Source organism: Molossus molossus, unplaced genomic scaffold (assembly GCF_014108415.1).
Source record: "Molossus molossus isolate mMolMol1 unplaced genomic scaffold, mMolMol1.p scaffold_m16_p_9, whole genome shotgun sequence".
Taxonomy (NCBI): domain Eukaryota; kingdom Metazoa; phylum Chordata; class Mammalia; order Chiroptera; family Molossidae; genus Molossus; species Molossus molossus.
Window position 1 is genome coordinate 97,334,944 of NW_023425403.1, and position 121,896 is coordinate 97,456,839.

The 121,896-nt window shown below is 44.2% G+C and overlaps 1 protein-coding gene across 2 annotated transcripts; it reads right to left on the reverse strand.

Moving 5' to 3' along the window:
• Positions 1-68,992: 68,992 nt before the first annotated feature.
• Positions 68,993-121,367, reverse strand: ATP7B (ATPase copper transporting beta). Of its 2 annotated transcripts, XM_036249758.1 has the most exons (20): positions 120,140-121,367; positions 104,831-105,094; positions 102,929-103,092; positions 99,906-100,067; positions 97,523-97,599; positions 95,856-96,030; positions 94,148-94,381; positions 93,400-93,491; positions 85,233-85,360; positions 84,965-85,119; positions 84,367-84,501; positions 81,232-81,426; positions 79,076-79,258; positions 77,562-77,727; positions 75,739-75,882; positions 74,516-74,658; positions 72,389-72,592; positions 72,175-72,292; positions 70,978-71,080; positions 68,994-69,654 (listed from the first exon to the last, which is right to left on the reverse strand). In XM_036249758.1, exons 1-20 carry the CDS (start codon positions 121,320-121,322, stop codon positions 69,375-69,377), a joined length of 4,305 nt encoding a protein of 1,434 aa, XP_036105651.1. In that variant the 5' UTR covers positions 121,323-121,367; the 3' UTR covers positions 68,994-69,374. The 2 variants fall into 2 exon arrangements, with proteins under 2 accessions (XP_036105652.1, XP_036105651.1); XM_036249759.1 differs by lacking the exon at positions 94,148-94,381 and having other exon boundaries at positions 68,993-69,654.
• Positions 121,368-121,896: the final 529 nt, after the last annotated feature.

Here is a 121,896-nt window from a genome sequence, read left to right on the forward strand (position 1 = left end):
AGCTTTTTTTTGCTTTCCATTTGCTTGGAAGATTTTCTTCCATCCCTTCACTTTCAGCCTATGTGAGTCTTTTGTTGTGAGGTGGGTCTCTTGTAAACAACATATAGATGAGTCATGCTTTCTTCTCCAATCAGCTACAATCAGCTACTCTGTGTCTTCTTATCAGAGCATTCAATCCATTTGCATTTAAGGTGATTACTGATATGTATTTATTTATTGCCATTTTTTGTTTAGTGTGGTTCTATTTTTCTTCCTATTTCTTCTACTAATTACAGCAGTCCTTTTAATGTTTCTTGCAGCGCTGGTTTGGTGCTAATGTATTCCCTTAGCCTTTTTTTTTTTTTTTTTTTGTCTGGGAAGTTCTTTATTTGACCTTCTATTTTGAATGATAGCTTTGCTTGGCAGAGTAGTCTTGGATTCAGATTCTTGTTTTTCATGACCTTGATTACCTCATGCCATTCCCTTCTGGCCTGTAGTGTTTCAGCTGAGAAGTCAGCTGAGAGCCTTATGGGGTTTCCTTTGTAGGTAACCAGTTGCTTATGTCTCACTGCCTTTAGGATTCTCTCTTTGTCTTTAATTTTTGGCATTTTAATTACTATGTGTCTTGGTGTGGGCCTGTTTGTGTTCTTCTTACTTGAGGATTTCTGTGCTTCTTGAAATTGAATGCCTTCTTCCTTCACCGAATTAAGAAAGTTGTCTGTCACTATTTCTTCAAATATATTCTCTTACCCTTGCTCATTTTCTTCTTCTTCAGGGACTCCTATCACGCGAATATTATTACATTTCCAGTTGTCCCACAATTCTCTTAAGCTGTCTTCCTGTTTTTTAATAGTTTTTTCTTTTTGGTTTTCTGATTGGTTGTTTTTTTTTTTTTACCCTGTCTTCTAATTCATTGATCTGATCCTTCACTTCCTCTATTCTTCTGTTTAGACCTTCCAATGTGTTCTTTATTTTTGCTATGTGATTCTTCACTTCTTCCTGGTGGTTTTTCATTTCCAGTTGGTTGATTTTCAATGTTTCTATGTCTTTACTTATGGTGTTGATGTCCTTACTCATGCTGTTGAGCTTCCTCAAGATCATGGCTCTGAATTTTAGCTGTGTTAACTTGCTTAACTGCATTTCATTCATCTCATTTTTGGTAGTGGTCTCTTGTTCTTTCATTTGGGATTTGTTTCTTTGTTTCACCATTTTGGCTATCTCAGTGTGTTTTGGAGCCTGCCAAATTTCCCCTGTGGGTGTTTGTGTTCTGCTGTTTGTGGCTCCCTCTACTGGGTTTGGATGGGCATGGGAGGACCCATGTTAAACACCACTGTCAATTTTTACTTTCCTGGGTAGAGTTGCAATCCTAGGAATGGTTCAGGTATCCTCTAGCATTTTGCCTGGAACCTATTAGTTGGGGTTACTTGAAGAGCCTTGGGTTCTCAGTTGACAGAAAAACTCCCTCAGGTGTTCAGTGTAAGGGGATTTCCCAAGGGTGGGGCAAATGCTGGTTGTTAATGAGCTTCAATTTGCCTTTAAATAGCCCACTTGGGTGGGTTTGAATCTCCCTGGGATGGGAAGTTGCCTCTCCCCAGAGCCCTGGGAAGGAGTAATATGGCCACCGTCCTGCATGACCGCACCTCAGCAAAAGCTCTGAATCCTCCAAATCCTGAGTGTTCCCACACAGTTCCAGTCCATTCCACCCTCCCTCTGCTGGAGCCCAAGGTGAGTGGTTGTGGCTATTTTAGCGCTCTGCCTGGCTCTCTGTGTTGTTGAGTGGGCTCGGAAGTTGAACCCCAAGGACACTGCTCACAGCTAAGACTGCTGCTGTTCATGGGCTCCCAGCCCCTCTCTTGTGCCTCCACAATCCTACCAGGATCGATTTAGTGTCTCTGGTTATATAGTCCTTGCAAGCTGCTTTTCTGTTGTTTTTTCCCAATGATTTGTCTTTATTTTTGTAGTAATTCCAGTTTGGTTCTGGGAGATGGTCTGTGTAGCTTCCATCTGCTTTGTCAGCATTTTGGAATCTTCCAAGGAGAATTATTCCAGAGCCTTGACATATAGTACAACACTCTTATTTTTTTTTTTTCCAGCTGGATTTCAGAACTACCATAGAACAGTGAGCTTCTTCTACCATCCTTCCCTGTGAACATTAATGTCTCCAACAGTCATCCTCTGCCTGTCCCACCATTGTATGTGGGGACATATAATTTGCCCTAGGAGCTGTTCTTATTGGACTATACTCAGGATCCCCAAACTGTATGTATACAATACAGGTGATGAGAAGTTGGACTTTTACCTGCTGAGATGATATCTAAGATCAGCTGGTAAGATTTTTGGTTTTCAGCTGACCCTATAATAGGACTCAGCTAACCCTTACTCTGACTATTGACCCCCAGAAACTGTGAGTTGTACTTTTTACACCCATGAGTTTGGGGTATTTTTGTATGCACAAAAAAACTATGACAAATGTAGACTCAGAATTTGTCGTGGCTTCATGGTTGTATTTCAGCGGGGAATTTACATTTTGTGCTCTAGTTTCTACAAAGTTTTCTATAGACTGTACTTTTGTTTTTGTTTTTGTTTTCTTTTCTTTAATGATATTGTGTATCCTGTGGTTAGTATCTAGCATTTCTAGAACATCTTGTATATTGTGGCTTTTCCATCAGTCTAGTAAAATCCAAGTACTTTAGCAAGTTATCTTTGATTGTTTTAGTTTACTTGCCAATGGCCAGGCCTTCCTAAAGTCTTTTTTAGAAGTTTGAAAAGAAACATGAAAATATTCAGAATGTGTATTAATTTTAGTGACATTATTTATTTGTATCATAAAATTTGTTTTCATTGACCATGCTTTATTAATGTAACAATATTAACAGTAATACTAATAGTAATAATGATAATACCTGTGATTGTGAACTATTCTCATGTGATGTCCAAAGAAGAATATTTTACATAAGTGATATATTTATTCCATGATGCAATATTCTGAGGTAAGCAGTAAAATTCTCTTTTAATGTTTACTTAGCTTAGATAAATGTCAAAATTACAATTTGATATGTTATGAGTCAAGATGAAATTTTGGTGGAAAATACATAAATTATAATTATCTTCATTGTATGACTAAAATGTATTGAGAGCTTACTCTCCACTTGGCCAGGATGGTGCAAAACACTTCACATTCATGACGTTAGCCATATGTAATATTGTGATTTGTAGTAAGAAATATAGGGGACTTCCGGTCAAGATGGCAGCTTAGGTAAATGCAGTACTCGCCTCCTCCCACAACCACATCAAAATTACAACTAAAGTACAGAACAACCATCATTCAAAACCACCTGAAGTCAAGCTGAATGGAAGTCCTACAACTATGAAATTAAAGCAGCAGCCATACCAAGACTGGTAGGAGGGGCGGAGGTGTGATGGGCTGGTCTCACACCCATGTGTGGCAGATAAAAATTAGGAAAATACCTCAGCTGTGAAGGTCCTCCCTGAGAACTGAGGGGTTCCTGTCTCACACCAGGCACCAGCTCAGGGTTCCAGTGCCAGGAAGAGAAGTTCCCATCTGGCTGTAAAAACCAATGGAAACTGAGGTTGAGGGAGACTGAGGCTGCTGGAGCCCCAGGCAGCTCCTCTTAAAGGTCTGGAACACAGACACTCAGACTTGCTCCCAATGAGCTCCAGTGTTGGGGAAGCAGCTTGAAGGGCACCAGAGACATACGGGGAAGAACTGAGTTGTTTGGCACTGAAGCAAGGGGTGGAGAGGCAGCTTTCTCCTGGACAGACGTGCTGTCAGAGGCTTTTGTTCCTTTGGTGAGACCTTCCCCAACAAGGCCAGCAAATGGGTACCATGTCTGGGACTCCAGCAATCTGGCTCACACTGTTTGCCCCACCTTGGTGATTCCCTGAGGCCCTGTCCCACCCAACTTTCAGGCCTACACAAGCTAATACCAGTTGTTTTACCATAGGATTGGCCTGTCTTGGATCCTGCTACAAATTTTTCTAAATTCTCTCAGACAAGCAGCGTCTGGTCTCAGGTAACCTCATACCTCTCGTTAAGTGGCCCCAGGCCTAGCACTAGAAGCAGCCAGCCTTTATTCACAATTTGGCTTTGCCTGGGAACCTCCAAGCCCAGCACAAGAAACAGCCATCTGCAGATCACTTTGTAGCTTATGCCTGGTGGCCTTGGATAGAATACAGGTAGTGGCTGACCTTGCCCCAGAGCCAGCACACACAGTGGACAGCTTCAGAACACTGCGAAGCACCACCACCCAACCACTTTCACAAGTGACACACTCAAGGAATGGATTCAGTGGGTACCAGAACCCTGCTGAAATAAGTCTTTCTCTGTGTGGTGGGCCCCTGAACAGCTGATCATCCAAGGTAGTCAGAGGTCAGTGGATAGTGGGCACAGCCAGTCCTTGCAGCATATAAGCCTGAGTAAAACCCTCTCATTGATGTGCCAACAGCAATCAAGACTCAATTACAACAGAAGGGTGTAAAGTCCACATAAGGGTGCACCTCGAGGGCCTAGCTGGGAGACTAGGGAGGCTGTGCCATTGGACCCTACAAGGACACCTACTACAATCGGTCACCCTAGGAAGCCCAGGAGACATAGCAACTCTACCTAATACAAAGAAACAAACACAGGGAGGCAGCCAAAATGAGGAGACAAAGGAACATGTCCCAAATGAAAGAACAGAAAAAAACTCCAGGAAAAGAATTAAGTGAAATGGAGATAAGCAATCTAACAGATACAGAGTTCAAAACACTGCTAATAAGGATGCTCAATTAACTTAGTGAGAACGTCAGTGAACTTAGTGAGGGCCTCAAGAGAGTAAAAAAGGATCAGTCAGAAATGAAGGAGGCACTAACTGAAATAAAGAATAATTTACAGGGAATAAATAGTAGAGTAGGTAAAGCCAAGAAGCAAACCATCGATTTGGAATATAAGGCAGCAAAAAACACCCAATCAGAACAGCAAAAAGAAAAAAGAATCCAAAAAAAATGAGGATAGTGTAAGAAGCCTCTAGGACAACTTTAAACAGACCAACATTTGCATCATGGGGGTGCCAGAAGGAGAAGAGAGAGAATAGGAAATTGAAAACCTATTTGAAACAATAATGGCAGAAAACTTCCCTAACTTGGTGAAGGAAATAGACATACAAGTTCAGGAAGCACAGAGTCCCAAACAAGAGGAACCCCAAGAGGCCCACACCAAGACGCATCATCATCAAAATGCAAAAGGTTCAAGACAAAGACAGAATCTTAAAAGTAGCAAGAGAAAAGCAGTTTGTTACCTACAAGGGAGCTCGCATAAGACTGTCAGCTGATTTCTCAACAGAAACTTTGCAGGCCAGAAGGGAATGGCAAAAAATATTTAGAGTGATGAAAAGCAAGAACCTACAATCAAGACTACTCTATCCTGCAAAGTTATCATTTAGAATCAATGGAGATATAAGGAGTTTCCCAGACAAGAAAAAGTTAAAGGAGTTCATCACCACCAAACCATTATTATATGAAATACTGAAGGGTCCTCTTGAAGAAAAAGAAGATAAAAAATATGAACAAACAAAATGGCAATAAATACATATCTATTGACAATTGCATTTACAAACAAAATGAACAAGCAGAACAGAAACATTCTCATAAATATAGAGAACATTTTGTTGGTTGCCAGATAGGAGGGGGTTTGGGAGAATGAGTGAAAAAGGTGAAGGGATTAAGAAATATAAATTGGTTGTTAGACTGACAAACCTTAAAGGGAAGAGGGGTGGGTGGATGGGAAGAAATAAACCAAAGAACTTATATGCATAACCAATGGACACAGACAACAGTGTGGGAAAAGGCAGGAGCGGGGAGAAGGAGATCAACAGGGGAAAAGGGAGGAACATCTGTAATACATTCAACAATAAAGATAAGTTTAAAAAAAAGAAATATGTATTTGGTCTTAGTTCTCTTGAACCCTGGGAATTTTTTAAGTGATGAGAATGATAAAGATGTATTTTGTTATGTTAATGAGATGAGTTTTGTTTTTTGTTTTTTAAATTTTCTTTGATTTTTAAATTTTTTTATTTTATTTTTTGAATATTTTAAATTTAATTTAATTTTTTAATTATTTTTTAAATTTGTTTTTGTTACAGATGTTTCTCCTTTTCCCCACATTTTCATTTATTTTTTATTTTTTTAGATAGAGTGGGAGGGAGAGAAAGAGAAACATTCATGTGAGAGAGACACATCAGTTGGTTGCCTCCCGCATGACCCCAACCAGGGCTGGGGACCAAACCGCACAGAGGTACGTGCCCTTAACCGGAATCAAACCCATGATTCTTTGGTCTGAGGGCTGGGGGCTGGGGCTCTAACCACTGAGCCAAACCAGCCAGGACAATGAGGTGACTTTTGGACCGCCCCTAAAGATGGGGCTGGTCGCCATAAGAACCAACCACATAATAGAGGGTTGGAACTTTTAGTTTTATTTCCTCTTTTATATGGAGTGTTAGTTAACATTTTTAATTATTAAACTACAGGATTTTAAGCATTTTTCCTACACATTTGCATATGAAGTATTTACATATGAAAGATGTTAACTCCCATCTTGTTTGCTGCAAATTCTTTTCCCACTTTGTTGTTTGTTGTGTTATGTAAGTCCTGCTATATGATTTTATTGGTTATACTGTAGTCACTGTTTTGTTTTGTTTTAAACTTTACATTTGTTTTGTTTTTCTGGAAAATTTATATGTAGAAAATTGTCCATACACAGATTTGATAAATATTCACTTCGATTTTCTCCTGTTTTTTCTCTTTCTAGTAGCTTATTTTTAAGTAAGTAACTTTTGAATGTACATGGAATTAAATTAGTATCTGGTATATAGAGGGAGGTAAGAAATAAGTTTCTGAATTGTTGATTAGGAATTCCCTTACAATCTATGAAACAATTCTTTATATGAAGTCTTTGCTATATATTAAATTTATATGTAATATGATATTTGTATCTATTTTACTTAACATTTTCCAAATGATAACATTGAAGTTTCTGATTTTGTTCTTAATTCTAATAAAGGGTTGATTTGTATTTACTCCAAGATTCCTGGAATTTAAGGCTTACACCAAACCTCCCTCAGCCAGGCAAGCAAAGCCCAGCCCTGGACTCTGCAGATCACAAATGCCAACAGGAAAAACTTATTTTTTAAATTTCAATCTTGTTAGAAAGATTTTTGAGTTTCGCAACCTTTTCAACCCATGGGGATTATAGCAGAGGAGCTGGTTGCTGAACTGGGCCTCCAGGGCAGGAAAGGAGCCTGTAAATTCAGGAGCTGCTCAAGTCCTGTTCCCAGGGGCCGAGACAGAGCAAACCAGTCTGCAGCGCGGGGAGGAAGCAGACATGCATGGGGGAGTGGAGGCTCCTTGGGCACAGTGCGTCTGTCCCTGCCTTTCCACTGCTGGGCAGATACTCTGGTGTCCTTATAAGACTTTCTTCTTTTTACTCACATTAGTTCAAGCAAGTTTCTATTTCCTCAATCTGAAAAACCCCAAAGGAACAAGAATTGTCATTGTGTGTGGCCAAAGATTTTGTGGTCTTCACCATGGACTGGATGTCACTGTTCACAGAACCAGTCTGTCAAAACAAGGAATTGGGAACATTGCTGATGACTGGAAGGTGTTCCCTAAGTCATCAGAACCTTCCAACAGAGTGTGGGGAGAAAGTACCCACATACCAAACCTGCCCCAGCTCAGGGGAGGTCTGCATGCCGGCCTTACAAACTCAGAGGCTAGAAGTAACCACACTAGTCATGGCAGGTAGTCATGTCCCAGGCTGGTATCTTTCTTGAGAAAGGTCAGTCTTTTCCTTAACTGAGCTTGTTTATTGTCTCTGCATCTATGAGAACATACCTTTGAAATGTCAGAGTAATTCCCTTTTTCCAGACCACTCAGGGCACAATCTCCCACCAGAGACCCTCCTTGTTATCTTGTTCCCCGAATGCCATCTCTGTGTGCTGTAAATGTCCATCATTAACTCTCCTGTCCCCACCAATGTGAAAGAAGCATGTGCCTCTCCATTTTAGTCTTTATTTAATCTCAGAGATTCCCTCACTTTGCTTTCCCCCACCTCCCTAATCTGCCACCAATGAGTTTTATGTAAACTCCCTAGGCTTGTCCTTTGATTGCAATGTGTACTGTAAACTGCGAAACTGCAATCTCCAGAACGTTTCCTCAGTCCGTTGAGATTTTGCTTCCCAGCAACTGTCATCAGTTTGGCTCAAATAAACTTATAAAAATTCTCTACAGGTTTGGACATTCATGTCAACAAGAAAATGGAACGATCAAAAATTTGTAACCCTGGCCGGGTGATGCAGTGAGTTGGAGCATCGTCCTGTACACCAAAAGGTTTCGGGTTCCGTTTCTGGTCTGGGCACATACCTAGGCTGCAGTTCAATACCTGGTGGGGGTGTGTAAGGGAAGCAACCAATTGATGTTTCTCTCTCACATAGATGTTTCCTTCCTTATCTCTCTCTTTGTCACTCCCCCTTCCTCTCTCTCTAAAATCAATAAGAACATATCCTAGGGTGAGGATTTAAAAAAGTTTATTTTTCCTAAAATTCAGAGGAAGGTTTGGAGTATGGGTTGAAGTAAAGATGAGTAATGTCAGTATGAAGGCAAATGAAAACTGTGTCCTTAACCTTTTCACCTCCCCACTGCGCGCGCGCGCACACACACACACACACACACACACACTCCTTCTATTTCCACCAGGAATTTCAGATCACTTGGTCTGTGCCAGGCACATTTCAACAGAATACGGTAGATATTCTGAGATTTAGAGATGGTGCTTTGGTGAGTGTAGAAGGATCATGTAGCCCAGGAGAGGGTTCATGAAGGACTTTCTAAAGAACAAAAGAAAAGAAGGGGTAAAACAGGGTGTCAAGTCAATAAGTAGGACTCAAGCTGACACCCTCACTGACAGCAAGGGGTCTGATGCTCCAAATACCTATTGTAACACCTGGGATTCTGTGCTCTTTCCTCCCACGTGGCCTGGTCTAACCTGTTGTTGGGAGATGAGGGAAGGGTGGTCAATGAAGCTGTGGATTTTCTGTTTTCAAGCCGAAATGTGATCTGAGAACATTAGTAATAGAACAAGTGTGAGTAATAAATAATAGAGTCCAAAGTCTCCATGGGTGCTCATGTCTGGAAGGTAGTAGGCATGCTGCAGTAATTCTGAAGCTCGAAGATTGTGACTTTTAAATTCAATCCCTTCTATCCGAAAAAAATCAGACTTCTAAGCTAAGCTATGAACAAAGACTGATAATCAATTCAAATACTTGAAGAGACCTCTGTAATTATTATTCTCCTCCCTAGATGCTATTACCCTGAGGCATGGGCCTATAGTATTAAAGTATTTGGGATAAAATAATAAATAAAAATAAAGTACTTGGAAATAAGAACTGGTTAGTTTTTAAAACCTGATTGGGATATCCAAGAGATTAAGTAATAATGATACATATGGGGGAATAATTTTTTAAAAAATAATACTTTTTGTTGTACCAATTTAAACAACAAAGAAGAAAACAAAGGAAAAATCAGGCTGTGGAGGGATGAAGACATGGAAGCGGCTGGTCCCTCAACCACATGTGGCAGTTAAACTCGGGAGGGATATCTAAGCTGTGGAGGTCCCCCCTGAGGAGTGAAGGGTCCCAGCTCCACACCAGGATCCCCAGCCCAGGGTTCCAGTGCCAGGAAGAGAAGGCCCTATAACTGGTGGCTGTGCAAACCAGCAGGGATGTGGCTGAGGGAAGTTGAGGCTGCTGGAGTCCTAGGCAGCTCCTCTGAGAGGACCTGTGCACAGACTTACTGGCTGATGCAATCACTTCCCCCGAGTGCCAGTGCTGGGGCAGCAGTTCAAAGGGTACTAGGGACATATGAGGAGGAACTGAATTATCGGGCTTCAAGATGCAGGCCGGAGGGACAATTCTCTCCTAGAAAGAAGTGCTGGCAGAGGCCACTGCTCCTTTGCTGAGCCCTCCTCCCACAGAGCTGGCAGGCAGGCACCATGAGTCTCCATTAACCTGGCTCCCACTGTTCTTCCCACCCTGGTGATTCCCTGAAACCTTGCCTGTCCCACCCAGTTTGGGGGCCCACCAAAGCTCTTTCCAGTGGCTTTTCCATACAAATGGCCTGTCTTGGCTCATGCTACTGACTTTTCTAAAATCTCTCAAACAAGCAGCAACTGGCCTCAGCATGCCTTGTACCACTTGCTAAGTGGCCGCAGGCCTAGCAATAGCAGCAGCCAGCCTTGGTTCTCATTTTGACCTCTCCCAGGCATATCCAAGCTCAGCACAAGTATCATCCATCTGAAGATCACTTTATAGCTCATGCCAGGTGGCCCAAGGCAGGGCACAGGCAGTAACTGAACTTGGCCTATACCTCCTGGGAAGCCCCAGAACCAGTGTATCCACTGTACAGCTTCAGACAATGCTGAAGCACCATCCAACCACAATACACTGAAAGGTTGGACTTAATGGTACCCTAGCCCCACTGAAGTGAGTGGAGCTTTGTGGGGTTGCCCCTGCACAGCAGATCCTGCCTGTGGTCATGCCAGTCCTTATAGCTAATTAGCTTGGTGGTAAATCCCTTCCACTGACAGCAATCAAGCCTCAACTACAACAGGAAGGTGTTCACAGTTCACCTGGGAGGACGTACCTGGAGTGCCCAGCTCAGGTGACTGGGGAGGCACTGCCACTGCACTGGGCCCTATAGGACACTTACTGCATAAGGTAGCTCTACCCAGCCCGTTGACATAGCAGCTCTAATATACAGAAACAAACACAGGGAGACAGCCAAAATGAGGAGAAAAAGAAACATGTCCTGTATGAAAAACAAAAAACAAAACAAAACAAAACACAGAACAAAACTAAACAAAATGGAGACAAACAATTACCAAATGCAGAGTTCAAAACATTGGTCATAAGGATGATGCTTAGTGATCTCAGTGAGAACTTCAACAAAGAGATAGAAAACAAAAATTTAGATAGAAAATGTAAAAAATAATTAGTCAAACATGGAAAATACACTAATTGAAATAAAGAATACATTATAGGGAATCAATAGTAGAGTAGATGAAGCAGAGGATCAGCCAACAATTTGGAAGATAAGAAAGCAGAAAACACCCAATCAGAATAGCAAAAAGAAAAAAAAAATTCAAAACCATAAGGAAAGTATAAGGAGCCCCTGAGAAAACTTCAAGCATACCAACATTTTCATCATAAGGTTACCAGGAGGAGAAGTGAGAGAACAAGGGATGGAGAACCTATTTGATGAAATAATGACCGAAGACTTTTCTAACCTGGTGAAGGAAAAAGACACACAAGTCCAGGAAGCATAGAGTCCCAAATAAAATGAACCCAAAGAGGCCCACACCAAGACACATCATAATTAAAATGCCAAAGGTTAAAGACAAAGAGACAATCTTAAAAGCAGCAAGAGAAAAGCAGTTAGTTACTTACAAGGGAGCTCCCATAAGACTGTCAGCTGATTTCTCGACAGAAATTTTGCAGGCCAGAAGGGATTGGCACAGAATTTCCAAAGTGATTAAAAGCAAGAACCTACAACCAAGATTACTCTACACAGGAAAATTATAATTTAGAATCAAAAGACATATAAAGATCTTTTCAGATGAGGAAAAACCTAAAGGAGTTCATCACTGACAAACCAGTATTACAAAATATGTTAAAGGGTTTTCTTGAAGAAGACAAAGAATAAGAAGAAGAAGGAAAAGAAATAAAATATGAATAATAAAATGGCAATAAATATGCATTCGTAATTCATATGTTCATTGTAGCGTTATTTACAATAGCCAAGATATGAAAGCAATCTAAGTGTCCATTAATAGATAAATGGAAAAAGAAGTGGTGTGTATATACAATGGAATATGACTCAGCCGTAAAAATAATTGAAATCTTCCTGTCTGAAACAATATGAATAGACCTAGAGAGTATTGTGCTGAGTGAAATAAGTCAGACAGAGGAAGACAAATGCCATATGATTTTACTTAAATATGGAATCTAAAACACAAGATAAATGAATAAGCAGAACAGAAACAGACTCATAGATACAGAAAACATTTTGACAGTTGACAGATGGTAAGGGGATTGGGGGTCTGGGTGAAAAAGGTGAAGGGATTAAGAAGTACAAATTGGTAGTTACAAAATAATGATGGAAATGTAAAGTACAGCATGAGGATCATAGCCAATAATATTGTAATAACTGTGTATGATGTCATATGGGTACTAGATTTATCAGGGTGTTCACTTCGTAAGTTATATAAATGTCTAATCACTGGGTTGTATACCTGAAACTAATATAATATTGTCCAGCAACTGTAATTGAAAAATAAAAAAATTATTAAAAAAAATTAAAATGATGCAGTCTCAGGCCAGAATTTTGCCCCAGTTATGGTTTGCTGGTGGAAAATCCTATGCTCCAAGCCCCTAAACTTTTCACAGTAAATGTTATCCAGGAGTCAAGAGAGGGAAAAATTTTGTGGTAACAAGAATTTGAGAGTGACTTTTACTCTTATTAGCTCTGTGACTTTGTTTAGCTCCTGCCAGCATTAGCTCTCTGTTCCCCATACAATATGATACTCCATAGGACAAACTAGTAATTAAACAAACAGTTTTTCACACCTAGAACAATGTCTGGCGCATAGCAGATGCTCATGGGAGCCATTCTTGCACACCAGGATCCCTCTTGCACACCAAAGTCAATCATGGTGATTTCACCCCTTCTCACTGACAGGTTTAGAGAGCACTTGACCTGTCTCTGTCCAATAAGATTTTAAGTACAGTCTGCTAGGACCTTCCATGAAAACGTCTGTCTCTCCTAAGAGAGAAGTACAGGAAGAGATCATCTCTGGTTGGTGTCTAGAGGTGACACTTCTCATTCCTTTTTACTCAATTTTCATAGACAACAAATGAATATGCATGTATAAAATCGGCAATTTCCAATAAATTGCAGTATAATGAAATTTTTGTGGACCAAAAAGACATAAAAAAGCTGGGCACTAGATTGGCTTCAGTCGTCTTAAAGGAGAAGATTTCCCCAGTGACCCTTTCCTTTGGATATCGACAGTCAGGTGCTGGTGTTGTGAAACTAGATGTCTTAGAAACACATGCTCATTACCCAAACACAGGATGCCAGCTTTGAATCTCTGTCCCACCTGAAAAAAAGCCAAATCAATAATTATCCAATGAGAACAAATAATATTTTAACAAATGTTTTTATTGCTAATTTAGAAAGAGGAAGAGAGAAAGAAATAGAAACATTGATGTGAGAGAGACACATCAGTGGGCTGCTCCTGTACACCCCACACCAGGAGCCAAGCCTGAAACCTTGGCACATGCCCTGACCAGGAATTGAACCGGCATCTCTCAGTCCATGGGACGATGCTCAACCCACTGAGCAACACCAGCCAGGCTAAGACTGTTTTTTAAATATGGCAAGAGGAGTATGGAGGTTCCTCAAAAGGTTAAAAATAGAACTTCCATATGATCCAGCAATTCACTTTGAGGTACTTTTCTGAAGGAAACAAAATTAGTATCTGGAAAAGATATCTGCACCCCCATGTTCATTGCAGCATCACTTACAATAGTCAAGACATAGAAACAACCTAAGTGTCCATTGAAGGACAAATGGATAAAGAAAATGTGATTTTCTTAATTATTCAGTCATAAAAAAGAAGGAAATTCTGCCATTTGACTTGAGGGCATTATGCTTAGTGAAATAAGTCAGACAGAGAAAGACAAATACTGTATGATCTCACTTATATATGGAATATATTTTTATTTTTTTTAATTTATTTTGTGGTACGTGCCCCTAGCAGGAACCGAACCCAGGACTCTCCGGTCCGTAGGCCAACGCTCAACCACTGAGCCAAACTGGCCAGGGCTGGAATATATTTTTAAAACCCCACAAAATTCATAGATGCAGAGAACAAACTGGTGGTTACCAGAGTTTGGGGAGGGGGGAACGGGTGAAGGTGATCCAGAAGCTCAAACTTTCAGTTATAAGATAAATAAATCCTGGAAGTAATGTAGAGTGTGGCGACTATGGTTAATAACAGTCTAGTGTATATTTAAAAGTTGCTAGTATATTCACAAAGTTATGTATTGATAAGTGCTATCTAATTACAGAACTTTTTTATCATCCCCAAATGAAACCCTTACCCATCAGAGTCACACTTTATGCCCCATTTTTCTCAGCTCCTGACCACCACTAATCTACTTTCTGTTTCCATAGATTCCCCTGTTCTGGACATTTTAAATCAATGGATTCAGACAATATGGTAGTCTTTTGTGGTTTCTTTCACTTAGCATGTTATCAAGGTTTACCCATGTAGTAGCATGTATCAACATCATTCCTGCATTATGAGTGAATAATATTTATTCCATTGTATGGATATATACATCCTGTTTAGCCATTCATCGATTGGTGGGTATTTCAGTTGTTTCCATGTTTTATTTATTATGAATAATGCTGCTATGAAAATTCATGTACAAGTTTTTCTTGGCTACACACCTAAGAGTTGAATCACCATTTTACATTCCCATTAGCAACCTTTGAGGGTCTTTCTTTCTTTCTTTCTTTCTTTCTTTCTTTCTTTCTTTCTTTCTTTCTTTCTTTCTTTCTTTCCTTCTTTCCTTCTTTCCTTCTTTCCTTCTTTCCTTCTTTCCTTCCTTCTTTCTTTCCTTCTTTCTTTCCTTCTTTCTTTTTTGAATGACAAGTAATGACCTTGACAAAATCTCTGCATTTTAAATATTAAGTCTGTCGTTCTGTAACCTGCCTTACTAGCTGAGAGCCTGACCTGGTCAGATAGGACATTCCAGACAACGATGTTTCTTTTGTTTCAAGTCCCTGGCTTTGAGCTTTCCCCTTCACATTAATCCAGTAATGCACAGCCTATGTGGCTCATTTTCTAGCCTACTTAAAGGGAATTAGAGGTATTTGTTTCCATAACCAGACCACAGAATGCGGAAAAATGTGAGTCTCCTGGAGACAGTACATTTTTGAAGACTCTGTCAACAATTCTCACTCCCTTATTTCTGTCTCCTCCCATTTTGAAGGCTCTCAGGCCCCTGGGGAACAAAAGGCTGCTGGTGGAAAGGTGAGCTGGGCCGCTGATCTTACTGCTACCCCCCAGGTATCTCTTAACTCTGTCATGCCCAGTTATCTCTAGCTTTCTGAGACATGCAGAGTTTATTTCTTTTCTTTTCTTTTTTTTTATACTCACCTGAGGATATTTTTCCATTGATTTCTAGAGAGAATGGAAGGAAGGAAGAAAGGAAAGAGAGAAACATCGATGTGAGGTAGACACATCAATTGGTTGCCTCCCGAGTGACCCCAACCAGAGCCCGGAATCAAACCTGAAACCCAGGTATGTGCCTTTGACTGGAATTGAATTCACAACCCTTCAGTCTGTGGGCCAACACTCTAACCACTGAGCCATACCAGCCAGGGCCAAGTTTCTTTTAATTTTACTTTTTTGTTGTTGTTAATCATCATTGAGGACATTTTCCCATTGCTTTTTAGATAGAGTGGATGGGAGGAAGGAAGGAGGGAGAGAGAGAAACATCAATGTGAGAGAGACACATCGATATTGGTTGCCTCCAGGTGGACTGGAAACTGCAATCCAGGCACATGCCCTTGACAGGGAATCAAACTAGAGACACTGTTTCATGGGTGATGCTCTAACCACTTAGCTACCAACCAGGGCTCTTTTAATTTTACTTTTAAAATATTTCTAAATGTTATTTATGTAATTTTACATGGATAATAAAATGTGACCATATAAATAGACTGTATTTTTACTTGATACAAACTTTTAAAAATTTATTTTCTCCTTCACTGCTACCACCTCCACAACCCTCCATCCCTCATCATATTACATTCATTCCCCTTCCCCACCCCCTTCCAGGTGACCTGTACATACATGTAAGATTTGTGTTATCATTGTTTTGAATCATCTGCATACTTTTCTGCATCTTGCTTTTCTCACACAATAGCATTTTACAGAAAGCCTTCCACGTAAATGGGTTCAGCTTTATTTCATTCTTTTGTATGGCTGCATGGTCTCTGGTGAAATGTGTCTCATTGTGGTTTTTTAACCATTCTCCCACTGATGGGCAGTTATGTCGTGTCCGGGTATGGCTGTCTGTCTATTACATATTTAATAGCAATTATCAAATTACATTGCTAAAAGGCTATGACATTCACACTTTTCCTTATATTCACCTTTGATGGACTAAATTGTGTCCCCCTCAAATTCATATGTTGAAGTCCTAACCCCCAATTTGGAGGTAGGTCTTTGAAGAGGTAATTAAGGTTAAATGAGATCGTATGAATGGGGCCCAAATCCAAAATGAAGAGAGGAAGAGACACTGGGGATATGTACAGAGGAAAGCACGTGAGGGCACCACGAGCAGGCAGCCGTCTGCAAGCCAAGGAGAGAGGCCTCAGGAGGCACCGAACCTGCCGACACCTCAGTCTTGGACTTCCAGCCTCCAGAACTGTGAGAAAGTGGAGTTCGTTGTTTGAGCCTCCCAGTCTGTGGTATTTTGCTAGGGCAGCCCTAGCAAGCCAATCCGCCCCTTAACATACAATATAATTTAATTATCTCTTATAAGTCCTTTGTATTCTTTGTTAAATATATTTTTAAATATTTTATAAGGTTTGTCATGATGTGATCATTTGGGGGCAGTTATTTGGAAAATTTATATTTTCCTGGAAAATCATTCTTTTTGTCCAGTTTTCAGAAAACAGGATTTTGCCTTTGAGTTACCTGTGATATTTATATAACTATCTGAATCTTTCTTGATTTTTTTAATGTTTTCATCCTCATTACTAATCTTGTCTGCTTTGGCTCTCTGCTCTTTGTATCCTAATCTGTACCACAAGGTTTCATCTATTTTATTGAACTTTTCAAAGAACTAGCTTTTAAAATCAACTATGTTTCTTATTAGATTTTCTTTTGTATTTCATAAATTTTGGTCTCAATCTTGATTAATTCTCTATGAATAGTTATTTAATATTTTGTTGGAGGTTCTTATAAATGCAATAAAACATAAACAAACAAACGAAAAATGGAAATGATATAAAACTTCTTTTTGCTGATTATATATTAAGAAAACCCAAGAGACTCTAGATTAAAAAACTATTAAAATTAAGATGAGATGTAAGGGGGCAGGTTAAAACACAAATATGGAAAATTGAACCTTTTTCTTTGTTCTAGCAGTAAGCAGCTAGAGATATAGATGGGAGGACTATTCCATTTATTTCTGGCTTATTTTAGTTTATCTTGTTCTTTTTATAACTTTTTAAGACCCCGTTGCCCCCTCTCCTCATCCACCTTTCTCCTCTGGCCTGTGGATGCTGCCCTGGGGTCCTCTTCACTGTATTTAAACAGATCTGCTCCTTCCTCGACCACTCATTCTGGCTCACTTACGTCCTCTCCCCACCAGTCCTTTACTTCAGCTCCCTCTTCCCCACAGCAAAAGCAAGTGGGAATGCGCCTTGAAAATGCATATTCCTCTTTAATTTCAACTTTACTAAGTCACAAAAATGCTAGGTATCATTATTTCTTTTTAAAAATTAAACCTGTTATTAATTATGGAGACACGATTCACAAATATTTATTGAGCATTTATTAAGTGCTACCAACGGTGAGTGGTCCATGGCCTTGCCCTAGTAAGTCTTACAGATGAATACAGAAGTCTTCTGTTTGGTGGGGCTCTGCAGTCTCACAGAGGGCCCAGGGGACATGGGAGAGTGGGAGACCCAAGCGTCAGACGTCTGCTTTAACCTTAGGAGTTTTGGTCTCTGTAGATCTTGAAACTTAGGTCCTCATCTCCCAATTAAAAAGGACTCCTGCAGCCCTGGTCAGTTTGGCTCAGCAGTTAGAGCGTCGGCCCTTGGACTGAAGAGTCATGGGTTCAATTCCCAGTCAAGGGCACATACTTGGGTTGCAGGTATGATCCCCAGCCCTGATTAGGGTCTTGCAGGAGGCAACCAATTGATGTGTCTCTCTCACATCAATGTTTCTCTCTCTCTCTCTCTCCTTCCCTTCCTTCCACTCTATCCAAAATCAGTGGGAAAATATCCTTGGGTGAGGATTAACAAAAAAAGAAAGAAAAAAAGAAAAGAAAACAAAAAGGACTCTCATACACCAGCTAGAGATCTAAAATTAAATTGATGAGGGAGGTTCATCCTCAGAAGCAGAAGACTTCTTTTGATGGACAACACTCCAAAGATCAGAAATCAAGATCCTCATCCCCAGTATGAAACTTTATTCCTTTGCCTTTTCTTTACTTGCCTTTCCTTCTGTTCCTGTATAAGACAATAATTCTTAACTCTGGCAACTCTCACTGAATCTACTGCTAAGGCCACAGCAACACAACAAAAGGCCCCAGACTTTTTTGCTATGGCAGTTTTAGATAATAGAATTGCTTTATTGTCTTAACAGGGAAGAATCTGTGCCAGGGCAAACACCTCCTGCTCTACCTAGAACACCGCTGGTATGACAGCAAATAGAAAAAATGAACAAACAAGCCACCTGGCTAAACCAAGTTCATGACCCTTCAGATACAACTGGGCTGGTTCATGGGGGCCCTGAATAAGAAACATACCTCTGTCTCTTGGTATTGTCCCCCTAGTAGTTATTGTAGTCCCCCTGATGTGCTGCATTCTCTCAAAGGTCTTAATTGCATGTCTCAACCATCAGCAGTACACCCGATGGTCTTACTATAGAGAAACAGAAATGAAATGGACAATAACATGAACAACAAAAGCAATTTCTCTGCAGACTGACATAACCCATGTTTCACAACGAGACCTGAACAATAATGCTGGTGGTGACAGAGTGGTACTAAACCGAATCCTTGGTCTCTCTTTCTCATCTTTGAGAGGATGATTAAAATAGGGAAATTGTTAAATTAATTAAACAAGAAAGCCATCAGACTGCGGTGGTTCTAATACCTTAGCAGTTAATGAAAGCAAACCAAAACCTAAGCCTCTAAATACGTTAAGGTTAAAAAATCAAAACCTAAGGACAACCAATCACAAACAGCCAGTTAGGTTTTTCCAAATAAGGCAACGCTGTAGCTGGCAAAGAATCTCCTTGCTTGGCTTTCACCCCATCTCTGCAGAAATATTTCCCTGAGCTCCGGTGGGTAGAACACTCCTAACCACTTGCAGTTTTGCATTGTCCAATTCAAATAGATTTTTGTTTAAATAAACTTTTGAAAATATTCGTATGCCTTAGTTTATCTTTTAACAATGTTATTCAACTTTGGTTTGTTTTTCTCTTGTAAATCTGTATTTTATTACAGGGGGTATCAGCCAAGAAGTCAGAGGGTAGAGGAATAATTATTTTTCCTCTCCTACAATTCTTGCTAGCCAGAGCCTAGAGAATTAAAAATTTAGATTTTATATTATGATATAGAGCCATACAGAGAGGATATTTAGAAAGAGACAACAATAAACCCTTTCTGGCCCAGAGGACAGAGCCAGGGGAGAGAGAAAGCCGGAGAAAAAGCAAAGATTTGGGAAGCATTCTTTCCGCTGCTCCACCGGAGTCGCCGTCGTCTGTCCTGGGGAAAGAGAAAGAATCTTAGAACAGAGGGAAGCCTCTGGGAGAAACCCTGCGTCTGGCAAGCTGCCAGGGAGTTGCACCGATGAACCAGAGGTACAGATGGAAGGGTTTCCCAGAGCCCTCCATCGGTGCTGGCCAAGTGCCCGAGATGCCTTGGCAAGAGCGGCTGAGGCTGCGAGCTGCATCAAGCTCTGCAAGCCCACAAAGACGTGTGCACGCGGATTTGCTCCCATGGATGTCCTGCACAGGTCTCTTGGGTGAAGGTGAGGGCCCAGGGAAGGTGTCCCTGTGGCCACATCTCTTTCAGGAGGGCTGTAATTCAGGCAGTGCCCCTGTCACGGAACAGACATGAGCAGAAGTCGCAGGCCTGTGCTTGGGCCCCGCATGGAAGGCTCTGGGCGTGCATAACTCAGTGGTCATTCAGCCAGCTCTATTGGAGGATGAGCCTCCTCTGTGACGTTCATTTATTCTCTTACTCTTCAATCTTCTTGGAAAGTTCTGTCAAGGAAGGGAAATTACCAAAGGAAAAAACCTTGACATTTGCTTAGATCTTACAGTGTGCAAGCTACTTTCAAACTGATTACTTCATTTGAATCTTTCCTATAAAGCCTTGTCTCTTGCAAAGTGATTGCTTGCTTCAGTTGTCAAATTCATATTTGCTAAAGGACACAAAAATTGTAAATTTAGCAATTTTTATGACAAGCCTAATTTATGTTCTTTCTTCCCAACAGATTTGCTAAGGAGTTTTGTTCTTATACTGATTTTCCAGGAGCTGAAGTTTGCAAACTTTGCTTTAAAAGGCCCAAAATGTGCCTCAGGGTCCCAGGGTTGGGAGGAGCCAGAAGGGCTTGGAAAGAGGAAACACTGAGGTTTCTGTACTTGTTCCAGCAGAGCGGAGCTGCCTCCGCTTCTCCCATCCCTTTCCTAGGGGAGACATCTGCAGAAGGGTTCTCCAGGGCTGGGGGGGGGGGGGGGGGCAACTCCCACCGCAGAGAACCAGAAAGAGAAAGAGGAAGAGCTGAGCTTCATTTATTTTTGAATCCCTAGCTTCTAGTCCTTAGTACATGCTCAGTTAACATTTTTTGGAAAGAATACTTGAAGGAGGAGAGGGTGAAATTTGTGATAAGCCTGATATACAAGATTACTTTTTTATTTTTATTTTCTTTCTTTTTTGGTTAATCCTCACTCAAGGATATTTTTCCATTGATCTTTTTTTTTTTTTTTAAGAGTGGAAGGGACAGAGGAGGAGAAAGAAAGAGAAGGAAACATTGATGTAAGAGTGTAAGAGAGACGCACTGATCCGTTGCCTCCCGCACGATCCTCACCGGGGATTGAACCTGCAACCCAGGTACGTGTCCTTGACTGGGAATCGAACTGATGGCCCTTCGGTTCAAAGGCCGATGATCTAACCGCTGAGCAAAACCCGCCAGGGCAAGATTACTTTTTTAAAGGGGTTTATAGTTCCATGTACCGGCCCCTGTAATTTTCCTATCCTTCTAGTGAAGAAACCAAATGGGAAAAGATGGAGATTTGTGCAAGATCTTAGAACTATGAATAAGATAATTTTTCCCAGACATCCTGTGTTTCCAAATCCACACACCTTATTATCAGCCTTTGCTGTGACTGCCAGTATTTTTCAGCGATAGATTTATGCAGTGCCTTTCAGCATTCCAGTAGAAAAAGGCCGTCAGTTCCGCTTTGCTTTCAGCTAAGATTACAAATTTACTTGGACACTAATGCCCCAAGGATATATGCAGAGTCCCATCCATTGTCTTAGATACTAAACGTTAATTTAAATTATGTTAATTTCCTAGAGTCCACTCTAATCCGATATGTGGATGATTTAGTTTTAGCTCTAGAAAATTACTAGACTTCTAAAAGGACACAACTTCCCTATAACAACAGCTAGGAGCTAGAAAGGGACGTGGATATCAGAGTACAAACTGATTCTGTTTACCCCAGGTGAAATACTTTGTTTATCTAATATCTAAAGATGAGCTACTGATTAACCTTGAAAGACTCTGAGGAATCCTACCTTTTCCTTTTCCAAAAAAAGCAGCTTAGAGGATTCCTGAACACTGTCATAATTGGGTTCCAAATTTTTCATTAATGGTGATTGACCTGATCCAATTCAGTGGAAAATAGGCTATAGAATCATTAGGTGCCATACAGAAATTAAAACAATTGGCGATTATCAAAATTCAACATTCTAAAACTCCCACTATGGAAGCAAAAGTAAATTATTTAGCTAAAGCTGCAGCTAGACCTGTTTTACCATTCCCGAGGGAAGTGGACAGAAGTTTCATATATCCAAGCCTTGATGCCTCTCAGAGGTGACCCTGAGCTTTGTGCTGTCTGCGACCTAGGAAAATGTACCCAGATGGAAAGAAACACTCCAAAAATGTGTGAATGGATTTGTCAGTCCAACACCAACATTTGAATGGCAACCCAATTGTTGTAAAAATAAACAAAATTTAGCCATATCTGAACAAATCAATTTAATTTATTTTGGCTATTACTTTCTAAATTAGTAAATTTGATAAAAATTATTAAATATTTAGATGTTTTTAAATAATATGAAATACTGAAACACTTATTGCTAGGCAAGTCTGAAGTTTGCCTGCTCTGGGCTTTGGTTGCAGAGGGCTGTGGCGTGGGTTTGAGTTAATGCGTAGCTAGTGCTTTGTCAGAGGTGTGTTTCTTGAAAGTGTTTGCCATAAGCCACTCGATGTGTCCCTTCACATCGATGTTTCTCACTCTCTCTCCCTTCCTCTCTCTCCCTCCCACTCTATCTGTACAAAAAATGGAAAAATATCCTCGGGGGTGAGGATAAAAAAAAAAAAAAAAGTGTTTGCCATAGAGTGTTTGCTATGTTTCTAAAGGTTATGAAAGGTGTTTATAAAAGTCAATCTAAGACATAGACAATAGTGTGGTAAAGGGGGGGATGGGTGGAGAGGGGACATCTGGAATACTGTCAACAATAAAAAAGAAATTAAACCTACTCTTACCATATGAGAAAGAAATGTCAATACAGGGAATACTGGTTACTTTTGAGGTTATCATTGGAAGTTGAGGTTTCTAGAAGTTAGAAATTCTAACTAATTTGGAAAAATTATATAGTTTTGATAATAAGTATGGAAATGCATTTTTAAGGGAAAAAGAAGAGAGTTATTCTTGAATTGTGTGTATAGTCTTTATGTGATATGTGTTTATCTGTGTATTATGTGTGGTGCATTTTCTGTCTCTGAATGGCATTACTAGGGTGTAATCTTTTATTGGTCTAAAAAGATTAAATACTTATATAAATTAATCAGGATCCTGTAGTCTGAACAAAGTATTTACTATTAAAACTGTTTAAAGTTTGATTGACATCTTTAAAGTTATTAACATAAAATATGTGTTTGCTTTACCCAAGTTTACAAGAAGGATTTCTGTTATGGTCTTTTGGTTAAGTATATTTGACAACCTTCTCAAAGTTTAAATTTAAAGAGACTTTTTTTAATTGAATGATGACTTTGAGTTATTCCAATGGGCCCTGGAATACTTCAAGGGTTTAGTCTCCTTATAAAAGAAAAGTTTTAAAACTAATTAGACCTATTTAATATGTGTGAAATTACATGGGAAGCTTTGCCAAAGAATAATAATAACAACAATAATAACTATGTTCTATTTATATACATGTATTTTTATTAAAATGGATGTTCTAGAAATTTCAGCCTGCTCTAGGAAGGAATGTGCAAAAATTCAGAGACAAGTTCAATCAGAGCTCTGAGGGGTAGCAAGTGTCCTGTCAGTGACACCAGGCAAACCAAGAGTGATGCTCCAAATATTTGTGGTCCAAACATTGGGAGTTTATTAATTGTTTCCAGTGCTCAGTGAACACTTCTGATAAGCCATATGTAACATTTAAAAATTTTGCATTATTTGTTCTTTATATATTAAAATTATATATTAAATCTTTTAAAAAATGGACTTTAGATTGTTCTCTATGTCACTTTATAGTAATTGTTGTTTATCAAGAAGTTGTCTTGGAATGTTGTATCTTACAGAAAAGCCAACTTTTTTTATGAATTGCATTATAATCAGATCTATAACCATGTCATTTTAAGTTTTGTCACTTACAGACAGCCATTGTTTTACTCTACATATTTGCAAATATGTTACATCATTAGAAAAATCCATGGAAAGGACTCTGGCTTACTCTAAATTACAGGTTTCTAAGCAGGTCATATCTTTACACTAGATGAAAATTATAGAACTCTAAAAAATAATTCAATTCCTAAAAACACTGGCAAATAATCAGAATAAACAAAAAATTGAGTATGGGACTGAATGAACTGAGAATAATTAATATTCTTATGTTTTTGTTAAAATATTGCTGATTTTTAAATCTTTTTGTTTTCCAAATATAAGGAAAACGAAAAGGAGACATTCTGCATTATTACCAAGGGCTCGTTAATCAACTTATAAAAATTGATAAATTAGTAACATTTATTTCACAAAGACTCCAAAGACCACAACTTACAACCAGATTTTTATCCATTCAAAAGGGATCTTATCAGGTGCTTAACAGTAAATGAACACCTGCCCCGTTTCTGACACTTGTCTCCACCTACAGTGGAAATCAAAGACTTCTCCAGAATAAGAAGTCACCACATCAAAGACAGACAGCTATCCAGAGACATTGACAAGGCCTGTATACCTACAAACCAATGTTGAACTTTATTTGATTGTCTTTACCTGTCTGTTAATATTATTAATAATTATTATTATACTTGTTCTTGAGGCTTTTCTCAATCCTTGTATATATAGCCCAACTGCTCGTAATTGCTGACAATGTAGAAGATAATTTTTGTATTATCCATAATACTCATTTTATTGTTTCTCTTTTGAAATTTTTAAATAAATGCTATTGCAAAAAGTTAGTAGAAAAGAAGTATTAAGAAAGGAATTTTATATAGTATAACACTAGAACCTAGTGTTTATTATGGGAATGTGCCTACCCCCAACCCAACAAAGATGGCTAAGTATATTAGTTCAAATAGAAGTTGAAGTGGCTATGAAAATATGGCCTTCTCTCACTGCTGCCAAGGCACAGGGAGTTTCCTTATGAGACTCTTACTGTCCTCCTGGCCTCAAAATTTTAGATGGTAATTGTAATTTACACCATTATGTTCTTTCAGCCTTGGCCCCAATTGAAATTTAAGATTATACTTCCCAATTGTACAACTAGCAGGTATCAGATTAATAATAGCACTTGAGTGCTTCCAGAGAGAAGTAAATGGGCCGTAGTAAATAAAAACCCACTCATGGTCAGATTATAAAAACTGAAAAGGTGCATGGTATGCCCTCACACTACAATTAAATGTTATACTATATGCAAAATATAGAAAAATAAGACAGTCAACAAAACTTGGATCATAATAACTAAAAGATTAGAAATGATCCAGAATATTTTAACAAGGACATAGAGGATCTTACTGCATCTCATTCACCTACCTTTTTCTTTTGAATAATAATAATAATTTACCTTGAATGCCACCCAAAGTTATGGTCTTGCCCTATCCCCTTAAGTCCACCCTGTTCAGCAAGACAAATGCTGACTCTGAGACTTCTTAGGAATGAGTCTTCTTAGCACCATGGGACCCCATTATCCAACCAAAAGGTTGGCCATTAATGCATGTATCCTTTGGATTGATTTATGATCAAAAGGGAAATGGGTGGACAAAAAGGGACCATATACTAAATGTGACAAGCTCAGGGGAGACCTGCATGGTGGCCTTGCAAACTCAGAGACCTGAAATAACCCCAAAGGATGGTCTGAAATTAAAACATTTTAACTAAAAACAGTTTATGGCAGACAGTCTTCTTCCTGACATCTTCCTGAAATCTTCCTGACAAAGGTCAATTTTCACTTTAACTAACCGAGTCTATTGTCTTTTTGCATCTATAATAATATACCTTTGGAATGTCAAAGTAATTTCCTTTTTTTCAGAACTCTCAAAACACAGGTAGTGCAACAGAGCAGAGACTGCAAATCCCCTCACTACTATTGAGTTAACTGTTGACTGTTAACTATCCGGTACCCACCTATGTAAAGGAAGCATGAGTCTATCATGTTACTTTGTTATCCAATTCTAGAGGTTTCCCCACTTTGCTTTCTCCTGTCTCCCTAATCTATAACTAATGGATTTCATGTAGCCCACTTACGTCTTCTTTTTTATTGTAATGTATAAAATGAGGTACATAACCACCATTCTCTGGAGCTTTATCTCAATCTGTTGAAGTTTTGCTTCCCCGTAATTGTCATCAGTTTGGCTCATATAAACTCACAAAAACTGTCGACAGGTTTGAATGTTTCTTATGTTGACAACTTGATCATTGTTGAGAAGTGGGACAGGGAACAGTTTATGGAATAAAACTGAAAGTTAAATAAAAGAATTGTAAGGTCAATGATTTTTTTAAGGCTTTTTTATTTTTATGTTTATATTTTTTAATTTTTATTGTTGACACTATTACAAATGTTCCCATTCTCCACCCTTTGCCCACCTCCTCCCAGTCCCCAGACCCCTCTTCCCTCTGGCCATCACCACACTGTTGTCTGTGTCTATGGATTAGGCTTATATGTTCTTTGGATGATCCTTTCACATTCTTTCATCAACACCCCCTCCCCCAACCTTCCTTCCCTCTGATAGCTGTCAGTCTGTTCCATGGATCCATGCCTCTATTTTTATCAGTTTATTTTGTTCATTAGATTCCACATATAAATGAAATCATATCTTGTCTTTTTCTGACTGGCTTATTTCACTTGGCATAATAACCTCCAAATCTATCCATGCTGTTGCAAAAGGCAAGAAATCCTTATATTTATGGCCTTGTGGTATTCCACTGTGTAAATGTACCACAGCTTTTTTTTTATCCACTCATTTACTGATGGGCATTTTGGGCTGTTTCCAGATCTTGGCTGTTGTAAATAACACTGCTGTGAATATAGGGGTGTATATAGTCTTTCCGATTGGTGTTTTGGGATTCTTTGGATATATTCCCAGAAGTGGGATCACTGGATCATATGGTAGTTCTATTTTAAATTTTTGAAGAAATTCCATACTCTTTTCCATAGCGGCTGCACCAGTCTGCATTCCCACCCACACGGCCCAAGGGTTCCGTTTTCTCCATATCCTAGCCAGTACTTGTTTGTTGATTTATTGCTGGTAGCCATTCTGGGAGATGTGAGATGATATATCATTGTGGGTTTAATTTGCATCTCTCTGATGATTCGTGGCGTGAAGCATTTTTTCATATGTCTATTGGCAGTCTGTATGTTCTCTTTGGAGAAGTATATTTATTTCCTACATCCATTTTAATTGGATTATTTTTCTGCCTGATGTTGAATTGTACGAGTTCTTTATGTATTTTTGAAATTAACCTCTTATCAGATGTATCATTGGCAAATATATTCTCCCATGCAGTGGGTTCCCTTTTCATTTTGTTAATGGTTTCTTTTGCTACGCAGAAGAGTTTTAGTTTGATGTAGTCCCATTTGTTTATTTTTTTCTTTATTTCCCTTGCCCTAGGACACATATCAGCAAAAGTATTGCTACAGGAGATGTCTGAGATTTTGCTGTGTATGTTTACTTCTAGGATTTTTATGGTTTTATGACTTACATTTAAGTCCTTCATCCATTTGGAGTTTATTCTTGTGTATGGTGTAAGAAGGTGGTTTAGTTTCTTTTTTTTTTGCACATATTTGTCCAATTTTTCCAACACCATTTATTGAATAGACTATCTTTACTCCTCTGCATGTTCTTGCTTCTTTTGTCAAATACTAATTGATCAAAGAGGCCTGGGTTGATTTCTAGGCTCTCTGTTCTGTTCCATTGATCTAGATGCCTGTTCTTGTGTCAGAACCAGGCTGTTTTGATTAGGATGGTCTAGTAGTATAGTCTGATATCTGGTATTGTGATACCTCCAACTTTGTTCTTCTTTCTCAAGATTGCTGAGGCTATTCGGGGTCTTTTTTGGTTCCATATAAATTTTTGGAATATTTGTTCTAGATATGTGAAATATGCCATTGGTATTTTAATAGGAATTGCATTGGATCTGTAGATTGGTTTGGGTAGTGTGGATATTTTCATGATGTTAACTTTTTCCTATCTACGAACACAGTACACACGTCCACTATTTGTATCTTCCTCATTTTCTTTCTTCAATGTCCTATAGTTTCCTAAGTACAGGTCTTTTACTTCTTTGGTTAAATTCATTCCTAGGTACCTTATTTTTGGTTGTTGTTGCAGTAGTAAATGAGACTATTTTCTGATTTTCTCTTTCTGATAATTCATTTTTGGTGCATAGAAATGCCACTGATTTGTAAATATTAATTTTGCATCATGATACTTTGCCACATTCATCTATTAGATCTAGTAGCTTTTTGGTAGAGTCTTTAGAGTTTTCTATGTACAATACCATATCATCTGCGAATAATGAAAGTTTTACTTCCTCCTTTCTAATTTGGATCCCTTTTTTTCCCTTCTTCTTGTCTGATTCTGTGGCTAAGACTCCGGTACCATGTTGAGGAACAGCAGTGAAAGTGGGCATCCTGGTTATTTCTGATTTTAAGGAAAGAACTTTTAGTTTTTGCTCACTGAGTGTCATGTTAGCTGCGGGTTTGTCATGTATGGCCTTTGTTACATTGAAGTATGTTTCCTCTGTTCTCATTTTGTTGAGATATTCTATTTTAAAAAATGAGTGCTGGATTTTATAAAATTCTTTTTCTGCATCAATTGATATGATCATGTGGTTTTTATCCTTCATTTTGTCTATGTGATGTATCACATTTATTAATTTGTTGATATTGTACCAACTTTGTATCCCTGGAATAAGTCCCACTTGATTATGGTGTATGATCTTTTTAATGTATTTCTGGATCCATTTTGCTAATATTTTGTTGAGTATTTTAGCATCTATGTTCATCAGAGATATTAGTCTATAATTTTCTTTTTTTGTAGTGAAAAACTTTCCTTTTCCTACCTCATCTGAATCCCTGCAGCAGCTACTGACTACAGGGAAAGTGAGAAAGAGCATGATTAGTCTGAGACTCTTGGAAGATTGGGACCTTTTATTCCCGTATGTCATCAAGAGATATCTTGATTCGTGTTCACTGAAACCTGGAAGCAGGAACATCCTTCCTCAGGACATCGTATTATTTATCACCACCTCATCTTGAGCAGGGACATCTGTGATACCCCAAAGTACCCCAGCAGCTGGGAAATAGCTGGCATAGGTGAGCCCACCTACTTGATATTTTCAGACCCATCCCTCTCTTGCTCCGGTACTGCTCAGATTGCTGAGGGCTACCCATACAAACCACAGTCTTAACTTCCTGTGTCCACTTGCTTTCCAGCCTTGTCTTGGACAGTGACAACATCTCTAGCAGTGACCACTTTTCCTCCTAGAACCCAAGTGTGCCACTCAGCCCCTGCCCTGATTCAAGCCCTCACCACCATTGCCTTTCTCCCATTGGGGCAGGTCCTCCCCTATCAACCTCTGTCTCCAGGTAGCCTCCTTCTTGCTCTCCCTGCCTCCAGCCCATTCTGGCTACAATCCACCCTAAGAAAGTCCCCAGAGGTTCCATTTTCAGGCCATCCTTACTCAGAAATTATGCATTACTCCATTGAGCCTACTTCATCTCGTCCAAACATACCAGACCTTTCTCAGTGCCCTGCTATTTCAAAATCCAAGAGAGGAGAGTTTTTTTTTTATTTTTTTTATCCTCACCCCAGGACATTTTTCCATTTTTTGTTCAGATAGAGCGGGAGGGAGAGAGAGGAAGAGAGAGAGAGAAACATCGACATGAAGCGACACATCGAGTGGCTGCCACCCGCACGACCAAGCAGGGCTGGGGACAAACTGCAACTGAAACACATGCCCTTAGCGGGAACCGAACCCCGGTCTCTCTGTACCGCAGGCCGACGCTCCAACCGCTGAGCCAAACCGGCCAGGGCAAGAGAGGAGAGTTTTGAGGAGAAGCTGGTCACCTGGGTCAAGCACCACAGAGAGGCCACATAATAAAAGGCTGAAACGAGTGGCTTGGGATGTAGGACCTCTTTCCACAAAGGTCCAAAGGGAGGAGCCGTGTCAGTAATATGATCAGAACCAGTGATGAGGTCAGAAGTCAAAGTGGATGAAAGAATAAAACAAATATACATGGATTCTTGGTCTTATGAGATGTTAGAATCAAGAGCAGCAAATGAGAAAAGCAAATATCATGTTAATGATATTTTCCAAGTTGCCTTGTTACATTGTCTGTGTGGGATCTAAGGAGGGTGGGGCGTTGCTTTAACAGCGGCACACATCAGCCCTTCCTGTTACCTGGCATATGGAAAGACCTGAGGAAATGTGCTGTTGCCACTGCTATTGAAGGCCAGAGGTTGTTCTCCCACATGCCTCTGGACCAGAACTTTGAACATTTCAGCCCCTGAATGGCTAAAGAGAATTGCTAACGGAAAGGTTGCAGATCTGAGAATTGGAAGAAAGTTATCATGTTATTATATATCTTAGAATATAACTTTTCTAAAGAATGTGTTGTAGAAGCCGAGCTTAAAATGGGGATTCTATTCAACTGATTGATTAGGGGAGGGCTCCTGGGGAAGGGGCGAGAGGAAAGCCAGATGGAGAAGGGGAAAAGCTATGCAAGTAGGTGATCTCAGTTGGAAACTCCCATCAGTCTGATCCCTCAGAAGAGCTCTCATGTGTGAATTGCTCCACAGTGGTGGTTTTAATATATGTTCTCAGTTCTTTGACTCTCTTTCCTTCAAAGGTGAAGCTTACTTCCTCTCTGCGTGATTGTGAGCAGGACTTCATGACTTGCTTCTAATAATTAGAATGAATCCTGCGTGGTGCCATGACTCCTGAGGTGAAATCACAAAACGTTTTGCCACGTTGTCCTGCTCTCCTGGGTTGCTCGCTCTGTGGGCAGCCAGCTGTCAGGCCATGGGATTATCAGGCATCCCTGGACGAGGCCCATGTTACCGGCACTGAGCATCCTGACAACAGCCAGCTCCAGCTTGCCAGCCAGGTGAGTGAGCCACCCTGGAAGAGGTCCTCCCCTCAGTCAAGCCTTCAGATGACTGCAACTTATGAGAGACCCATGCCAGAACCATTTAGCTAAGCTGTCCTGCAGAAACTGTAAGGCAATAAATGTTTATTGTTATCTGAAGCCATTAAATTTTGGAGTGATTTGTTTTGAGACATAGATAACTAATATAGCTCTGATGACGACCAGTCACTGATTGTGAGACACCAGGGAATGGATAAGCTCCTGAGCGTGGGGGTTCCTGTTCTGCCAAGAGTGATTCCTCAAGAAGGGGCCACTGGCCCTGGCCTGTGTGGCTCAGTGGTTGACGTGTTGGCCTGTGCACCAAAGGGTCACTGGTTCAACTCCCAGTCAAGGGCACCTACCTGGATTGCAGGTTCAATCCCTGGCCCCCATTCGGGGCTTGTGTGGGAGGCAACCAATCAATGTGTCTCTCTCACATCAATGTTTCTCTCTCTCTCTCTTTCTCTCTCTCTCTCTTTCTCCCCTTCCACTCTCTAAGAAAATAAAGGGAAAAAAGTCAGGGGGCAAGGGGCAACTGCTGTGAGCCAGCACTCACAAAACTGGGAGATGAGTGCACCTGCCCAACAAAGAGGACCTGGGCACCTAGAGCACCCACTGTGGGTGCTGATTGTGACCTAAGTGTGGTTTTCACATATCTGTACGTACACACATTCAGACACACACACACAATTACAGAAATATTTTGTACTCCTTTGGTGGGTGCCGACTCCTTAGTTTGGGTAAGCAGTGGCACACAACTGGAACTGCATTCATGAACAACAGCAGAGATGGAGCAGCAGGAAGCACCAAGGTGATCTAGAGGCACTTTATTTACTACTAAGTAGGTCCTAAAAGGTGCTTGCAAATATATAAAATGCATACAGAAGTGATCGAGAATAACTAACTATAGTGTTTTCCTTTTGTTACTAGTCAAGTCTTGCTTCCCAGTGTGACAGACATCTCATAAGTCATTTTTAAGTGTATGGTGTGGAGGCTGGGAAGGGTTACACAAAGAGGAAGTTGGGAGAGAAGAGACTCTACATTGTGGCTGACAGTGCCTCTGCTGTCACTTCAGGTTCTGGTTGCTTTCGCCACTGGATAGGTCTGGAGAGCCACCAAGTAGAAGGCAAACTGTCCTCTAACTACGCTACCCGTACCTCAGCATACTCTTTATCCCAGTCCCTATTCACGGAGGCAGGAAGCCCTGGGAATCTCATTGAGTCAGATGCTAAGTTCAAACACTCAAGAGTCACTTTCTGGGGCGCTAGAGTAAGAGGCAATTGCCAGGTTCTACTAGTGATAACTCAAAAATGAAAAAGACAAAGTATTGTGTATGTATTGAAGACACTCTTCCACAATGCCCAGACTTTGGCTTCAATAAGCCTATAGTAACCATAATGAGACAGTGGCAAGAAAGAGGAAATTAATGCCTTTCATAGGAGCTTTAGCCCTGGCAGAATCATACCTGTTGGGCAGCCAAAGCTTCTCCACCAACCTGCCTGCTCTTATGAACATATTTAGTGACATCATTGGGGTTTACCCTAAAGTCTTACCTCTGTGTGTGTGTTTAGAAAAAAGGACCTGGTCACCAGAGTCTCAGCTGCCAATAACTCCTAACAAAAATGTGTTCATACTGGACAAAGTGAACACTCAAGCTCCGGACAGTGTCTGTGGCCTTTGACTGCCAGAAGCTCATGGGTGCTCTGCAGAGCTGCTTCCCAATCACCACCATCATCCTCATCATGGATTTGAAGACTACTTGTTGGTTGGCTTACAGTGATCGTGATAACCATGATGAGGATGATGGTGGTGGTGGTGGTGGTGGTGGTGGTGGTGAGCCCATGGACTAGTTTTAGTGCTGCTTACTTTCGAGTTAAGGAATGCACAAAGGCGGAACTGTATTCAGGTAGCACTGGGCTATGGGCCATCGACTAATGACTGCTTGTCAGCTAGCTCATATGCAGTTCTTATGAAAATGATGATGTCATTGTTGATGATGGTGATGATGAAGAATAAGAGGTAGATCTGTGAAAACATCACCTGGTCTCTAGCAGCTAATGGGTAGTAATGGATAATTTTCCCTGGGCTTGAATGGGAATAACTCGTATGAGCATGGATGAAAGGAGGCTCCAGATCAAAGAAATAAAACAAGCATGGCCCATTTTCAAGGTATTGTGAAAACTGATGCAGAGCAGGAGACATGTGTACTTTATTTGCTGGGTAAATGGATGCCATCAGCAGCAGGGTTTCTTAACTTCACTACTACTGACATTTTGGATCAGATAATTCTTTGTTGTAGGGAGCTGTTCTGTTCACTGTAAGATGTTTAGCACCATCCCCAGCCTTTATCCACTTTGTCCACAGTGCCCTGTCCTGTTATGACAATCAAAAACATCTGCCAATTGTCCCCTGATGGAGGTGCAAATCACCCCTGGTTGAAAACCCTAAGGGGAAAGGCAGACAGTTTGTAAATAGATCAGCAGAGAAGATCCCTAAGCAGAAGAAAGGTTAGGCTGAAGGTGGCTTGTACAGGGAGAAGGACACTGCCCTCTGGAGAAAAAGTCATAGACAGGAACAGACCCCAGAAGCAGGACTTCAGGAGCAACAAGCATGGAGGCAGTGATTTAAGAGCGTCTCAGCCCCTGCTGCCCCACATCTGGAAGCGGTGGCCCCACTCACCATGTGGGCTGCACCTGCACCAACCCTTCCCCCAGCCAGGGAGATGCCTTTTCCCTCTTGGAACCCTTTCAATTGGATAGCATCTTCTTCAAAGTGTCCTAAGGAAAGTCTGGATTCCTCGTTAGCCGCTCTCTGAGATTCCTTTTCTGGCAGGAGAGTTACCTCTGTTCACAAAGGATGTGCTGAGAGAGCAGAGGCAAGGGCAAGTCCTAGTGGCAGAGTTAGCCTCCAAGCTGGAAATGTAATCCTGAAGTGCAGCTGCTGCCACTGAACCTACTCCCTACCCTCTCCACCTTGGGTTTCTGTAGGGATTGCAGAAGCCTCTGCGTTCCAGGAAACGCAGTGTGATCTTGGGCTCTGCAGCTCATCCCTGGTTAATGTACACATGTGTCTGAGGACAGCAGCCGGTGGAACTACCAACGACTCAGCGATGACACAGCCTTGGTAGGAGCAGCCTCATTCACTGTTCTGAAGCAAACAGGTGGTTATCTAGTTCAGACTCAGAAGCAGAACCAATGATGTGCCAGAATGAATTCCAGCACTGCACAGAAGAGGTAATTTAGTGGTCCAGATTTGAGAGCCAGTTTGGCTTTTCACTGGCTGAGTGTTCTTAAGGGACTGAAATCATCTCCCAGCCAATGGGGGCCCAGCTGGGGTCCTTGGAGACAGAGCCCAGGGCGCAGTAGGCAGGGCCAGGCTACAACTGCAGGTCAGAGCAGAATTCCCTGGCAAAGGTTAACTCTTTGGTGCACTGAGGGGATGCTGAAGCACCTGGTTCAGAGGGATAAATGATCTCCGAATGAGCTAGCCAGATAGATGAGCAGGTAAAGGTGACCAAAGCACCCATGTGAAGAGGGGGAGTATTACTAAGGTTCTGATAGCCTCAGGGCAACTCTTAGGGCCCCAAGCCAATTTATATACCCCAGCAAGTCCCTGACACCCCACCGCCTCAGTGTCTTCATATGAAAAACTAGGATGATGACGCTTACTCCATAGGTGACTGTGAAAACCTATGAAAACAGGCTTCATGGGCCCTAAAGTGTGATGTGAATGATGTTTATTATTGGCCCAATTCCACATGCCTTACAAATGGCACATTTATAATAAAACATCTGTGCTTCTATAGAAGTTACAGGGTTACTTTAACTCCTGATGAGCAAATGCAAGAGAGCCTGACCCTAAGGCATTCAAACAGTTTGCAAACTAGCCTGGGCTCTTTGCCCAAGCAACTCAGAACTATGCCAACCTCCAGTGAAAGTACAAAAGGTCCCTCTGAGCTCCTGGCCAAACAAACACCCAACTTATCTTCCATGCTGGAGCCAACTGTGGAGAGAAAGTTACATCTTGTCTACACACCAACAAAGGCAAATGATCTGGAAGTCCACTTCTTTCTGCCCTTCAGAAAGGCTTCAGCAACATTCTAGAAGCATACCTTTTTTTGTTGTTGTTGATACTCACCTCAGGATATTTTTCCATTGATTCTTAGAGAGTGAAAGGGAAAGAGGGAGGGAAAGAGAGAGAGAAACATCAATCTGAGAAAGAGACATTGATTGGTTGCCTCCTGCACAACCCCGATTGGACCAGCAACTGAACCTGCAACCCAGGCACGTGACTTGACCGGGAATCAAACCCTTTGGTCAGTGGGCCAATGCTCTAACTGCAGAGCCAAACCAGCCAGGGCTAGCACACCTTTCAGTGGTAGATTGTCTGCTGAGATGGCTACAACAACCCTCCCATCCTGCACAGTAAGTGTTCCTCTCCTTCCGTCCACAGTTAGTCTGGGGTGGCTCTGCAGCTCCATGACCAATGCAATGGCACAGAAGTGATGTGATACCCCTTCCAAGCTTAGGCCTTAAGAGACTTGTGACAACTGCCCTTGCCATCTTTAAGGAAGGTCCCTCTGGAGCCCTTGATAAGACCACGTGGAGACAGAGGCCCTGAGACCTGTATTCACCATGTCTTTGGTTTTCTGTATTCTGATGCTTTGACATTAGGGCTTGCTGACACTGAGGGACTGCTTCTTCCAGGGTAGCCAGTTATTAGAGACAGTAAGCAACTTTCCCATGGTGCCTTTCATGCACAAAAGCAACTGATCCAGAACCCCAACTTCCTCCTTTATTCAGCCTGCACATTCTGGGCCGCTGTGCACCTGCCTTAACCACCCAGGTCCCAGACACCTAAGGAAAGTCCCTGTACTCCAGAGCCTTCTGAAATTATTCCAGCTTGCCAATTTTAAACATGCTTATCCATTCACCCATTTCTTCTGATAAAAATTTTTGCCTACCTTTTCCATCACTCCCTCAGCCTCCTGACTGACCCTGATGCCTGCCACGTGCACAGCAAGGCATGCCCCCTTCTTCTGGGAATTATGAGTGTAACAGCCTTTTCAGTGGCAATCATCTCCTGAACGACTGGCCTCACTTACTTGTCTAACAATAAAACCTATATTTTATTTTATTTATTTTTTATTAATTTATTTTTGTTACAGATGTTTCTCCTTTTTTCCCCATTGACACCCTCCTCCCCAAGCCACCCCCACTCTGTCCCCAGGTTTGTTGTCCGTGTCCATTGGTTATGCGTACATGCATATAAGTTCTGTGGTTTATCTCTTCCCTCTCCCCCCTACCCCCTTTTCTGAGGGATGATACTCTCCAGGTCCCTCCATGTCGTCTCAAAGGATAAGAGATCTTTCTTTCTTACAGCCGCACAGTACTCCGTTGTGTATATGTACCACAGCTTTTTTTTTATCCTCACCCGAGGACATCTTTCCATTTTTTTTGTTCAGATAGAGTGGGAGGGGGAGAGAGAGAGAGAGAGAGAGAAACATCAACATGAAAGGGACACATCGAGTGGCTGCCACCCGCATGACCAACCAGGGCCGGGGACAAACTGCAACCGAGGTATGTGCCCTTAGTGGGAACCAGGAACCGAACCCGGGTCTTGTGGGACCGCAGGCCAACGCTTAACTACTGAGCCAAACTACTACAGCCAAGGCTACTACAGCTTTTTTATTAATTTGTCTACTGATGGACACTTGGGCTGTTTCCAGATCTTAGCTATTGTAAATAGTGCTGCTATGAACATGGGGATACATATATTCTTTCTGATTGATGTTTCAGGCTTCTTAGGGTATATTCCTAGAAGTGGGATCACTGGGTCAAATGGAAGTTCAATTTTTAATTTTTTGAGGTAACACCATAGTGTTTTCCATAGTGGCTGCACCAGTCTGCATTCCCACCAGCAGTGTACTAGAGTCCCCTTTTCTCCACACCCTTGCCAATACTTGTTGTTTGATGATTTGTTGATGGTGGCCATTCTGACAGGTGTGAGGTGATAGCTCATTGTTGTTTTAATTAGCATCTCTCTGATGATTAGTGATGTTGAGCATTTATTCATATGTCTCTTGGCCATTTGTATGTCCTGTTTGGAGAGGTGTCTAGTCCCTCTGCCCATTTCTTAATTGGGTTCTTTATCTTCCTTTTGTTGAGTTGTATAAGCACTCTATATATTTTGGAAATTAACCCCTTATCTGATGTATCATTGGCAATTATGCTCTCCCATACAGTGGGTTCCCTTTCCATTTATCATCATGGCAAAAAAATTAAGATACCTAGGAATAAACTTAACCAAAGAAGTAAAGGACCTATTTGCAGAAAACTATAGGACATTGAAAAAAGAAATAGAGGAAGATATAAAAAAGTGGAAGCACATACCTTGTTCATGGATTGGAAGAATTAACATCATTAAAATGTCTATATTATCCAAAGCAATCTATAGATTCAATGCAATCCCCATCAAAATCCCAATGACATATTTCACAGAATTAGAACAAATACTTCAAAAGTTCACATGGAACCAAAAAAGACCACGAATAGCCACAGCAATCTTGAAAAAGAAGGACAAAGTAGGTGGCATCACAATGCTGAACATCAGGTTATACTACAAAGCTACTATAATCAAAACAGCCTGGTACTGGCACAAGAACAGGTATATAGACCAGTGGAACAGAACAGAGAACACAGAAATGGACCCAAGACATTTTGCTCAGTTAATATTTGACAAAGGTGGCAAGAGCATACAATGGAGTACAGACAGCCTCTTTAATAAATGGTATTGGATAAATTGGACAGCTACATGCAAAAAAATGAAACTAGACCTTCAACTTACACCATACACAAGAATAAACTCAAAATAAATAAAATACTTAAATGTGACTCGTGAATCCATAAAAATCCTAGAAGAAAATATAGGCAACAAAATTTCAGACATCATACGCAGCAGAATTTTCACCGATACATCACCGAAGGCAACAGAAACAAAGGAAAACATGAACACATGGGACTACATCAAACTAAAAAATTTCTGCACAGCAAAAACAAACAAACAAACCCCCCCACCCTCAACCATCAAAACCTATATTTTAAAACAATGCTGCATGGAGAGAAAGACCCAGATGGCCCAGCATTTCAGCTGGGCCCTCCCCAGGCTGACCTCCTCTCTGAATGCCACACCAGTGAGCCCAGACAGGCCCACAGAAGAACCTCCCAGTCAACAGAAACAGGACTAACTTATTGTTGTCCTGTGTCGCTGAGTTTTGGGATCATTTGTTCAGGAACAACAGCTCACTGAAGCACCCACCACCTTACCATCTTGGTGTTTCCATGTTTGTGGTCTGAAGTCATTGATTTGGATGCTTGACTGAGATTACTTCCAATTTTCTGCTTTATTGAAAAGATGTTTGCTTAGCCCCTCCCAGATGAGATGAGTAACTCCTCCAGGAAAGGGCTGAATGGCTCAGCTCTCTCGTGCGCGGCCAAAACATGCTGGGCCCACCGCGGAAGACCCGAGGCGCAGAGCGCGCTGGCCCACAGCGAGGGCTCCTCTGGACTGTGGGCGCAGACTTCCCTGCTGGTGCTCCACCTCTGGGACCCGCCCCTCCCCGAGCACGTGTGAGGTGCTGCCCTGAGCTGAGTTGTCATCCATGCTTACACGCAGGCTCACTCCCTCAGGATGAGGACCAACTACCTAGCAAAACGTCCTGCCGGACTAGATGTTCTATAAACACGTTTGCTTCATCAGTTTCCGTGGGCCCCTGACTTTTTTCTGCTAGGCACCAGCTCGCTGCTCAGAAGACTGGCTCTGCACTGTCCTGACAGTGGACTGAACACGTCACGTCATGGCTCTCCTTTGCCGAGGCCTCCACTGGCTCCTCCTCCTGCTCAGACGTGGAGCCCGGCAGATGGCTGTGCCCTGGCCCAGCTCCCTCTCCTCCCCTGCCACACTCCCCACACTCCTGCATCTCCCTGGACTCAACGAGCACACTGTTGCCTCAGCTTTTGCACTTAACCATTTCCTCGGCCTGGAACCTGCTGACTTCAGGAAGCTGCGTGGTTTACTACCTTGAGTGTTTGCTCAAATGTCACTCAAATGTGCCTTCTCCACTCTGTACTCGTCGTCTCATTATTTTCTTGTGTCTTTCTCCATTGCCACGTGACATACCATAGATTTACTTGTCTGTTGATTGTCCCCTTCCCCCAGCATTACATAAAGGTCCAAAAGGCAGCAGCCCAGATGTGTTAATTGCTTGCACTCCCAAAACCTACAACAGTGCACGTAGCAGGTATTGAATCAGTGCTTGGAAGTGACTGAATGAATGAGAGAGACACAGGGCTCCTATGCCCACTGTTTTCATTGTGTTGCTGGTTATGACCACTCTGCAAACAGCCTTTTCTGTCTCATGAGGGAGCTGCTGCCTCCCACAGCCACCTCAGGTGTCACTGAGGCCAAAGGTCAGCACATCTCATGTATCCTCGACAGAGCTCCCAGCCCATGGTGCATTCAAGGGACATGGATCTCTCTAAAGACGTGGGAGATTGGAAAGAGGGTTTCCATGGTCCATCAACTTGTCACACTTTGTAAAATCTCTTTAAACATCTTTAAACTTCCCCAAAGTTCCTTTCTAGGGAGGTCCCCTTATTTATCCAGGTCCCTTCCAGGAAGCCTCGTCTGCCCCACCAGACTAAGTGGGTAGCTGCATGCTCCCTGGATCCTGCTTTGTCCCCACAGCAGGCCTGAGTGCCCTGTCTGCCTCCCACACTGACTTCTACACAACTAGGGCACAGGGACAGTCCCCCCTGGCAGCTAATAGCGCATTTAATAAGTGCTTGTGGAACAGAAGAATGACTACATGCGTGAACAAAGCACACGACATTATTTGGCATCTCTGAGGCAGAGTGATGGAAATGATCATGAGGAAGAACTTCAGAGTTATGAACTTCTCCCTCTGCAGCCCGGGGTTCTGTCATTCAGTATTAACAGGTGTCTATTGAACAGCTCTGCCTCTTCTTCTCTCTGGCCAAAGCCTGCAGATTCAGACACCAAGTCATGAAACAGATGGATGGGTGAACTGCGTTCCCAGGGCTCGGCCTGTGCTGCGGTTGTTCTGAAGCTAAGGCCTCCCCTGAAATACAGTTGCGGTCATATCCTCCTTCTGCTCCTGAACTCCTCCTCCCCACAAAGGGCAGGCCCACAGGCCTCCAACCATTGCAAAATATTTCTGATGAGATACATAAAATCTGAAACAAATAACCAAGGACCTGAGTGAAGCACTTTGCTTTTACCTGTGACCCATCCATCTGTTTCATGACTTGGTGTCTGAATCTGCAGGCTTTGGCCAGAGAGAAGAAGAGGCAGAGCTGTTCAATAGACACCTGTTAATACTGAATGACAGAACCCCGGGCTGCAGAGGGAGAAGTTCATAACTCTGAAGTTCTTCCTCATGATCATTTCCATCACTCTGCCTCATGAGGTTGTTTTCTCTTCTTAATTGTACTGGCACCAGAGAAATGGGAATGGTGCCCCCTGAAGAGGCAATTCAGCAGAATGGGTCTCTGGGAATGACTAATTCTATTGTTGGCCTGCTCTCTCTGCCAGTGACAGCATGTGCTTAGCGAGCACTTCCCTGGTGAGCAGGCCCTGCGCTCCTGTTTCTCTGGATTGGCGGCTGCACCCAGCAGGCTGAACCCAGCCGTGGAAGTTGAACTGCAGAGCCTATAGGTCAGGCTACAGACTCTGAGGCAGGGTCCCCTGGCTCCACAGACATTATGTGCATGCCCCCGACAGCAAGGAAACACAGCCTGCCCCCGACTGTAGGCATTTTCTCCTGGAAAATGTATCCACAGGACAAACGTCCAAAGTCTCTGAAAAAATATTGCCACACATGCTCTACTGACAACAAATAAAATCACCGCAGTGTGCCGTCACCAGGTGGGCCTGTGGTGATTAAGTAGCACGGAAGGATTCTTGGTGCATTTGGGAAGACCAAGACAGGAAGACAATGCCAGAGGCTGCCAGCCTGCTGCACAGCTACAAATACACTGCTAGAGCCAGACAGCAACGTGACCTCTGCCTGGGAATGGTGAGCTGCCATCAAGCCCCAGCCTCTGCTCAGCACTCGGCATGGTTGGAGATGGGTCCAGAGCCCTTGTGTTCTAATGCAGTCTCTTCTTGACACACATCAGGAGAAGAAAGCCCGGATACACGCTGTAAGAAGTATTTACTTGATTGCCAAGGTCAGCGTAGCCAGGGACAACAATGACCACTTCCATGCTGGCTATGGGCCAACACATGAGTAGCACCATGTAACTTGTCATATAATGCCTCATTTATTCTCCATAAAACTCCGTGAGTTGAGTCACATTAAGCCCACTTAGGGACAAGGAAACTGATCTCAGTGAAGCTAAGGAACTCTCTCCAGAAGGTAGAGAAAGCCAGGCAAGTGGAGGTCAGCCAGGTCCTGTTTGCCATCTTGCATCTCTTATGGCTGCATCCAGGCAATCCCAAGGCAGAGAGGACATGGCGGGAGGAGAGGTGTGGGCGACTCTAGGAGGGTAGGGGCTGAAGGCAACGCTTTTCTGGGAGACACAGGACTGAGTCCTCACTTTGCCCGCCTATCACCAGGTAAATAGGGCTGGAGATAAGAGTTCAACCACTGACCCTGCCCCCTCTAGCAAGTCACATGACCTTGCTGAACAGCAATGCCCTTGTCTGCAAGATGGGAACATGGCCTCTTATACAGAAAATACTGGGCCTGTGGGAAGAACTCCATAAAAGTATGAGAAGGAAGTTGGTAGTGAAATATAGTGTTCAGAAAACTTCTTAAGGCCAACACGTCTCCAGGGCGGGAGTGAGGGGAAGGGAATCATGAGTGAGGAAACTGGGTGAGATCTACCCTAGTCATAAGGAAGAATGACAGTGCCCCCATCGCACTGCATGAGGACCTGCCGACTGCAGTTTGGCTTCGAGACCCTGGCTTCTCAGCATGAGACATGCAGAACAGCAGAGTTGTGCTATGCGGGCCTCAGCCTGCACCCACTGAATCCAATGTGCACTTTCACAAGAGCCCCAGTAATGGGAGCATTAGTCCGAGAGGCAACGTGAGGCCAGCACTTGGACTCTGGTTTCGAATGCTTGTTGGGCCACTTAGTTGCTGTGACTTTAGTTTGTGACTAAGATTTCACAACAAATACCACAATCCAGAAAAATAACTTAATATTTTTAGTCACTAACACAGTTATGTAATTCTTTTATCCTGTATTAGGAGGCTCTGATTGCTTCTTCATATGACAATTTTGTAAGATAATTCAATCTTTTCCCTAGCATGCTTGACAGGACTGTTTTCATTACTGACAATTAGAATGCATGGTAGTTAGAACTTCACACGTAGTTACACTCACTCTATGTAGTGCTACTATTGATTCATGTCGTAAAAACACAGAACTGCAATTAATTACATTTCTTACATTGCCATCAAGAAAGAGAACAATGTGTGATGTGCATATAATTGTATACGGTGCCTGGTCATGTACACTCCTGACAGGAGACACCTGCCTATGAGAAGCAACTCCTCTGCTAACAATCTTGCAGGTCTGAGAGTTGGGAAATTCTTCGGAGTAGCTTCAGGCTCCATATGCTTCAGACCTGGGTCTCCCCATTGTCCATAAGCCCCCATGTGTACTCCGAGACAAGCTCCTGTGGCCCTGACCCCGGGTGAGGCAGAAAGCTGGCAGTGAAAGCCGTTCTGCAAGCCATTCCTGCACGGGGAGCTAACGCCAACCACACTCAGAAGTGACTGCAAATCACATCAACACGTCTCACTCTATCCAAACTCTACGTATGCGCAACTCCATGTCCCCTTACCCTAACGTGCACTGTGGTCATCCAACGTCACTTGATACTGGGAATGTGGACTGCAAGGGGCGTCACATGGAAAGGGAGGCGAGTCCTAACCAATTGAAGTCGAATAATTTATTTTGCAAAGCTAACAAAACATATGACCATGAGAACATGATGCTGGGCCGTGTGCAGGGTCTGGAAAGGGGCTGTCACAGAAGAGCCTTAACACGGAAGCTTCACTGGCTCACAGTGAGCTGCCTCTGTCCACCCGTGGTGGTGAAAACAGTATGTCCCTGTGGGGCCGTGGGCGAAGTGAGGATAACAGTCATAACGGGCTTTATACGTAAATATCGTGGTGCCTGCATATTATAGTAAAGGCTCAGGTAGTGGTTATTATCAGTGAGGTCTTCCCTTGTTGGAAATTTATTTTATTTTAGTCTGTATTTTAGTTTAGAGAAAGAAGTCACATGGAGCCAGACCCTGGCTTGGCTTTGGTACTTGATGCCCTCGGAGTGGGGAGCAGGCCCAGCCGCTCATCCCCAGCAGTGTCTCCCAGGCAGGGCCTGGCTCTCTGGACTACTTTTTTGAAGAGGCCCTCAGGGTCACTTCAGGTCACTCACCTAAAATTTCTCCTTTACTTTAGTGATTATTTTTCACAGAAAGTAGGTATCAAACACACTTTTCCCACTGCAATTAGATTCCGAAGGGTTGCTTGCCAGCTCACTGCCCTTCCACCTTTCCTTCCGTCCTGTCCACCCTGGAAGCACTCAGATGCAGCATTCTCCTTGTATCCTCAGGTCCCCAGAGCTGAGTGATGCACCCGACGTGATCCTGGAAGTGATTCAAACTCAGGCCTGACCTGGTGCATGGTGCTCGGTCCTCTCCACGGTGGCGAGGGTGACAAGCAATTCCCCACTTAACACCCAGTGAGCTAAAGCCCTGCTTCCCACCTGTTGGTCAGGCAAAGACATTGCTTACAGAAGACGACATGGTTTTTGGGTCACAGACACCCACCTCCTGGTCCCTTACTGCCCTGTTTGTTTTGTAACATACTCTGGAAGGGTCGAGCATCACCACAGAATTCATATAGATCTAATTCATTATTTTGAATGTTGCTTAGTATGTTTTTTGTTTTTAGATGACACCACAACTGGTCTCTTCATTTCCCTACTGATAGACATCTTGGCTGTTTTCTATATAAACTGTGCTGCAGGTCTCCGTGCATACATGTACCCAAGTGTCCCCTTTTCTTACATGTCACCTACTAATGGCCACTCAACACTTTACCATGCTTGTTTGTTTTTCTGGTTCCCCAACTTGACCCAAGCAGAGAGCACACTCACTTCATCTCTGTGCTCTTAGTACATTTTACCTAACTCACAGTGGATCAACACAGCCGCGGGAGGGAGGAAAGAAAGAAGGAAAGAGGAAGGGAAGTCATAGAACTTTCCATCACCAGCCAGGATCAAAGGACTAGGCTGCCAATGACATTATTTTGTGGAAATCCAGGTATGAAGTTGATAGTGAGGTGTCCAAGAGGTGTTTTAACAGTAAGGTATATGCCCGGGATCAAAGAACATACTCTCAGCATGGTTTTTACATTAAAATGTCACCTTCAGCATTTTGCACCAGAACTTAACAGGCTTCTGATAAAAGCCAGTTACAGACTAGTTTGTGTTGTTTTTCAGATGAAACAAAACTACTTTCTCTTAAGCCATCTCAGACTGGACAGTGACAGAGACTTCATGGTAACTCAGCAAGCACATACTTAACTTCTGGTCTGTGCCAGGCAGTTTGGGTGAGCTCTGAGAAGGGTCTGGATGAAGGTGTTGGGTTGGGAAAGGGGTAGGATCAGTGTGAGAGTCACTGAGGTTAAGGACCAGTAGGCAGTTGGGAAGAAGCACTCAGGGTGGACTTGGTCTTAAGCTCCTTCGGGACTCTGCTGGGTGGTGGGATTAGGCGTTCACCTCCTACAGGTGCAGGCTTGTCTTCTGATGAAGCCTGAGGCATCGAGCCCACAAGAGGTCTAAGCAGCTGGGGCAGGACTGGCCCAGGGGGAGATCCAGAACACTGTGCACTAGGGGAAGCCAGGAACAAGCCAAAGACCTCAGAGAAAATGGGACTCAAAGAGGACTCAACCCCTAATGAGATTGGACTGGGGAACACACTGGGACAGCCATGCTCTACCAGACCAGGGACAGAGGAAGCCAGTTTGGAGGGAAAAAAGACAGAAGCCAACGCTGGAGAGACACTAGACAGGAGGCAGCATCTTGACTGCCCCATCTTACCTGCTGCTCACCCAGGCATCCCCTTCTTGGTTAAAGCAGTGCTTAGGCCAATCAGTGAAGCCCTCCTTACTCCACCTGGCCCTGCAGGGGTGTCCTGCCAGTGGCCTCCCGCTGGGTCTCTGAGCTGAAAGCCACTTTGCACACAGCACCTGGAGTGATCTTATTTTTCAATTACAGTTGATTTTTTTTAAATTATTGAAAATATTACAGAGGTCCCCCCTTTTTCCCTATTGACCCCTCCTTCCTGCTTTCATCCCCTTCCTGCCTTCTCCAGCCTAATATCCTGTCGATTGGTTGTGCATACATGCATATAAGTTCTTTGGTTTATCTCTTCCCACCCCCAACTCTCTGAGTTTTGTCAGTCTATTTCCTACTTCTATGACTCTGGATCTATTTTGGTCAACAGCTTATTTTGTTCATTATGTTCCACAAAAAAGTGAGATCATGTGGTACTTGTTTTTCTCTGACTGGCTTATTTCGCTTAGCATAATACTCTCCAGGTCCCTCCATGTTGTTTCAAAGGGTAAGAGATCTTTCTTTCTTACAGCCGCATAGTATTCCATTGTGTATATGTACCACAGCTTTTTTATCCACTCATCTATTGATGGGCATTTGGGCTATTTCCAGATCTTAGCAATTGTAAATAGTGCTGCTACGAACATGGGGGTACATATATTCTTTCGGATTGGTGTTTTAGGCTTCTTGGGGTATATTCCTAGAAGTGGGATCACTGGGTCAAATGGCAGTTCAATTTTTAATATTTTGAGGAAACACCATATTGTTTTCTACAGTGGCTGCACCAGTCTGCATTCCCACCAGCAGTTGACATTCAATATTATATTAGTTTTAAGTGTACAGAATAGTGGTTAGACATTCATATAACTTAAATTGTGATCTCCCCCAATATTTCCAATACTCACTTGGCATCATACATAGTTATCACAATATTATTAACTATATTTCCTATGCTATATGTTACATCCCCACTAGCATTTTGTAACTGCCGATTTATACTTCTCAATCCCTTCGCCTTTTCCATTCAGCTCCCTACCCCCTCCCATGTGGCAACCATTACTTACTTCCCTGCATCTATCAGTTTCTGTTTTAATTGAATTTTTGCTTTTTAGATTCATATATAAGTGAATTAGTATGGCATTTGTCTTTCTCTGTCTTACTTATTTCATTTAGCATAATAAACTCTAGGTTTATCCATGTTTTACAAATGATAAGATTTCATTCTTATTTATGGCCAAGTAATATTCCATTGTACATATATGCCACATCTTCAAGTGTCTATGGAAACTTAGGTTGCTTCCATACCTTGGCTATTGTATGTGAAATGTCCTTCTTTGTCTCTGGTTATCTTTTGTTTTAAAGGCTTTTTAGTGTAATATAAATGTTGCTACCCAAGCCTTTTGTTTAGTTTTGATTTGCATGAAATATCTTTTTCTATCCCTTTACTTTCAGTCTCTGTGTGTCTTTTGTTCTGAGGTGGGTGTCTTGTAGACAGCATGTTTTCTTATCCATTCAGCCACCTTATATCTTTTGATTGAAGCATTTAGCCCATTTAACTTTAAAATAATTATTGATAGCTTTGGAGTTATTGCCATTTTATTATTCATATTTTTTTAACCTTTTTCTTATTCTTTTTAAAAAAGTCCCTTTAACATCTCTTGGCATACTGGTTTGGTGGTGATGAACTCCTTTAACTTTTACTGGTCTGGGAAGCTCTTTATCTGTCCACCAATTCTAAATGACAGCTTTGCTAATAGAGTAATCTTGGTTGTAGGTCCTTGCTTTTCATCGCTTTGAATATTTTGTGCCAATCCCCTCTGACCTGCAAAGTTTTCGTTGAGAAATCAGCTGACAGTCTTATGGGAACTCCCTTGGAGGTAACTAACTGATTTTCTTTTGCTGCTTTTAAGATTCTCTCTTTGTCTTTAACCATTGGCATTTTAATTATGATGTGTCTGGTATGGGCCTCTTTGGCTTCATCTTGTTTGGAATTCTCTGCACTTCCTGGACTTGTAATATCTATTTCCTTTTCCAGTTTAGGTAAGTTTTGAATCACTATTTCTTTCTTTCTTTTTTTTTTAATCCTCACCCGAGGACATTTTTCCATTTTTTGTACAGATAGAGTGGGAGGGAGAGAGAGGAAGAGAGAGAGAAACATCGATGTGAAAGGGTCACATCGAGTGGCTGCCACCCGCACGACCAACCAGGGCCGGGGACAAACTGCAACCGAAGTACGTGCCCTTAGCGGGAACCGAACCCGGGTCTCTCCGGACCGCAGGCTGACGCTCTAACCGCTGAGCCAAACCAGCCAGGGCAATCACTATTTCTTTAAATAGGTTTTCAATCTCTTACTCTCTTTTCTCCTTCTGGTACCCCTATGATACAAATGTTGGTATGTTGATATTATGCCACCAGTCCCTTAAACTATCATTTTATTTTGATTCTCTTTTTTTTCCCCCTGCTGTTCCAGTTGAATGTTTTCTACTACCTTGTCTTCCAAATCTTATTCAGTGCCTCTTCTTAATCTACTGTTTATTCCATCTAATGTAATCATGTCAGTTAATTCTTTATTTCTAATGTTTTTTCTTTTTCATGGTTTCTATCTTTTTGTGCAAGTTCTCACTGAGTTCATCTATTCTTCCCCTAAATTCATTGAACATCCTTATAACTAGTGTTTTCAAATCTGCATCTAGTAGATTGTTTATCTCCATTTTGTTTAGTTCTTTTTGTGGAGTTTTGTCATGTTTTTTTCATTTGAGACATGTTTCTTTGTTTCCTCATTTTGGCTGCCTCTCTGTGTTTGTTTCTATGTATTAGGTAGATCTGCTATGTCTCTCAGTCTTGGTAGAGTGGCCTTATGTAATAGATGTCCTGTGGGGCCCAGTGGCACTGTCTCCAAGGTCACCTGAGTTGAGTAGTCCAGGAGTGTCCCTTGTGTGGGTTGCGTGTGCCCTCCTGTTGTAGTCAAGCCTGGATTGCTGTTGGCATGTTGGTGGGTGGGTTTGACCTGTAGGCTGACAGGCTGTGAATACTGGCCATGACTATAGTTGACAAGCTATTATATGGGAGCTGACCACACAGAATAGGATTCACTTTAGCAGGGTTCTGGTTCCTGTGAGTCCACCCTTTGAGTGTGTCCTTTGTGGAGCTAATTGGGTGGTGCTCTGGTGTGGCCTGAAGCTGGCTACTGGGTGTGTTGTTTCTGGGGTTTCTTGAGAAGAGTTCTGGTGCAGGCCCACGGTCAGACACTGCCTGTGCCTGGACCAGGCACAGGTAAGAGCTACAAAGTGATCTGCAGTTGGTAGCCACCTGTGCTGGACTTGGAGGTACGTGGAAGAGGTTAAGCTTTGATCTGAGGCTGGCTGCCACTGGTGTCGGAAGCTGCCTAGCAAGAGGTACAGGGCCCACAGAGGCCAGCCGCTGCTGCTTTGGGTTTGTGGACCTTTGGGAGATTTTAAGAAAGTCTGAAGAATGGGTCAAGGCTATCCACTTATGAGGAACAGCTGCTGAAAGAGGTCTGTGCTGGTGCAAGGGTTGGGTGGGGTGGGGTAGGGTGGGGTTAGGGTTAGGGAATCATCAGAGTGGGGAGATTAATGGGTCGCAGGAGAACTTAACAAAGAAACAACAGCATCTTCCAGCACTTCTGTGCTGGAAAGAGCTTCCCCTGAAACCAGACAACTCAGTTCCTCTCCGTATGTGGAGCTGCTGTCCCTTTTCTGGAGTTTATGGCAAGTATTTGTGAGTGAGTGAGGCTGTGTGTGGGCCCTTAAAGAGGACATCTGGGCCCTGGCTGGTTTGGCTCAGCAGTTAGAGCATCGGCCTGCGGTCCAGAGAGACCCAGGTTCAGTTCCCGCTAAGGGCACGTACCTCGGTTGCAGTTTGTCCCCAGCCCTGGATGGGTCATGCGGGTGGCAGCCACTCAATGTGTTTCTTTCATGTCGATGTTTCTCTCTCTCTTCCTCTCTCTCCCTCCCACGCTGTCTGAACAAAAAATGGGAAAATGTCCTCGGGAGAGGATAAAAAAAAAGAAAAAAAAAAAAAGGACACCTGGGATTACAGCAGCCCTCTCTTTCACCCCCTGCTGGTTTTCAGTCAGATGTTGTGGGGATTCCTTTTGCTGGCACTGGTGCTCTGAGCAGAGGAGCGTTCTGTGGGACCAGCCCGCTTCACCTCTCTGCCCCTCCTACCAGGCTCCACGTGGCTTCTTTAGTACATCCTTAGTCATAGGACTTCTGGTCAGCTAGTCTTCAGGTGGCTCTGAGTACTGGTTGTTTTATTATTTACTTGTACTTTTTGTGTTGTCATGGGAGGAGGTGAGCACAGCATTTACCTACTCAGCCATCTTGACCAGACGTCTGGAGTGATCTTTCTCTTTCGTTTTTTTTTTTTTTTTTTTTAACTTATATTTATTGTTGAATATATTACAGATGTTCCTCATTTTTCCCCTATTGACCCCCTTCTCCCCACTCCCCCCCCCACTCCTGCCTTTCCCCACACTGTTGTCTGTGTCCATTGCTTATGCATTATACAGTTGGCCCTCGTTTACTGTGGTTAATCAGTTCCAGACTTTACCGTGATAAATGAATGTCCGTTAAGTAGGATTCTTTATTTATACACAGTCATCCCTTGCCACCTTGCTCCTCGATGCTCATGCCTTCACTCTATCGCGGCCCCTTCCAATACTATACTATATTTGAAAAAACTGCGATAGAGTGAAGCCCCGACTGTCAAAGCGCAAATTGATGAGAGATACATATAAGTTCTTTGGTTTATTTCTTCCCACACTTCAACCCCCCCTTCTCTTTGAGGTTTATGAGTCTAACAACCAATTTGTACATCTTAATCCCTTCCTTTTTCACCCATTCCCCTAATCCTCCTCCCATCTGGCAACAAACAAAATGTTCTCTGTATCTATGAGAATGTATCTGTTCTGCCTGTTCGTTTTGTTTGTAGATTCAATTGTTGATAGATATGTATTCATTGCCATTTTGTTTGTTCATATATTTTATCTTTTTCTTCAAGAAGACCCTTCAACATTTCATATAATACTGGTTTGGTGGTGATGAACTCCTTTAGCTTTTCTAAATGACAGCTTTGCAGGATAGAGTAATCTTGGTTGTAGGTTCTTGCTTTTAATCACTCTGAATAATTCTTGCCACTCCCTTCTGGCCTCCAAAGTTTCTTTTGATAAATCAGCTGACAGGCTTATGGGAACTCCCTTGTAGGTAACTAACTACTTTTCTCTCGCTGCTTTTAAGATTCTCTCTTTGTCTTGAACCTTTTGCATTTTTGATGATGATGTGTCTTGGTGTGGGCCTCTTGGGGTTCATCTTGTTTGGGACTCTCTGTGTTTCCTGGACTTGTATGTCTGTTTCCTTCACCAAGTTAGGGAAGTTTTCTGCCATTATTGTTTCAAACAGGCTTTCAATTTCTTGTTCTCTCTTCTCCTTCTGGTACCCCCAAGATGTGAATGTTGATATGCTTGAAATTGTCCCAGAGGCTCCTTACATTAGCCTCGTTTTTTTGGATTCTTTTTGTTGTTGTGTTTCTTTATATTCCAAATCAATGGTTTGCTTCTTGGCTTTACCTACTCTACTATTGAATCTGTGTAAATTATTCTTTATTTCAGTTAGTGCCTCCTTCATTTCTGACTGTGAATCCTTCATTTTTCACTGGTCCTTTTTTATGCTCCTGAGGCCCTCATTAAGTTCATTTAAGTTCTAAGTTCATTGAGCATCCTTATAAGCAGTATTTTGAACTCTGCATCTGTTAGGTTGCTTATCTCCATTTCGCTTAGTTCTTTTCCTGGAGTGTTGTTCTGTTCTTTAATTTGGGACAAGTTATTTTGTCTCCTCATTTTGGCTGCTTCTCTGTGTTAAAATGAGGTCATGGTAAGGAGCCTCTGGGACAACTTCAAGCGTGCCAACATTCACATCATGGGGTTTCCAGAAGGAGAAGAGAGAGAACAAGAAATTGAAAACCTGTTTGAAACAATAATGGCAGAAAACTTCCCTAACTTGGTGAAGGAAACAGACATACAAGTCCAGGAAACACAGAGAGTCCCAAACAAGATGAACCCCAAGAGGCCCACACCAAGACACATCATCATCAAAATGCAAAAGGTTCAAGACAAAGAGAGAATCTTAAAAGCAGCAAGAGAAAAGTAGTTAGTTACCTACAAGGGAGCTCCCATAAGGCTGTCAGCTGATTTATCAAAAGAAACTTCGGAGGCCAGAAGGGAGTGGCAAGAATTATTCAGAGTGATGAAAACCAAGAACCTACAACCAAGATTACTCTATCCTGCAAAGCTGTCATTTAGAATCGATGGACATATGAAGTTTCCCAGACAAGGAAAAGCTAAAGGAGTTCATCACCACCAAACCAGTATTATATGAAATGATGAAAGGTCTTTTTGAAGAAAAAGATAAAATATATGAACAAACAAAATGGCAATGAATACATATCTATTGACAATGGAATCTACAAACAAAATGAACAGGTAGAACAGAAACATTCTCATAGATACAGAGAACATTTTGTTGGTTGCCAGTTGGGAAGGGGGTTGGGGGAATGGGTGAAAAAGGTAAAGGGATTAAGAAGCACAAATTCATTGCTAGACTGACAAACCTCAAAGGGAAAGGTTTTGGGGATGGGAAGAAATAAACCAAAGAACTTATATGCATAACCAATGGACACAGACAATAGTGTGGGAAAAGGTGGGAGGGGGGCGGGAGGGGGGAGGAGGGGGTGAATGGGGGGAAAATGAGGAACATCTCTAATACATTCAACAATAAAGATTTAAAAGAAAAAAAGAATGAAAGCTCGGACTCTGGTTCTGGCTGGCAAGCCCCTCTGAGACCTGGCCCCACTCTTCACACACACACACACACACACACACACTACAGTGCTCCAAACTGGCCGTGGGAGGGATGGTGGCAAGGAAGAGTGAATGAGAGGGCTTGCATTAGGTTGAGTTGTGAGAAGATGCACGGGACTCTGACCCCACACTTCCCACCCTACCCCCCTCCCAGCAGAGCAGGAGAGAGGAAAGAGGGAGCGAAGCTTGAATCCCTTGAATTCTGATGGCTTGAAAGCAGTGCAGAGCATCACTGTCCATACTGTTTACTCCCTGGGGATCAAGGAGCGGCTCAGAGCTTCCCGTGTGGCCCAGGACGGGCGCTGTCTGGGCATCTGGTCAGGGTGCTTGTGATAGCAGACCTCCAAGGCAGAGGCCAGATGGTATGACCTAGAAAGGGACAGCCCCAAGGTCTAGGGTGCCCAGCCTCAGCATATTTCCTTGCCCACCTAGGAGTGGAATCCCAGAATCGCTCTGACGTTAGACACTGAAAATTCGGGAGTATATCTGCTAGTAGGCTGGGGAGGGGAGATCCTCCTCCATGCTCTTGGGTCATAGAAGGCTCCTGAATTCCTGTGTGACTTTGGGAACTGCTTGAAGTCCAGCAATGACCAATATGTAATTTCCAGCCCAGTGAAATGGGCAGTTGGAAAAGCAATTACATGGCAGTCCCAAGTTTATGAATCAAGGCAAATTTGTTAGGTATCTGAATGCCTACTCTGCCCCAGGTATTGAAGAAGAAAGACGGGCTTGCTCCCCCCTCCCCCCCATATGCTTTATTGCGAATGGTCAACGCAGATGCTCACAGCCTGGGAGCTCTTCCTCCACGCCCGTTTCTAGGTCAAATGTCTGAGTGTTGACCGAGATTGGTACTCCTAACAGCTCCCCCATCCTTGAGAGCTCTCTGCCAGCTCCTTGACCTCCAGTCTTGGTGGAACTGTAAATTTTAAGATTCAGAAGCCAAATTAAACAAATCCAAGTCAAGGAGGATCTGATATGGGCCCTAGGATTGCTGCAGAAACACAGGGAGCCTGAGGAAGACCTGGGCCTGGAATCTGAAGGGCACCAGGAATCCACTCACTCTTTTGCATAACAAATATTTACTGGGCACCTATCCTAGCTTCAGGCTCTAGGGCTACAGCAGGGAAGGAAATAAACAAGGTACGTGCCCTTCTGAAGCTGAAACCTTAGTGTAACAGAGAAAGCCAACAGTAATAGACAATATCATCTTTGCAAGTGGAAAGCACTGTGAAGACACTACTAGCAGGATGGTGGGGTAGAGGTGATGGGCTGAGAGGTGGGGAGGTGGGGTTTTAGCTTGGCAGCCAGGAGAAGCTACTGGGTGGAAGGATGCAGCTCTGTGATTATGAAGGCTCTGAGGGGGACCAAGCTTAGAGGGTCCCAGGAAAGGCAAGTGCCAGTGTGTGCATGTTGGAGAAGAAGTGCCGATTAAGCCTGAACAGTTGTGTACCTGGGCTATGCCTTTTTGACATGTAAGGGCCCAGACTTCTGCCTTCGTTCTGTGGATCCTCCATCCCACCTCTCTCCGGGCAATGCTGGCCCTGAACAGGGGAGGTCACAGGATGAAGGGACACAGGCTGGGGAGAGGTGGTCACTCATTCACAGACCAACCACCACAGCCATCGCCACCAGGAAGAGCTTCCCAGAGCGTCAGGAAATCCCCTGGACACACCCTTTTCTTGAAGACTCACTAGAGATAAACATATGTAAGGTTCTGAGAAGTCACCTCCACCAGTCCTGTCTACACACCAGTTTTCCAAACTCACTCGGCTTCAGAGCTTCTCTGGGGAAGCCTGCGTGGGTCTGGGGCGGGCTGCGGGGCTGGTGGGCTCAGGGCCTGCAGAAGCCGTAGGGGATGCGCTGGTTTCCTAGAGCTGCTGAAACGAGTTACCATCAGAATGGCTTAAAACACCAGCTCTGAAGGTCAGAAGCCCAAAACGGGATGTATAAGCTCACAGACGATGATCTGAACACAGCCCCTCTGAAATGGAGCCAGAGCCGCCAGGCCAGAAAATGCCTCGCACGCCTTACCCCTCAAACCTTGAAAATGTTCCAACAGGGCAGAATTACCTTTGGACTAGACGTAAGCCAACATTATGTCTAACAAACAGTTTGTAGGGATAACAAGAAAGCAGATATAATGACTAGCAGACTGAAAATTAAAAACATTCTTTGGAATTAACACCACATTGTCATCTGCACCAATAGAAATGCCTTCCTTCTATTGATGTAACTGTTGCCCTTTCTTTTCTCAAAAATACTTCTTACCTTTGTCTCCCAATAGAAAAATTCGTTGTGCCCTGGCCGGTTTGGCTCAGTGGTTAGACTGTTAGCTTGTGAACCAAAGAGTTGCGGTTTCAGTTCTGGTCAAGGGCACGTACCTCGGTTGTGGTTCAGTCCCCAGCCCTGGCTGGGGTTGAGCGGGGGGCAACCAATCAATGTGTCTCTCTTACATCAATGTGTCTCTCTCACATAGATGTATCTCTCTCTCTCCTCTCTTCACACTCTATCTGAAGATAAATGGAAAAATATCCTCAGGTGAGGATTTAAAAAAAAAAGAAAGAAAAACTTGTTGGGCTTCTGCCTAAATCAGTTCCTCCCAAATAGCTATTTGATCTTGAATAAATGCCCATTTGCCTCTCACTTTTAAATGCCCTTTAACAGGCTAAACTCAAGATGTTGGCAGGGGTGGGTGCTTCTGGAGACTTGAGGGAAGAATCTGTCTCCTCACCTTTTCCATCTGCCCGAGGCCACCTGCACTCCTTGGTGTGTGGCCTCTCCCCATCTTCAAGCACATGGCTCCAACCCCACTTCCATCGTCAATCACCTTCTCTGACTCTGACCCTCCTCCCTCCCTCCTCTGAGGACCCCTGTGGTTATACCCCGACCTGGGTAGTCCAGGATACTCAGCCCATCTCGAGATCCTTAACTTAGTCACATCTGTGACGTCCCTTTTGCCCTGTAAGGTAATATTCACAGGGGTTAAGAATCAGATGCAAAGTTTGGGGGCCGTTGTTCTACCCGTGTGTGCTGCTGGAGGGCTGTCTGAGCCCGTGATCAGATTCAGGCAATGGTCACTCAGCTCGTGTGGAGCGAGCTGGTCATCTTCTTAGACAGGCCTGTCAGTACATCCGGATGAGCGCCTGGGAATTCTGCGCTGCAGCCCACCAACCTTTTGACACATGGAGTGGGACTGGGAAGACCACCTTTCGACAAACCCACTTGTAGACTGAAATCTGAGCTGACTCAGGCCTCCCTGCCCCTGGTATTGACCTTGCAGCCCAGCCATCTGATGAAGCCTCTCAAGAAATAGTGCGCAAACAGGCCACGGAGAGCCGGCCCTGTGGACCTGACAGGCCTCAGTACCCATTCATGACAACCTGGGGACGCAATGGAGCTGGTGGTCTGTTCGGGTCAGGAAAACAAAACAGAATCCGCTGTACCGACCCACGTGGAGGTGGTGGAATGGCAACAGCCAACGGCCAGAGCACCGAGTCCCTGTGGCCAGTGCAGGTGGCCACTCAGAGGGGCACCTCTTCACAGTGGCTGGCAGCCACGACTCAACTTACTCCGTGGCTGAGGCCAAGGACCTGGACTTGAGAGAGCCCTCTGACCCCTACGGCTCCAAAGCAGCCTGTTTAAAAAAAGAAAAAGGGAGCACAGGGGAGCAGGAGGGAAGGAGGGCAAAGGAGGGAGGAAATGAAGGAAAGGGAGGATGGAGAAGATACAGAAAAGGGGACAAAAGGGGAGAAGAGAGGAGAGGGAAAAAGAGGAAAATATCCAAACCCAACTAGTCCCTCAGTCCCTCCTGCAGAGCCCAGGCTCCCAAGCCAGAAGCCTCTTGAGTTGTCACTTCCAGGTGGTTTCCTGCCAAAGGTGAATCTAGCCTCCGTGTACTCATGTGGTCATTTGCTTCCAAGTGGGCGTCTGCCTTTTTACACGCTCTCAGCGCAGCATCCTTTAGGGGGCTGTGAATGACCCAAGTTCCTGAATAAACGTCAGGAGCTGCTTCGGCTGGGTTTGGAAATCACACCTTCCTCAGCCTGAGCCCAGATGGACCAGTTTGTTGCCTTCCTTGCCCCCCGTCACCCTTGCCCATGACAGCCACACACGACTTCTGAAGATGTAGTTTGGACTTTCCTCTCCACCTTTTATTTTCTTTTAACAAGGCCTCTCTTCCTCTCGACCTCCGCTCCAGGGAGAGCAGGCCCAGCCTTGGAAGGGTCTTCACTTCCTGCAGTGAAGTTGAGGCCAGGAGGGCCAGCTTGGCACCCGTTGCTCTTCCCAGAACCCCCACCTCTACACTCTTGGGCCACTGTTCAGAGAAGGGGAGGGGGCGGGGGAGGAGAAAGAAGACACCCCCTCCCCGGCTGATCTGCTTCCCTGTCCTGCCTGAGTTATGCCTGTCTCCACCTATTCCACCCATCCCGCTGTCCCCACCAACGCATCTCCTGTCCTTCACGCACCTCCTGCACCGAATGCCCTCTGCTCGCGAGTCAATCTCTGCCCTCCGAGAGCTGGTTCAGAAGACCCAGGCCGCCACCTTCCTCCTCGGTACTTGGTGGTGGTGCTGTGGGAGGAGAGGCTCTGTGGGCACCGTGGGTGTGTGTGTGTGTGTGTGTGTGTGTGCGCGCGCACACCTGTTTGGTGGGAGTGGGAGGAGTGAGGATGGGCGGCAGGTGAGCTGGGAGGAGGGATGGAGTCACTTGCACTGAATGTCTAGTGGACAAGGGAGCAATGATAATTGGCAGTGCAAGTGTGTGTAATTAAAACATTACCTAGAAGTGTGCGAAGCTTTAGCTGGAAAACAAAACCCCCATCCCGAGGTGTCCAGTATTTTCCATACATTACAGAAAACCCCACTAGATCCACATTTAAGTTCATCTCAACGAAGAAACTGGCAGTGTGAGCTTCTTTTAGAAGTAATTTCAAATTTAGCTGGATTCTGAGTCCATATGGATATTAGTCTTAATTCTGACCATTAAACAGGAAGAAGAAAACAGAAGTTTATAAAACATATACATTCCTCCAAACACAAAAAGCACTCACTGCCCTGCTCCCTCCAATGCACTCCCGTGACTACATCCCACACGGTCACACCTCTGTGCTGGGTTCATACTTAGCCCTCAAAGCTGAGTCATCAGAAACAGCAGAGCAAGATGGTTCTATTTTAATCAAATGTTACATTCTTTAGGAAACCATACCCGAGATGACGTAATTCTACCCTGGAGAGAAGGGAAAGACTTCAAAAAATGACTGGTGAAAATGACCAGATTCCTAAATGTAACAGATTGGTTGAAGGAGACAACAGTTCACCTTCTAAACCAGACTGAAATGACACGTTGCAAAGAAACCAGTTTATTCACAGCTCATTCACTAGCATCCTTCACACTCATTTTCCCAGCTCCCACTGTGCACCAGCATCATTCAGTGTTTTCTAGGAAAAAGCATCCCATGGCGACAGTCCTGGAGCCACCGGGGAATCACCCTCCGAGAGGAACGTCACGTCAGTGCCATATGATCCTCCCTTTTAGAAGTGGCTACGTGCCCAGCCAGTGTGGCTCAGTGGTTGAGCATTGACCCATGCACCAAGAGCTCACCAGTTTGACTCCCAGTCAGGGCACATGCCCAGGTTGTGAGCCAAATCCCCAGTGGAGGGCATGCAGGAGGCAGCCAATCGATGTTCTCTCTCAGAGATGTTTCTCTCTCCTTCTCCCTTCCTTTCTCTAAGATCAATAAAGTTTAGAAGTGGCTGTGTGCACCAGGCCCGAGCTAGGCATTCTCACCCCTATTTCCATTGGTCTCCACAAGCCAGTGAAGGGAGAGTTCATCCTGCACTGACTCAGAGGCTCAGAAAGGCAGAGTGACACTCCTTAGGGGGAACCGCCGGTTCTGAGCCGGGTCTGCCCATCTCTGAGGCTGGGAGTCCTCACCTGTCCACACTGCATGCCTGGGCTGCGGTGTCCCTGCTGGAACTCGGGCACGCCGCAGTAGGGCATCAGGCGCCAGGACCACGGGAGATGAGAACTGGAGTCCAGCCTGGCGCACAGCCACCCGGCCAAGGCTGCTCCTTTTAAAACAACCTGCAGTCCATGAAGTCCTGGAAGCTGACCCATAAGTAGGCGCTTCCTGCGACCCAGCCAAGGAACACACCAAGATGGGTTTTACCTGCTCAGGATGGGAGCGCTGAGTTTGTCTGTTGTCCCTGCCTGGAATTCAGCCACTAGCACTCAGTACCAGCAGCAGCAGCTAACATGCATCAAAGTGGCCTTATATCCTCACCACAACCCTGGGCCACAAGTACAGAGATAAATACAGCACAGCTAAAGGCACCTGGGACAGGGCTGGGCTCCAGCCCCACGCTCTGCCCACATTGCCATCCCAGCGATGTCTATTTGAATTTCCTGATGCATCAAAACGATCATCATCCCCACTATGTACAGATGGAGGCCTTGTTATATTTTATTTTTTATTTCATTTCATTTTATTATCCTCTTCCAAAGATATTTTTCCAGTTATCTTCAGATAGAGAGGGAGGGAAGGACGGAGGGAGGGAGACAGGGAAGGAGAGAGAAACATCAATGTGAGAGGGACACATCAACTGGTTGCCTCCCTAACGACCCTGACCAGAACTGAACCCGAGACTCTGGTCCGAGGGCTGACGCTCTAACTGCTGAGCCAAACCAGCCAGGTCATACTTTGTCATTTTTTAAAGTTGTCATGAGTTCTAAAGACTGGACAACACGTCCACTCCTGCTGAGGTTCCCGGACACCGCCACAGTGCGCGTGCCGGGGTCCTGCACGTGGCCTCCCCCGGCTGCCACAGGGCAGTGCTCAGGCCTGGCCCGCACCGGCCGCTGCCAGCACCGGATGGCCGTGCTGGGCACAGCTCTGCCGGCCGCTGTGGAGGCTGCAAGCCCCAGCTAGCACAAGTCTTACAACCTGGAGCTTGGGAGCCCCTGAAAGTCACTGTGAGCCCTTAAGAACCTTTTTTGTTTAATGTTCAAGCTTTAAAAAAAGAATATGAAGCTCAGACACAGGTGATAATAAAGGAAACTACTGATGTTGAGTCATCCCAACCATGTCTGCTCAGCTAAATGCGAGCTAGAGGCTCTGAACCCTGGGCCACAAGTACAAAGATAAATACAGTGTAGCTAAAAGCACCCGGGACGGGGCTGGGCTCCAGCCCCATGCTCTGCCCACATTGCCATCCCAATGATATCTATTTGAATTTCCTGATGCATCAAAATGATCAAGAATCTGGCTCTGGCTGCAGACTGGGAGGTTGTTTTGGTCAAAGAGACACCTGGTGGCTCTCAAGATAAACCACACTGGACACAGTGTCCAGCCACAAGACATGACTTGTGCCCCAAGCACAGCACCCAGGGGTGCTGAGGAAACCCAGCCTCCTCTGCTAATTTGAGCACCGTGTCTCCTTTGCAGGGAAGGAGGTAGCCCGGGGGACACAATGCAGTGGGACTCTGCGGCCAGTCAAGGGGGTTTCATACCCGCCCGGCTCTGGGGCCTGGACAGCTAGCTCCCTTGGCTCCCCGCAGCTTGGTTCTCCAGCTGTGGAAATGAGACCCGCAGCTGTAATGCATTGTGAGAACCAGCTCAGCAAGAGTGATGGAACCTCCTGCAGCACATGGTACCTGAACGCTGTGTGATGCCTTCCCTTACTGAGGCTCGGGGCAGTGCTCCCAGCAGGCCCATCCCAGGACCCACCACGACACCTCTCCAGTGGCTGCAGTTTGGTCATGGAGCTGGGTCCCCTGTGGAAAGGCAGGCTTTGCTCCCAGTGTCCCATTGTGATCCACCCACAAACACCCCTCCATGAAATCCTATTCACGGGTTTTCTCACAGGGGCCAGGGTTGGGGGTATTATGACAGCCCCCCCTTATGTATTTCTGTATGTTTATGTGTTTGCTATAAGCAGTTATTTTTATATTAAGAAAAAATAATTACCATTTCCTTTTCAGAAGAAAAAATGTTAAACTTCCATCAATTCTTGTTTTCATCTTAGCCCTTGGATGATTTTACATCTGTACTCATCTTGAATAGAATAAAGAAGATTCTGGAATTTTGCATCATTATTGAACATTCTCATATTCTAGCCTTTAATGTCAACTGTTGCCACTGTCTTCACACAAAGGTAAACAGCAGACAAGAAGACATCTCCCTCTGGAATGAATCCAAACAAGGGTGTTTAGTTCCCTGCCCAGGCAGAGTCTGACAGTTGAGGAAAGTAATGATTTAATTTCTACCAGCTTAACAATACTTTCCAATACTCAACCAGCTTCCCCACAGCCCCAGGTAACCTGAAAGGGAAACACAGTCAGCACAAATGGTTGCTTAAAGCATTTCTTTGTACATTCATTCTTTACTGCTTTTTTAAACAATGGATGCAGTTAAGAAAGAGCTGTATGCAAAAAATAACTCAAAGAGAATTTTATATGCATTAGGGAATTTAGATCTAGTGAAATAATGACATGAGATTCTTTTTTCTGGTAACCCTCACCCAAGGATATTTTTTCCCACTGATTTTTAGAGACTGGAAGGGAAGGGAGAGAGGGAGGGGGGAGAGAGAGAGGGAGTAAAAGAGAGAAAATCAGTCACTTGCCTCCTGTATAACACTACCAGGGCCTGATATGAAATTTTTAAAGCAAAAAAAGTCCTTCTGTAATTCAAATAATCTTTTTTTAATTAACCTCTTTGATTGGCTGATTTGCTATGCTGGATTTTCTTAAAATAAAGGTCACTTTTATTTTTTAATTTATTGTTCTATAGTAAACTAGCAGAAAAATTGAGTTTTTGACATGTCAGTTTCTAGTTGTCATTTAAAAAAATACTAGAATTGCCCTGGCCAGTTTGGCTCAGTGGTTAGAGCTTTGGCCCATGGACCAAAGAGTCATGGGTTCAATTCCCGTCAAGGGCACACACCTGGGTTGTGGTTCGTCCCCAGCCCTGGTCAGAGTTGTGCAGGAGACAACCAGTCCATGTGTCTCTCTCATGTCGATGTTTTTCTCTCTCTCCCTCTTTCTTGCTCCTTCCCGCTCTTGCTGAAGATAAATGAAAAAATATCCCCGGGTGAGGATTAAAAAAATAAAACAAAACAAATACTAGAATTATTACATCCACTTATTTAAAAGGTGATCTCATCATAATTCTTCACTCAAGTCTTAAAGACAGAAAACTTATTAAGAACAGACAGATGTTATGATTTATTCTGTTACATGTGCAATCATATCAAGAAAATTTGCTCAAGTTTTAGAAAGCATCTATTTTCTAAAGAACTCTAATCCCTTCCTGAAGTGAGATCAACCCACAGCCTTTGTAGACAACCACCCTCACCCAGAGAAGTGCATCTGGAGGGTAATCTGGGCTGCCCGGCCCAGTGGGACAGACACCGGACACGGGTGACCCTTCAGAGTTCTCCCCACACACCACTGAGGCCGGCATTCGGGAGAGGTGCTCACACAGTGCTGGGGGTGACTGAACACAGGGCTCCAGCCCCCTCGAAGGCCTCCACTGTTAGCACCCCATCTGCGCCCCGAAAGGCACCAGAGCAAAGCCAGCCCCGTGCAGTTCTCACTGGAGACGGTGCGTGTGGGCCCTGCCTCGCTTCTCAGGGCCAGCCCGAAGCAGATTTATTGATGAACGAAAAGAAACCTTATTCTACTATGCCATGAAAAGTTTTTGAGAGAGAACCGAAAAATGGCAGCGGAGTGAACGGAGCTACACAGACCGTCTCCCAGAACCAAACTGGAATTACAACTATAACACAGACAAATCGACGGGAAAAACCAACAGAAAAGCAGCTTGGAGGACCATACAACGAGGGACACTGACTCCATCCCGGTAGGCTTGCGAAGGCGCGAGACGGGGCTGGGAGCCCACGGTCGGCAGCTCGGCAGCGGCCTTAGCTATAAGCGGCGCCCGCGGGTTACACTCCCAGGCGGCCCCACAGCGCAGCCGGGACAGAGGCTGAAACAGCCACAGCCACTCACCTTGGGCTCCGGCGGAGGGAGGGCAGACTGGACTGGAACTGTGTCGGGACACTCGGGGTTTGGAGGGCGCTCAGAGCTTTGGCTGAGTGCAGCCACTCAGGACGGTGGCCACACTGCTCCTTCCCAGGGCTCTGGGGAGAGGCAGCAGCCCCTCCCTCGGAGATCCAACCCCACCCTGTGGGCCATTGAAGTGTTAATTGAGGCTCACTAACGACCAGCATCTGCCCCACCCTTGTGAAAGCCCCTTGGCTGAGCACCAGAGGGAGTTTTTCAATCAACTGACAACCCAAAACTCATCAATTAACCTAGACTGCTAGCCTCCAGGCAAAAAGCTAGAGGATAACAGTACGTTTCCTGGGCTGGCAACTTTAACCAGGAAAGTAAGACTTGACAGTGGTGTTCAACGCGGGTCCTCCCTCACTCATCTAAACACAGGAGAGGGAGCCACAAACAGCAGAACACCAACACCCACAGGGAGAACTTGACAGGCTCCAAAGCCCACAGTGATAGCTAAAATGGTGAAACACAGAAACAGAAGCCAAATGAAAGAGCAAGACACCTCCACAGAAGATGAGATCAATGTGGAGCAATTAGGCATGTTAACAGAGCTAGAATTCAGAGCCATGATCTTGAGGAAGCTGAACAGCATGAGTAAGGACATAGAGACACTGAAAATAAGCCAAATGGAAATTAAAAACCAACAAGAAGAGATAAAAAATGACATATCCGAAATGAAAAACACATTGGAAGGTTTAAAAAGCAGAGTAGGGGAAGCTGAGGACCGGATCAGTGAATTAGAAGACAGGGTAGAAAAAATCAACCAATCAGAAAAACAAAAGGAAAAAACTATTAAAAAACAGGAAGACAGCTTAAGAGAACTATGGGACAACTGGAAACGTAATAATATTCGCATCATAGGAGTCCCCGAAGAAGAAGAAAATGAGCAAGGGATAGAGAATATATTCAAAAAAATAGTGAGAGAAAACTTCCCTAATTTGGTGAAGGAAGAAGGCATTCAAGTTCAAGAAGCACAGAGAGTCCCAAGTAAGAAGAACCCAAACAGGCCCACACCAAGACACATAGTAATTAAAATGCCACAAATTAAAGACAAAGAGAGAATCCTAAAAGCAGCAAGAGATAAGCAACAGGTTACCTACAAAGGGAACCCCATAAGGCTCTCAGCTGACTTCTCATAAGAAACACTACAGGCCAGAAGAGAATGGCATGAAGTAATCAAAGTCATGAAAAACAAGAATCTGAATCCAAGACTACTCTACCCAGCAAGGCTATCATTCAAAATGGAAGATCAAATAAAGAGCTTCCCAGACAAAAAAAGGCTAAGGGAATACATTAGCACCAAACCAGCACTGCAAGAAATGTTAAAAGGACTGCTGTAATTAGCAGTAGAAATGGGAAGAAAAATAAAACCACACTAAACAAAAATGGCAATAAATAAGTACATATCAATAATCACCTTAAACGTAAATGGATTGAATGCTCCCATAAAGAGACACAGAGTAGCTGATTGGATAAGAAAGCATGACTCATCTATATGTTGTTTACAAGAGACCCACCTCTGAACAAAAGACTCACATAGGTTGAAAGTGAAGGGATGGAAAAAAATTTTCCAAGCAAATGGAAAGCAAAAAAAAGCTGGGGTAGCAATTCTCATATCTGATAAAATAGATTTCAAAATGAAGACCATAACTAGAGACAAAGACGGCCACTACATAATATTGAAAGGATCTATCCAACAGGAAGATATAACCTTGATAAACATATATGCACCCAATATAGGAGCACCAAAATATATTAAAAATCTTCTGGAGGACTTCCAAGGAGAAATCGACAACAATACAATCATAGCAGGGGACTTCAACACCCCGTTGACAGCACTGGATAGATCCTCTAGGCAAAAAATTAGCAAGGAAACAGAGTCTCTAAATGAAGCACTAGACCAAATGGATTTAATAGATATCTACAGAGAATTACACCCCAAAACTACAGAATACACATTCTTCTCAAGTGCACATGGGACATTCTCAAAGATAGACCACATGATAGGACACAAACTAAATCTCTACAAGTTCAAGAAGATTGAAATCATATCAAGCATCTTCTCAGATCACAATGGCATGAAACTAGAAATCAATTGCACAAAGAACATGCAAAGACATTTCAACACATGGAGGCTAAATAGCATGTTATTAAACAATGAATGGGTCACGGAGGAGATCAAGGAAGAAATTAAAAACTTCCTGGAAACCAATGAAAATGAACACACAACAACACAAAATCTATGGGATGCAGCGAAAGCAGTTCTGAGAGGGAAGTTCATAGCACTACAGGCCTACCTCAAAAAACAAGAAAAATTTCTAATTGACTGTCTAACCTCACAACTTAAAGAGTTAGAAAGCAAACAAAAAGAAAACCCCAGAGCAAGTAGAAGGAAGGAAATAGTAAAGATCAGAGCAGAAATAAATGACATAGAGACCAAAAAAACAATTCAAAGGATCAATGAAACAAAGAGCTGGTTTTTCGAAAAGATAAACAAGATAGATGGACCCTTAGCTAGACTCACCAAGAAACAAAGAGAGAGAACCCAAATACACAAAATCAGAAATGAAAGAGGAGAAGTAACAACCAACACCACGGAAATACAAAAGATCGTTAACAACTACTATGAACAACTATATGGCAACAAATTCGACAATCTCAGCGAAATGGACAAATTTCTAGAAACACACAGTCTCCCAAAACTATTCCCGGAAGAGATAGAAAACTTGAACAGACCAATAACAACTAAGGAAATTGAAGAGGTAATCAAGACTCTCCCAGCAAACAAAAGCCCAGGCCCAGATGGTTTCACGGGGGAGTTTTACCGAACATTCAAAAAAGAACTAACACCCATTCTCCTCAAACTATTTCAAAAAATTCAAGAAGAAGGAAGACTTCCAAACACGTTCTATGAGGCCAGCATAATTCTAATTCCAAAACCCGAAAAAGACACTACGAAGAAAGAAAACTACAGGCCAATATCCCTGATGAACATAGACGCCAAAATCCTGAACAAAATACTAGCAAATCGGATCCAGAAATACATCAAAAAAATTATTCACCATGACCAAGTGGGATTCATTCCAGGGATGCAAGGCTGGTACAATATTCGCAAATCAATAAACGTGATACACCACATAAACAAAATGAAGAATAAAAACCACATGATCATATCAATAGATGCTGAAAAAGCATTCGACAAAATCCAGCATCCATTTCTGATAAAAACGCTCAGCAATGTAGGAATAGAGGGATCATATCTCAACATAATAAAGGCCATATATGAAAGACCTACAGCCAACATCATACTCAATGGACAGAAACTAAAAACATTTCCATTAAGAACAGGAACAAGACAGGGATGTCCACTTTCGCCACTCTTATTTAACATTGTACTGGAAGTCTTAGCCACAGCAATCAGACATGAAGAAAAAATAAAAGGGATCCAAATTGGAAAGGAGGAAGTAAAACTGTCATTATTTGCAGATGACATGATATTGTACATAGAAAACCCTAAAGACTCCATCAAAAACCTATTAGACTTAATAATTGAATTTGGCAAAGTAGCAGGATACAAAATTAACGTCAAGAAATCGACGGCATTCTTGTACATCAATGATGAACTCACAGAAAGAGAAACTGAAAAAACAATCCCATTTACCATCGCTCCAAAAAAATTACGATACCTAGGAATAAACTTAACCAAAGAAGTAAAAGACCTATTTGCAGAAAACTACAGGTCATTGAAAAAAGAAATAGAGGAAGATATAAAAATGTGGAAGCACATACCTTGTTCATGGATTGGAAGAATTAACATAATTAAAATGTCCATACTACCCAAAGCAATCTATAGATTCAATGCAATCCCCATCAAAATACCAACGACATATTTCATAGAACTAGAACAAATACTTCAAAAGTTCATATGGAACCAAAAAAGACCCCGAATAGCCACAGCAATCTTGAAAAAGAAGAACAAAGTTGGAGGGATCACAATACCAGATATCAGGTTATACTACAAAGCGACTGTAACCAAAACAGCCTGGTACTGGCACAAGAACAGGCATATAGACCAGTGGAACAGAACTGAAAACCCAGAAATGGACCCAAGGCAATACGCTCAATTAATATTTGACAAAGGTGGCAAGAGCATACAGTGGAGTAAAGACAGCCTCTTTAATAAATGGTGTTGGGAAAATTGGACAGCTACATGCAAAAAAATGAAACTAGACCATCAACTTACACCATACACAAAAATAAACTCGAAATGGATAAAAGACTTAAATGTGACCCGTGAATCCATAAAAATTCTAGAAGAAAATGTAGGCAACAAAATTTCGGACATCATACAGAGCGGAATTTTCACTGATACATCACCTAAGGCAACAGAAATAAAGGACAAAATGAACACATGGGACTACATCAAACTAAAAAGCTTCTGCACAGCAAAAGAAACAATCATCAAAATGGAAAGGCAACCCAGTGTATGGGAGAACATCATTGCCAATGATGTATCAGATAAGGGGTTAATTTCCAGTATATACAGAGTGCTCATACAACTCCACAAAAGGAAGACAAAGAACCCAATTAAAAAATGGGCAGAGGAGCTGAATAGACACCTCTCCAAACAGGACATACAAATGGCCAAGAGACATATGAAGAAATGCTCAACATCACTAATCATCAGAGAGATGCAAATTAAAACAACAATGAGGTATCACCTCACACCTGTCAGAATGGCCGCCATCAACAAATCATCAAACAACAAGTGTTGGCGAGGGTGTGGAGAAAAGGGGACTCTAATACACTGCTGGTGGGAATGCAGACTGGTGCAGCCGCTGTGGAAAACAATATGGTGCTACCTCAAAAAATTAAAAATTGAACTTCCATTCGACCCAGTGATCCCACTGCTGGGAATATACCCTAAGAAGCCTGAAACACCAATCAGGAAGAATATATGTACCCCCATGTTCATAGCAGCACTATTTACAATAGCTAAGATCTGGAAACAGCCCAAGTGTCCACCAGTAGACGAATGGATCAAAAAGCTGTGGTACATATACACAATGGAATACTATGCAGCGGTAAGACAGAAAGATCTCTTATCCTTTGAGACGACATGGAGGGACCTGGAAAGTATTATCCTAAGTGAAAGAAGCCAAGCAGAAAAAGACAAATACCACATGATCTCACTTATATACGGAATATAATGAACATAACAGTCTGAGGAATACAGTAGACCCAGACACATGGAAGTAGGGTACAGACTGACATCCCTCAGAAGAGGGGATGGGGGGTGGGGGGGTGGGAAGAGATAAACCACAGAACTTATATGCATGTATGTATGACCAATGGACATGGACAACTAAGCCGGGGACAGGGTGGAGGGGGGGGGAAAAAAAAAAAAAAAGTTTTTGAAGTGAGAACTGTTCTTATCTGACAAAAAAAAAATTCTTACACTTTGAACATCAGAAAAGATTATTTTCTGCACAATTATATAAATATTTTTGTGTCTATATAAACATGATATTTATGGTCCTAAAAGCTTTCTGAAAAAATGAATTAGTCTTTAGAGAATGATTAGCCTAGTTAGAAAACAAGAAACATTCCCCAAGTGCAGCCAGGAATAAAGACAACTGGGTAGGAGGGGCTAGGAGGGAAAAGGAAGATTGGAAATAATAAAGACACCACAAAACCCTGCACTTGAGTTTCAGAGGATAAGACTCAGCAAAAACTAAGTTGTATGCAAAAATAAAAACAAACCATCCACAAGAAGGCGAGATGACCTTGGGTCAAATTTCATTACAAGCTGATACAATAACTATATCACCTGGCAGATTTATTCTTCCAGGAGCAAGGGCCTTTTCTTGTTTATCCTTTTTTTTTAATTCCTCACCTGAGGATAATTTCCTGCTTATCACTAGATAGAGTGAGAGGGAGGTAGAGAGAGAAACATGGATGTGATAGAGCCACATCGACTGGTTGCCTCCTGCACGACCTGACCAGGGCCGGGGACGAACCGCAACCTAGGTACATGCCCTTGACTGGAATCGAACCTGAGACTCATTGGTCCGCGGGCTGACACTCTAACCGCTGAGCCAAACTGGCTAGGGCTCTTGTTTATTCTTATCAAGGAAAATATTCAAGGTGAAGCAGAGATAAAGAAAGGACTTCCGAGCCAGCAGACATGGACTCAGACCCTTGTTCTGGCATGAATACTGGCTGTGTGACCCTGGGCAGGATTCTGTCCCTCTCTGAGCCTGTTGTCCTGCCTGTGAAAGGTGAACAAATATCTACTTTGTTGGTTTGCTAGGAGAATTAGAGTTAATTTATAGAAAGTGCTTACGTTGCCTTGGAAAAATAACTGATTCTCAATAAATAAAATTACTTTGTATGTGTGAAAAGGGATTCACCTTAGAATCTGGAATAAGCTTTGCTCTGCCTATTCTGCAGTTACGACTCTACCAGTCTATTCCCATGTGGTCTGTTGATCAATAGCAAGTCCAAAGTCTAAAACTAGCCACATTCCTGCCCCTCCAATGTCATGCAACCACAAAGAGCCACTGAAGAGTACAAAGGGCTTTCTTAGGGAAGTTGTGGCCACCGCTTTCCTGCAGCAGCAGCTCGTGGAGCAGCTCGTGGAGAAGAGCTGGGTTTCCTGTAGTTTGGGAATCCCTGCTTGCTCGGGTTGCACAACACCGGGCACCACCGACACGGAACTACGCCGAACTCCACGAAGTGACAGTCACACAGCAGACTGACCGAAGCCCCTGGAGCCATGTGGGAGGCTCCTGCACGCACAAGCCTCCCCCACGGGACACCTGCTTCAAGCACCACAGGCCTCTCCGGGGCCCAAGCATCTGCACCCCACAGGAAGCTGGACTTCTCAAGGCTCGGGCTCTGAGACCCTCACTCCAGCTGGGCACAACGGAGAAGCGGCTCGGCAGCAAGAGTGGACGCCCGAACCCGAGGAGAAGCCCGCAAGCTCTGCGTCAGGCAGCTGCTCCCATGGGCGCCTGCACTTGGGGAAGTGCCTCAGGGCTGCAGCAGGGACCCTGAAAGATGATGAGGGTGCCACCCCCAGGGTCAAGGACAGAAAAGGCAGAGATTGTACCAGCAGAAACCCAAGGGTGCACTGGAGGTAAACTGTGGTTTTAGGCATGATGCTTGTGGGCGTTGCAAAAAAGAGGACGACACTGAGGTTTTACGTGCATTCTAGGTTTTTCACTAGTTCCAGGGAAAGGCTCAGCTAAGTTTTTGGTCCTGGTGAGATTTTCCTCATTTCACAAGGAGTCATCCCAAACACTAAAAAAAGCAGGTCTGTGAGGAGGGCTGGCTCCTCCCTCTGCTAGAGGCCAGCAAGGTTTCCAACAAGTCGACGCCAACAGCGTGGTAAGGCCTCACCCTGTGCCTGTGGGGTCCAGGCAGGGTGGAATGAACTAGAAGGTCCAGGAAGTGGACGTTCCCAAGGCTTCACCCACCCTGCAGCCGGCTGTCAGTGCTGCACCTGTGGGGCCAGAGCTGCGGACCAGCCAGGAGACGGCCCGTGGTCTGCACCAGTCCGGAGCTTTCAGATGCGCTGCTCCTCGTCCCTGTCATTCAGGAGCAGAGACCACTTGTCCCCGCTGTCATCAGCTGTGGTGCTGTGCCGAGACAGGATGTCGGACTTCAGGGAGGACATCGACACCTGGCTGATGTAGCTGACCTGGTCCCAGGGTGTGGCCCTGGGGGAGTCCCGCCACCGGTCATCCATGCCGATGTGCACACTGACCTGGGATGCGGTCAGGGGCTTCATGCGGCCCTGGGCCTGGGCCTGGGCCTCGTACCTCTCCAGGTCAGGCTTCTTATAGCTGCAAAGCAAGAATACAAGGGCATTTGAACCATTCTGGACACAGGCGTTTGAGCCTGATGAAGGTCCCACTTGTCCAGGTCTTTCAATAACATGCAGCATCAAACTCCCAGGGTTCTGGTGAACTTCCTAGGCAAATGCCTAGCATGCAGGCTGTCATTAATTTGTGTTCAATGAAAGCATAAGTAAATAAATATCTATTTTAAAAAAGAAAAATTTTTGAACACAGGGATGCCATACCTACATACAGTCATGGGCCACATAATGACATTTAATGTTCAGTCAACAAGGGACCGCGTATATGATGGGGGTCCTATAAGATTGTAGTGGAGCTAAAAAATTCCTGTCACCCAGACACGTCGCAGCCACGGTGACACTAACACACACATCCTCGCGTGTCTGTGGTGACTCTGCCAGTCGTATAAAATGCAGAACAGTTACAGAACATGATACTTGATAACGATGACAAACAATTCTGTTAATGGTTTATGTATTTTCTATACTGTACTTTTTATTATTTTATAGTGTATTCTTTCTACTTATTAAAAAACAGTTTGTGCCCAGTCAGTGGGGCTCAGTGGACTGAGCATCGTCCCACGGACTGAGAGGTCCGGGTTCGATTCCCCGTCAGGGCACATGGCCAGGTTGCAGGCTTGATCCCCAGTGGACGGCATGCAGGAGGCGGCCCACTGATGTGTCTCTCTCATACTGATGTTTCTTTCTCTCTCCCCCTTCCTCTCTCACTTGAAAAAGTCAATAAAAACATATTAAAAAACAACAACAAAAAAAGAGTGCCATGAAACACCAGGCCATCCTACACTGGAAGCAACCGCAGACATCCCGCCACTGAGCCTCTGGCCACACCTTTCCCCCAGTGCTTGGATCCGCCCGGGGCGCTCTGCACCTGGCCGAGGTGCGCGGCAGCCTAGACACTCCGGTTTGTGCAAGTGGGCCTGTGACGGTTGCAAGACAAAATGGCCTAATGACACATCTCTGAGTACGCCCCTTGTTAAGTGGCACGTGTCCGTATTTACAGAAGCAGCCCTTGAGCAGAATAACTAGAACAGCTCAGCCCGTGATGGGTGTTAAGTGGTAGATTATCTGATCATGGTGCTAAGAAATCACTATACTATACACACTTGGCTCCACTCAGGGCGGTCCCTTCGGTCTCTGCCTTGGGGAATCAGGACTGTGAGAGCACACAACCACTGCTGGCCCAGGAGGCGCACCAGCCAGCCCAAATCTGCCTTGCGCGTGCAGAACGCGAGGGCCGGGCAAATAACGCCTCGCCTGTAGCCCGCGCTCCCGCCGCACGGGGACTCACCACTTGAGCTGCAGCGACGAGAGAACCACAGACACAGAGGAGGCTGCCATGGCTGCCGAGCCCATCCATGGCTGCAGCACGATGCCAAAGGGCATGAAGACACCTGCCAAGAGGGGGACAACACTCACAGTGCAGCCGAGGAGAGCGAGGAGAGGGCCCACATGCAGTGACAGGCATAGCTCAGCAGCCGCATTCTGACCACATGCCCGTAGGCCTGAGGCAGGCTGTCTCGGGGCCCGAGGGGGGTGGCTGTCAAGGGGACTGGGGTCTCCACTCTGCCCTGACCTTCCTGGGTCTGTCCAGTTTCAGTTTCAAGGGGACATTCAGGGGAGCAGGCCAGGGGAGCCAGCTGTCCTGAGGCACTGTGGGGACTGTGTGAACACGCTATGACCACAGACCTGTCTACATGGGCTGTCTTCCTGCAAGGGCTCAAAGCACCTTTTCAAAGGGCAACGAGAGCTAGGCCCAGCACGGAGCCAGAAGACTCCGTCCACGTCTGGGCAGAGGTCTGTGGCAGGGCACAGACACAGTAGGGAACCAGCACCTGGGCCAGCTCTGGAAGCAGAAGGTACACCTGGCTGGCGCACCTGGCACAGCAGCTGAGGTGGACATGCTCATCGTAATGTGAGTCACTGTTAACCTCTCAGACACGACAGGGGATCTGAAGTTTGAAAACTTTAGGTTTTAGCCTATGTAGAAGCCTCTCCTTGTAAGATTGTTGGAATTTTTTCCTATGTGATAACACAGTATCAAACGGAGAAGAGAAGAGCTACAAAGCAGAGAAAATCTCTTTCCATGAGTATTTCTGTGCGACAAGGTACATCTTGGGAAGGATGAACATTAAGTTAAGGTTCTAAAACAATCGTGGTGCCTAGCATGTAGCAAGTGTCCCATAATTGTTAATGATGCTGAGTTTTCAGACTGTATGTGTAATAAATGGTTCAGAAAGTAGGGCCGTAATAAATAGTCAAGCAACTTGGCAACTTTTCAAAGAGGACCAGAGTAAATGAAAGTTTGGGTTATCTCTGCAGTTTCTCATTTACTTTTAGAGATTCAGTAAGCAGAGAACATAATAAAATCAACTCTCTAAAATGCTTCTGGCTGGCCAGCCAGTACGGCGGGCTGCTCATGAAGGTCGGCAAGAACCAGGCGGGCAGAGAGCGGGAGTGGAAGGTCCCCGGGTGACAGCCACCTCACCTGCTGCGATGGGGATCCCAACCAGGTTATAGATCAGCGCCAACACCAAGTTGAGCCGCACTCTCCAGACAGTCCTCTTGGAGAGGTGGATGGCAGCAACCACATCCAGCAAGTCATTCTGCAGCAGGGGAACACCGGTGAGTCAGGGGCCCTGCCCCCGGCCCGCCCACTCCCACTGCCTGGACACGGGGAGGAGGAGACACTGCAAGCTCACTCTGATGAGAACCACATCAGCCGCCTCAATGGCGACATCTGTGCCTGTCCCGATGGCGATGCCGATGTCGGCCTGGGCCAAGGCTGGGGAGTCGTTAATCCCGTCTCCCACCATGGCGACTTTCCTCCCTTCCTTCTGGAGCTCCTGGACCTTGGCCACCTTGTGAGAAGGCAGCACCTCTGCAAAGACTTTGTGGATGCCAACCTAAAAGGAGGAAAGCAGCAGTCAGAAAGTAAACAAACACATGACAACACCCAGCACTGGCAAAGGACAGGAACAGGAGCAGAAACCCAAGAGTCATCCTGCCCAACCTCCACCTCGGCCTGCAGGTCCTGTCAACGACGCAGTCCTGTAGCCCCACAAGTTCCAGGTCATGTGGCAAACGTATCCCGAGCCCATCCCAAGGCCAGGCGGTGGTTCGGGACCTCACTGCCCACGTCCCGCCTCCCGACTCTGTTCTCCATATGCTATCCCAGTTCTTTCCTAAACAACAATTATTGGGTCTTTTTCATTATTGTTAATCTTCACCCAAGGATAGTTTTCCATTGATCTTTAGAGAGAGTGGAAGGGAAGGAGGGAGAGGGAGAGAGGGAAAAACACTGATGTGAGCAAGACACATTGATTGGTTGCCTCCCACACAACCCCAACCAAGGCTGGAGACTGAACCTGCAACCCAGCTATGTGCCCTTGAGCCAAACTGGCCAGGGCAATTTTTCTCTCCTGCTTCAAGTCCTCCAGAGGACCTGTTTTCTTAGTATCTAAATTCCTTGGTCTGCCTCCCGAGGTCCCCACAGACCTCTGCTCATCTCCAGCTCCCTGCCTGGTGGCCCAATTCAGCTCCCTGCTCTCTCCCAACTGGCAGCTACTTTGTACCCTCGGCAGTGCTCATGTTGCCTGCTTAGTCCTGGGAAAGTCAGCTTGCTTCCCCTCATCCTACCCGCTCTCGACTCCAGCTTCCTCCCCCTGGGAAGGCACCTGGCCCCGCCGGGCTGGAGGATGTTGGCGGCGCCCTGTGCCCTCTTCTGCTGAGGCACCAAGCACTCAGTTTACAGGTGGTTGCTGGTCCACCCTCCACATAGGGCAGGTGCCCTCTTCACTCCTCTCTGTAGCCTGTTGCCACATGGATGGTGCTTAATAAGTGCCTGCTGAAGGGGTGAACAACTTCTAAGCAGGAAGAGGGGTGACTCAGCAAGTCTATTGTGCAAAATGCCCAGGAAAGAGAGATACTGTTGCTTCCCTCATAAGGAGTAATTCATTTTCAAAGCTTACAATGTTAGTCCAGCCAGTGTGGCTCAGTGGACTGAGCGTTGTTCCATGGACTGAGAGGTTCTGGTTCAATTCCAGGTCAGGGCACATGACCTGGTTGTGGGTTTGATTCACAGTAGGGGGCGTGCAGGAGGCAGCCGATCAACATTTCTCTCTCTCTCTCTCTCCCCTTTCCTCTCTAAAAAATAAAAAAAACCTACATTTTTTTTAAAAAACCATATAACTTGCCCTGGCCAGTTTGGCTCAGCAGTTAGAGCATCGACCTGTGGACAGGAGAGTCCCGGGTTCAGTTCCTTCTAAGGGCATGTACCTGGGTTACAGTTTGTCCCCAGCCCCTTGATGTATCTCTCTCACGTCGATGTTTTTCTCTTTCTCTTCCTCCCTCTCTCTCTCTGAAGATAAATGCAAAAATGTTCTCGGGTGTTGCGGGGAACTGCCCGGAGCAATCAGTTATGTGGTGCACATGAGGGGGAAGAGTTGAGCTGGCAAAACATTCCTTCAACATAAACACTACAAAGTTGTTTATGTCAGCCCTCAAGCCATGATTTTTTTGTTCATTGCAAAGATTGGGAAATGGAGAATGATGGAATTGCTTTTCCAGGACCATAGCCAGTCCTACATGAATGACAGCTCCCAGGCCCCCGGGGGTGGGGACTCTGCTGTGGCAGGTAGCTTGGGGGTCCCCAGTGGGATGTTGCATGGTGCTGAGCAGTTAGCACACAGAGGGAAAGTACCCAGCAGGGGAAAGCAGAGAAGGAAAACTGAGTACTGGATGTACTGGCATCGAGTTTTTTTCTCAAACTGCTGCTATGAGCTTAAAGTCTCTTTAATTTGAAAAAAGGAAGCGGCACCAGCCCATACCTGGGTGGCAATGGCTCTGGCTGTCTTGCGATTGTCCCCCGTGATCAGAACCACATCCACACCCATGCTCCTGAGCGTGTGCACAGCCAGGGCGGCTTCCTGCTTGACAGCGTCTGCGATGGCGACCATCCCACAGAGCACCCCTGAGGAAACACCACAGTGAGTGCGCACCGGCAGGCTCTGGGAGGCCCGGGGCAGAGCGCACTTCGTCAGTGGGAGCCGTTTCCACAGTATCATGTGACATGCAAAAAACAAAGCACCCAATTATAGAACACAGTATGTTCAATTCCACTTTTTAAAATGTATGTGCATTTGCAGATGCATAAAGTCTGGAAGGACTTTCCAAACGTCAACAGCGGCCCTCAGGTGTAGTAAATAACGACTGGCTCCATCTTCTTCTTTACGTGCTCAGAATTTTCCAAATTTTCTGCAAGGCACATCTATTACTTTGCAGAGTATCTGGTTCATAACTCAAAACACACGAGCTCTTGAAATATGACAAATATAACAAATGCTACTTAGGAAGTGATGAATGTCCAAACAGCAAGAAATCAATACTTCCTTTTTCTCTCAGGACAAAAGTCGCTTGCACAGAATGTTTTTTGAGCGGACCTTTCGCAGACTGAAGCAGGAAGGCCTTCGAGGTGAGGCGTGGTGGGCGCAGAGGGAGGGAGTGGTGTGTGAAGGGCAGGACTGCTTCGATTAAACCCACCTGCTCTGCTGAGCGAGGGGCAGTGGGAGGAGGAGAACAAAAAGACAGAATGGGAAGAGGGCATCAATTATTTCTTACTTTCTGTAGTTTTACTTCTGTGAGCAGAGCACCACTGACAAAGTGTGATTCTATTCTGTCTGAGAGGCGCAGCCCAAGCACAGCCGGGCACTGGACGCACTGTCCCGAGAGGCCGCGCCACCTCGGGCAGCTCGCCGGCAGTGAGGAAGGGGAGCTCCACGCTGCCCGCGGGCCAGCAGCAAACCCCGAGGGGGACAGAACCCCAGTGCAAGGAGACGGTGCCGGAGCGGAGCTGGCTCTGGGTAAAGAGGAAGAAAGAGCCCGGGAAAGGCCGCGGGCTGAGCATGACGGGAGAAAGATGGCAACTCAATCTTGTACAAAGTAGAACTAGAATTAATGGAAAGGCAGTTTTTTTTAAGGTGAAATTTGTTTTTGCCTGACATCTCCAGGAAGTGTGGCGTGTGCGAGCGGAAGGCAGGGTGGCAGCGGATACCGTCAATGGCCGCGAGCACGGCCGTCTGGCCTCTCATCTCGTGCTCCGCCATGGCCTCGCTGACGGCGCTGGGGACGTCCAGGCCGTTGCGCCTCATCCATTCTCGGTTTCCAATCAGCACAGAGAACGTCTCGGGGGCTACATCTGTTCAAAAGAGTTTGTGGTTATTCCCAAATAGAACAATTTCATTGTGAGAAATTACTAAAAACGAACGAATTCTTTTAACAGCAAAATGTCCCATTTAACCATTCTGAGAAATTATAAACTAGTAAAGGCCTCTCAGAACACCATCTTAAGGAACCAGGGGAAAAAGTATAATTAAGGTGTAGAGCATGTGGGTATGAATTAAAATGGGGCATTAAAAGATGCATTTTCTATGTGTGAAAATGTTACAAACACATGGAGTGTTATGTGGTGTCCCTATTTGCCTCTAGAGGAGGGACGGCAGGAACGCATGGCCTGTGGGCCGCATGAGGCCCATGAAACCAACACCAGCTGCGTCACGGCCTCACCACAGAGCAGCAGCTCCAGCCATCGCATTAGGGGTGAGTTCATTCAGGGTCTGACCAAATACAGCAGGCTAGTTTTTAAGTTGATAATTTTGTATGGCCTGAGGATGATGTCATAAATATCCAAATGGCCTTGGCAGAAGGACGGTTCTCCACCACTGCCTTAGAAGAATCTGTTGCTGCTTTCTCAGGTAGTTCCTTCTCCAGAACCAAATGCAAGTGCTGCCTAGTCATCACTGCGTGGTAGAGACGAACCGAGGTGAGCCAGCGAAAAACCCACCTACTTCTATGAAATGTTTTAAAGCTATATCTCCTAAAAGGCCAGGTGAGTCTTTCACCTGTCACCTCTGTGTGTCAGTAACTTAGGCATCACTGTACAAACCAGTCCCTGGACATTAAATGGAAAGGTCATCCTCTGGCTTTAAATTGCTAGAAGGTGGTAGATGGCTTCTAACAGTAAAATCTACATTAAGACTCACCTGCCCTGGCCAGTGTTGCTCAGTGGTTAGAGCGCCGGCCCACGCACCAAAGGGTCGCAAGTTCAATTCCCAGTCAAGGGCAGGTACTTGGGTTGCAGGTTTGATGACTGGCCCAAGACAGGACGCATGCAGGAGGCAACCAATTGATTGTGTCTCTCTCACATCAATGTTGGTTAGTCTCTCTCTCTCCTCTTCTCCCTCCCTCAGGTGAGGATTAACAACAAATAAAAGACTCAACTACCAACCAACATACTTAAAACACTCGACACCATTTTTTGTTTTCTTTGGTTTGAGGGTGGTGTGTTTCCACACTCTTACACTGATGGTTACCAACCTATCCTTAGAATAAGAAAGGCCATTATTCAAAAGCAGTGCTTCTCCTTGGCGTGGACAGGCCACCCCATCGGCGTTCCCTGACTGCTGCCAGCTCTTGTCTGTGGAGCTTCCCATCGGAGTTCTACCAGTGGGAGGCTCCTGTTTAGGAAGAACCAAGTAGAATTCCCAGGAATCTGTCTACTTTGTAGCTTACAAGCAAGGCTAACTTGGGATAAGAAAGAGGAGACTCAAAATTATGAAATACTCTATAGATTCACGTAACAGACTACTCTGTCTGCCATTAGCATCAAGGTTTGCAGTAACACAGAACACAAGAGCAACTTCAGGCTTTGCTGGGGAGGGAGGCGTGCCGTGCACCTGCCCTGAGCCGCTTTTCTCCACAGCGGGGGAATCAGGCGGCGTGCCTGGCATGGTGCTCTGTGGTTTGGCACGCTGCCACCTGACCCGGCCGGACCCAATCCTGCAGGCCGAGTGGCAGAGACAAAGGCTAGGGATATACCTGTTTGTACAGGGACACTGCCAACCCCACTCAGGTGAGTGGCCCGTTCGCTCAGGTGCTTGCTATGGGCCAGGACGCCTTCCACGCTGCTAACTTTACAGCCAATTCCACAGCCTGGCACAGCCTGGAAGTCCATGCAGTATCCCAGGGCCTCTGTTCCAAGTTCCTGAGAAGGGAAGGAGGGAGCAGGAAGAGGAACCAGAAAACAGAGACAGGAGGAGGTGAGAGGGAGGCCGGACAGAGAGGGGGGTGAGGGTGAGAGAGCAGCCCCACCCAGAAATTGAGGGAAAAGAGGGATGGGAAGTAGAACTGTAGGAAAAGGTGAAGACGCTGATCAACTCAGCAATTCCTTTTCTCTCTCTGTCACAGACATTATAATCATTAAATTGAACAAAATAAAATGGCCTACACTCTCTCCTTAGGTGGATGCATCATGATACTTGCAGGTTTCAGACTAGAAAGGAGAAAGGCAATTCACATCAAACATCTCAAATTAAGGATAGGGTAGTGTAAAGGTGCCAAAGATAAGAAAGGTATTATTTTTATGCTGCAAGCAATTTCATTTAAACGATGAAAAAGGCAAGTGGTAACAAAGTTCTTCTGAGACTGTGAAAAGAGAACAGCCCATGGACAGACCCTGGAAGGAGGGATGTGGCCGGAGGAAGAAGTGAGGTGCTATTTTCATGTGGGTTTAAACACACAGCAAAGGAAGGGGGACTGAGGCTGCACAGAACCTTCCTGAAACATCAGGAAGGTGCAAGGTGAATTGCTGGTCTGCCTGACCCTACATGAAGAGTAGAAACACAAAGTGAGATTCCTGCAGGTTCCTTGTCCAGGGAGAGTTGTCAACTTTTTCAAGGAATTCATGTCACCCTCGACATTTACTGGTAACTGCATTTGCTCAGACTGTTTACATTTTTCTGGGCAATATTCTGGCACATTCTGCTTCTATATTCAGACTGAAAACAGAAAATTAAATAGGACCCTTCATTTGGAAAGATCAAAAGACAAATGCTTCCCTGCTAACTGTGCTGAGAACCCACTGGGTGTTCAGCTCGATTCTGCTGGTTCCTCTCCATTTCCGATGTCCCAGCTGAGTGGATTTCTCCCTCCCTCACCCAAGACCTCATTCAGTTTTGTGTCCCTTTGCACTAAGTGCTCATAAAGGACTGGATTCATACACCATCTGTCTTCCCCACCCGACCAGCGAGCAGCTCCCAGAGGCAGTTCCCACCTTACTGGTTGTCCCAAGCACAGATGCTCAGTGAATGACTGTTAACACTGAGCTGCTTTTGTGATAATCTGGAAACGTGACAAAGGACCAACTATGTGCCAGCCACATCTCCACTGCTCCGGGGGCCTGCTCCGTGGTTTTCCAGACTCCACAAACCAAGGCCTCCTTGAAGGCAGCTGGGAAGAAAGCCCGTTGGGAGGACGGAGCTCGGAGGTTCCAGCCTCACGGTAAGAGGCGCGGAGGAGGAGTGAGAGGACGAGCAACACCCAGGTCTCCGTACCTCTTTGCAGTATTTGGTGACAGCCACAGCCAAGGGGTGCTCGCTGCTGGCCTCCGCAGTCCCCACCACAGCAAGAACCTTCCTGAGGGGCAGTGTGGCCGTGTCCACGAGCAAGAGGACCCTCATGACTTTGGGGACCCCATGGGTAATGGTGCCCGTTTTGTCAAACATCACAGTCTTAATCTGCCAAAAACAATCACATCTCAGTCACCACAAACACAAAGGGAAGGGACTTTAAAATCCACAGTCTTGAGGCAGAACTTGACTCAAACTCCCTGAAGCAGGTAACGACTCCTTCATACTCCAGGCATAATTGTCTGCACTCAATGCCAAGGTTCAACCACACCCCCTGCAAAAACTGTTTCCCTCTCTGCCCAGTCAAAAAAATCCCCACCATGGTTTAACCTTAACCAGGCTGAGCTAGAAACTCTCACTGACTTAACAAGAGGGCCACGTCGCTGTCCCCGGGACAGTAACACTGCAGATGCTTCCCCTTGTGAGACCAGGAGCCAGGGCTCTGGGAGTCGGCCTGTCTCCCTCCTGCTGGCTCTGAGTCCATCGTGGTTTTCTCTGGCCTGCATAAGTGCAAAAGCCTACTGAGAATAAAGCTCTCGCACTCCAACTTCAAGGAAGGGAGTGTTTCTTGGCCACAATAACAATGAACCACTGGAGCCAGTTTTGAAACTTGTCCCACCGGGTCAGTGGCAGCTTTGCACCAGTCCCCGTGGTGGGCTCAGCCAGTTGGCAACAGCCACACTGGTACCTGCTTTTCTATAGCTGGAGGCCAACAATGCCTGGACTCAGGCTTCCTCAAACCCCAGTAAAGTCATCTGCTTGCTGTTCAGACTGTCCCACAAGCACGGTTCTCCCTTATGTAGCAAATAACAGATGGGCTTTTTGTTTCTGCTGCTCCGTGCGGGCCTCGTCAGCACTATCAACTAGTCTTCCCCCGAGAATTCTTGCTTCCTTTTAGTCCATCCTTCCCTCTGTAGCCAGATCTTCCCGACAAGTAACCCAGTCACATCACAAAGGCACTTCACACCCTTCCACGGCTCCTTCTTGTTCTTCGGGTTAAGTTCCTAACCCTTTAATGAACCTCCCAGGTCCTTCAAGGCCCTCTCCCCCCCCTTTCTCCCTCAGCAGCCTGATCTCCTATCAGTTTCTCTCTCCCTCCATGGTTTTCTTTCAGGTCCTCATTTATTACTCAGCAAATAACTGTTGAGTGTTTTCAATGTGCCAGGCACCGGGCAAGACACCGGGGATACCATGGTGAGAAAAGTTGTCTTCGAGTCTAAGACACAGCAGTATAACACCCCCTCCCAACCCTTTCTCCCCAGGTCCTTTCCATATGCTTCTCCAGCTGCCAGAACATTCTTCCCAACCTCCATTTTCTGGCTAACTCTTGCTCAGCTGCTAAGCCTCAGATTAACCTTTTGTATTTCCTTCCCTGGCCACCTGCACCACTACCCATGCCCAGTCCAGTCCAAGTTGGGCCTGTTACACCGGCCTACGGCCTCTCACCCTGCCTCGCAGCATTTGTTGTTGGCTTACTCCATACTTGACTTTCCCTGTCCTTGATAGCCAAAGACCAAGCCAGGGCCAACCAAAGACCTCACGTAGTAAACGATCAACAAATACTGAGTCGATCAATGGAAGGTTAAGGATCAGTATGTTTGGCCAAAGAAAGATTCTTCATACACTGTTGCCCATTATTCCACTCCCCAAGGTCACAGGACGCCACTGCTGACCACAGAGGGCACAGTTGGTCCTCTTCTCCAGGTATGAATCCTGGCTCTGCCATTTCATAGCCGCAGGCCTTGGGTAAGTTACTGTGCCTCCTCCTGCTGCAGCCCCTCATCTGAATAATAGGCACAACCTCAGAGTTGTTGATTAGATCGAAACAACTAATATTTATGAGATGTTTAATTCTGTCGGCTGCTGTTGCTGCTATCATTCCGTCAGTCCCGGCTTCCTGTTCTACTTAACAGTGCTGTCCCTCAGGCCTCTTTCAAGTTTATCTCTCAATAGAAATTTAAACAGATGCCATTTTCACTAGACCTCTAAGTTTAAAAAAAAAATCATATAGTAAACAGCTACAAAATCATCCCAGCCAAGATTCCCAAAGGACAGCCAGGAGCACTGCAGTGCGGGCCGACCTTGTGCGCCATCTCCAGAGGCTTGCCCCCCTTGATGAGGATGCCGTTCTGGGCAGCCACGCCAGTGCCCACCATGACCGCCGTGGGTGTGGCCAAGCCCAGCGAGCAGGGGCAGGCAATGCACAGCACTGTGATGGACGTCTGGAACGCAAAGCGGATGATCACCTCTGCCCGGGAGATGTGCTTGTTGGGGGTCTGAAAAGAGGCAAGAGGCAGGTGGAGAGTGAGATGAGACATCACACAGAATACTAATCAGTGTTGTTGTTGCCTTTGTAAATCCAAAACAAAGTATGGGTCGCCTTTCCAGGTATGGTGACACATACTGATATTATTTGCATTCTGACATCTTGATATTTCTTGGTTTATTTTTAAAATGGCTGGTGTCTCTGGAGTTCATTCGGGAGATACTATAGTCACTTAATTACAATAAAAAGCATGTTTTCTAAACCAAGGATACAGACCACAATCTCCTTAGCTTCCACTGACATATATATTTTTTTGAAAGGCAGGATTCTAAAATAAGATATAGTATCAAAGGGTCACTTAATTTTCATAGAAACAGTTGGACTTAGGTAGAGGGACATGCTGTTTAAGACATAATGCAATTCTTAGAGGCAAAATGATGTGTGTGTTTAAAAACAAAAACAAGCTTGGCCGGTGTGGCTCACTTGTTGAGGTTGCTGGTTCGATTCCTAGTTAGGGCACATGCCCAGGTTCTGGGCCCAATCCCCAGTGGAGACCATGCAGGAGGCGGCCAGTCAATGTTCTCTCTCATTGATGTTTCTCTCTCTCCCTCTCCTTTCCTCTCTAAAAATTAATAAAGAAAAAAATAAAAACAAGAACACAGTAATTCTTTTTTTTTTTTTATACTTACCCGAGGACATTTTTCCATTTTTTTGTTCAGATAGAGAGGAAGAGAGAGAGACGGACAGAGATAGAGAAAGAGAGAAAGAGAGAGAGAGAGAGAGGGAGGGAGAGAGAGAGAAACATTGACATGAAAGGGACACATTGAGTGGCTGCCATCCACACGACCCAACCAGGGCCGGGGACAAACTGCAACCGAGGTACGTGCCCTTAGCGGAAACCGAACCAGGTCTCTCTAGACCGCAGGCCGATGCTCTAACCGCAAACTGGTCAGAACAAACACAGTAATTCGTAACAAAGTAAAACCTGGCACTGTGATGGGATTGGGTGGACTTCTAGAGGTTGGTGAACCCTGTCCCTACAATGATTTTATGTAGCATGGGGATAACAGTATCTTAAAGGAACATGCAGTACCTCAGTTGCCAGCATCCTCCCTGATATTGCAGATAAAACAAAAGAAGCCGAAGTAAGACAGAAAGGCAGGGAACAGCAGAAAGCCACATATTCAACTTGTTTAGGACTGAGTTTTCCCACAGCCACATACCAGTGAGCTGCTCTCCCACAAAAGCAGCCACTGTAGACAGTCAGTGCCACAGTAGCCAGTGGCACCTTCTAGGAGTACAGTCATAGGTTTACTCTTAAAAACATGAGATCTCCTTAGATGTCAGAAAGTATGTAACTTGGACATTTTTCATTTTATGACAGAAAATGAGAGAGAAAATGACATCTTAGTGAATGACATGTACCCCAAGAACACGATATGCCTTTAATTATGGGTAAAAAAAATTTGTTTTTAAGTATAATCCATTCCATAGTTACAGTTTCTTATTCTGTGGCTCTTAAGGTAAAATACACATTACACTGGGCTAAGTATAAGATATTTTTGAGAAATAAGGTAAAACACTGTTCTACTCACTGGGCAGTTATCAAATACTACTCTAAGTGAGCCATTAGCTTTTCAATGAATATCAGGGTTTCTCAACCTCAGCACTGCTGCCATTTGGGGCCGGACAATCCTTTGCTGTGGGGCCGGCCTGTGCACCATCGAGTGCTGGCAGCAACCGCTCCCCAGTCACGACGACCAAAGTGTCTCCGCACATGGCCAAATGTCCCTATGCTGACAGAAAGCACTGCTGATGGAGAATTGCTAAGTTCTAATTCCTGAAGCAGAAAAGTTTTTGGTTTTTTTAAAAGTTATTTTCCACCTTTTTATCCTCACCAGAGGACATTTTTTTTTTTTTTTTTTTTTCATTTTTTGTTCAGATAGAGCGGGAGGGAGAGAGAGGAACAGAGAGAGAGAGAGAAACATCGATGTGAAGGAACACATCGAGTGGCTGCCACCCGCACGACCAACCAGGGCCAGGGACAAACTGCAACCGAGGTACGTGCCCTTAGTGGGAACCGAACCCGGGTCTCTCTGTACCGCAGGTCGACGCTCCAACCGCTGAGCCAAACCGGCCAGGGCTATTTTCCTCCTTTTTAAAAGTTTAATAAAACTATATTTCTTATGATAGTATTCTTCATCCACTTTTTAAATTCAAAAATGTATAGTATTACATTACCTCATATATAATGTTTAATAAATATTTTCTAAAAAGACATTAGTATTTTTTGGGAAGCTGCATCATTAAAGTGGTATTTATGGACATAGACAGCCAAAATTAGTATTTTTAAAAATTTGTTAAATAGCCTGGCTGGTGTGGCTCAGTCGACTGACCATTGTCCCATGAACTGAGAGGTCCCGGTTCAATTCCTGGTCAGGGAACATGCCTGGGGTTGCAGGCTTGATCCCCAGTAGTGGGTGCGCAGGGAGCAGCTAAACGATGTTTCTCTCTCACATTGATGTTTTTCTCTCTCTCTCCCTTCCTCTCTTGCTAAAAAAAAAAAAGTAAAAAATAAATAAAATTTGTTAATTAACATTATCATGCATGTCATCAAAATCCAAAGTCACCCATCTTCTATGGTATGTGCCCCATAACTCCCAGAATGGGCAATACCACATAATGTAAATGCCTGCGGCACTGTACTGAGAGCCAACTAGTGTCTGAAATTATCTAACTAGGAAGCAAAGACCATCTTTAATAAAATCCTGCAAAAGTAAAGTGACCAATTTCCTACCATGGTGAAGATTTTGCTGTCAATAAGTAAAGCAAGCAAATAAAATATAACAAGTAATTAAAGCCCACTGAATCTAAGACATGAAAGAATAGGGTTAATGACAATAGATTATATCAAACGCAACAACCATATGGCTAATAGCATTCAACTTACAGGAAAGTATTTCTGAACAACACCAAAATCGATAAAACCGATTATAATCCATACCACCAACGTCAAAGTTGAAATGATGATGATAAATGGGACAAAGTATCCACTAAACCGGTCAGCCAGTTGCTGAATGGGTGCCTATGAAAATAAAACACCAAGATCACAGGAAATTACAATCTACAAAGCAATGAAAACACCACATAAATGGACAAGGAGTCCAGGCTGGTGGTTAGAGCACTGGCCAGCACACTGAAGGGTTTGATTCCCAGTCAAGGGCACATACCTGGGTTGTAGGTTCGATCCTGGCCCTGGTTGGGGTGCATGCAGGAAGCAACCAATCAATGTGTCTCTCTCACATTGATGTTTCTCTATCTCCCGTTTCCCTCCCTCCCTTCCATGCTCTCTAAAAAAAACTATTATCAATGGAAAAATGTCCTCGGGTGAGGATTAACAACAACGAATAAGAATGGACAAGGACTGGGATTCTCAGCTCCCTCATGGCTCCTCACTCAATGATATCTCCCTGATTCTATGGAACTCTTGGGATGATTTCTAAAATAAGGAAGCAGAAGTGATACTGTTCTTTACATTTTTTCATTACCTTTGACATCTGAGCCTCTTCCACCAGTTTCACAATCTGAGCCAAAGTGGTGTCGTTGCCCACGTGGGTGGCATTAACCAGCACAGAGCCATGTGCATTTATAGACCCAGCAATTACTGTGCTTCCTGGTTTCTTAGTGACTGGCATGGCTTCTCCTAGAGGGGGAGGACAGAGACCAACTGTCATCCACTAAGCCCCATTCAACATTCATGGGACCTGCAACTGCACTGATACCCACCCAAAGGGAACGTAAAACAAGAGACCAAACCTGTGATGAGGGACTCGTCGGCCATGGTATTGCCTTCTAGGACTTTCCCATCCACTGGGAACTTTCCCCCTGGCACAACCTTGATGACATCACCCCGCTGCACCAGCTCCATGGGTACTTGATCCTCTCTGCAACAAATGCCATTCAAGTTACACTCATGGCCACTCACTGGAGCTCACCCTCGTGGTCTGTCATCCAGGCCAGGTTCTAGGAGAACTGTTGGATCGATTACATTATACTTGCTTTACACTGAGCAGCAGTATTCATTATTTTTTTCTCTCTCTTTTTTTTTTTCAAATCTTTATTGTTGGATGTAAAATGTATTACAAATGTTCCACATTTTTCCCTCATTGACCCCCATCCTCCCCACTCCCGCCCCCTTCCCACCTTTTCCCACACTATTGTCTGTGTCCATTGGTTATGCATGTAAGTTCTTTGGTTTATTTCTTCCCACCCCCCTAACCCCTTTCCCTTTGAGGTTTGTCAGTCTAGCAATGAATTTGTACTTCTTAATCCCTTCACATTTTTCACCCATTCCCTCAAACCCCCTCCCAACTGGCAACCAACAAAATGTTCTCTGTATCTATGAGAATGTTTCTGTTCTACCTATTCATTTTGTTTGTAGATTCTATTGTTGATAGATATGTATTCATTGCCATTTTGTTTGTTCATACATTTTATCTTTTTCTTCAAAAAGACCCTTCATCATTTCATATAATAACGGTTTGGTAGTGATGAACTCCTTTAACTTTTTCTTGTCTGGGAAAGTTTTTATATGGCCATCGATTCTTTTTTTTTATCCTCACCTGAGGACACTTTTCCATTTTTTGTTCAGGTAGAGTGGGAGGGAGAGAGAGGAACAGAGAGAGAGAGAGAAACATCGATGTGAAAGGGACACATCGAGTGGCTGCCACCCGCACGACTGACCAGAGCCAGGGACAAACTGCAACCGAGGTACATGCCCTTAGCGGGAACCAAACCCGGGTCTCTCAGGACTGCAGGCCGATGCTTTAACCGCTGAGCCAAACCGGCCAGGGCTGGCCATCGATTCTAAATGACAGCTTTGCAGGATAGAGTGATTTTGGTTGTAGGTTCTTGCTTTTCATCACTCTGAATATTTCTTGCCACTCCCTTCTGGCCTGCAAAGTTTCTTTTGAGAAATCAGCTGACAGCATTATGGGAACTCCCTTGTAGGTAACTAGCTGCCTTTCTCTTGCTGCTTTTAAGATTTTCTCTTTGTCTTGAACCTTTTGCATTTTGATGATGATGTGTCTTGGTGTGGGCCTCTTGGGGTTCATCTTGTTTGGGACTCTCTGTGCTTCCTGGACTTGTATGTCTGTTTCCTTCACCAAGTTAGGGAAGTTTTCTGCCATTATTGTTTCAAACAGGTTTTCGATTTCTTGTTCTCTCTCTTCTCCTTCTGGCACCCCCAAGATGCGAATGTTGGCACGCTTGAAGTTGTCCCAGAGGCTCCTTACACCATACTCATTTTGTTGGATTCTTTTTTCTTTTTGCTGTTCTGATTGGGCATTTTTTGCTTCCTTATATTCCAAATTGATGGTTTGCTCCTTAGATTTATGTACTCTATTATTGAAGCTGTGTAAATTATTCTTTATTTCAGTTAATGCTTCCTTCAATTCTAACTATGTATCCATGATTTCTAACTGGTCCTTTTTTATGCTCTTGAGGCCCTCCCTAAGTTCACTAAGGTTCTCACTAAGTTCATTGAGCATCCTTATAAGCAGTATTTTGAACTCAGTATCTGTTAGGTTGCTTATCTCCATTTTGCTTAGTTCTTTTATTAGGGTTTTGTTCTGTTTTTTCATTTGGGACCTGTTTCTTTGTCTCCTCATTTTGGCTGCCTCCTTGTGTTTGTTTCAGTGTATTACTTAATGAGAGGTATAGGGCTCGCTGAGACCAGATGCTGCTTGTTTGAAAGAATTTAGGAAAAACCTGAAGCAGGATCCAAGACCGGCCAATCCTATGGTTAAGCAAGTGGCAACAGCTTGGGTGGGCTGGAAAGTTGGGTGGGGCGGGGTGGGGCCTCAGGGAGTCACCAGGGCGGGGCTACCAGTGTGAGCCAGGTTGCTGGAGTCCCAGGTATGGAGACTGCATGCTGCCCCCGGGAAGGGCTCACCAAAGGAACAAAGGTCTCTGACAGCATGTTTGTCCCGGAGAAAACCCCCTCTCCAGCCCTCGCTCCAGCGCCAAACAGCTCAGTTCTTCCCTGTATGTCTCTGGCGCCCCTCGAGCTGCCTCCCCTCCAAGCTTAGAGGGAGAGAGTCCAATCAGTCCGTGCGCCGGCCCTTTAGGGAGCTGCCTGGGGCTCCAGCCGCTTCAGCTTCCCTGAGCCTCAGTTCCCGCTGGTTTTTCCAGCCAGAAGTTATGGGGACTTCTCTTCCTGGCACTGGAACCCTGAGCGGGGCACCTGGTGTGGGACGGAGACCCCTCAGTCCTCAGGAAGGACCTTCCCAGCCGAGGTGTCCTCCTGATTTTTATCCGCCACACTTGGGTGTGGGACCAGCCCATCGCACTGCCGCTGCCCCTCCTACCAGTCTGGATGTGGCTGCTGCTTTAATTCTGTAGTTGGAGGACTTCCATTCAGCTTGATTTCAGGCGGTTTTGAATGATGGTTGTTCTGTAGTTTAGTTGTAACTTTGATGTGGCTGTGGGAGGACGCGATACGGCGTTTACCTACCCGCCATCTTCGATGTGTCTCCGCAGTATGTATTTTATCTGTCAGTTACAGACTGAGTCAGTATTTATTGTGCCACTATTAAGTGCCAGGCACTGTACTAGGCACTGGGAATATAGCTGTGACTGGGACAGCAAAGTCCTCACCCTCATCAAGACAAATTTTGTGGAGGAAACAGAGAACAAAACAAATGAGTTCCGGGTATTAAACAAGTGCTGTGATGAAAATTTGGCTGGAGGGATTCTTTGGTTGTACGGGGAGGAGAAAAACGAGAAGGCCTCACTTGGACGATGACATTTGAGCTGAGACCTGATGACAAGAGGCCAAAATACGGGGAAAAGAACATTCAAGGGAGGAGAAACAGCTAATGCAAGCCCCAAGGCAGGCAGAAAGGGTGCTTTTGAGAAGCAGGAAGCCGGTGAGCTCTGCTAGAAAGTGAGTGAGGCAGGCAGAATGCCAATCACACTGGATCTTGCAGAGCAAAGCTGTGTGCTTGAATGCAGGGTTTTCTGTGGGAAATGACATAATCTGATCCACATTTCCACCTCTCTGGCTGCTGCATGAGAACGGGCTGTAGAGACAGTAACAGAAACTGAGAGAAGAGAAGTTGGGCAGCCACCCAGGCAAAAGATGCCGAAGATACGGCTAGAGATGGAGTGAAGAAATCCCCAGGAAGTGTTTAGGGCCTGCATCAATAAGATGTGCAAATGCACTAAATGCACAGGGGAAGAATCAAAGATGAGCTCTCAATCTTCGGTGTAAGCCGCGGGGTGGATGAGAAATCATTTAATGAAATGAGAACAACTATGGAGAAGAAGCTAAGGGAGGGAGAGGGAAGAGGAGATGAACGGAAGAGCTCCATTTTAACCTGTCGGGCCTGTGATGCTTATTTGACCTCATGTTACGTAGAAAATTGAAAATATGATTGGAGCTCAGAGAAGAGGACAGGGCTCGAGGTACAAATCTGGGAACTGACAAAATAGAAATGCATTTAAAACCAGGAAATGGTATGAGCTTACCTAGAAACGTAATAGGAAAGGAGAAGGAGTCCTGGAACAAAGCCCTCGGACATACCAATATTTGGAGGTTGAGCAGGAGTGGAAGGACCAGCCAGTAATGCAGAAGAAAAGGAGAGGATCCAAAGCAGCAAGCACCCAGCCACCATATCAAATAGGCAGATGTCGGTACACAGATGGAAAAATGTAAAACTCATGCTCTAAATTTAGAATAAATTTGTGTACTTCAGTTATATATTAATAAACACAAAAAATTTAAGGGACATTAAATGCTAAAAATGCTCTTGAGAAGTTAAAATGCAGATTAATGGTTAGATTTGGGTACATGGAAATTACTTGATGTCTTTGCCAAAAGCCAATTGCCAAAACTGATGGAGGCAGAAGCTCAACTGGAATGGGCTGAAGAGCGAATGTGAAGTGGAGACAACCTTTTTTTTAATCCTTACCCGAGGATATTTTTCCATTTATTTTCAGACAGAGTGGGAGGGAGAGAGGGAGAGAAAGAAAGAAACACCAATGTCATCGATTGGTTACTTCCCATACAACCCCGACCAGGGCCAGGGACCAAATTGCAACCAAGGTACGTCCCCTTGACCATAATCGAACCCGTGACTCTTTGGTCCACGGGTCAACGCTGTAACTGCTGAGCCAAACCAGTCAGGGCATAAAGACAACTTTTAAAAGAAGTTTTGATGTGAAAGAAGAGAAAAACCAGGAGTGGAAGAGGGAGTGAATTAAGATAGGATATCGTGAATTGTGCATGCATGTGAATTGTATGCTGGAGGGAATGGTGAGAGAGAGAGGGAGGAGGACCAGCAGGAACAGTGAGAAAGCGAGAGAGGCCATGCAGGGAACCACAACCAGCTGGGCAGCCCCTCTCTAAAAGCATTACACAGGCCAAATATACTTACTTGTACAGAGAACACTGCCTCAAGAACAAATGGTGAAAAAAATCAGAAAAGTGGGCATGTACAACAGGCAGAACTCTGAGGTTGTTTTATACTTTCCTTTCATTCTACAAAGTCTACATTTAAACTACCAGAGAGAATGTACAAAATGCCACCTTATTTATGTAAGAAAGATAAATAGACATTTACTGAGTGCAGGTATGGTGCTGGATTTTCACATCTTATCTCACTGAATCTTCCCAAAAGCATATGAGAGGTAATTGATATTCGTCCATTTGGGCAAAAACCTGAAGATTTCTTAGAAAGGCATAAAATTGAACATACATGCCCATGTCTTGGAATGTTATTGTGTATAAATGTTTAAAACTAAGGAACCAGTTTGTGCAGACAGATGTGACAGATTTACATCAATATTTTCTTTTTAAAAAACTGTTAGAAACATCCTCTGCAGTGAGGATTCAATGTTGTCTGCATCTAAAGGTCCAACTGCACTCACCACACCACCACCACCCTGCAAGGCTGTGAGGGGGCACAGGAACAAGACAGGATGTCAGCTTTTACCACCCTTATTCAACATAGTATTGGATGTCCTAGCCACAGCAATCAGACAAGAAGAAAAAATAAAAGTCATCCAAATTGGAAAGAAGGAAGTGAAACTGTCATTATTCGCAGATGACATGATACTGTACATAGAAAACCCTAAGACTCCCTAGACTAGAAACCCTAGAAACCCTAGATTTAATAAACTAAATTGACAAAGTAGCAGGATACAAAATTAACATCCAGAAATTGATGGCATTTTTATACACCAATAATGAACTCTCACAAAGAGAAACTAAAAGGACAATCCCATTTACCATTGCAACAACAACAAAAAAATTAAGATACCTAGGAATAAACTTAACCAAGGAGGTAAAAGAACTGTACTCAGAAAGCTATAGGACATTGAAAAAAGAAATAGAGGAAGATACAAACAAGTGGAAGAATATACTGTGTTCATGGATTAAAAGAATTAATATTATTAAATTGTCCATATTACCCAAACCAATCTATAGATTCAACACAATCCCTATTAAAATACCAGTGGCATATCTCACAGATCTAGAACAAATACTCCAAAAATTTATATGGAACCAAAAAACCCTGAATAGCAATCTTGAGAAAGAAGAATAAACTTGGAGGGAATCACAATACCAGAGAGCAAATTATACTACAAAGCCATTGTAATCAAAACAGCCTGGTACTGACATAAGAACAGGCATATAGATCAATGGAACAGAACATAGAGCCCAATACATTATGCTCAATTATTATTTGACAAAGGAGACAAGAGCATACAATGCAGTAAAGACAGTCTCTTCAATATCATGTTGGGAAAATTGGACAGGTACATAAAAAGTATAACTAGATCAACTTGTACCATACACAAGAATAAACTCAAAATGGATAAAAGACTAAATGTAAGTCACGAAACCACAAAAATCCTTGAAGAAACCATAGGCAGCAAAATCTCAGACATCTCATGTATCAAAATTTTCACCAATGCATTGCCTAGGGCAAGAAAACAGGAAAAATAAACAAATGGGACTACATTAAAATAAAAAGCTTCTGTACAGCAAAATAAAAAGGGATCCCACTGTATGGGAGAACATATTTTCCCATGATACATTGGATAAGGGGTTAATTTCCAAAATATATAGAGTACTCATACAACTCAACAAAAGGAAGACAAAGAATTCAGTTGAAAAATGGGCAGAGGAACTAAATAGACACATCTCCAAACAGGACATAGAGATGGCCAAGAGACATATGAAAAAATGCTCAATCATCAGAGAGATGCAAATTAAAACGACTATGAGGTATCACCTCACACCTGCCGGAATGGCTGCCATCAACAAATCATCAAACACCAAAGTGCTGGTGAGGGTGTGAAGAAAAGGGGACTCTATTACACTGTTGGTGGGAATGCAGACTGGAGCAGCCACTATAGAAAACAATATGGTGTTTCCTCAAAAAATTAAAAATGGAACTGCCATTTGACCCAGTGATCCCACTTCTAGGAATACCCTAAGATTCCTGAAATACCAGTGAGAAAGAATACATGCACCCTATGTTCATAGCAAATGTACAGTAGCTAAGGTCTGGAAACAGCCCAAGTGTCCATCAGTAGATGAGTAGATTAAAAAAGCTGTGGTACACATACACAATGGAATACTATGCAGCTGTAAAAAGGACTCTTAACCTTTGAGACATCATGGAGGGACCTGGAGTGTGCTATGCTAAGTGAAATAAGCCATTCAGAGAAAGACAAGCATCACATTATCCTACTTATATGTAGAATCTAATGAACAAAACAAACTGATGAACAAAACAGAAATAGACGCATGGATGCATAGAACAGATTGAGGAATCTCAGAGGGAAAAAGGGGCGTGGGGGTGGGAAGAGATTAACCAAAGAACTTATATGCATAAACCATGGACACAGACGATAGTGCAGTGAAGTGAAGGCCTGGGGGTGGGCCAGGAGCGGGGTGAAGGTGGTCAGTGGAGGAAAAAAAAATGGGGACATCTGTAATACTTTAAAAAAAAAAATTATCTTTGTTGTTGAAAGTCAGTATATGCAGGGTAAAGAATATGGACTCTGAAACCAACAGCCTAAGTTATATCACAATTCAACTTCTTAATACCTGTGTGACCCTGGGCCAGTTGCTTAGCCTCTCTGAACTTCAGTTTCCTCACCTTTAAAATAAAATTAAAACATTCCCTTCCTCAAAGTTTTATTTATTTATTTATTTATTTATTTATTTATTTATTTTCTTTAGACTAAATACAGAGGTTAGAATAGGGTCTTACAAACAGTAAATACTATATAAGTTTCAGCAATAATGAAAATAATCATTATTTTTAATAGCTGCCAACCTTGTGAAGAAGTAAAATACTACTTCCTTCTTTATTCTTTGGCAAGTTGAAATCCTTATCTCTCAGCCTGTCTGAAATCTTGCAAGGAAGGCCCAGCTCATAGTTCATGTTTCCGGTGAAGATTTCCTTGACCACCACAGGCCTTCCTCCTCTAAATTCCAGGGCTACAGACTGTCTGCAGGTCTCATTTATCATTTAGCGACATACACCACTCTGAGCTCATGCTTATCTCTTGATATTTAAATGTCTGGTATCCAGCCTGGCTGGCGTGGCTCAGTGGTTGAGCATCGACCTATGCACCAAATGGTTGATGGTTCAGTTCCCAGTCAGGGCACGTGCCTGGGTTGTGGGCTCGATCCCTGGTAGGGGTTGTGCAGGAAGCAGCCAATCAATGTTGATGCTTCTCTCTTTCGTCGATGTTCTCTCTTTCCTGCTCCCTTTCTCTCTCTCTAAAAAATCAATAAAATTAAAAAAATTTTAAAAATGTCTGGTGTCCATAACTGGATTGAAGGAGGGATCTCATTGTACAAGTCTTTGCCAGCCTTCATGAGGTCTAGTGTCATGTACATGATGGCTATTTGATGTGCATGACATAAACTGACCAAGCACTCTGGATGAAGATAACCTACCTGATGATTAAGTTGTCCTCGCCAAGGGTCACGACGGTGGCTTCTGTGGCTTGGAGAGACATGAGTTTGGCAAGGGCTTCTGAGGTTTTGCTCTAAGAAATAACCAGAATGTAAAATGAGAACTATCATAAACTGACCCCTGTAGGAAATGGCTGCCCCTTAATACAGCACACCAAAGGGCTCTCCTGGACAATGGGACACACCATGTGTCCACACGCAGCCATGTCATGGCAACACTGAATGCACAAATGCCACAGTTCAACTGATTACATTTCAGACTAAAAAAACAATACCAATCTGCCCACTGACAGTTTTCTTTTAGGTTCAAGCCTATTGCTTTCAGGGCCAGAGCCCCACACATTTATGATACATTAAGATGCTGAGTAAGATGCAGGTTATCAAAAATGGCATGATCCTAAGGTGGAAATGTGGATTTCTAGCCTAATAAGTTGGATACTCAGTTATGTACTAAAAGACGGTATGACCTCTGACCTGAAACCCAGGGTTCTTTCAATGACACAAGGCACCTGAACAAAGCTTTTAATAATTAACCAGATTAGCTGGGATTTCAGAAGTAGTGACCAATTTGGAGATTAGTGATCAAAGCACCTAATTATATGTAGGTTTCACATTTCTTTTAAGTCTTGCTCTAGATTGTATATAATTAGTAACTCTAAACATGGTGTTCAGATGAATTAAGATTTGTATTACTGAAGGAACAGTTCCTTTCACATTTAGCTGCATTTACCTTTGCCACATGTTCCAGCCACCGCCCCAGGGCAATGAACACGAACAGCATGGGGGGAGTGTCAAAGAAGGTCACGGGGCTCCTCTCGGCCTTCTCAGCAATGGCCACCACCAGGATGATCACAGAGTAGACGTAGGCGATGCTCGTGGCCAGCACGATGAGCACATCCATGTTGGCTGCCCTGTGTCTCAAAGACTTGTAGGCCTGAACGTAGAAGTACCACCCACCGAGGAACTGAAAGACGGACAAAGTGACGGACAAAGTGACGGCTGAAACAAGCAGGGCGGCGTTCAAGGAGCAAATGGAGGCCCGGAGGCACCTCGGCTGGCAAATACACTAGGTTCACCCCAATTTGATTTGATTTTTTCCTCTGTAATCAATGTTTTTGAAATATATTTACTGATTCAGAGGACTAATGGCCACAGGAACGGATAATCAAAGGGCATGAGAGACCTTTAAAACTCAGAACACACAACCTAAATGTCCATTGTAGGAGAATGGTGACAAAGGTGAAATAAGGCACACTTCACTGACACTGTGGCCAATGCTACACAGCCACTAAGAAGAATATGCTGGATCCATAAACCACTAGAGTGCAAGATGCACATGATTAAGTGGAAATAGTTATAAATCACTACATCTAATGCAATGTGTCTGCCTTATGTGAACATGCACACACACACACACACACATACACGTAATGTTATCTATATAGATGAAAGATACACAACCAACTAGTAATAAAAGAAGGTGACCCTGGGGAATGGCACTGGGCTGGAGGCAGGGTTTGTGCACTGAAAGACTACCTTCCTCTTTTTTGTACTTCAGCATGTCTTGAATTGTTTATAATAAATGTACATTACATTTAGAATTTAAAAAAAAATTTAGCTGACAAAGACTTGCCCTTAGATAGTCCTAAACATTTTAATATTAAGTCAGGAGTTTTACTCTATGTTCCAAAATATAGAGGCCACACTTCCCAATAGAAACATGGCTAGTTCCTTAATATTGCCCCCAGATGATAAGTTCCATTAGTCCCTCTCTTTTAAATGATAATCTCAGAACCACATTTCTGCCACTCGGGATGTTAAAGAGAAGCATGAGCCCTGACTGGTTTGGCTCAGCAGTTAAAGCATCAGCCCAGGGACCAAAGGGTCTTGGGTTTGATTTCCAGCCAAGAACTTGTGCCTGGGTTGCAGCTTCAATCCCCAGGCCCAGTCGGGGCAACCTATCAATGTGTCTCTGTCACATTGCTGCTTCTCTCGCTTGCTTTCTCTCCCTCCTTCCCTTCCACTCTCTCTAAATATCAATGGAAAAATATACTTGGGTGAGGATTAACCAAAAAAACAAACAAACAAACAAAAAAATACAGAGAGAGAGAAACATGAGCTCCACAGTGATCCAACTGCTGTTTCTAACAACAAAGGTAAATTAAGCTAAACAATAAGCAAACTGAAGACAGCTTGTTTACCTATCCTTGCAGCAAGGTGGTTGCTATGTCAGGGAGACATCAATCACCTGCAATCAACACAGTAATGAACAGTGAAACCAGATTCTTCTAAGTCCTCTGTGTTAGAGGATACCCTGCTGCTGGTCATAAGATAGAAAAAAGCAGCAACTGGCTGGGGTGGGTCAGGAAAGCTACAATAAAGCACTGGTCACGCACGAGCATGAAGGGCAGAGGTCTGACCCTCTTTCTGATACACACCTGGACAAAGGTACACAAGATAAAGAAGATGAGATTTAGGATGGACAATCCCGGAATGATGTTGTGGTCCAGGGCCATAGACTCGTGGGGTTCATTGCTGGGTATCAACATATAGATCATTAAACCCATAACAGGAATGCCAAACACCAAGCTGCATAAGAAAGACTTCTTCCACCTGGAAAGCAATGAGCAACACCGACACATTAGGTACTGCCTGCCACTTGGATTATGGCTGGGTCCCTCTTGAGAACTCAGCTTAAGACTTGCCTTTGTCACCTGTGTGGGACAGACTACCAAGGGCTAAAACAAAAAGAAGGCTCTCTCCTTGACACAGGCCATCTCAGGGAGTATCTAAAGGACATTCCTGAGATGTTTAGAACAAGCCCTTGCCTACCCATGGCTGACGTGTTAGCTTTAACCTATAGGTGAGGCAAGCGAGGCCCAGAAGCTGAGATTCCAGCCCAAGGGGGATCTCCATCTATGGCTGCCTACAGCTCTTTTTTCAAAATGCAATCTTATACAAATTCCTAGGAAAAACAGATAAAAGTAATCTTTTATTAGTATTAACTTACTTATACATGTACTTTTTAAACTGCTGCTTAAAATAGAGTCAGTGAGAACAATGAAGCTGTCTTGCTGAACATCGAAGTTTGAAATGGGGTGGGTCATCGGCGACAGCTGTGGTCTCACATTAGCTTCAGCATCCATGACATTCTAAGTGGATGCACCTTAACCCCGGTCTGGAAACCACTGCCTCTGAGATTCAAGTCTCATACCTGCAAGTGGCTGCCCAAGACCCAAAAATTTAGCCCCCACTAGCTTTTTAGACAGCTCTCCTGCCAGCCCGCCTGTGTTGCAGGCATTCCAACCCCATTAAACCACCTCAGAGTCCCTGAAGTCCCCCTGCCACTGTGCCCTAGAGGACCCTCACTTCTACCCCCATTCCCTCAGCCCAGGAAAGTCACTTATTCATTGAGGCCCAGATCATGTGTCCTCTGTTGGCTCCCGGAGCTCCCAGGACTCCCCTGAATCATTGTTCATCTACTCTTTCCCAGCCAGAGTATGGGCACCTCAAAAGTAGGACATTCTATCCATCCCCTACACCTAGCACAGTGCCCTGCACACAACAGCAGCCTTGTTTACTGAACGAATATGTGAACATCTGAAACAATGAATGAACTCAGGTCTCCTGCTTCCCAGGTCATTTTCTTCCCATTGGCCATGATTCTTGTCCTTGGATTCTAGTTCTAGCACCCATTCAAATAAAGTATTAAAATACTATAAAAGAAAAAAATCCACGCTCCCTTCCTTCCAACCTAAGTGCTGTCCCATCTGTTAGCCACCAGCCATAGGTGGCTATTTAAATTTAAATTAGTTAAAATTAAATAAAATTAAAAATTTGGTTCCTCAGTCACATCAGCTTCATTTTGAATACTCGGTAGCTAGTGGCTAGCACACTGGGCCGTGCAGACACCGAACACCTCTGTCACAGCAGGTCTAGGGGACAGCATCAGAGGGTTAACAGGATAGGCGTAAAGGCAACCAATCCAAGTGGATGACACTGGGCAGCCAGGGCAGCAGGGACACAGAGAAGCGCAGAGTAAGGCAGGGCCAGGCCCAGGGAGAGGAAGACGAGGGCTTTCGTTGATCTCTTCTGTTCTACCTACTGCTTTATTTCCACCTTGTGGTCCAGGTGATGAGCGCTGGGGTTTCTCTGGGCCACAGAAGCATGAAAGCCGATGTCCTTGTTATGAAAAAGAGAGGAGTGGGAAACAAGGAGGAAGGCACTGGGTTAAAACATGCATTGGTAGAAAGCATTTTACATATTTTGAAATTAGAAAGTTAATCTAAAATCACCTCAGAGGAATACAGTTTTTTCCTCCCACAACTTCTTTACCCAAATGACTCTACAAGTGCTGTCAGAGGGTCAGCACCATCTAGGCTTAATGCTCTAGCATAAGGAGAAGGCTTCAGACAGCAATTCCTGTTCCTTCTGTCAACAAAGGCAGTAGTTCTGGGAGATGGCGTCAGCATGCCCCAAAGCTGATCAGTGCCGAGTTGTAAACTCAAATATAGAGTTGTCAGCTGCTATCCGTTCTCTGCATGAGGAAACAGAGGTTAAATACCCTGCCCAAAGGCACAGCACTATCAGAAGTCCTAGATCCAGAGCTCATCTCTCCAGGCTCCCGGCCTCTTCACACTGAGCAGACCTTGGCTACTTCAGTGTCTGCAAGCTGTGGCTTCCACTGCGGCCAGAGACCACACGGCAATCTGGTGCTGTTTTAAGGGATTCAAGCGTTTCCTTTGCGGCCTCACTTCTTTGCCCTCTCTGCCTTATTTGATCTGATCACTAAATCTCAGATATTCTTTATGAATACACACAGTAAAAGCTGTCAGGAAATGTCTTGTCGGCCAGCACAATATAAAGAGGGGCCCAGAACTCTGGTATTGGGATTTTATGCAAAATTTAAAGCTGTGGTGGAAGAAAGGGCTTCTGTGATTGTCTAAAGACAAATCCTTTCACAACTAATACCGGCCCAATCATACCAGGAAAAGATGCCCCAGAATCACAAGAAAGGAGGCCAGACATTGGCAAACTTCCTCAAGTAAGGACAAAGTGGGGGCCATGCCAGGCTCAGAGAGCTGCATGGATGCCAGCAAGAGCTTTATACATGGGAAAAGTACTGAGCCTGTTTGAAGTACCACCTTGACTCTCCCTACTACTTGGTGCATCAGTCTGGCTTCTCAGCCCCATGAGTGCCCTATCACAGACCTGTGGTGTGGCAGAAACAGAAAGGCCACTGAGCATGGAACCGTAAGAGCTGGGTTTGAAAGCCAGCCCTGCAACCGTTAGCTGTGCATCAGTGAGCAAAGTACTTAACCCTTCTTGGGATCTTTCCTCACCTGATCAAGAAGCTGTGTGGTCTGCCTCTAAGGCATTGTCCAGCAGTGCAGAGCCACAGTACTGTTTTCATGTCACAAAGCTCTAGGCCATTCAACAGACATCCCTCTTAAAAACACATGACGTGACACATGGGCACACTCACACATGCACATGTGCTCACACATACACACACAACAGAGAAAATGAAAGACGAGATTAAACCTGCTACAAGATGTTTCATTTCATAAGAAACTTCGTAAGTAGTGGTTTCTGCTAAACCTCATTTACTCTTACCATTAGTTGTTACAAGTTCATGTTGTTTGGTTTTGACGGTCTTAACCCCTTCAGATCACCACTAACGCTCTTCCTCTAATGGTGTGGTATACCATATAGACCTTAACAGTGAAATGGTATGTCTGTGAACAAACTGAGTGGACAGAGAGGTAGAGTGTGTGAAAACTACTCTAATTGATTTTCTATAGGAGAAATTACCAAACTCTCCCATTATAAAGCAGTCCTAGCATAGCGGCAAAATGCAGAATAATTCTTTCAAATATCAACATTTCTTTGGTCTACAGATACTTGGCACAGACATAAATCATATCTAAAAAGTATGCTTAGGTAATTTAACCCCATGTACCAGGTATCTTGGCAATACTGATGTTTCTCAGGGAATATCTGAAATTAAAACAGTAACGTCTTTTTTCCCTCCAACGTTCTTATTCATTCACTGATTTTCCCCTTAGAATATCTGATATTCATTTAACTTCAGCCTATTTCAAAATGGTTCACCTGCCCAGCTGGTGTGGCTCAGTGGCTGAGCATCTACCCATGCACCAAGAGGTCGCCGGTTTGATTCCCGGTCAGGGCACATGCCCACATTGTGGCTCCAATCCCCAGTGGGGGACATGCAGGAGGTGGCCAATTGATGTTCTCTCTCCTCAATGTTTCTATCTCTTTCTCTTCCTTCCTCTCCCTCTAAAATCAATAAAGAAAAAATATTAAAATAATAATAATAAAATGGTTCACCTTATTTCCATTGGAAAAGTTGAAGAATATTAGGTGACCTTTTTTTTTCTTTGCTTAGCTGCATTTTCTCTCCCTTTACAATGGGTATAAATTAGTTTTTTAGAAGGTGGGAATAATTTTTTAAATGACTGACTTACCTCAATAATTTTAACAATATCCCGTGGACCGATAATTTCAGGGTCAAACTTTACGTGGGCTTTGCTGGTTGCAAGGGCCACAGTGGCTTCGATGATGCCATCCGTACTCGTGAGTTTGGACTCTATGTTGTGAACACAGGAAGCACAGGTCATCCCGGTGATCTGCAGCACAAGATGACAAAAGTCCTGCTGACCCAGGAACAAGAAGCACACAGTAGCCATAGCCTCTGCACCTCTCCTCCTTCCACAGCACTCTCCTCAAGACTCCGGACTCCCACCTCCAACCCTGTGTGCAACAACTTCACCCTGAACCTTTCCCCTGGGGTTTCAAGGATATAAACAGCGGTTCTTCCCCAACTCTGGTACAGGAGACGTAGCCAATCGACTAAGCAGATGGCAAGCAACAGAGGCTTGATTTCCAGTTCAGATAATGATGGGCTTCCATAAGCCATCTACACTCTGTCTCAGTCACATCCCCAGCAACACCAGACTAATACTGCATGCACCTTCTCTGCCTCAAATGGGCAAGGATGTGCAGCTCTACAAAACCCTCTGAGCTCCTGAAATACTCTCTCTGTTTCTGAGTGTTGCCGGTATCTGGTCTGCAGCTGTGGGTGAGAATGTCAATAGCTCATTATCAACAGGAGAAAAGGATTCAGAAAGTGAGTGACTGAGTTGATGGGATTTGAGGCGGCCTGAGAGTTTGGATAGGGTGTTTCCAGGTGAAAATAAGAGTAACCACAGAGGGAGAAGCATGGAAAAAGATACAAAGCAGCACAGCACAGAGTGCTCAGGCAACCATCAATAGCCAGCCTTGGCAGGCCAGAGGATGTGCAAGGAGGAGGGAGAGGAGGACGCCTGCTCTGTTGGCTGGTCCACATGAAGGTCTTGAGCACCCACTAAAAAGGGTTGCTAAGCCAGCAGTTGATGGGAAGTTACGGAGGGGTAATGAGCACTGGGATGAAACTAGAGCTGCACTTTAAAATCTGCATCAGTGATCCCAGAATCAATTACTGGAAGAGATGGGAGAGTCCCATGTGGAATTAGAGAAAAAGGAGAGGCAAGCTTATCTGTAATCAGAATGCATTCACCTTGGCATGGGACCCAAGGAAAAGGTAGGAAAGGGAGGGCCATCACACAGACAAGGAGCTTACTGGCTGGCAGGTGGCTGTACAAATATTCCTTTTTTTTTTTTTTAATCTTCACCTGAGGCTATTTTTCTGTCTATCTTCAGATAGAGTGGGAGGGAGAGAGAGAGAGGGAAACATTGATGTGAGAGAGACACATCAATTGGCTGCCTCCCACACAACTCCCACCAGGGCCGGGGACCCAACCACAACCGAGGTAAGTGCCTTGGCTGAAATTGAACCAGCAACTCTTTGGTCCGCAGGCTGATGCTCTAACCGCTGAGCAAACTGGCCAGGGCCAACGTCTACAAATATTTCAATGCTGCTTCTAAGCTCTTGTTTTACTTTTATAGTAATAACAGGTAACACTTATTGCACACTTGCAACTTGCCAGGCACTGCCCTAGACACTATCCTGCTCACACAAACCCTGCAGGGTAGGTCTCAGTAACCCCAGCACTAGGAGGTCTCGGAACCGAAGTCACACAACAGTGAGTGGTAGAGCCAGAGCCTGACCCTGAGTCTGTGCTCTGAACTGCTGCAGTGAGCATCGGGAGGTGACCTTCACAGACCAGGTTAAGACACATCCCTGCAGCGACAGAGCCTGAATTCAAGCCCAGTGAAAGCTGTCCCTCTGCCACGCCATGCTGTGTGTCTTGACTTGAGAAACAGGAATGAGACCTTCTATCCCTGTACTATTTAGTAGCAAACTAGACAATTCACTCCTCCAAGTATCAGTGGTAGCATTTCCCAGAACACCATTAAATACAGACATAAAATGTCTGAACATGTGATGATATAACTATTGATATTGCTTAGTTAAAAAAACACACAAAAAAACAATGTAATAAAAAACACTGTTCAAAAAATGTTCACTTTTCCCAGCGATATTCTTGATTCAGATTTTTCTATGCAGTAGTGGTCTGAGACCTGGAGCTCTGCAGCAGGCGCCCTGCTGTGACCACAGGGGCCAGCTTGAGCTGTGATCCAGCGAGTATCACCCTTTGCCCCTCAACACACATGGAGGCCCACCCAGAGCAAAGGCTTCGCTCGACAAGAACACTTATCAGCAGCTCAAAGTGCCATTCGTGTCCTTAGTACTTGTTCTTCAAACATTCACTTACCATTAATGGCAGTGACTAAACACAGTGAGGAAGCAGAAGACCCTTTTACCAAGTAAAACATTACTCAATTCACTGTGTGTTTCTTCTATGTCTGCTTCATTTACACAAAACGAGTTTTATACATAAGTGCTGGTAAACATAGCATATTCAAAATACTAGCAGTGCCTGTTGTTTTCAATGATTTGCTGACACATGCAGCTAGTAGCAATGGACAGACAGCAAACACCCCTCCCCCACTGCCACCCTACCCCTGCCACCCCGAGCACACTGGCAATAGCAACTACCTTTGGCATTCACCTCAGACTGAGTGCTTCGGAACAATCTCATCACCCTTTACCTTCTAGATGCCCCTGTGCCTATGTACAAGCCCTCTCCACCTGTGATGGCATTGCCTACCATGCTGACTCCCTCGATACCACTGGCATTCCAGCTTCCTCTATGTAGGCTGTATAGAGTGAGTTCATATTCAACTCCCTCAAACCACCAACTCAGGACAGTTGCCATTTGCATTAAATTCATACTCCTCCAACACTCCCACCAGCTCCACCTCCTTCTCCAAAACTCTGAATGTCCCCAGTGGGATTCACTCCTGTGACTTTGTCATAATGGACATTCCTTCACAAAATGAACAGGTCCTTATTGGCTTCAATGCAAAATAAAATGAACAAAAACAGCAGCAAACAGGATATATGCAAGATAAGAGGCACTGACTGATAAAGCCATGGCTGCTGAAGCCCTCTAGCCCCCAGCTCCAGCCCAGTCACTGTACTTACGACTAGCTCAATGTCGCCATCAGAGCCTTTGTAGTCTTCCATCACTGCTGCCCCAAAGCCCAAGTCCTGGATGAACTGCACTATCTCGAGTGGCTGGATGACTTCCGGGTTGTACTTAACCTCTGCCTTTCCGGCCATCAAGGCAACCAGCACGGAGAGAATACCTGAAACCATCAAGCTGCAGTTGTAACATTCTAGACAAGGTCTCTGGCTGTTCAACATAACCTAGCAAAAAAACAACAACAACAACATTTGCCTCAGAAGTCTCTAGAACAGTGGTTCTCAAACTTGGCTGCCCATTGGGATCGCTTGGGGAGCTTTTAACCATTAGTATGCTGGACCCTTAACCCAGAACAATTAAGTCAGTATCTTTAGTTGAGAACCAGGCATCTTTGTTTAAAGCTCCCAAGTGACCCTAATGTGCAGCCAAGCATGTGGAGCACTGTTCTAGAACAATGTTTCTCACACTTACTGGGCATATGAATCACCTTGAGGACCTTATTAAACTACAGATTCTGGTTCAGTCAGTCTGGGGTGGTGTCTGAGGTTCTGTAGGTCATCCAGCTCCCAGCTGATGCCCATGCACTGGCCCGGAGGGCCACTCTGGGTCAGGCTCTAGAAGACACTGATGGGTGCATGCACCTCAAAGCAAGGGGTCTAGTCTGCAGCAGCAACTACTGTTACATTAAAGAGATACTTTTTTCTTCAGTCATTTTCACATAAAAAAATAATAATTTCAAAATTGATTTTCCATACTCTTTTGCAGTTCCTGATCACTTTCAGAAGTATAAGAAATCCAACACACTATTATGTTAGTTTAGGTGGGGAAAAAAAGTTTATTGAAACAGATGAAAGCAATGATGTGCTTTAGAAAGAATGCCATAAGGCAGTGGTTCTCAACCTTCCTAATGCCGCGACCCTTTAATACATTCCTCATGTTGTATGTGGGCATATCTGCACGTGGGCGGACCCGCCTGGAGACGGATAGAGGAGCGATGTCTCGGTTCCTAAGACCATCGGAAATATGTGTTTTCCGATGGTCTTAGGCGACCCCTGTAAAAGGGTCGTTCGACCCCCAAAGGGGGTCACAACTCACAGGTTGAGAACCACTGCAAGGGATAAAAATGAGGGATTCAAGTCAGGAACAGAAACACAGGTACTGTGAGATCCAGGTTAATTTTATGGGCAGCTGTTCCATGATGACAAACAAAGTCCTGTAACATGATTTAAGCATGGTCATTCTAAAGCTCCAGGGAGCTCAAAAGAGGTTGGAAAATTCCTAATTGAGGGTTGATTCTAGGGCCAGGGATCAGAAAGACACAAGAAGCCACTGGAGGAAAGAGAAAAGGTTTTCTAACTTTGGTGGCATGGGAGGGTCATGGTTAAAATGTTTTTCAAACAAAATATCAGGACAGGATTTGTTGCACTTTCAGGTTTAAGAGAATAATGAAAATGTAGCTTGGAGGACAAGACTCTGGCAAGTCACAGCACTCTGTAGTTTACAGGAACAAAAAAATGAAATATTTGAAACTGGAACTTCACAAAATGCAGGCTATTTATCACTGGATAGTACGAGATTGAGAAACATAAAGATACTACTAGGACAAGCTTATTGAGGAGGCTACCCGTGGAATGTGCCATGACCTCTAAACTGGAATTCCCACACTAACTTACTCAGACACATTTTACCTCAAACTACATACTTGAAGATGCCAACCACCCACGAACATTAGACAAACATCTATACATCACATGATGAACTTGCTACCGGATGATCAGGGCTACTGATAAACGCAGTTAGCGAAGATGCTGAAGGGGAAGCATGGTGCTCCTTTTTGCTGACTGCAGTGTTGGACAGTCCAGACACAGCATTCCCAGTGTAACAGGGGTACGGTCTCTTACCAGCCTCTTTCTGCAGGTTTCTCTCTATATTAGACACGCAGGATGCACAGGTCATGCCTGTGATCTGTAGAAAGCACTTCTGTGGTGCCACTGTTGTGGAGGCTTGTGGGGCCTTTGTTGAGAGGCCACGGCTGTGGCTTTTAGGGGGTCTCCCAGCCCCCCAGTGGTGAGCCACTTGCTCTACAGACACAGGTGCACCAACTGTCATCTGCGCTGTGGAATTCGCCGCATTGTGCTCTCCAACATGGTTGCCAAAACAGTTTGCTGGAATAAAATATCAGAAATCATTCAAGTTAGAACAAATAGTTGGCGTTTTCTTCACAGCAGGAGGGTTAAGCCTGACAACACTGAGGCTTGGAGAGGCTACACAGGCTGGTGTTTTCACCATCGTTCTCTGCCCACAGTTACAGACACCGCCCATACGTCAGGAATGGAACGGTCTGGCTAGATGACTGCTCTAATTAGATGAGGATAACAACAGTAATACTCACCAGGCACTCTGCTAAGCACGTGTGCTCCTTTAATCTTCAAACGGCTGTGGCAAATACTACTATTATTCCCATTTTATAGATGAAGAAATGAGTTATAAAAAATTAAATAATTTGCCCGGCTGATGTGGCTCAGTGGTTGAGTGTTGACCCATGCATCCAAAGGTCACCGGATTGATTCCTGGTCAGGGCACATGCCCAGGTTGTGGGTCAGATCCCCAGTGGGGGGCATGCAGGAGGCGGCCAATCGATGTTCTTTCTCTCTCATCAATGTTTCTATCTCTCTCTCCCTCTCTAAAAATCAATAAAGAAAAACAATAAAAATGAGGTAATTAATAAAAACTCCTCTTTGTATTACCTTTAAAAAAAAAGACATGAAATAATTTGACCCAAACCCCTTAGGTCGTAAGTAGTGAAGCTAGCTTTGAAGCAGGTCTGTTTACCTCCAGGACCTGTCCCTTTAGCAGCCATCACATTCCAGTTAGCGGAGGGTCGCTTTCCCCCACGAGAATCAAAATGACCCAAAACACCACTGAACTGTGTCTTTTTCTTATTGTTTGTAGAAGTCCTATATATATTCTGGACACGTCCTCTGTCAGTGGAATAAACTATATACATCTGCTTCCAGTCTGTGGTTTGTGTTTTCACTCTCATCTAACGGTGTGTCTTTGGAGAAAAGAAGTCCTTAATTTAATGAAGACCAACTTGTCAATCAGCTAAACAACTTTAATGACCAGTGTATTTTGCTCTATCTATATGTTTGTCTACATCAACACTGTGAAAATATTCATGACATTTTCTTCCAAAAGCTTTATTATTTTAATAAACTTCTACATTCAAGCCTATGATATACTTCAAATGAACCTTTGTGTAATGGTGAGGTGACAGCCAGGGTTAATTCTTTCCACTTGGATATCCTATTGATCTGGCTCCATATCCAGAAAGACCATCCTTTTCCCACTAAATTCCAAGGATTAGGTTGTGGAAATTTGGGGGGGCCATTATTCTCCCTTCCATGTATGTATATACTAATGTAACTGATTTTGTCAAACAGATGAAGATACGGAACATTTCTATCACTCCAGAAAGTCACACACTTTGATGACACAAAATACCTATAAGAGGATGTAGAAAAGATAATAACATCATGTAATGATAAAATCCCACTTGAAAATTCACAGCTGCAGAAGATGAAAGTTGGCATTAACCTGTATTGACAACAGATGACTTTCAAGTTTCCCTTCTGAATAAATATCACATCTTGGGATGTTTTGCTCATTGTCTGCAATGTGCTCAAACTACTTCTACTCACTTTAAGAGTCCAGGTGACTAACACTTTCAGCACCTTTGTGGAAGACCCTCAGAACTCTGGCCTTCCAGGATCCTACCGTACTGATGCAGAGACATCACCTCACCCACCTGCACAGTTTACTCTCCTGGACTTTATCATTGTTCAAGATGACTCTATTCACAAAATCAGTTCTATGGCCACCTCTTAACACTCCACCCCCCGTGCCCTTTGACCCTCCTGCATCTGTCCAACTTCTTCCTATTTTCCATATGATGGAACACTATGCAGCCACTGAATGAGTGGTATTGCAGACATAGAAGGGAACTTACAAGGATGATTATGATAGGTTGTAGAGAAAAAGAGAGATTATGAAACTATGTTTAATACAAACCTATGTATTTCTTAATATGAATTATATATGCTTTGGGGAAAGTCTACAAGACCTTGTATGAGTTGAAGTGAGCCATGCGGACTTTGGGGGAAGAGAATTCCAGACAGTGAGAAGAGCAAGTACAAGACCTTGAGGCAAGAACAAGCCAGATATGAGAAATCCAAAGGGGTCAGAAAGGTAATGGGTGGGGGGAGGGGCTTCTAGACCACCATAAGGACTCTTCCTTTTACAACATGAGAAAGGAGGGTTTTGGAGCATCAGTAGAATAATAGGATCTCCATCAATGCTGGGCAGGGAACAAACTGCAAGGGTGAAAATCAGGAAACAGGAACCAGTTCGGAGCCTCTTCCAGAATTCGGGAAACAGATGATGATAGTGTGGAAAGGGTGCTGACCTGTCCAACCTTATCTCCCATCACTTATACCCAAGCTCCATCCAAGCCAGACTGTTTTCAAGACATGCCTGGAAGATTCCTGTCTGTGGGCCTATACTGCTATCTCCTCTGCCCAGTGTGGCTGATGAAATCTGATCCATTCTGAAATCCTATCCAAGCCCCACTCCAACATCACTTCTACCATTAAGTCTCTGGGAGCCCCAAAACTAGATGCTGGACTTTCTCCTTTACCTACACATTACCTGTGCAATTATTCTAAAGCTGCCTTGGATGATGGGTCTCTGTGATCTGCTACCTCACACAAACCACATACAGGCAAGTGCTTGCAGCACTTCATGGCAGCCTGCACGGTGCCTGGAACCCAGAAGATCCTCAACACATGCTGCACGAGAGAACTGTGCTCTCAAAGTGGCATGACACATTTACAACAGTGAGAGGAAGATGTCAGACGTAACAGATGAGCTTTCCTCACACTATGCTCATAGATCCATCCACCTGTCCATCATTCATTTTAAATCATTCATTTAAAAAAGTTACCATGCAAATCAGTGGATAGATGCAGAGCTGCCTTCTAGATAAAAACCAGGTCTAAATATACTTTTAACTGTCAAATTGTAATGAAGAGAAACATTATTTTCTTTAATCTGGCCTTTTATTTTGACGTTTTTTTCCTTTGACTCAAACTGGCCTCACCCAGTGCCTGACTCACCCGTCTCCCTCCCTCTCCTTTGCTTAATCATTAAGGCTTCAGGACAGTGAGGTTCTGGTCAGCACCCAGTGGTCTTAGGAACAAGGTCCTGGGTCTATTGACAATAGAGACAGTTTTAATCCAACTAAAGACAGTATCTTGGCCCCAGTTGTGTTTTAGCTCCCGACCCAGAAAAGCGGATAGATCCCACAGAACAAATCTTTGTGAAGTTGGACAGAGCGACTCCCTGGCCAACATCAGGACCAGATGCAATGATCAAGTACCCCTATCCTAGCACCAACCAGTCAGTAGAGACCATGACTCTAACTCCTTTAGTCACCACGACTAATGATTTCTTCTCTTTATAATCCATCCCCTGGAAGCCATCGGGGAGTCAGGTCACTGAGCACGTGCTACCTGTGACCCCAGGCATGGTACCATCTCTTTAATAAATTCTTACTTTCTTGGCTGCAAACTCCTGTTTGGGTCTTACTGGCCTTTGACGCATGGAGGCAAATGGACCCCTTCAGTCCAGTAACAAAATAAGCTGAGAGTCAAAGCCTGTCACTTGCCCATGTGCTCTCACAGACCCTTCCCTTCCCTCCATTATCAAGGGTTCTGAGCCCTGCAAACCACTTTCCCAGGCTCCCTTGTCAACTGATTCCTAACTCAATTTGGCACCCAGAAGGTAAAAAGTGGGAAATGACAGTACAGAAAGGGGGAAATGAACGTGTTGCCCATATGTCCACTGTGACCCCAGCCTTCCCCTTCTTAGTTCCAGTGGCACCAGCTGCCACCAGGCAACCTCGGCCCGGGGCTCTTAAAATACCCTCTTTCCCCAAACCCACCTGCCTGAGGGTGGTGGCTTCTACTATTACTAATCCCTTGGGTTTCCTTCCCATTCTGTGTGGTTTTTTGGCTGAAATCTGTGCAAACAGCCCTGGCCAGTTTTGCTCAGTGGTTAGAGCACTGGCCCTTGGACTGAAGGTTCTCGAGTCTGATTCCCAGTCAAGGGCACATATATACCTGGGTTGCAGGTTGATTCTCCAGCCCTGGTCAGGGTCAAGTGGGAGGCCACCAACTGATGTGTCTCTCTCACATGGATATTTCTCTCTCTCTCTCCACCCTTCCCTCCCTTCCACTCTATCTAAAATCAATGGAAAAATTTCCTCAGGTGAGGATTAACAACAACAAAATTAAATAGCCTGGCTGGTGTGGCTGAACATCAACCTGTGCACCAAGAGGTCACCAGTTCAATTCCAGGTCAGGGCACATGCCCAGGTTGTGGGCTGAATCCCCAGTGGGGGGCATGAAGGAGGTGGCTAATGGATATTCTCTCTCATCGATGTTTCTATTGCTCTCCCTCTCACTTCCTCTCTCTCTCTAATCAACAAAGAAAAATTATTTTTATTTATTTCTTTTTTTTTTTCTCCTCACCCAAGGACACTCTTGCATTTATCTTCAGATAGAGCAGGAGGAAGAGAGGGAGGGAGAGAGAGAGAGAACCATCGATGTGAGAGAGACACATCAACTGGTTGCCACCCACACAACCCCAACGGGGGCTGGGGACAAACTGCAACTGAGGTACATGCCCTTAGCGGGAACCGAACCCAGGACTCTCTAGCCTAACCGCTGAGCCAAACCGGCCAGGGCAAGAAACATTATTTTTAAAATATAATAAAATAAAATAATAAAATGTCTGTAAACAGTTCCCTGGTTTAAAGCCCTCATCTGAGCTACCCTGTGACCCTGCTGGTCACTGTCCATTATTTTCTCTCTTTCATTTCCTTCACAAATACCTACTATGTGCTGGGTGCTACTGAGTCAAAGAAGAAACAAATCACATGGTTCGAAGACTATCCTCAAAGAGTTTCTATTCAATCCACAATGAATAATGGAAAACAAATGATGCCTTTTTAACATTTAAGTGGCTATTAAAAGTAGTCACAGCACACTTAGGGTTTACCCTACACTAAGATTCATAGGTAAAACAGAATGTCCAGCTAAATTTGAACTTCAGAAAAAAAAATGACTAACGTTTTAGTGTAAGTATGTCCCATGAAGTATTTGAGACATACTTATACTAAAAAGTTATTTGCTATTTATCTGGAATTCAAATTTAACTAGGTGTCCTATATTTTTATTTGATAAATCTGATATCCTAAATACCTCTTGGGATAAACATAACTCTCATAACTCTGGCCAAGAAAAAATTTCTTGTTCTTTGAGGTTTAATCCAAATATTCTGGATTATGTAGTTCAATGCAAATTTCTTTGTACTGCTAGTAACCTGATTCCACTGTTGAAAGACCTGAACCCTCACGCTGCATTTCTCAACCTTCAAGTACAGGATTTACTGTTCTTTTGCGCTTGCTTTATTGATTTAAAAAATATATGTTTTTATTGATTTTTGAGAGAGAGAGGAAGGAAGAGAGAGAGAGAAACATCGATCGGCTGCCTCCTGACACCCTCTTCTGGGGACTGAGCTCACAACCCTCCCATGTACCTCGACCAGGAATCCAACCGGGACCTTTCAGTCCATGAGGTGACGATCAATCTACCGAGCCACATCACCTGAGCTGATTTTTATTTTTTAAAAACATATTCAGACCCCAAAAAGTCACCTCCTTCCTGAAACTTGATACAAAGACAAAGTACAGATGGGGCCAGGTCACCTGACTTACCCACTCCTTTGTGTGCAGAAAGTATCACAACAGAGCAAACTTTCCAAGGAGAAATACTTCCTCTCAGTGGCATTAGGAAATGGAGAAAATGGACGTGGGAAACTCAAGTCCAGCTGGCCCTGAGTGTGGTCAGGGTGCTTTGCCCATCAGCTCTTCTTAGTGATGAGCTGGTCTCTGCCTTCCAGCATGAAGCTCCAGCCAGCGGCTAAAGAAGCTGTCAAGTCCTACTCCAGCCTGCATTTGCACTGACGCGCAGGACCCACATCTTGGGATCTAAACAGTAAAAACATTACCACCCACATAGCTGACCCTAACAAAATGTCCCACATTCCCTCCTTCTCTCTCAACCACCCTTCCCCTAGGTTCTACCCCATGCCGTCCCTTCCGGGCCTAAGCTACTGGAGGTCTGCACCTCCTCACCACCATGCAGGCAGTGACCAACTCCTGCAATGGCCTCCTAATTAAACCTCAGCCTCTCTGCACCCTCTTCCTTCTTCTCCAGGCGTCTCCCTCTTCTTGTTTCTCTTGCCTGAAAGACCCCCCTCCTCCAGGCGTCCCTCTCCCTTCCACACCAGTACCGTCACAGTCCTCCTCTGCTCCTGCCCTTCTCACACTCTTCCTAGTCTTCTGTCACCTCCCCTGGCTCCAACCACTCAAATCTGCATTTCCAGCCCCACTCTCCCCAAAATTCAGGACTCATAAACCCAGCCACCGTCCAGCTGAGACTCATCCCAGGCTCTCCCCTTCCTCCCTAGCCTGCCCCCATCACACACACCCTTCATCTGACACCAAGCTTGGTGGATCTGATCTGAATGTCTTTTAAATCCATCTCTTGCTCTCCAGCCCACATCATTCCTCACCCAGCCTCCTATGTGGTCTCACTGCCTCAACCCCTACTGCATCCTGACCCTGAATGGTCCTCTAAAATGTGATCTGATCTGTGCTTCCTGATTAAAATCCTCTGGCAACTCCCCTGCCTTTACAATCAAGTCTAAACTCAGCTTGGCGCACAGGCCCCATTTGAGTGGCCCAGCCACTGTCCCAACACCCTCCCCAAGTCCCCACACTCAGGCCACTCTCTTCTCCTCTGCAGCTTCCTCAACACACTGCAATGCCTCATGGGCCTTCAGACCACTGCCCAGGCTGCTTCATCCCAGGCCACCTCCCCACCCCACCCCTGCTCCTCACTGGCTCATTCCCACTCACCTCCCCAGAGGAGACCTGCCTAAGCCCGGAGTGGCTCGGGTGCCCCTTACCTGGGATTGCACAGGACTTGTCCTGATGCACTGCAATGGTTTCCTCCTCCCAGACCCTTCTCATTACAACATAAGCTCTCAGGAGAAGCCATGTGGCATTCACTCAGTAGCCGACAACTCACACAGTCCTGGCACACAGTAGAAATGATGCTACATTTGCCGGGCTCCCACATAAAGATAATGAAAGAAAATAGGCTAGTGAACAGTCAATGAGAGGAGGGAAGAGCGGGGATGGCTACATCCCTGGAAACACAGTCTAGTGAGATGACATCAACGTACATGGACAACCTTGCTTTGTGGAAATTGTCACCACACCCGTCTTCTCACAGCCATCCCATTTTCAAGAGAATGGGTTGCAGTTTGGTCCCCAGCTCTGGTCGGGGTTGTGCAGGAGGCAACTGGTCAATGTCTCTCTCTCACATCAATGTTTCTCTCTCTCTCCCCCTCACACTCTATCTGAAGACAAATTTAAAAAAAAGATAGATAGATAGATAGATAGATAGATAGATAGATAGATAGATATAAGATGGCAGAGGGCAGGACTGGAGGGAGGGTGAGTGTGTGAGAGAGTGTGAGTGGACATGAAGGTGGATGACCAAATCCAAGCAGTGCATAGACACAGAGCAGAAGGTTCCTGTGCTGTGGACGGAGCAGCTGGCTACTGTGGTAAGCGGTCCTTCAAGGCGCTTCCCCCTGCGCCGCAGGGAGGTCCCACCATTTTGGAAGATCCCGGGTCTTCCCTGGGAGGGGGCAGTGGGAGCGGCTAGGGCCCAGCAACCTGAGCCCAACAGTGCACCTGGCACCATCGGACCAGTGGACACCTTGTGTCAACACAGACCTGTGCACAGTAGTGGAGCTCCCAAGGTACTGGTTGCGGAAGCCGTGGACAGCCTGGAGACCAGCACCATCCCCCACAGTAGCAGCCCCATCGGAGTGGAGATATACCCCCAGCAACAGAGGCAGGGGAGCAGACATCCATCCCCAGGCAACAGAAGCACAGACCAGCAGTGGAAACCCATCCCCCAAAACTACAGCAAAAACTGAGTAGGAGTTGAGCCCCAAGGGGCAGCAGCACTCCCCAGCCGCCAGCCGCCGGACCTGGGACTACACAGAGGCCTGTGCGGTCCAGCAGCTCAAAAGAGCAGTGGGAAGCCAGAGCCAGAGAGAGACTGGTGCGATCCAGCTGCCTGCCTCCAGGACTTGCAGGGTGCGGGGGCACCAGAGAGGCCTGTGCAACCCAGCAGGGACTGTGCAATCCAGTTACCGGTGGTACCTGTGGGGTGCTGAAGCACCAAAGAGGCCTGTGTGACCCAGCAGGGACTGAGCCATCCAGGTACCCAAGGAACCTGAAGGGTGCTGAAACACCAGAGAGGACTGTGCGACCCAGCAGGGACTGCGCGGTCTAATTACCGCTGGGGCCTGTGGGGTGCTGAAACACCAGAGAGGCCTGGGCAACCCAGCAGCCCATAACATAGGCATAGAGCCAGATCCCCAAAGGGTCTGTGTGACCCAGTTACCTGCAAGACCTGCAGGGTGCAGGGGCACCAAAAAGGCCTTTATAACCCAGCTGAGCACAAGATAGGCATAGAGGATGTGAAAATACAGGCGGAGTGAATAGAAGCTACATAAACGATCTCCCAGGACCAAACGGAAATTATACCTAAAATAGACAAATCCGCAGAAAAAAGCAACAGAAAAGCAGCAGGACAGGACCATATAATCAGGGACACTGGTAGGATCTGTAGAGGCGCAAGAGGGTGGCAGGTTAGGAGCCCAAGGACAGCAGCAGTCTTAGCTGCGAGCATTGCCCTTGCAGAATAAAGACCAAACTCACTCCACAGCACAGAGAGCCGGGACAGAGCAGTAAAATAGCCACAGCCACTCACCTGGGGGCTACGGCAGAGGGAGGGCAGACTGGGCTGGAACCCTGTGGGGACAACCGGGATTTGGAGGGCACTCAGAGTTTTAGCTGAGTTGCGGCCACAAAGGACAGTGGACAGTGTGCTCCTTCCCAGAGCTGTGGGAAAAGCACCAGCCCCCGCCCCTCGGATATTCAACCTTTCCCAGGTGAGGCAAAAAAATGCAAACTGAGGCTCATTAACAACCAGCATCTATCCCATCCTCTGGAAATCCTCTTATGAAGAACACCAGGGCTACATTCCAAGGCACTGAGTAACTGAGACTACTAGCCACCAGGAAAAAGCTAGAGGATAACTGAACCTTTCTTGAGCTTGCAAATCTACCCAGGAAAGTAAGACTTAACAGGCTCATGTTTTACATGAGCCTGCCCAGGCTCATCCAAACCCATTAGAGGAGGCCTCAAACAGCAGAACCCCAACAGCCACAGGGAAAATTTGGCAGGCTTCAGAACCCACTGAGAGCCAAAATGGTGAAACAAAGAAACAAATCCCACATGAAAGAACAAGAGAACACTATTGAAGATGAGATCAATGAAATGCAGCTAAGCAAATTATCAGACGTAGAGTTCAGAGCCATGATTTTGAGGAAGCTCAACAGCATGAGTAAGGATATCAGCACCATGAGTAAAGATATAGAAATATTGAAAACCAACCAAGTGGAAATAAAGAATGACATAGCAGAAATAAAGAACACATTGGAAGGACTAACCAGCAGAGTAGAGGAAGCTGAGGACCGAATCAGTGAATTAGAAGACAGGATAGAAAAAGACCAGTCAATCACAAAACCAAAAGGAAAAAAAAAAATTAAAATACAGGAAGACAGCTTAAGAGAACTGTGGGACAACTGGAAACGTAATAACATTTGCATCATAGGAGTCCTCCAAGAGGAAGAAAATGGGCAAGGATTAGAGAATATATTTGAAGAAATAGTGACAGAAAACTTTCCTAACTTGGTAAAGGAAGAAGGCATTCAAGTTCAAGAAAGACACAGAGCCCCAAGTAAGAAGAACCCAAAGAGGCCCACACCAAGACACATAGTAATTAAAATGCCAAAAATTAAAGACAGAGAATCCTAAACGCAGCAAGAGATAAGCAACAGGATACCTACAAAGGAACCCCCATAAGGCTAACAGCTGACTTCTCAACAGAAACACTATAGGCCAGAAGGGAATGGCATGAAGTAATCAAGGTCATGAAAAACAAGGATCTGAATCCAAGATTACTCTATCCAACAAGGCTATCATTCAAAATAGAAGGTCAAATAAAAAGCTTTCTAGACTTAAAAAAAAGAAAAGAAAAGAAAAAGGCTAAGGAAATATATTAACACCAAACCAGCACTGCAAGATATGCTAAAAGGACTGCTGTAATTAGTGGAAGAAATAGGAAGAAAAACAGAACCACACTAAACAAATATGGCAATAAATAAGTACATATCAATGATCACCTTTAATGTGACTGGTTTGAATGCTCCAATAAAAAGACACAGAGTAGCTGATTGGATAAGAAAGCATGACTCACATATATGTTGTTTGCAAGAGACCCACCTCACAACAAAAGACTCACATAGGTTGAAAGTGAAGGGATGGAAAAAAATCTTTCAAGCAAACGGAAAGCAAAAAAAGCTGGGGTAGCAATACTCATATCAGATAAAGTAGATTTCAGAATGAAGGCCATAACTTGAGACAAAGAAGACCAGTACATAATATTGAAAGGACCTACCCAAAAGGAAGATATCACCTTGGTAAAAATATATGCACCCAATATAGGAGCACCTACATATATTAAAAATCTTCTGGAGGACTTCAAAGAAAAAATCACCAGCAATAAAATCATAGCAGGGGACTTCACTGGATAGATCTTCCAGACAAAAAATTAACAAGGAAACACAGACTCTAAATGAAGCGCTATATCAAATGGATTTAAGAGATATCTACAGAGAGTTACACCCCAAAACTGCAGAATTCACATTCTTCTCAAGTACACATGGAACATTCTCAAAGATAGACCACATGTTAGGGCACAAACTAAGTCTCTACAAGTTCAAGAAGACTGAAATCATATTAAGCATCTTCTCAGATCACAATGGCATGCAACTAGAAATCAATTGCAACAAGAACATGCAAGACATTTGAACACATGGAGGCTAAATAGCATGTTATTGAACAATGAATGGGTTACCATGGAAATCAAGGAAGAAATTGAAAACTTCCTGGAAACCAATGAAAATGAACACACAACAACATAAAACCTATGGGATGCAGCGAAAGCAGTTCTGACAGGGAAGTTCATAGCACTACAGGCCTACCTCAAGAAGCAAGAAAAATTTCTAACAGACTATCAAACCTCACAACTTAAAGAACTAGAAAGCAAACAAAAAGAAAACCCCAGAGCAAGTAAAAGGAAGAAAATAGTAAAGATCAGAGCACAAATAAAAGACTTGGAGACCAAAAAAACAATTCAAAGGATCAATGAAACAAAAAGCTGGTTCTTTGAATAGATAAACAAGATTGATGGACCCTTAGCTAGACTCACCAAGAAACAGAGAGAACACAAATACACAAAATCAGAAATGAAAGAGGAGAAATAATAACTGACACCACAGAAATACAAAGGATTGTTAACAAATATTATGAACAATTATATGGCAACAAATTCGACAATTTAAACAAAGTGGACAAATTTCTAGAAACACATAGTCTCTCAAACCTGGACTGGGAAGAGATAGAAAACTTGAACAAAAGAAACTGAAGAGGTAATCAAAACTCTCCCAGCAAACAAACACCCAGGCCCGGATGGCTTCACGGGGGAATTTTACCAATAATTCAAAGAAGAACTAATACCCATTCTCCTCAAACTATTTCAAAAAATTCCAAACCCAATAAAGACACTACAAAGAAAGAAAACTACAGACCAATATCCCTGATGAACATAGATGCCAAAATCCTGAACATAATACTAGCAAATCAAATCCAGCAATACATCAAAAAAATTATTCACCATGACCAAGTGGGATTCATCCCAGGGAAGCAAGGCTGGTACAATATTTGCAAATCAATAAATGTGATACACCATATAAACAAAATGAAAGATAAAAATCATATTATCATATCAATAGACGCTGAAAAAGCATTCGACAAAATCCAGCACTTGTTTCTGATAAAAACGCTCAGCAATCTGGGAATAGAGGGATCATATCTCGACATAATAAAGGCCATATATGAAAGACCTATAGTCAACATTATACTCAATGGGCAAAAATTAAAAGCATTTCCCTTAAGAACAGGAACAAGATGAGGATGCCCACTTTCACCATTCTTATTTAACATAGTACTGGAAGTCTTAGCCACAGCAATCAGACAGGAAGAAAAAATAAAAGGGATCCAAATTGGAAAGGAGGAAATGACACTGTCATTATTTGCAAATGACATGATACTATACGTAGAAAACCCCAAAGACTCCATCAAAAAATTTACTAGACTTAATAAATGAATTTGGCAAAGTAGCTGGATATAAAATTAAGTCAAAAAATTAATAACATTCTTTTTTTTTCCCCCTTACCCGAGGACATTTTTCTATCATTTGTTCAAAAAGAGTGGGAGGGAGAGAGAAGAAGAGAGAGTGAGAGAGAGAGAAACATCGACATGAAAGGGACACATCAAGTGGCTGCCACCCGCATGACCAACCAGTGCCAGGGACAAACTGCAACCGAGGTATGTGCCCTTAGCAGGAACTGAGCCCAGGTTTCTCTGGACCGCAGGCCGATGCTCTAACCACTGAGCAAACTGGCCAGGGCTTGATGGTATTCTTATACACCAATGATGAACTCACAGAAAGAGAAACTGAAAAAACAATCCCATTTACCATCGCAGCAAAAAATTAAGATACCTAGGAATAAACTTAACCAAAGAAGTAAAGGACCTATTTGCATAAAACTACAGCTCATTGAAAAAAGAAATAGAGGAAGGGATAAAAAAATGGAAGCACATACCTTGTTCTTGGATTGGAAGAATTAACATCATTAAAATGTCCATATTACCCAAAGCAATCTATACATTCAATGCAATCCCCATCAAAATACCAACAACATATTTCACAGAACTAGAACAAATACTTCAAAAGTTCATGTGGAACCAAAAAAGACCCCGAATAGCCACAGCAATCTTGAAAAAGGACAAAGTAGGTGGGATCACAATACCAGGTATCAGGTTATACTACAAAGTGACTGTAATCAAAACACCCCGGTTCTGGCACAAGAACAGGCATACAGACCAGTGGAACAGAACAGAGAACACACAAATGGACCCAAGGCCATATGCTCAATTAATATTTGACAAAGGTGGCAAGAGCATACAGTGGAGTAAGGACAGCCTCTTTAATAAATGGTGTTGGGAAAACTGGACAGCTACATGCAAAAAAATGAAACTAGACCATCAACTTATACCATACACAAGAATAAACTCAAAATGGATAAAAACTTAAATGTGACTCATGAATCCATAAAAATCCTAGAAGAAAACGTAGGTAACAAAATTTCACACACCATACACAGCAGAATTTTCACTGTTTCATCACCTAAGGCAACAGAAACAAAGGAGAAAATGAACACATGGGACTACATCAAAGTAAAAAGCTTCTGCATAGCAAAAGATGCAATCATCAAAATAGAAAGGCAACCCACTGTATGGGAGAGCAAAACTGCCAATGATAAATCATATAAGAGGTTAATTTCCAATATATATAGAGTGCTCATACAACTCAATAGAAGGAAGACAAAGAACCCAATTAGAAAATGGGCAGAGGAACTAAATAGACACCTCTCCAAACAGGACATACAAATGGCTAAGAGACATATGAAGAAATGCTCAACATCACTAATCATCAGAGAGATGCAAATGAAAACAACAGTGAGGTATCACCTCACACCTGTCAGAATGGCTGCCATCAACAAATCATCAAACAACAAGCGTTGGCGAGGGTTTAGAGAAAAGGGGACTCTAGTACACTGCTGGGGGGAATGCAGACTGGTGCAGCCACTATGGAAAACAATATGGTGTTACCTCAAAGAGTTAAAAATTGAACTTCCATTTGACCCAGTGATCCCACTTCTAGGAATATACCCTAAGAAACCTGAAACACCAATCAGAAAGAACATATGTACCCCCATGTTTGTAGCATCACTATTTACAATAGCTAAGATCTGCAAACAGCCCAAATGTCCATCAGTAGACGAATGGGTAAAAAAGCAGTCGTACATATACACAATGGAGTACTATGCAGCTGTAAGAAAGAAAGATCTCCTATCCTTTGAGACTACATGGAGGGACCTGGAAAGTATTATTCTAAGCGAAACAAGCTAAGCAGAGAAAGACAAATATCACATGATCTCACTTATTTGTGGAATATAATGAACATAACAGTTTGAGGAAAGGGGTAGTCCCAGAGATGTGGAAGTGGGGTACAAACTGACAACCCTCAGAAGTGGGGGTTGTGGGGGAGAAATAAACCACAGAACTTATATGCATGTATGCATGAACAGACATGGACAACAAAGGTGGGGACAGGGTAGGGAGGGAGGGGGAGGGTAGAATCTGTGAGAGAAAAAGGAGAAACATCTGTAACAAAAATAAATAAATTAAAAAATATATATATATAAAATCTCCTCAGGTGAGAATTTAAAAAAATAAAAATAAAAACAAACAGCCCGGCCAGTGTGGCTCAGTGGATTGGGCATCATTCCATGGACTGAAAGGTCACCGGTTTGATTCCTAGGCAGGGTACGTGCCGGGGTTTTGGGGTAGATCCCCAGTGGCGGGTGTGCAGGAGTCAGCTGATTGATGTTTCTCTCTCACATGGATGTTTCTATCTCTCTCTGAAAAGTGAATAAAAACCTATTTACTATATATATATATATTTAAGACAGAATCAGGGTTACGCTCAGAAACAAAAACAAGAATCCAAGGACCTCAGCTTTTTAGTCCCAGCTACATGAGAGGCAAAATCTAAATAAACACTTGGAAATTCTGTTTCCTCTAGCCTGAAAACTTCACACACAAGGAACAGTTGCAGAATTGTTACCATGCTCCACATGTTGGGCAGTGAGTGTGGCTCAGCTCTCCAACCATGCAGGTACAATGCCATAAGACACAAAGAGAAAGGAGACAACCCCAGGGTGCATGTCAAACCATATTAACTACGTACCAGAAACTACCGAAACCTCAAATCCCATGTCTTCTACTGCAGCTCGGAGTTCTTCTGGGTTGATTACAGAGGGATCACAGAGAATTGTTCCAGTCCCCTCAGCCAGAGAGACTGATATTTGCTGCACACCTTCCCTTTGGGAGATCAGGCCTTCGATAGACTGGACACAGGATGCACAGGTCATGCCAGCAATAGCAAGTACCACAGTACAGCACACACCTTGCACCTGGGTTCTCTGGGCGGGGGCAGGGGAGTGACCCGTGGAAGACCTACTATTTGTCCCACTTCCTTCTGCGCCATCAGGAAGAGAAACTTTAAAGTTCCCTGGTGGAAGAGCCTCAATGGCCTTCTGCAGGGCCCTCGGGGAGACAGAAGAAGGGTCGTACTGTACTTGGGCAGTTCTGTTCTCCAAGGACACTTGAATATTTTGAACCCCTGGGATCTGACCAATATTTTCTTCAATATTCCAGACACAAGACTTACAGTGCATTCCATCTACTCTCAGTTGCAGGGTGGCCACATGGCTTCCTTGGTGCCCTGAGGTCTGAGAGTTATTGACATTCTGGTTAGAAGCTGCAAGTGTCTTGGAGTTGGTGCTCTGCAACCGTCCAATATCAATTTGTCCCAGGCTTACAGGAGCCATTTTGTTCTTGATCACAGCTTCAAACCCCATGTCGTTGACGTGATCCCTGAGGTCTTGGGGTTGAATAAGATAAGGCTGATAACTGATGACTGCCTCTTGGTTGCTGAGTGAGACTCTGACTCTTACTACTCCTTGCAGTTTCCCAATCTTGCCCTCTATTGAGCTGACACAGGACTGGCAGGTCATGCCTTCCACGCGAAGCTTGACCATGGCCTCCAGGACTGGCGAAGACCTTAACGGCCAGGAGCCAGCCTTTCCTTCTGCAATGCTGGTCACGAAGCCCATGTCCTCAATTTGACAGCAAACTTGTGGCAGGGTCATAACCGATGGCACATACTTCACAGATGCACTGCCTTGTTCCAGGGAAACCTTAATACTCACGATGCCTTTTAAACTGGAAATCCGGCCCTCAACAGACTGTACACATGACTGGCAAGTCATGCCCGAAATGCTGATGATGCCGGTGGTTGTCTGGGAAGGGCACACACCATCCAGACTACCTTCATAGCCAACATTGTCAAAGGCGAAACTCTGCTTCATTGCTGGTTCCCAGGCACGAGCCGGCAAAGAAAGTTTAGATAGAATCTAAAAAAATAAAATAAAATAACTCTTTTTATCCTTAAAACAATTTTTTTCCTAAAATGTCCCAGCTTGTCTGGCACTGAGAAAATGGAAAACAATGCCACCGGTGTCAAAACATCCCAAGAGTATAAGCGCACAAAATGCAGGGAAAGAAAGCTATATGCATTACAGTTGACCTTGAACAATGCAGGAGGTGGAGGGTGGGGTGGGGGCTAGGTGTGCCAATTCCTACAGTTGAAATCTGCATATAATTTTTATTCTGCAAACACTTAACACCCAGCCCTCCAAATCCATGAACCCCAGCCTCAGATTTAAAAAGTTGAGCCTCGAACAACACAGGTTTGAACTGCACAGGTCCACTCATCCGTGTTGTTCAAATGTCAACTGTCTTTATCAAACGAAAGGGTTCAGATATGTTCCTTTTAGCTCTGACATCCTGTGATTCTGAACCCAGATGTCAACTTGCCCACTTTAGTAAAATGTTTTTCTTACCTGTGGTGGGGTCTGTGGGAAGGGAGGAGAGCACAATGCA

Coding starts and splice junctions, on each gene's coding strand:
- ATP7B (XM_036249758.1), bottom strand. CDS start 121,322: ATGAAGCAGAGTTTCGCCTTTGACAATGTTGGCTATGAAGGTAGTCTG. Junction 97,600..99,905: donor ATATTGTTAAAATTATTGAG/GTAAGTCAGTCA, acceptor TTTCATAACAAG/GACATCGGCTTTCATGCTTC. Junction 72,293..72,388: donor CTGATGTGGTTCTCATCAGA/GTGAGCTTGCAG, acceptor CCCCTGCTGCAG/AATGACTTGCTGGATGTGGT.